We start from the raw sequence: 142,394 nt of genomic DNA on the forward strand, positions 1-142,394 counted from the left end.
CAGCAGGGCAGGCACTGTCCTTCCCGTTTTGCAGAGGAAGCATCAAGTGCAGAGGTGAGCCGGGCTGCAGGGCCAGGTGTCAGGTGGGGTCAGGCCTGAACCCCAAGGCGCCCGTCCAGTCTCTGTCCCACGAGGAGTGGGAGTGCCTGTGGACGGGGAGGGAGCAGGTGTGTGTGTGGGAAGCAGGCCTGGGATGTGCCGGGCACCGCAGTGCGGCCATGAGTCCCATGTCACAGACGCCGGGCCGGGGCCGGGCTCGGGCAGCGGGTAGAGGTCCCCTGGCTGAGACCGCAGAGCCTGGGTATTGCGGGGCTGGGACTCCCACCCTCCAGGCCCTCGTCCCCGCGTGGCTGGGGGCATCCCGCAGCCCCCCTCACTCCAGCGCAAGCCTGGCACAAGCCCTTTCACGGCCTGGTCTCCCTAAACCCTGCAAGACCCTCCGGATTGGGCCGCAGCACTCTCCTGCCTCACCTGCGGGGAGACTGCCCTGTCACCCATCCTGTCAGAACAGCCAGGAGGCGGGAGCCAGAACCTGGACCCTGGCCTGTCTGACGTCAAAGGCTCATCTCTGTCCTGAGTTACTGCCTAAGGCTTTCTGAAAGTGTATCAAATCCATTTAATTATCTTCCGGAGAAATGCTTGCTTTAAAAAAGGAAACATTGACAATGGGTATTTTACAAGAGTTCGAAACATAACATTTCGAAATAAAATATTCTGCACCATCCTCACCGTGCCTTAGGGTCCCCTTATGGGCTGATGATTGCCCATAGGAACAAAAGCCCGTGCCGCTGTCAGCGGGGTTTGAAGGACTGGTGCTGAGGTTGGAACGGCCCTGAGTGCCGGCGGTCCTCAGAGCAGCGTACCCCGTGGGAAGCGCCCGAGCACTTGGAATGAGCCTGCCTTGGGCCCCAGTACCGAGGCCATGGCCGGAAGTGTGTGATGCAGGGAAAGTGCAGAACAGACTGGGGTTGGAGGGGGAGATGTACAAATCTAGGGTTGGTGTCTTCCCCGGGAGGGATTGTCATCTGGAAGCCCAGTAAAGGGGGTTGCTCCATTACATGCACGGCACACTGCATTTTCACGTGATTATGCCTGGAACAGGAAACATGTAGGAAGCTGTTTTCATAGTTTTCTTTATTAACATTTACATGAGTTACGGAGCACGCAAACAGATCTGGCAAAAACATGTCAGTAGTAAAACAACAAAGCTGGTTTTAAAGAGGGAAGTGACTGGCTTGTGAGTAATCATATCTTACCTCATCTGGAAAAGGAGACAGGTTTTCCAAGCTCAGACATGCAGCCAGTGTGAATGGTGGCACAGATGAGATAGAGCTCAAAGGCAGGTACCCTTGCATCCACTCATCCATCCATCCACCCACCCATCCACCTACCCATCCATCCATCCATCCGTCCATCCAGTACTTACTGAACACCTACTGTGTACCAGGCACTCTTCTAGGAAATTAGAAATCATCAGTGAACAAAACAGACGAAAATTCTGACCACCAGGATGCTACATTCTAGAGGGGAAAGACAAAGAAACGAGATTGGTGAGTAAATCACAGACGTTATTACAAGATGGTGAAGACTGGCAATAAAGCAGGGGTGGAAATGAGCAGTGCCCACAGTAGGGGACGAGGGTAATGGTTTTGATGGTGGTCCTGGTAGGCTGCATGGAGAAGGTGACATTGGATCAGAGACTTGAAGAAAGCAGTCTCCCTGCTTGCATGGCTGGAACCTGAGTACAGTAAAGGAGGAGAAGGCCGGGTACTCGTTAAACCTGCACAAGGGTGTGTACCTGATCCCGACAACAACCCAAGAGGAGCTTAGGGGCTCTATTTTAGTGTGAGTCAGAAGCTGAGACTTAGAGAGGCTAAGTAACAAGTCTAAGGTCACAGAGCCACTGAGTGCCAGGATTAGGGAGTAAAGACAGGGATGATGGACACACTGTATCTGAATCTTTCAGTCAAGTATGGGAGAAATAGTGAGGAAAGCTTTTCTCAGGTGGAAGAGAGTAACAAAAACCCATAGGCAACATTTTCCTGTCTGCTCAGAAATTGAGGGGCATCTAGGCAGTGGTGGGACTTTGCTGTTTTGTTCTTCTAAGCAGAGCCAGGGAAAACCCAACTGGAATGATCTGGAAGCTTCTGGAATATATGGGTTTATAGACCCCCACCTTTACCCATCCCAGAAGAATTTGAGGGTAGGGTGAGGAATAGGGCTGAGCCCTTTACATTTTTTCACAAGATTCTTGGGCAATCCTGGGATCATGTTTTAAGATATACCCCTGGGACCCCCAGCTTCTTAGCAGAGGTGGAAAGATGACTACGGAACCTGCATTTTAGATAAGATGATTCTTATGGCCATAAGGTGATTAGAAGTGGCCATTTTATCATCCCATGAAGGGTCTGACTTTTGGGGACATTGAAGGAACTGTAGGAAATAACCACCCAAATTTACCCATGTTCCATTTAAAAACACAATTATTCAGAGTCGAAATCAATTAGTTCATTGACTTTTGAATGTCCACTACACAATACTGGAGAGGACAAATTAAAAAACAAAAACAAATGTAAGCAATCATTTTGTGTAAGCAATCATTTAGTGATCAAGTTCTGCTTGTCGGTCTTCTATTTAATATTATTTCTGTCTACAAGTGTCTTTAGTCCTACTCATTGCTCTGGCTCCATCTCAGCTATTCTCCTCTGTAGGCAAAGTTCTAGAAATTCAACGTTTACAGGACTTTGCTGTTTGGTGAGAGCCGTGGTGCTTCGGCCGCTTGTGGAATCTTGGCCTGACTCCGCTCCGCCGTCCACGCCCCCGTCCCTCCGAGGAGGGCCAGCCAGGGCCCCGTGTTTGCCCCAGCTGTTTTGGATCCCCTCCCCCCGGGGATTTCTCAGGGCAAGTGACTCAGCGTGACTCAGCAACCTGGCTTTTTAGGGGAGCCAAAATATCCTGCCACACGGCCAGCATATGGTGAACATTCACACTGCTTAGCAAAATCATTGTAAATGAAACAAACCAGGGAAAAGGAAAAAGGCCCAGATTTCCTCACACCCAAACTGGAGAGATCGGATCAAGGATGCAGAGGGCAAGCTGAGAAAGCATCTTCCCCCTGGGGCCCAAGTGCAGAGCTGTTGCCCTGAAGGTGGGTGGGGGAGGAAGAAGCAATAACACCTGAGTTTCCATGTGGCGAGGGGTCCGATGGTAGTGTCTCCTCCTGGCTTGAAAAAGAAAACAGCCGGCCACGAAGGAAGCAGCACAAATGGTTTGATGTAACTGCCACCATGGCGGCATCAGCTTTATTCACTGGGGGGAAGGTACCCTTTAGTGCAAATTTGTAAGCTTAGTGAATCTCTAGCTTCTTTTCGTTCCTTTTTCTTTCTTAGTGGTATGAAAGCACAGATCTTTAAAAAGGCCATCGTAGCCACTGACACTTGGCATTCTCTACAAATGGGATTTTGATGCTGTGAATCCTGCCAAGAGGGACCTTCTGGCATCCCTCCTTGGAAAGCCAGTGCGAGCTCTCGGACTGTTTCCCCTCGGCATTTCTAGGGTCATTGTGTTAAGCCTTCCGCTAAAGAACAGCCTCTTTGAAGCAGCTGGTTTGGGCCGGCCTCCTCGTCCCGGGATGGTTTCTCGGTATTTGGTGCTCACGTGACAGACAACATACACTGGATTCCTCGCCTTTTAGAGTCCGTTGTTTTCTTCATCTGAAGTAGCTTGTTATGCTTTAGAAAGATTTTGCTTTTTAGGTCATAAAGTGGAGCTTGAAGACTGGAAGAGGGTTTTTTGTGTGTGTGCGTGTGTTTTGTTTTAATGTCTTGACTCTGTGTTGAATGTTTGAAGTTCCTGAGAGCAAGAGATGAGAGCCCGAGGTTGGCTTGGAGAGGTTTTGCAGGATGTCCAGCTCGTCCTAAGGGGGTGGCATTGAAGGGTCAGCCTTGGGCTCAGGGTTAAGCCCTGGTCAGATGGGTCAGGTGGCTTTCAGGCAGGTGTCCCCTCTCCCGTCGACCTGCTCTTGTTCCTTGAACGGCTCCTAATGCCCTTGTAATGTTCTCAGAGCATGAGCTCCCCGGGAGAAGGGCCTGGTTCATCCTTTGCACCCCTGTACCCCAATACCTACAACAGTGTGTGGCACAGGCCATGAGAAGGGATGGATGAAGATGCATTTGAAATGTTGGCTGCAATGAAAAATTCTCTAAGGGGAAAGTGGGGAGGGATAAATTAGGAGTTTGAGATGAACAGGTATACACTACTATAAATAAAATAGGTAACCAACAAGGACCTACTGTATAGCACAGGGAGCTATACTCAACATTTTGTAATAACCTACAAGGGAAAAGAATCTGAAAAAGAATATACACTACACATACATACATATGTATATATCTACATACATATATATACACACATGCATACATATAGTATAACTGAATCACTTTGTTGCACACCTGAAATTAACACAACATTGTAAATCAAGTATACTTCAATTAAAAAAAAAACAGACAAATTCTCTGCATCAAAGTCCATTCACTGATTCTTATTTTAAAACAAGAGATCAGTGTCTTCAGTTGCCCCCAAATCAGTGGGAAAGGGGCAATGAGAAGGCCCGCGTGTACGTACTGAAAAATGTTTGCTGAGCAAGGAGCCCAGGGAGGAGAAGAGCTGAAGAACACGGGGCCGACACGGAAGTACAGGACATCCACAGCGAGGCACAGACTGTGTAACCATTTACGAATGGATTTTGACCGTCAGGGAATGCTACCAAATGTTTTTTTGATCCTGTCGGGATCAAGAGAAAACCAGTAATTGATTGCTTTTTAAAAAAACATGACACTCACATGGTCTGAGTTTCGTTTTGTTGTTTAATTTTTAACTGACAGTACCTCCTTTCAGTTTGCTTGTGGAAAGAAAATTGTAGTTAGAGGTGACCTGCTGTTTACCAGAGTATAGGGAAGATAGCACGGGGCTTCTCAGAGATGGCCCAATGTTTCTTCAACAGTACTGGCTTTTCCCCACGTGAAGCCCTTTGGAAACTGAAGTAAATGCCCTCCGCCCCGCCCCACTATAGACCGGATGTTTGTGTCCCCCCCCAGATTCATATGTTGAAGCCCTAACCCCAGTGTGATGGTGTTTGGAGGTGGGCCTTTGGGAGGTGGTCGGGATTAGATGAGGGAGGGGCCGCCATGGTGGGATGAGTGTCCGTAGAAGAGGAGACGCCAGGGAGCCTGCTGCCCCTACCGCATGTGTGGAGCTGGCTGCAGCCCTGCAGAGGGCAGAGGGCTCTCCCCAGACACTGACTCTGCCAAGGTTACGATCTTGGATTTCCGGCCTCCAGAACTGTGAGAAATAAGTGTTTGTCATTTAAGCCACCCAGTCTGTGGTATGTTGTGATAGCAGCCTGAGCTACCCACCCCTTCAACTCTCCCCACTCAATCCTGGGTCCCCGGACCCCTGGCCCCGGCCCCTCGAAGGGCTGTTCCCACCAACCCCTCCCAGCAGCCCCTGCTTTCTGGGTTATGTCCAGACTCTGGCTGTCCCGAAGGCCCCGCGGGTCGCGCCCTGGCCCACTGTCCAGCCTGAGCTCCTGCCCGACCTGCTTGCTGCTCTCCGGGACACCGAGTTCTCTCCTGTGCCAGGTGCGGGTGCCTGCGTCAGTCTCCCTCTCTGGGGCTCCCTTCATCCCCTCCCTTTCGTGGCCCGGCCCTCCTTTGTCCCTCAGTCTCAAGTGTCACTTTCCCCAAATCTTCCCTGGTCCACCTGGGCCCCCTCCCCCAGAGCCTCCCCCTCAGAGCCACCTGCGCTGGGCTGGGCTGCTTCCCGGCTGAGTCCTATAAGCTCTTCAGCAGAGGGACTGCGGTGGCCCGTGGCCCTGGCAGGGAGCTTTCATCACAGACCCGGCAGGTGGAGCCATGTTCAGGGGCCAGAACTGTCCCCGTCTCACTGGGGCACTAGGGCAGCGGCTCTCAAAGTGTGGCCCTTGACATGGGCCCTTTGGGAGCATCAGGGATGCAAATTCTCCGACCTCACCCCAGACCCATGAGTCAGAAGCCCTGGGGAGAGGGCAGAGGTCTGTGCCGACAAGCCCCCCCAGGGGGATTCTGATGCTTGCCAAGTATGAGAGGCCCTGGGCCAGGGAGGGAATGATGAGGATACCTTGCAGCTCCTCTGGCAGCCTCCCCTGTCCCCTGTGCACTCAGGTTTCAACATAAGCGTCCAAAGCCACCAGAGGGGGACCCCTGTGTCCTGAAGGCACCCTCAGAGGATATAGTTTGTCACCCACAGCTTAAAACCAAGTGTTAACAAACCCACGGGAGACCAGGCCAGACCAGATTTTGGAAGAAAGGGAGCCGAGTGTCCATCAGTGGGTCCAGCTAAAGGCTCATTAGCTACTGCCTTGGGCCCCTGGGCTGCTAGCCAAGCACACCTGGCTGGGTTGGGAGGGGGTGTTAACGGGCATCAGGTTGGGGCAGCAACGGAGCCGGAAGTGCTGGGTGAAAGTCCAAGACGGGAGCAGTGGACGCTGTCTGGAATCCTGGGGGGGGAGGATTATCAGGCCTGGACGTTTAATTTGTTGTGTCCACGTACTCATAAAATGTTACTGCCGGAAAGGAACCCGGAAGGTCACTTTGTGCTATTTTTTTTTGTTTTGTTTTTGCGGTACGCGGGCCTCTCACTGCTGTGGCCTCTCCCGTTGCGGAGCACAGGCTCCGGACGCACAGGCTCAGCGGCCATGGCTCACGGGCCCAGCCTCTCCGTGGCATGTGGGATCTTCCCGGACCGGGGCACGAACCCGTGTCCCCTGCATCGGCAGGCAGACTCTCAACCACTGCGTCACCAGGGAAGCCCTCAGCTGCATTTTCTTACCCATCTCTTGTCCTCCGCCGTGACTGTCACCAGGCAGACGATTCTCGGTTAGCTGCTGAGTCGGTTGGTTTCGTCCGCCTGCAGATCTTGAGGAAAGGAGATCCTTCTACTCAGCCTGGTGCCACCTGCAGCATCTTCCAGGGACGCGGCGCATCAGCGTTAGGGAATCTCAGAGTCGGCGGGATCCCAGGGATGGCCTGTCCACCTCGGGCGAAGTGACCGCTCAAGGGCACACGCATGGCCCTCGTGTCCGTCCCGGGGCTGGGGAATCTCACCCGCGGCACACAGCGCGTTCCTCCTCATGAACGGTGAGCGAGGGATGGAAGAACCTGCTCAGTTCTCTTCTTCAGCTGCCACTAGAGGAGATTCTCAGACTCTCACATTTGGTGGACCCCCCCAGGGGACAGAAGACCCAGCCCTTCAAGGCAGCAGCTCCATGGGCCGCCCACCGCCTCCCTCTTCAGCCTGATCCCCTGGCCTGGTCCCTGGGTCCCTGCATCCAACGTTCAGTCATTCACAACCGTCCCTGCTCCCCGAACAGGCCAGGGCAGACCACCCTGGTGCTTGTCAGCTTTCCTCAGAGCTCCGTGCTCCCTCCCCAGTATAGCCTGGAAGATCTCTCATTTGAGACTTGCCTCTGCAAAGCCTTTTTGTGGCCTAACCCTCCAGTTAGAAGAGGGCTGTGCCTCCCTCAAGGTCCCATCCTACCTGGGGTAGATGGCCCCCGAAGCTGAAACAAGCAGGGTAAGCATTTGGCACGTGGCTTTTGCTAATTCTGCCTCACCAGGGCACTGCCAGCTTCTTGGGGATCTGCTTGGTACTTCTTGTTCCATGTTCCCAGCACCTTGCACCTGCCAAGCACCTAGAAGTCCTCAATGAATGTTCATGGAGTGAATGAATTTATTTTTTTCTCAGCAGATAAGATAATGGATGAAAGACGCATAACCAGTTCACAGGTATCCACGACATCAGGAGAAAGTAAAGGACACGGATGTATATACTGAAGTCAGATCTTGACTGCCTTACTTCATTAAGTTAATTTAACCTAATTGACACACCTTCTACCTCTAGAAGGTTCTACATCGGGCTTGAGAAAGTCAGCACTCAGCCACCAGGTTTGCTGGCTAAATGGTGCATTTGGACAATAGGAGGTCTGAGTGGGGGGCCCACACAGCCACTTGCACATGTGATGCACAAAAAGCAGGGAGAGGAAAGGGCAAACACTCGTTAGCACCTTGTTGCTTTAATTAACTGATTTTCTAAGCCTGAAGGGTAAAGATGTTAGTTTGCCATCACGCCTCTGATTTATTCATTTCCCAATAGCGAAACCACAGCCTGATGGGAAGCAGGTACAGTGTGACCTGTTAGATGATCAGCTTCTGCAGAATATCTTTTCCTGTTGCATTGCCCAAAGGTATGATGCTTTTGGAAATCTCCTTAATTTGGAATGTTATTGCTGCCATTTCAAAAGGGAGAGGGAACACAAACGTTCCCTTTTTCATTAGTTTTAATGTCACTCCTCTAAAGTAGTGGTGTCAAATAGCACACTTCTAAAATTTATTTCTAGGGAGCACTCCTTAGGAGGTCCTGAAATTTCTGACTCGTCACCTAAAGAAGATTGGCATTTTCAGAGCTAGTCCATGATGGACCAGGAAGTTGGGAATTTGCCCCAGGAGGGCTGTGCCGCTGTAATTTGCACTAAAATGAAAATCTTCATGTTTATCTCCTCCTTTCACCTATAAAACAACTCTGGGTCTTCCCTGGTGGCACCGTGGTTAAGAATCCGCTTGCCAATGCAGGGGACACGGGTTCGAGCCCTGGCCTGGGAAGATCTCACATGCTGTGGAGCAACTAAGCCCGTGCACCACAACTACTGAGCCTGAGCTCTAGAGCCTGCAAGCCACAACTACTGAGCCCATGTGCCACAACTACTGAAGCCTGTGCTCCGCGAGCCCGTGCTCCGCAACAAGAGAAGGCACCGCAAGGAGAGGCCCGCGCACCGCAGCGAAGAATAGCCCCCGAATGCCGCAACTAGAGAAAGCCCACGCGCAGCAACGAAGACCCAAAGCAGCCAAAAATAAATGATAATAAATAAAATAAATATAAAAAAGAATCTTACCTATAGAAAGCAACTCTGCTCACCAATCTCACTGGTTATGTCTTCAATCAGGACAGAGCCTGGTTCTTTCCTTGCCTTCTGAAGGCTCTGAGCATTTCTCTCCTCTTGCTGAGTAGATGATCCTTTTGAAGAAAGTTTAGGGAATTGAGGTTATTTAATTGGGGGAAGGTCAGGAACGATTGAGGACCGTCTCAAGTGGCTATCAAGGCTTAGGAAAGGTGTCCGCCCACTCGTCTCCCTTTTTGCACAAAGCCACTCAGCTTCAGTTCCAGGAAGGAGGAGTGGCAGAGGGCCCTGCTGCATTATGAGAGCGTTCAGCCAGGTCCGTATTCCTGACAGCCCCAGAGGAAACAAACGAGGTTCCAAGGCAAAGTGGCTAAGCCGAACTGTGCTGGGAACTTCAGACTCCAGTGTCCTTTCTGAAGGGGAAGCAGAAGACATTCTCTGTAGAGAAAACTCAGCCCTTCGGTTTTGTGAACCAGCTGGCGGGAATCTCCAGGGCGAAGATGTGCTGAACAGTCAGTGTTCCAGGTGAAAGGAGGCCTAAAGCTGGTGCCACGCAGATTTGCCCCTCCGCTCTGCTTCTGGTTGAAGGTGGGTGGGCAACAGCTGTGGCAGGGAGGATGCAGCTGGACAGACAGGAATACTCGTGATTCTCAGCACCTTGGAGCCTAGGGGAGCAGGGAGGGCTCTGTCATCGTCAGATGTCCTTGAGAAGAGGCTCAACAATGAAAGAACCTCTGTGCGCTCACAGTGGGATAGATGTGTCTGTCCCTTCTCTCATTCATTCATTCATTCATTCATCTTGAGCATCAGTGCTATGGCAACTACCAGAATAGAAGCATAGGAAGCCAAGATGAGAGGTGAGGCAGGTGAATGAATGTGTATGTCGTGATGCCACATGGTGAGTTCTAGGAAAGAGGCGAGACAGGGGTGCTGGGAAGCCCAGAGCAGGGGCCTTATAACCTGGGTCATGGGAGATGAGACTTGCTGGGGAGATGGGCTTAGAAGATGGTAGGTGTGGTGCGCGATGGTAATAGCAATGCTGATGACTGGGGGAAAGGCCTTAGATGGTCTGCCTTCTACGTCCCTTCCTCCACTTGAGGTGGGCACTACCTCAAATTCCTTTAGGAATTTGAACACAGGGTGGGGAATTCAAGCCAAACAAGGGGACAAGGACACCAGAAGGGGTCATTGAGGAGCTGGACCTCAGGCCAGGCCACGGGCTGGGGGACTCAGGAGTGCGGAGCGGACGCCGCAGGCAATGGTGCTCCTTGCAGGTAAATGCTTGACGTGGGTGGTCAGGGGTGACTTTGAAGCAGGTGGGTAACCAGGTATGACTCACCCTTCAGAGAGATCCCTGGAGCCTGCACGGAGGGAGTGGAAGAGGAGGAACAGGTCAGGGAACAGGATTGGAGTGACAGGGGATTCGAGGGAGGGCGTGTCACCTACTCCGTCAGCCCCAGCCCTTGTCCCAGTTAGGACACCGAGGGTCAGGGTGGACCTCAGAAATACAGCAGGTGTTTCATAGGGTTCCAGGGCAGCTCTCTTGACTACGAGGTGAGCTGGCTTTCCACCGTGCCATAGAAACCCAGTGTGACCTTTTGTCCCCCCAGTTCTGTGACTTTTGTCTAAGTCTTCCCATCCAGCCCTGCAGGCTACAACTGGGTCTCTTTCAGGGTCACGGGAGGGAGAAACCCTTTCCTCTGAGCTTTCCCCTTCCTGTTCCGCTTCAGTAGACACTTGTAGGCTCTGAATGGAGAGTCCAGGCTCCTGGCTCACGTGGGTTGGCGGGTGGTTCTGAAAGCAAAGCAGCTCACACATGTGGCCAGCCACGCTGGCTATGTGCCGGTCCCCAGAGAACTCTCAGTCCACAGCAGACGGGCTCTGGGCGGATCTTGGGCAGTGTGGCTTTCTGTAACCCCCAGGCTCTCCTGTGTTGCACTATCTGGCCTTCGGGATGAAATGGATTCACTTTTACTGAAATACACATTTCAGTGTTTAGTGGCTTCTAGCAAATTTTGTTAAAAATGAGTTGAAATTGGAACCTACAAGAGAAATTTGAAAATCTTCCTTAAACTCTGAAAATAAGGTCACTTGGCTAGGACCCAAGAGTAAGAAACTTCATCCCCAATGATAATTATCTCGAAAAGCTAAGGAGTCAGTAATGATAGAAGAGAAAGGGTCTCGAGCAAACAGGTGACTGTTGGGAGGACATAAAGGAGGAGAGAGCCTGCCCCACAATTGGATGTGGTCCATCCCCGCCTGCCCCATGGCTGTTTATCCTGTTTCTGTCTGTGCCTTTAGGGAAAGTGCTGGGCGCCACAAAGCTGGCCTGGCCTCCTCCCTTTTCCTTTGAAACCTGCAATCCTATTAATTACCAGATTCACTCCCATATCCCTTCTTTTGATAAGCCTGGGTTTATTCAGGCCAGCACTGCTCAGCTTCTGCAGAAGCCCAACCTCTTCGTAATTGCAACTTCCTGCCCGGCTCTGCAGCTTCCGGCAGGATGCGCACATATCCGCAGGCTCCCAGGCCAGCTTGAAGCCTTTGGCGTGCACGTTTGCCCTGTTCATTGGCTAACAGAGGAAAAGGGTATTGAACAGTATTCGATATGAAGGAAAGCTTCCAGCTCCCAGAAGCTTCCAGCTCCCAGACTCAAGTTTTTCCAAAAGAAGGAGGGAATATGTAGACGGAAGAATTTGCTGAAGGCCAAGACAGGAATGAATGAGCTTTTGGTTCAAACTATTTTCATGTATTTTTTCTCTCTCTCATTTTCCCTGGAAATAAAGTAAAGGGAATTATGGGTAAAGAGAAGTGCACAAATGCCCATAGCTGTGAACACTTTAAAAGTGGCAGGTTAACGGTGAAAATGAGCCAGAAACAGAAGGAAAAATCAGTAATACTGGTCTGTTTATTTAACAGTATGGTATTTTGTTAGCCATGGATTTTGCATTAATTTTGACTTCTTACATACTGCATGAAATAGGTTTTATCTTGATCACTGAGTTTTTTGACATCTCCTTCAATTTTACACTCAAAGCGTCATTTCCCTGTATCCCTTCACCCCAGTCCTGGCCCTGGGCTGACCCATTATGTCATTAGCCATTGGTTCACTGATGGAGGTAAAGAAATAGACTCACTCAGGCCTCCCTGGACCCTCTGCATGGACCTCCCTTCTCCCTTTTCTGTCTGGTGAAATCTCATCCTTCAAGGGCCTGCTCAAATGTGCCCTTCATTATTAAGTCTTTTTTGTTCCTCCCACGCTGGGAGAATCGCCCTTCCCGGTGCTCCCACGGCACCTGTGTTCACCTGTACCCGCCTGTGCTCTAGCCCTGACCTCCCTGCATGTAAGTTTCCCCCATATCCGGGTCTGCATCTGCGTTCCTCACCAGACATCAAGGTTGGGCACCATGATTTATTTATTTATGCCTTGCTTGGTTTTCTTAGTATATGGTTGGTGGGCATCCCCTGAATGATTAACATAGAATTACCCGGTGCTAAGATGGTTTCTTTGAGTGTTAATAAACTGTTAGTTTGAAAAAAGGAACTGGCCAGGTGTGAGTCCTCTGCCCTGTTCCTGCGACCACGGGGCCCTTCCGCTGGTCTAGCGATCAGCAGACTCTGGTCAGTGGCTTGTGGGGCTAAGGTGGGGAAGGTGTTTACATCTGGGAGTGTAGGAACTTGGAAGGTCAGGAATGTCCTAACAGGAAGACTTGTGGCGGGATAGGGAGGGGAGAAGAGGGGGTGAGGGGAGGCTGTGGGAGCACCCAGTGCATGAGGCTCATTCAGTAAATATTTGCTGACCAGCTATGTGGTTCGGTTGACTAAGAGATAAGTGAGCTGTGCTTTCAAACCACAGGTGGAATTGGATGCAGGGCGGGGAGGCTGGCAGGAAGGACAGGGGACCCTGCCGTCGGGGGACTCAGGGAATGCCGCGGCCTCTAAGGGCACCGAATGGCCCCGAGGTTGGATGGTATTGACAGAAAGAGGCGATTAGGTGACGTCTTTCCAAAGCGTAGATCTTCAGGGTGATCTGCACATATATTTTTTCCTGTAAACTTGGGTCAGAGAGATGAGGAAGTTAAATGCTGTGGAAAGGCTGTTGGTGACTCCAGCCAAAGTAACTTGATAATATTTTTAGTTTTACTGCTCTGGGATATTTAAGGAAGATAGATAGGTTTTGTAATGAGACTACAGTGCACAGACTGTTTGGCTATTATAAGCTGGACTCCTGGAGAAGCAGTCAGCAATGATTTAGGAAAGTCATAAAACGGAAAGCAAAAAACAAAAACAAAAGCAGTGGTACCTTAGAATCCAAGGAATGATTCAGGCCTGAATAAAAGCGGTTTAGTTATCTAGGACTGTACGAAAAAGGACCCCAATATAATGGCCTGAAATGACAGCCATTGTATTGGGTACAGTTCTGTGGGCCTGGAATTGGGAGATGGGGACGCCCTCCCTGGCTTTCCCGAGTGCGGCCTCTCTCCCTCACCTTCTGGTCACATCTCCCCTAAGTTTCTTTCCAGGCTGTCTACTGGTCCATGGACCCCCATCCTCCTTGGGGGGCAGCAAGTCACCTCTGCGGTGACAGTGGACTCATGGTGGGTGAGGTTCTTGCCTGCAGAAACACAAGCCGTGAGATTCCGGGGGCAGGGCTGGGTGCTGATGGTGGGTGTCAGACAGAGTGAGGGAAGGAGGGAGCTGGGTTCAAGGGACTGACTGATCACCGGGAAGAGGGGCTGGGGCACTAGGAGACCCCCATCACAAAGGCCCTCCAGCTGCCCCTCCGCTGAGGGACCCCCTCAGCTCTGGAAACGTCAGGTGGTCCTGCACGCTGCGGGTTCTGTGGATCCTGCAGGTCAGGGGTCTGGGGATGCAGGGGAAGGGGAGCCTGGGGGATGATGCAAAGCAGGGTTCTAGCCTGAGTGAGTCACACGGTTGGCTGAGGCCCAAGGGTCCCGTGACCCCAGGGGAGGTGTCGTCTGCCCTGCATAACGGGCCTTGTCAGACAGAGTCTGGGGCGAGTTGGAGCCTTGTGACAAGACGGCTCTCAGCTCCCAGCCCCGGAGGCACCTCCACTGGGGGGACTCAGCTCCCAGGACCCGTGGCGTTGAAGGCTCTGCGTGGGGCTCCCACGCGAGGCTCGAGCTTGCCCGGGTCACACGTGGAGGGGACAGCCCAGCAGTGCTAGGCAGCACTGGGCGCTTTGAAAGGGTTATTTGCCTGAGGGCGCGGCCACTGTGGGAGAGCGGGTCTTCATTAAGTGATAAACCTGGGGAGAGATTGTTGGGAAAATCAAGGAATGAGGATATTCTCCGAGATGCACAGCTTCCTGTTACCTGGCAAGAACCCCTGAGGCCTGGGTCAGGGCCCCCTTCCCACCCCTCTCTGCTCCCTCCCTGGCACAGGGTAGAAGGGGAGTGGGCCCACTTCTGATATTCAGGGGGCCCAGGGAGAGGGGCAGCAGTGCTTCCCTGCCTCCAGTCTCTCCTCTGCTTCCCACCTTTGGGTCTATCCAGCATCGTGAAGGCCCTTGCAAGTGGCCTGTGGCCGCCCCAGCCCTAGAACCCAAGCTCCTTTCCACACCCCACAAAAAGCTGGTCCTCGGGCCTTGGGGTGTGCATAGCAGGGGTGTGGTCCCTCCTGGGAGGATGCACCCAGACCGCCTCCTGCTTCTTCTTGTCCCCCGAGCCTGTAGCCCCTGGAGGTCAGCAGGCAGAGGGCTCTTTTTCAAGGATGAATGAAGGACAAGTGTCTGCCAGGGAAGCATTTCTAAGTCCTGCGATGGCGGGACAGCTCAATCTCGACCTAGAAGCTTTGGAAAGATTCTGAAGAGGGAATGGGGCACCGGCAGAAAGCTGGGGTCATGCTGGCCTGTCTCCCTGCTGCTCTTCAAGGAAAGCATGGCTTCCTCATGGCCTGTCCGAACGGGCTGCTCTGTGAGTTCCGGTTGGCAGCCACAGATCCATCTTGCATGCGGTCCCTGCTTGCCTCCCTGCTCCCAGGTCCCCTCTCCAGGATGCCCGCAACTGTGTGCCATGAATGTGACATTTATTCTTCTTGCCTATGTGCAGAGTCAGGTGAGGTTATTGCAAATAGAATATAGAAATATTCATTTTTCTTTCCAAAAAGGCTCTTAAATGTCACATTAAATTAAATGAAATCCTTGTATCCGGGCAGAACACATATAAGTTGCAGATGGTGAAGTCTTTCTATAAATTCCCCCAACCCCACTGCTTCCTCTTGGGTTTTATTGACCTGGGCCAGTTTAAATAAAGTTCAGACACACTTATTAGTCGAGCGAAAGTCATTTGCTAGAATCTGAGCACGATTCATTAGCTAACTTCTCCTCGCTCTCAGCACCAACCACATCCCACCGCCGGCCCGGATGCCCCAGGTTTTGTTTGGTTTCCTTGCCGGGCATTATAATTATAAGGTCCTCCAGCAGCAAGTCCATGTGACATGGTTTAGCTCTTCGGTCGACATTTAACACCTGAAGACGATCAAACAGGAATTCCAGGTACTCAGCGTCTCCGCGGCCTTGGCACTGGCGGGCACAGCCGCTTTGGAGCACAGCGGCTGCGGGACCGGCGAGAGGAGGGGACCCGGGAGGCTGGCCGCCCCAGCCGGGGAAGGGAAGCCCGGCCACGTGATGAACGTGCCCAGCTCCAGAGACCGGAGCCCTCTGCACAGATGCTGTCATGTTATGAGATAATTTGGGGGCCTCCGCGGGGTGAAAGGGTGGGCTTGTCAGAGGGGCACATACCTAGGGCGGCCTTTTCAGGAGCCGCACGGGCACTTCATTACCATGTCAATCCTGGGAGGAGGCCCTTTAGCGCAGCAGTTGGCTGAATGCATAAGGAGCGGATGGACCCCTGAATGAATAGTGAATGGAGAACCGGCTGGAATCTGCCTTCAGCTTTGTTCGGGGATGACCAGGGTAAGGGACCCCGGAGCTTGCAGCCCAGATGGTAGGAGGAGGTGACGATCTGGCGGGTTTCTCTCCTTTCCCTTTTTATCCTACCACTGGCGGGGCTTTTCTTCCATATTTGTATACATATTTCAGTTGCTTAATCGAATCTGCTTCGATTTCCTCACTCCACGAAAACAAACTTGAAGATGAAACGCAATGGTATCTGCAGCAATAAACATTCACAGTCTTTTTCCAGAAAAATGGAAGGTTAAGATACTCAATTGCATGAGGTGTAGAAGTCATCGAACATGTAATAAATCATGAAAAAGACAAAAAAACCCACTTTGGGACGGCAAGTTCAGAATTACTTCTGGGTTCTCCCGTGTGAGCTTGGCAGCATCCAAGGACAAGGACAAGTGCTGTAAATCAAAGGGCTGGCATTATCTAGTTTCCTTTCTGGCTTTAAAAGTTAGAACAGATGTCACCAGAGAGGACAAAATGGATTTTACCCACCAAGAGGGGCTTTTCTTGCCATCCTTAATAGGAAGCGCCTTGAAATGCTAATGTCCACAGTCTGTGTTGCCAGGGTTTGCATAGAGATGGTGGGAAACAGCTCTGATCTCAACAAAACCTTTTGTTATTAATCAAGAAAATCTGGTCTTCTGAAGCAGCGAAGAGCTGGAAATTAGCAAGGCCACTGGCAATGAGGCCAGGGAGCAAAAATGCAGGAGAAGATCCCAGAGCCCCAGGAAGACAAGGTATTTGGGGCCACACTGCATTTGCAGGCACCCCTGGCCTTCTCTGCTCTCCCCGAGTCTCAGGATTTAAAGGGGGAGGGATATGGCTCTTCTATCTTGTGCTTTAAAGCCGTGTGTTTTCTTTCTCGGCAATTTCAAGAAGCAGGCTGGAGGAGCCTCCGTTAAAAGCACGCTAATGAAGTAGTGCTAAGAAAAGAAAGCTAAACACCACAAAATCAAAGTGGAACATTTTGCTCGGCTAATGGGCTTGATTATGAGATTTTACAGGCCCTTTTATAAACTTGAATTTTATTTTGTGCTGGGGAACAGGAAATTTCTGTTTGGTTTTAAACATACATGATCACACCACCAAATATTCCTAATTTAAGACTGTGAGAGTAGAACAAGATTTTATGCCTAAGAGAGGAAGGGGTGGAAACAGCTCCGCCAGTGGTAGTTAATAAAAGCACAAACTTTAAGCCACTTATTTTACAAAAATGGAAACGGAGGCTGCAGCAGCCCCGGTGGCTTGTCTCCTTTTCCCCTGCGCCTCTGGGGTGCTCAGAATCTGACGTTTCCTTGCATTGTGCCCTTTGGTATCAGGTGTGTTCATCTGGCCTCACCTCCTCAACTACAGCAGATAATCCTTTGTTGTAGGGGGCTAGCCTCTGCCTTGTAGGGTGTTTAGCAGCATCCCTGGCCTCCACCCACTAGATGCCAATAGCACCCTTCTCCCAAGTGACCACCAAAAATGTCTCCAGACATCACTGAAAGCTTCCCTGGTTGAGAACCACTGAACTAGATCAATCACCTGCCTTCAGGTGATGGAAACCACACTTGGGACATTCTAACTTACCCAGTGTCTGGCCTGGCGTGGGGCACAGAGCCTCGGGGTGAACACATGCTGGGGCGGCAATGTTGCTGAGAACGTGGTAAAGGACGGGACAAGCCAAAGCCAACAGCAGACTGGTGCATGCTTTCAGTCTCCTTCCCCACGAGACCAATGGCTTTGCATTTTTCCTGGTCTTCTAGCAAGTCAACTGGAGGGGAGAATGCAGGCGAAGTAAGAAGCCCAAACAATCCACAGCCTGGACAATCAACTAGGTGTTAGGTGCGCTGCTTTGCATATGCTTGGCCCTGTGGGCAGGTGGTGTCCTTGTGGAGTAGAAATGGGTCTGCCGTCGGGTGGTCGGTTTAATCTCCAGCAAGATTTTTAAATGAGGCCTTGCTACTCTTTGAATGATGCTTCATTATCCTTGTAGGGACGCCTTGCTTTTTGGAATAACTTATTAGAAAGTTGCCTGGGGGATTCCCTGGTGGTCCAGTGGTTGGGACTCTGCGCTCTTACCGCTGAGGGTCTGGGGTTCAATCCTTGGTCAGGGAACTAAGATCCCACAAACCATGCGGTGTGGCCAAAAATAAATAAATAAGTAAGTAAGTAAAATAAATGTCAGCTACAATTCTAAAAAAAAAAAAAAATGTTCCCTGTATGTAGGATGATAGGTTTTCACCTATGAAATACATATTGTATGTATTTTTCTACTAAAAGCGAACCTAGAGAAAATCTGTTATAAAGAATTTCATGGCAGCATCATTAATTGTGTCATCACCTTCCTCCACATCCTGGGTTTGCCTGAACTACGGCACATGCAGCCTTAGACAAGCGCTGGAAGTCCCCATGGCCTCTTGGAGCTGCCACAGAAGTATTGCGATCACCTTATGCATAGTTTACTCACAAGAGCTCGACGAGGGAATTGAGGTAATATAATAAATGGAGAGATGAAGGGCATCCACAGAGAGTGGCCAACATGCATTGCACTTAATCCCTAAACTGTGGATCAGTGGAATTGCTCACACAGGGAGGTGGGTCCCGGAGAGGCGTGCTTCCCCAGCTGTGTGCAGATGTGAGGCTCAGCGACTTGGGGGTTCCCAGGACACAGGAGGTCCCGGCTTCACCAGCACGTGGATTTATAAACAGCCACTCTGCCATTGCCTCATCTGCTGAGGGAGCTCTGGCGTCCTTGGCCTAAGAGCCGTCAGGGAAAGCTGGGGCTTTGGGAATGCGTGGGGCAGGGAAAGTGAGACCCTGAAAGTCAAGGCCAGCTGAGGAGCGAAGACTGGGGGGCGACAGGCTTCAAAGTAGCTTCTTCTAAACTGTCTGTGCTTTCATCACACCTCATGATGCTGCGTTGAAGTCTATCAGGTCGACATTCACTTGGCTTCACAAATGCGTTGTTTTAAATGTGCATGCCTGTGCAGGGACCACGTGAGATGGTCTAGGGCCCCAGTATCCTCACTTGATAGAGGAGGAACTGTCCACAGAGGGGAAGGGATGAGCCTGCTGTGCAGGGCTGTGGCCGGCTGCACCGGCTGCCCTTCTCCCTGAAAGGGTGCTCACCAGGGGACCTGCCTCCTGGCCTGCACGGATCCAGCAGGGTCCTGGGCCTGGGCAGTGGGAGCAGGGATTAGCCTGCAGGGAGAGTGGAGGCTTGGGGATGGAGGGGTGGGTAGCCTTATTTGACCTCATCCCCTGAGGATAGGGTGCTGTAGAGTGAGCTTCGGGGTCAGAGTTCAGGACTGGTACCCAGGGAGAAAGGGCACAGAGCTGGAGGGGTGAGCCTTAACTGAGGGCAAACACTGCCCACTCTGTACCCTGCCATGCTCACCTTATCTGGAGGGCGGGGGGACTCCCTGTCGGGCTCCCCTTTCCCCTGGAGCTGCTCCCCACGCCCCAAGCTCCCTCCAGACTCAACACACACGTCATCATGCGTGTGAGAAGCCAGCAGCCTCAGGGATGGAATCAGATTCTGTGGGCTGGCCGGGCCCTCCGGGACAGCTAACACATTGCTTCTGAGGACAGAAGCGTTCTACCTTTGAGCTGTTTAACTTCCCAGTGATTTTTTGGAGCCCAGCTGGTGGGTTGGGGCCAGAGGGAGAAAGGGCTCCAGCAATTCCCCTTTCTCAGCCTTGTTCTCGGCGGCCTTTCCGATTGCCTGGTTAGTACCCAGGGCGTCAGAATCGCCCCAGTTTACCGGCCCTGCCACCAAGTGCTAAAAACTGCTCCCACTCGAAAGCAACCTAGTTTATTCTCCGGCAGTAAGAAAAGAGCTGTCGGTGATTGGAAAGCAGCAGACTAGCCTCCTAGACTGAGATTTCACCTGGAGGGGGGAAGCGTGGAGCAGAAAAAAACGGCTCCATTATAAACACCTTAAAAGCAGACAACAAAGGAAATGCTGACATGGCCGGGCCCCAGGGCCGCTCCAGCAGGCAGTTAGGGGAGGGAAGGGTTTTGTGTGGAGTTCAAAGCCCCAGTGAAAGCTAATGAGGACCATTGTATTTGTGGGCAAAAGACAGTGCAAGGGCTTATCAGAAAGGAGTGTTAGGTTTCCCCGCCTCTGGGCTCTGGAGTCTTAAAAGGCAGACTTTGGAGCCCCTGGAGGCTTCCAGGGACATTTTCTAGGGGACCCCTTGCTCCTGGGGTGTGCTGGCTGTGTGAGCCGAACCCACAGCAAAGGGGCCGAAGGATGGGTGGGCTGCGGGGCAGTTTGGGGAGGTTACCCCCGAGATCCCTGGAGTCCTGGAGAGTGAATACTGCCAGGGAGCCGTCATGGTCTTAGGGGCCAGAGAGGCTGCGGTTTCGGAAAAGCTCCATCAGTGAAGAAACCAAGAGCTGAGATGCCTTTTCTGATGGATCTTGAGACAATGTCCTTAGTTCAGGAATACGGGACTAAAAATCAGCTGGTCTTACTTAACACTGACCAGTGAGTGAGTAGAAGTAGGTGGTCCCTTTCCAGAACCGGCCCTAGTCCCTAGGAAAGGTCCCACCACTGTTAGGGATCTGGGCTGACGGGGACCCACACCCCACTTAGGGAGCCGCGAGACGTCCCGAGGGGAAGGCCTTCTTGTGTGTCTGGGGGCTCCCGTGGTGCCTTCTTGTCGCTGAGCAGGGCTGTCCGGGCAGGCTGGGCTGTCCCCCTCCTGGGAGACGCACCTCACCTTGCCCGCCCCCGTCAGGTGCCACCCTAGGGAAACCTTTCTCTAAATCTGCTCCAGGGTCACTCATGTCAAGAAGTCTACTTTTATTTTGTCCTTTCACTTCACCATCTATAGAACGAGAAAAACAAGAGTTTTTACATAAAAAACGAACCAGCTCCCTCACCAACAAGACAAAACAAACCCAGCCACGCCCACTTGGTGAAAATTGCACACCGCTGTTAAAGCGGACTAGGGAGAAGCGTGAAACATTATAACACGAATGATGTGGAATGAATGATAATGAAAGAAAAATGGAAAATAATTATGCAGTAGCGTTTCTGGGAAAACATGCCTGGCCCTTCAGTGCTATCTCCCACTGGCCCAACGTTGACTCTAATTAAGATGTTAGCTCCTGGGCTTCCCTGGTGGCGCAGTGGTTGAGGGTCCACCTGCCGAGGCAGGGGACACGGGTTCGTGCCCCGGTCCGGGAAGATCCCGCGTGCCGCGGAGCGGCTGGGCCCGTGAGCCATGGCGGCTGAGCCTGCGCGTCCAAAGCCTGTGCTCCACAACGGGAGAGGCCGCAGCGGTGAGAGGCCCGCGTACCACACACACACAAAAAAGATCTTAGCTGCTCTTTCCTCCCAGCCTTTCATTCTTATCAATTCTTCTAAAAGTCTCCAATTTCGTACAACTGAAACAGAAATAAGAGAGGCCGGCCACTCAGGGCTGCAAGGGTAGAGGAGAATGTTTGAGGAATGCAAGGGAGGAAAATGCAAGAAAGGCAAAAGATTTTAACAGCCTCGTCTCTTTCATACTTTATAAACAGCTTGTGGCCAGAGGAGCCCTGGGGCCAGGGAGACAGTTTGAGGCCAACTTCCGGGCCTGGACAGAACCTGGAGGATGAGGTGAGACAGCCTGCAGGGATCGCAGTGAAGACAGGCAGTCTGCAGCCTGAGCACAGAATTCTCCACCAGCTAGGAGTCTTCAAATTCTCAAAGCCTCCCGGTGCATCTTCAGAACAAAATAAGTTTCTTTTTTTTAGTTTATTTTATTGAAGTATAGTTGGTTTACAATGCTATGTTAGTTTCTGCTGTACAGCAAAGTGATTTGGTCACACACACACACACACATTTCACGTTCTTTTCCATTATGGTTTATCACAACAGATTGAATATAGTTCCCTGTGCTATACAGTAGGACCTTGTTGTTTATCCATTCTGTATATAATAGTTTGCATCTGCTAATCCCAAACTCCCATTCCTTCCCTCTCCCACCTCTCCCTCTTGGCAACCGCAAGTCTGTTTTATATGTCTGTGATTGTTTCTGTTTTGTAGATAGGTTCATTTGTGCCATATTTTAGATTCCACATCTAAGTGATACCATATGGTATTTGTCTTTCTCTTTCTAATTTACTTCACTTAGTATGATAATCTCTAGGTCCATCCATGTGGCTGCAAATGGCCTTATTGCGTTCTTTTTTATGGCTGAGTCGTATTCCATTCAAGTTGTTTCCACGTCTCGGCTGTTACGAGTAGTGCTGCTGTGAACGCTGAGGTGCGTGTATCTTTTTGAATGATAGCTTTGGCCAGATATATGCCTAGGACTGGAATTGCTGGATCATATGCCAACTCTATGTTTAGTTTAGAACAAAATTAGTTTCAGTTCACTGGAGTTAGAAATATGTTTGTTGTCAGTGGCCTGACTAGAAATTCTAGGCTGGGGTCACTGCTGGGATAGTTCTACACACCCCCTGAGATGGGGAGAGAGGTCTGGGAGGGGTGGGGGCCGGCCGGGGAAACAGTCTCTCTGTTTAACTGGATGTCAGCTCTGTGCGCCCCTCAGGGCCTTCTGTGTCATTCATCCTGCAGGAGCCCCTGATCTCCAGCTCTACACGTAGGGAGTGGAACTGAAGTGGCTGACGGGGCCTGGGAGGGAGGATTCTGATAAGACTCAGCAAACAGCTTCTTGTTGAATTTAGCAAGGCCTCAGGCTCAGAAGAGAATACCTCTGGCCTTGATCTCTGGATTCCTGTTGGAGTCTCTCCTACCCTAGGAGAAGCGTTTGCACAGTAACTATGGCAACTCACAGGTACCGAGCTCTCAGGATCTGCCAGGTGCGTGCTGTGTCACGAGAATATTCCACCCATCTTCACAACAACCCCATGAGGTTGGTGCTAGTATTTCATGGATGAGAAACGGAGGAGGTTCAGATTGCTGGAAGGACTTGTCCACGGTTGTGTAGCTAGTTAATAGTGAGTTGGGATCTAGGCTGGACAGCCGGACCCCAGACAGACCTAATCTCTCAAGGAAGCTGCAGCTGCCCTGGGCTGTAGGGAAGGGTGAGGGGACAGATGCTCGCTAAGGAATTCTGTGCTGTATCTAAACTGATGGTTCTTAATTGTTTTAAGAACTATTGATGTTTCCAAAATCGATCTTCGTTATAAAGTGGTGAAGTTTGCCAGGGATTCTTTAATTAAAAAGAAAAAAAATAATAAAAGTAGCACAGATTCCAGGTTTGGACTCTAGTATCGTTACTCTCACTCCGATATTTTTTCAGGAGAGGAAGAAGAGGAAAGGAGAAGCAGCAGTAGGTGGGCCCGAAGTTATACCTGCAAGAATGTCTTGTGGGTCCTGACAGAGAAGGGTTGAGAAATGTGTGCCAGGAAGTGGCCAGTTTCCACCTGCGTTATTTCATCACATCCTCACAACTACACTGAGGGAGAGGGTGTTATCTTGAAGATAAGAAAACTGAGGCTCAGGCAGATATATGACTAGCGTTGGGGTGGAGAACTGTGTCCTCCAGAAAGGTTCACGTCCTAACCCCTGCCACCTGTGAATGTGGCTTTATTTGGACATGAGGTTTCTGCAGATGTAATCAAATTAAGATGAGGTCCTGTGGGTGGGCTAGGCCGATGACTGGGGCCCTTATAAGAAGAGGGGCATTTAGACACATGCACAGAGAGGACACAGGGAGACGCCACGTGGAGATGGGGGGCAGAACTGGAGTGATACATCTGCAATCCAAGGACCACCAAGGGTTGCTGGCAACACCAGAAGCTAAGAGAGGCAAGAAAGTGTTCTGCCCTATAACCGTCAGAGGGAGTCCGGCCCGCCTGACACCTTGATTTTGGATTTCTAGCCTTTAGAGCTGAGAGAGAGTGACCTTCTGTTGTCTTCAGCCACCCAGTTTGTAGTAATTTGTCATGGCAGCCACAGGAAATGAATGCACCAAGTACTCACCTTGCTTTCACTGTGTACTTGAACCTAATTCTGAATTAGGTTCTCTGATGCTGCCTGCATCTGGTTCCTAAGGTGGCTCACTCTCCAGTACTAGAGAAGGAGATAGAGCTAAGAGGGCCTTGAAGGAAAGAGGAGTGGAATTTCACCGGGGTGGAGACAAGAAGAGGGGCAATGCGACCGAGGGCAGACAGCGAACCCCAGAGGGCTGGCCCTGGGGAGGGACTGGGTGGACCCAGATGCTGGAGCCAAATGCTAAAAGGTCTTGGAGACCAGAAGGAGGCATTGGGATTTAGTGCCGTCCATGATGGGGAACTTTGAAGGCGTGGTAGCAGGCAAAACGGTAAGAGCGGGATGAGAATGTTTAAGATATTTGCACGTCTTTGAGGGATGGACGGAAGTGAAAGAGGTGGCTTTTCCCCGTTACACCAGGAGTGTTCCCAGAAGGAGGAAAATGGAGAGTTCCCTAAGGACATGTGGGTGCTTGAGAGCGGAAGAGAAAGCGGGCAGGAAGGGACTGTGAAGGTGGCCTGGCTGGGGGGGACGTGCGTGGAGGGAGGGGTCCGGGCGCCCGAGGAGAACGTGCTGACTCTGGCTGAGGGCGCTCAGCGCTGGAGAGGGGAGAGCGGAGAGGGCAGCCCGAGGGAGGCTGAGGAAGTGAAGCTGGACCGGAGATGCTGACATGTACAGCGTACGTGACTCCTGACGATAAATAACCCTGGAAAGGCATTGAGTGTGGTGCTGGTGAGTGACTCAGAACCCAAGCACGCTGGTCCTCTTGTCATGTGGGCGGCCGAGCTGCGCTGGGCGAGATGAGGCTGAGTAGATCATGAATGTGCGTGGGAGGCTGACTGCACCGGATAAAGAGTTAACGATTAAACCGTTGGCGCCACTACAATGGGCCGGGCTGGCCCAGGGTCCTTGGGGCTGACCCCGTTGCTCTCCCGCCCTGTCGGCATGTGGCCCACGTGGGGACACCCCAGGAAGCTCAGCCCGTGGGGCCCCGAACAGCAAGGCGTTTTAGTTTCTGAAACTGGCAGGACCGGAAATTAGTGAGGCTGATTAAGAAGATCAATTTGGCTTGACTTGAATTTGGTAGGAGCTGGAGAAAGGGCGGGGCGGGGGAGCCAAAATCTGATGCGGACTCAGGGGATCCTGCACTCCTCCGGGGGGCCGGGGCTATAAGCCCCTCTTTTCTGGGAGAAACTGAGGCTCAGAGAGGTTCAGCAGTTGACGGAGCCTCCGTAGATGGCAAGGGTGGCCGAGCCAGGAATGAGGGGGCAGGTCTGTTGGCTCCCAAGCCCCCCAGCCCGAGCCCCCACGGCAGCACTGCCTCCCCCAGGCTCCTGAAGCTGCGGGACGGGGGAGGGGGGGAGGAGCCTGAGGCCGCAACGGGAAATCGGAGCCCAGATCCCGCCTCTGGCTCTGCCCCATTTCAGGTGCTTGTGGGGGGAGACGCAGGAGCAGGGCTGCAGACCCTACACCATCAATACCTGCCTGGTGACCCTAGATGACCTCAGGGCTTCTGCAGAGGGGTTGACGGTAACTTCCTCTACCTTCCTCTGGCGGGTGTGGCTGCCCAGGTGACATTTTAGGATGCTGTCCAGTCCTAAGATTGCAGGGTTTGTGATTTCTGGAGATCTGAAGGGACAAAAAATGTCTTTGTGTTCAAAGGAGCTGCGCTTTGGGCAAAAAGTCACTCCCTTGGGGCACTGGACATTGCTGGCCCCTGTGCCTGCCCAGAGAGCTTCCTTTGCTCTGGGCTGCCAGTCACCGCCCTCCGGCCCCATGATTCCTGCCCAGGGCATAGCGGTGGTCCAGCCCTCTGGCTTCCCTGGCTGGGCAGTTCTGCCTCTTGCCCCACAATGCCCGGCCACCCACTCTCCGGGGTCTATGGAGGGAGCCTGCCCCACTCTCGCGTAGACAATGGTGCCTGCGTCTTGGAATGCTTCCTGAGCTCCCCAGACCTCTGCACTTCACACGGCAGGCCTCACCCCTGCTTCAGAGCCCCCCAGGGGGTCCCCAGGATGGCCTTGCTGCCCGAGGACTCCCTTGGCCAGAGCTGTTCAGAGCCCCTGGGCTCCTCTCCCTTCTGGGGGGCCACAGCAACTCCCCAGACCCAGCCCTTCCAGCTCTTTCCAAAGCAGGAGAAATGCCGCCTCTTGGAGGAGACTTCCTACGGAAGACGGCACACCCCCTCTCTTCTGCCCTCTCACAGGGGGACCACCGGTCCCTGGGACGGTCCTTCCCCAGCCCTACACGCCTTTGATTACAAAGACCGTACACGGGTATGGCCCCAGAGGCTGTCTAGTGCCTCCCAGATGCTGGCCCGGAGCGGAGGTATCTGCGTACTCACAGCGTGTCCTGGGGAGGCTCCCTCCTTTGCCTGTGAGGGCAGAATAATGCACTCCACCCCCCAAGGATATGCACATCTTCAGCCCCAGAACCTGTGAATAGCAAAGGGACCTTGCAGATAGGGTTAAGTCAAGGGTATGGAGGTGGGGAGATTATCCTGGATTATCCTAATAGGCCCCAAGTAATTTCCAGGGGGCCCTTAGTGCGGAAGAGGGAGGTGGAGAAGTCAATGTCCCAGTGATGCTGTGTGGGAAACACCCAGCGGGCCAGTGCCGGCTTTGAAGGTCGAGGTGGCATAAGCCAAGGAACGCGGGCTCCAGAGGCTGGAGAAGACAAGGAAGCAGGCTGCCCCCGAGACGCCCCGGAAAGGACACAGCCAACACCTTGACCTTAGCCCAGTGAAACCCATTTTGGACTTCTGGCCTCCAGAAGTGTAAGATAATAAACTTGTGTTGTTTCAAGCTGCCGAGTTTGTGGTAATTTGTTAGGTAATTTCTATTTGTGGCAACAGAAAGCTAAGAAACCAAGTGACACTTTTTCTCATGACCTGGGAACAGAGGGGACAGCTCTCAGTGTGCACATGTCCAGGGTGGAGCTGGCGGGTCCCGGAGCCTCTTGCCTCTGCCCCAGCCTGGCAGCACCCTGTCAGCGCCACACTCAGAGAACGAAGCTTCCCCACGCCTCTCCTTCTAGCTGACCTCATAGCGTTTCCGCAGAGGCTCCCGGGGGCAGCCGCAGCAGGACACCCTTCTCTTGTCTGTTCAGCTGCACCAATGGGCCTGCGGCCCCTAGGAGGAGAGCATCAGGGCTGGAGGAGGGAGGCCCTGTCCCGGCTCCCATGGGCTTTCAGTTCAGCCAGGGACAGGTGTGTGCAGAGAAGATCCCCAAACAGGGCCACGCTTGGGCCGTGGTCACAGGGCATCGGGAGGGCATTGGGGGTCACGGGGCATTGGCCCGTGCTGAGAGTGGAGGCCGGTCTGCAGAGGGTGAGACAGGACCGGGGTGGTGTGACCCCGATTCCTCCTCTTCCTGGGCCCTTGGAGTCCTCCCAGCCCCCCGAGGGATCTGGGCCCCTTTGGCTGCTGGGCTATGAGCAGAGCTGATGTGAGTTCTCACCAACTCAGCAGACCTGGAAGCCGCGTGCTCATGAGGCCGGGTCCGCAGACGTGGAGCCTGTGGGCCCCATGCACTCGAGTGAGTGAAGCGTGACCTTGGCTCCTGAAGCCTCGGAGATTCCGGCGTTAACTCCTCATTCCAGCAGGGTCTGCCTATCTTGGAGGATTAACTGGGTTTAGAAAGAGCCCCGGGGTCTTGTGAAGGGCGTGCTGTGTGCGGTGGAAAACATGAGTACAATGAGCTGATAGGATGGGAGACGGGAGGCCCGGGAAACAATCACAGGGAGTTAGTGGGAATGGGGGGTGGCAGATGTCAAGCAGAGCAGTGGCCACGGAGGGACAAAGGCCACCTTGGAAGAAAGCCTTTGACTCTTGCTTCCAAGCTAAGGATCTAATTTTAAAAACTACTCTCGAGTCTTCTCTGTTCCAAGTGTGTGAGTGTTTTTAACTGTTTTCCTGGAGACCTAATTCCACGCCCTGTACAGCGGGGCCCGGGTGCCCACAGGTGCTAGAACAATGAATAAGTTATTTTGGAGAAAGGCAATCATACTCAGGCACGGCCAGAATAGGAACTTTTAAAAATAAACGTTTTTGGAAAATAAACTTTTGAGACTCTTTAGTTGAGAAATCAATGAAACCCACTGCGGTAGCCTATTCATTGGCATTTACTCTGTGATTTTATGGGTAAAAATCTCGTTCCCTGAATCCTTAAAGGGGAGTATATCCCTCCCTTAAGACTATTAATACATAATAAGGAGAGTCCGGTGCCCTTTAAAATAAATTTTAAATCAAGTATAAGGTATAATGTGCAGAGACACTTACTATGCTTTACTCAGTGAATGATCATATCCACTGCCTTTGTATTTCCATACAGTGATCATTAAGGTAAAATAAATAAAACCGGAATTTTATGACAAGTGGGGTTATTCTTTCCCATTAAATTTTCTATTAATTAATTCAACCCCTCAACAGTAATTTGGTGAACACCATGCCCTTTTGTTGTAACCAAAGCTAAGGTTTGTGCTCGGCTGGGGCACGTGTACTATTTCACTTAATCCTCACAAGAATTTGATCTGGTGGCTTCTATCATGACCCTCAATTCAGACATGAGGAGACTGAGGGCCAGAAGGATTGCGTAGTTGGCCGAGAGTCACACAGTGTGTTGGGAGGGACGAAATCCAGGCCCAGGCGGTCCCCTCCGCGTTGTCACCTCTCTGCAGGGCGGCCAGGAGGCCACAGGCGTGAGCGACTCCCCCCAGGCCAGGGCAGGCTCTCCTTCTGTTAGCATTTATCAGATGGCTCCTGCCCAGGCACCAGCTTTGAGGTTGGACGGAAGTGCTGTCCTGGCACCTCCCAATTTTTGCCAGAGCGAGAGCTGGACGCAGGTGGCATCGAGGCCACTGGCAGTCGGCTGGCGGCAGGGGCAGAGGCAGCAGCAGGGAGCTGGAAGTTGCCACATTTTTCATTTTAAAGTTTGCTACACTGACTTGTCAAGTAGATGTGAGAGCTGTGCTGATTTCAGGATGTTCGCGCACCTAAAAAAATCCGGAGGTGATAGGCAATGCTTCTTAACCTCGTAAGGTGCATGTTCATTAATTGGGCCCGTCTTAAAGGCACGGAGCGTATTACTGAGACAGTGCGTGGTTATGTGGCCTTTCTGTAAAATTCTTTTAAAAAATTGAATTGAGAAAAGTCCTTTCTCTCAAATTAAATGAAAACCCTCATCCCTAAGACGTTAAAAAGAAGGGCATGACCATCACACCCCAGGTGTCACCTCCCGGGGATGACAGCTCTGTGGAAGGTGAAATCATGGTGCGCAGGATGGGCGCTGGCTGCCACCCTCGCCTCCTGGGCTCCCGAGGCCGCTGTGCGCCTGAGGCCGCCGGGCCTCACGCTGCTCCTCGTGGATGGGTACCAAGGGCCTGGGTTATTGCCGTCCCCGAATTCCCACCGGGTAAGTGACCCTAACCACCCACAAGCGGGGGACAGGAGCTGAGGCTTGCGAAGCACAGGTCAGTCTTGCGGGGTTGGGGTGCGAGGCTGCTCTTGATGGAGAGAGCCCCGCAGCAAAGCACTCCAGGCTGCTTCTCCAGAGAAACAATGACCCAGATTTAAACTCCCCCGAAACTCCCTCCACCACAAGAGCCCCCGGTCTGAGAACCCGGGTCAGGGGATCTTAGGGGTGATTCCGAGGGGTTCACCCTGTTCGTGGACTTGGATAGGTCAGTGGTGACCCCCGTTCCCAATGGCTGAGCACCCACTGGGGCTGCCAGGCCCTGCGCCCCCAGGCTCTCCTGCCCCTCCCTTGGCGGCTGATGGGCCCTGGTGTCCGCGTGCCCTGTGTGTGTGGGTGAGGGAGCGGTGCGGAGAAACGCAGCTCCGCAAGCACGAATGAATGAGAACACTCAGTGAGTTCATTGTCACAGAAGGAAAACAGGAAAACTGTGGGCTGTGTCAGTGCTTCGCTGGATACAGTGTGTTATCAGAGTGAGCGGCCACTGTGGCCGGGCTGAGTAACAGCCCTGTGACTCTTGGACCTCGGGCCCTGGACTGCTGGGTGACCTCAGACGTCCTCAGAGGGAAGTCTGAGCTTCTCCGTCCTACTCGGGACACAGCAGGACACCAGTGTCCCAAACTACAGGCCCCGTTTGCCCCCTGCCCTGCCACCCCCCACCTAGCTGGTCCTCTGATTCTCTCTCGACAGGTTCATTCTCAGGTTTGACACTTGCTAGCTGTGTGACTGTGGGCGAGTGTCTTAACCTCTCTGAGTCTCAGTTCCTTCATCCATCAAATGGACACGAGGAGTCTTACTTTGGAAGACTCTGGTGAAGGTGCTAGGCATCTGACATAGGGCCTGGCATTGTAGGTGCTTAAAAAGGATGTCACTTCCTACTGTGCTCCCGCTGTCTTTAAAGCTGTCACTCTCCTCCCTCCGGCTTCCATACTTGTCCTGTCTAGGGGCAGCCCTGTGCTCTCCATGGGCCGTCCCTCTGCTGCACTTCCGTGGGCTCCCCCGCCACATTTGATGGCCCCTGGTTGCTCCTGGCCACTCGGGCAGCAGCGAGGCCAGGAGAAAGGAGCAGTAGTGTTTTCCCTGAGTGAGACCCTCCTCCCAGGCTGATAGGCGGGAGAAGGCCCCTCGGGGCCCGATCTTCTTGGAGCACCGCCAGCCACAGGATCCTAAGTCTGAGGCCTTTCCTTTTTTGGAAAAAAAGGAAAAGAAAAAAAAAAAAAGTGTTTTCTATGGCTGTTCAGTTGTAGAGACCAGTTTTCCCGGGGAGCTGAGGCATGCAGGCCTGGAGTTGGGGGTCCCGGGGTAGGGGCAGGAAGATGGAGGGACTGGGTCATCCTGTCTCGTGGGGGAAAGGTGGTCTCTGAGCACGTCGCTTGGAAGGCCGGCATCGAAAAGTGAGTGTGTATGTGTTGGGGGTAGCACCGGACCCCATCCTTGCCAAGTGTGCCCCCTTGTCCCGGCTGCTCTCACGAGGGTGGGAACCCGCTTCCCAGGAGGAGCCGTGGGGACCTGTCCTCGACCCTGGCTCGCAGCCGGGCTCTCAGCCTTGCAGAGGGTATCATGGGGCCGTCGATGGGGAGAAACAGGGCCTTGTCTGTTTGTCTACTACACCCAGGTCACCGCAAGATTGCCCTGGTTCAGATAGCACTCTATCACACCACTCCCTACTCAGAAAAACCCCTGTCATTTAGGGATTTCCTATTTACCTTGCAGTTTTATGGCCACTTGGTGAAATGGTCATGACTATGGCCTGTGTATTTAGCTGTAGAGGTAAATTATATATTAATCAAGATCTCTCTCCGCATTTCTCTCTCGGTGTCTCTCTCTGCGTCTCTCCTACACTGACACACGCACACACACACACACCCGTCGTCGACACAGCTGAGGCACAGAGGTGTTGGGGATGGGTGAGGGCTGAGCGCCCAGCAGCCACGTTCCTTTTTTCACTTCGATCAGACAAGCTTCACTTTGCCGGTTTGTCTACTGGAGCTCTCCCTGGGTTTTCATTTGAAGAAGTAATTCTGTTGCCCCCTGCCCGCCCCACGGGGCTCTGAGGCACCTGGGGAGTGTTCTCCAAGCGTCTAGGTTTCCAGGGTTGATGATGCAGGGAGGTGGAGGTCTCTTTGGCTGTGAGTCTGGGGGCGAGGGCCAGAAACCGAGGGGGCTGCACTAGTGTGGGGGGGCGGGTGATAGAAAGAGCACTTCAGGGGTGAGAGAGCATCTCTCTTTAGAATCCTTTCTGGGGCAGCATCGGACTGTTTTCTCTCCTAGAGGCAACTCCTCTGTGGCCCCCTCAACTCCTTTATCTGTCCTTCCTCACTAACCCGCCATCCATCCACTGTCTACTCACCATCCAGGAAGCCCTCCCTCTCCAAGGCCGCCTCTGGTCCCACCCGCCGCTCCTGGTGGCCGTGAGTGGTGACTGGGGAGTACTGGCAGCCTGTGGTTAGCTGCATCCGAGGAGATTTGGGGCGTGGGCCTGGACCCCTACAGCAGGACCCACTGCTGGACCCAGTGAGGCGAGTGGGGGGAGACCCTGTTACGGGCCCGATGAGAAAGTGCAGCCTGGCTGATCAGGGTGTAAGCTCAGGGTGGGAAACAGCAGAGATGGGTGTCCCGAAGAGCAATTTGCTCTGAGGGCTCTTCCTGTAGTAACAGAGTCTCCAGCTGGAGCGGGTGATACAGGGAAACCTGGGCGGGTCAGGGAGACCGGGTCTCCGCTACTAGACCGGCCAGCCTCGGACCACCAGGGCCAAGGCCTGGCTCCCATCCCCATTGCCCACAGATGCCCAGGATCCCGACCTGGGGTCAAGGGGTACACAGGCGTGTGGCTGGAGAAGGCATCTGCAAGCACGCTGGGCACGCGTCCGCCTCCGAGCTCTGTTCCAGCCATTCCCTGTGTCTGGAAGGGGTGCTCCCCAGATTGCCCCTTGACTGAGCCGAGCCTTTGCTGACCTCTTCTCCCAGAGAGGGCCACGTAGACCCACTTAATTCATGCAACAGCTGTCCCCCTCCCCCGCCTCCCAGGCCCCCTTCCTCACTCTTTTCCCCCCAAATATGTGCGACCTTTAACCTAACATAGCCCTTCTTTATGTATTAAGCTTATCATTTACTATCTACTTCTCTCCTCTAGAATGGAGATCCTTAATCAGTATCTGATCTGTGAAGAAGGAGGGGCTTGACGGCCTCCTTGTGGGCATGGCTGCGGGGGTGAAGGCCTTTTCCTCCCCACCATGTCCCACAGGGAAGGAGTAACGTGTGACTTTTGGAAATACAATAGAGCTGTCAAAAGGGCATGAAATCAGTCCATTCTGTTTGTCTGGAGCAATGAAAAACTGGCCAACTTACCAACAGAAGAGGGAAAAGCCCCACCGCCCTGCGTGTGATGTGCCTCTTCAGTATAGCCATGAGGGTGGCACCAGTGTCACCCCATTTTAGAGAAGAGGACACGGAAATCGGGCAGTTACGTAACTCTCCCAAGGACTTGTGGCTCCGAATCGGGATTGCTGCCCAGCCTCCTGGAGCTCTGTTCCCGCCTGCTCCGCTGCCCCCAGGTCAAGGTCGCCTCCCCTCCTGGAATTCTCGGGGAGCTGCCTCCCCGGGAGGTGCCATGTTTCACTGGGGTGCACGGTAGCCCCAATCCCTACTATCTAATGACGTCTGTGAGGTACAGTGAGGGGGAGGGAGGGGCGGAGAGCAGCTGAGCCCGGGAACCGTCGAGGCCTGTGTGCACGACACCCAGCGCCCAGCCCCTGGGCAGGTGTGCACATCTGGCCTCAGCCCACCAGCCGTTCAGAGCGGCAGCTTCGTGTTCAGACTGAAGGCTTAGGCCTGGGCCAGTTTTCACTGGTTTCTCCCCACTCCGGTCCTGCAGACAGGGCTGCTTGCTGTGTTCTCAGAGGCTGACCGATTGCAGGGCGGCCTGCTGAGCATAGCCCTGCTGGAGCAGCCCTCCGTGGCCAGGACACGGGGCTGGGGGGTCGCGTTGGCCAGCATAGACCTGGGTCCGCGGGTCACACCTGGCTCTTCATGGGCAGTCAGTTTGCAGCATTGCATTTAGGACTGTGGGTCTGAGGCCCGGGTGCCGTCCTGGTGCCCAGGCTGGCCGGGGGCTCTGATGTTCAGCCATGTGGTCTGTCAGGCCCCTGCCCCTCAGGTCCCGGGAAGGTGGAGGGCACTCCCCAGCGACCTGTGGCGGACAGAGCAGCCAGCTCTGGGAGCACATCCTTACCGTGTCATCTGGGTGCCCATTGCAGCCAGGATTCTGGGCTTCCACTCAGTGGAGCTGAGGTCACCAGTTTGAGCTCCTCTCCCTGGGACCTGGGGACTCACGTGAACTGACCACGTATGGTCGGCCTGAACCCTTGTCACCTGGACCAGCCGCTCCCCTTCCTGTGATCACATGAGGATCGGTGTGGGGAGGAGAGAGCACAGGGGACTAGCCAGGAAGGCAGAGAGCCCAAGACCTGGGCATCTGTGCTGTTCTCTAAGACGAGAGACACCAGCTTTGAAAATCGATTGCAAGAAGCTGGTGGAATATGTATATCTGAATCGCTTTGCTGTACACCTGAAACTAGCACAACATTGTTAATCAACTATACTTCAATACAAAATAAAAATTAAAAAATAAAAATAAAAAAAAGAACCTGGTGGAGAGAGAGAGAGAGGAGAGAGACACAGCTCATCCATGTGACAGGGACCTGGGGAAGCTGGAAGGGTGTCGGTCAAGAGCCCAGCTAGAGATTGGCCTTGGGGGGAAGGAGGGACAAGACAGGGCAGAGGTGGGCCTGGCTGCAAGTGGGGAGGGTTCCTTTCTGCTGGTTGCCTCTGAAACGCTGACAGGGAGGGAGGCGGCAGCGCCTAGCTTTGAGGAGGGGGAGAAGTTTTGGGCAGTTATCACGGGGCTGGCAGCAGCTCTGGGGGTCAGGGCAGGGACTCCAGGCTGTAGGAGGGAACCGGCACCTTTGGGACTGGGGTTTCCCCTCCTGGGGGCCACGCAGGTAAAGGCAGGGGCAGGGTCAGTTTCTGGTCCCAGCGGTGCCTCTGACCTTGTGTGACCTTGGGCAGAATGCTGTCTCCCTGGGCCTCGGGTTTTATCCGTGTAATGAGGAGGCCAGACTAGAAAAGCAGTAAGGCCCCCTAGAGACCTGGGATTAAATTTAAGGCCACAGGTTGAAGACGGAGGGCTTCTTTCACTCCTTATTAGCATAGGAGAAGAGGAAGTGCGGAGTTAATATCCAGGCATGCCTGAAATGTGAAACTAAGAAGCAGGGATTTTATTACTACGTTGGGACTTGGCACTGGGTTCTTTTGCACAGAATTTAGGTTTGTAGGTTAATTATGAAAACGTTACCAGAAAAAGAAAAAACCCTCCTGATTTTTCACGGTTGATTGATCTCGTTGTTGCGTTCCCTTCTGTCCCTTTGATGTCTGCATCTAGATGATTCTGCCGCTCTTTGGCATCAACAGCTGGCAGTGGGAAAGTGAAGGAAGGAGGTGGAGGCATTTAACATTGTTATGTGTTGGTAGCTCTGATGAAATCATCAATTTCTTCACTCATTTGTCCTTTCCTGCATAAGAAGAGGAGTGAATGAATAAATGTTGGGATCAAGAAAGGGTGTGGAGAGACCATTTAATAACTTCATTTATCTCTGCTCTCTTGGCCTCTACCTGCTATAATGAAAAATTAGGGAAATTGAAAATAAGCCATTTATTAGATCCAGGAGGGAAGAAATGCAAAGATAAAGCAAGCGAGCTAGGATTTAGCCCTGTACTGAAACTATTGATAAATTTGGAATTAACACCCGTCTCAAGGAATTTGAGAAATTTGAATAGGGTCATTGTTTTTGCTCATAAAACAAGCATCACGAAGTCACGTGACAATATGCAATGCGTCCACACGAAAGGAAGCATGTTGAGCAAGAAAATAATATTTCTATTTCTTTAGACTCCATTCGGGGGCTCGGCTTATTTCTGCCTAAGCCCATGAGGCTTGATCAAAGTCGTCAAATCATTCATCTGTCCCCCCTCCCATTTCCCTCTGTGAGAGAAGAGAGGTCTTTGGGAACCTCTGTACTTTTGAGGAGTCTGTGGACGTATGGCTCCATCTCCACCTCTCCTGCCCTTGTGATACTTTCCTCTTCTCCTTGAGATCCTGGATGTTTTGGAGCAGGTCAATGTCATCCTCCTGAAATGACCTACTCTGGCATCTCTTGAGCTGCTCCAAGCTGTACTGGCAGCCCTTTGGGCGTCTGTACTGACTGTCCTACAGGTAACTCCGTCATCTTGGGGCATCCCTTTGTCTTTCTGCCTTTTAAAAAATTCACTCACTTGAAGCATAATATGCATACAAAAAAGTGCACAAAGCATAAGTGCCTGTCTTGATGAATTATCATAATGTACGCATGCAGTTGTCAAGAAATAGAACCTCGCTAGTATCCCAAAACTGTCTCGTATTTGCCTCCCGGTTACCACTCTTATCCTTCTCCCCAGAGGTAACCATTATCCTGATGTCTAACAACAGATTAGTTTTGCTATTTTTCATCTTTATGTAAATCGAGTTATGCTCTTTGAGAAGCAAGTGTATTGTGTAAATGTATTGTGTAAATGTCAAGTAGACCACATTGACTATTCAGGTCATCTCTATCTTTACTGATTTTCTGCATGTTGTATCTACCAATTACTGATACAGGGGTGTTGGAGCTTTCAACTATAATAGCTAATGTGTGTACTTTTTGAAGTTCTATCAGTTTTTGCCTCTTGTATTTTGATGCTCTCTTATTAGGTACGTATATGTTAGGGACTTTTATGTCTTCTTGGAGAATTGACCCCTTTGTCATTATGTAAGTCCCCTCTTTATCCCTGATAATCTTTCATATTTTGAAGTCTGTTTCGTCTGAAATTATGTAACTACTCCAGCTTTCTTTTGATTAGTGTTAGCATGATATATCTTTTTCCATCCCTTTACTTTTAATCCATCTGTGTCTGTACACTTAAAGTGGGTTTCTTGTATCCAGCATATAGTTAGTTGGGTCTAGTTTTTTATCCCCTCTGATAAACTCTGTCTTTTAATTGGTGTATTTCAATCATTCATGTTTTAAGTGATTATTGATATAGTTGGATTAATATTGACCATATTTCTGCTTACTATTGTTACATTCATTTTTTCTTTGCTTCTTTTTTCCCCATCTTTTCTGTTTTCTCTGATTTTAATTGAAAATTTTATATGATTTCATTGTATCTCCTCCGAGTATCGGTTATACTTTAAAAAATTTTTCAATAGTAGTTGCCTTAAAGTTTAAAATACACATTTTAAACTATTCTATGTCCACCTTCAAATCACACTGTATCACTTTAAAATTCACTCAGGTAACTTTTAACGGACAGTTTCTAATCCCTCCCACTTATCCCTTAAATATTGTTGGCATTCATTTTCTTTATTTACGTGCTATAATCACGCAACACATTGTTACTATTATTGTTTTAATCAGTTATCTTTTAGATCTATTAAGAGTGAGGAAAACAAAAGATTGTACTTTACCTTTATTTATTCCTTACCCAACACTCTTTCTCTTTTAAGTAGATCTGAATTTCTTACCTATATCATTTTCTTTCTCTCTGAAGAATTTCTTTGAACCATTTTTTGCAGTAGAGGTCTGCTGGTGATGAGTTCCCTGTTTTTGTCTGGTTGAGAATGTTTTTATTTCTCCTTATTTATTTATTTATTGAAAACAGCTTCATTGAGATATAACTGACATACAAAATATTATACACATTTTAAGTATACAATATGGTGAGTTTGAACATATGGATACCTCTGTGAAAACATCACCACAATCAGGTAATGACATATTCATTACCTTCAAAAGTTTCCTTGTGTTCTCCGTTTTGTTGACATACAGAAAACTGTACATAATGACTGTAGAAAATTTGAAGAGTTTTCTCCTTCACTTTTGAAGGATAATATCTCTGGATATACAATTCCAAGTTGGTATTTTATTTTTCTTTAAATATTTTGCTCCACTCTCTTCTTGCTTGCATGACTTCAGGTGAGGAGTATGCTGTAATTTTTGTATCCTTGTTCCCTCTGACTGCAATTCAAGATTTTCTTTTCCGCTTTCATTTTCTGTAGTTTGAATATGATATGCCTAGGTATAGACTTATTGGTGTTAATCCTGATTGGTATTCTCCGAACTTCCTGGATTTGTGATTTGGTATCTGTCATTAACTTTGGAAAGTTCTTGGCCATTCTTGCTTCAAATATTTCTTTTGCTCTATTCTCTTCTCCTTCTGGCATTCCAATTATGCATACGTTATACCTTTTGAACACGTTCCACTGTTCTTGGATATCTGTTCTATTTTTTCATTCTTTTTTCTCTTTGCCTTTCAGTTTGAAAATTTTATTTTGACTTATCTTCAAGCTCACTGATTCTTTTCTTGGCTATGTCCAGGCTACTAATGAGTCCATCAGAGGCATTCTTCATTTCAGGGTTTTTGACATGATAATGTTTTTAATTTACTTTGATTCTTTCTTAGGGTTTCCATCTCTCCACTTACATTACCCATATGTTCTTACATTTTGTCTACTTTTTCCAATAGAATCCTTAACATATTAATCATAGTTATTTAAAATTCCCTGTCTGATAATTCCAACATCTGTGTTATATCTGAGTCTGGTTCTGACGATTGCTTGTCTCTTCAGGCTGTGGTTTTGTTTGCCTTTTGGCATGCCTTATACTTTCTTGTTGAAAGCCAGACATGTTGTGCTGGGTAAAAGGAATTGATGGAAATAGGCTTTCGTGTGAGGATTTATGTAAATCTGACTAGAAGCTGGGCTGTGTTTCATATTTGCTGTAGCTGTGTGTGCCAGAGGCTTCAAATCCCCTGAATGTCGTTGTTTCTCTCCCCTCTTGACTGTGGGCTTCCCTAAGCTCTCCTTCTCAGAGAAAGGCTGAGTCTTGCAGCTCTTCCAGTGGTAATCCAGTTATTATACTGAGCCCTACTGGTGCCATGGTAAGGCACTGGGCAGGGGAAAGTGTTCTATTATCTTCTGTTTAAATCTCAGTCTTTAATGGACCTGCCTTTTGAGGCTGTGACCATCAGAAGTAATGTAGTTTTTGTCTCCCTGTCTTCTACTCACTTCCCTGGATGCAGTGTTCCAAATCTATTTCCTTGAAACTATGATCCCTGTTAACTATGTTCCCCTGCCTTTCCCCTGATACATGATCCAAGAAGACTTGGGGGTTGCTGTATTGGGAGGAATGCCCTTCCCTCAGCTGGGATAGGCCTTGGCAAACTCTTCTCCCTTGAGGAGTTGGCATTTGTTATGGAGAATGCTCTGGGCATATTTCACATGATTACCTTTCCCTCCCCCTGCCAGAGCCATGAGGGGATCTTTCTTGGATCTTCACTGTGAAAACTTGGTGGGGTTCCCAGAGGTAAAGCCCAAAATAGTGTGAGAGCACCCCCAGTCCCATAGCTCTAGAAGTTTTCTTTTTTAGGCTAGTCCACACTAAAAGACTCCAGCAATTCATCAAAATTGCCTTTTAAGTGTCCCTACTAGTTTATGACTTCAGCAGATTTTGCTCCAGGTAAGATCTTGGCTATGACTCTGGATGTACCTGCCTCTCCAGATTTATGGGTGGCAGTTTGCCCTGCAACATTAGTTACCTAATGAGTCCAAGAAAAGTCATTGTTTTTCAGTTTGTCCAGCTTTTCTTGTTGCTGTTGTTGTAAGGATGGTGGATGATGACTTCAGAGCTCTTTACATGTTGGAGTTGAAACCAGAAGTCTGACGTTTACCATTTGATCTTCTCTTGAGTTGCATCCAATGCATGTTTTCACAGTTTTCTCTCTTGTTTTGGATGAGAAAATCTTCTAGTAGCTTCCAGAGGTATGTGGTAAATATCTTGACACCTTGAATATCTGACACAGACAGCTTGTAGAACCTTCTGTTTGTCCTCAATGTTCTTAAATTTCATGATTAACTTGGGGTGTGTCTATTTTCATCTATTTTACTGGGCATTCAATGGGTCCTTTAGGGTAGAAAATCATGTCTTTTAGTTCTCAGAAATTTTCTTAAACTATATCTTGATCATTTCCTTTCCTCTGTTTTCCTTGGTTTCTCTCTCTGAATTCTATTTTTGTATGTTGAACTTGTTGAACTAAACCTTCAATTTTGCTCTATTTCTTCTATTTCTCTATTTTATCTTCTAATCTTTTAAATGAGATTTCTGTTCTTGATATTACATTTGAAATTTTCAGTGGATTTTTTCCCTCTAAATATTCCTCTAAAATATAAATATTATAAAAAAAGTTTCATTTTTTATGGATGCCATATCTTCTTCTCTCTCTGTTTTTGATGTTTTCTTCTCTGTGCATTATCTCTGTTTCCTCCAAGTAGCACCTCTTCTCTGTGCTTTGGTTTCTATCTCTCATATTAGAGGCTTTCTTCAGATGTCTGACACCCTTGGTTCCTTGCTCATACGTACGAGTGGGACGTAAGAAGCTGATTGGCAGCACTGAATGTGTGATTGAGATTGTCGACATGGCTGGGCTGTTTTGCTGGGGAACTACCAACATTAGGACCTTTATATTTTTCTTCTTGTGCTGGTTTATGTTCACAAGGAAGGATGGTTTAACCTTCTTCCTGGAGGTGACAGGCTAGACATTCTGGAAGTCGAGTGAGAAAAGAGAGCTGGGAGTGGGGTACAGGGTCTCAATATTCAGTATACAAACCTTCATTTGCCCCCTGTTTCTGTATGGTACCCCAGGCTTCAACTGTGCCTGGAACCTCCTGTCTAGACCCCTTCCGTTCTATTCTCTCCAGAGCATAAACCCTCAGTCCTCTGCTGAGGTGGGAAAGGGGAATTGAAGACAAACCTGCTTCATAAACAGACTTTCAAGTCATTCCATTTATAACTTCACTTTTACCTTCAGTTCCAGGAGTATTTGGGACCACCAACTCCTGAGCCCTCCATGGATTCTGCTGGGAAAATCTGGCTGCTTCTTGGCAAGGCTGCCCTTAGACCTGGGATGAGAGCTTTGGAGAGTCCCGAGTTCCCTCTTCCAGCTGTGCCTTTTCACAGGGACCAAGAGGACATGCCTACCCAGAGCCTGAACCTCATTCTGTCCTTCTAGAACATACTTTAAGGGAGATGGAATCTGAAATTCCCTGTCTAAATGACTCCATCCTTGCTTCTAGGGCCTTCGTGGACCTCTTTCCAGGGCTCGTCCTCCTGGAGTGGACAGTGCTGCCAGCATGTGTACACCTAGGCCGAGGGGTGGCCAAGAGGCAGTGGTTGGTGGGGGGTGTGGACGGAGAAATGACAAGGCCCCTCCGGTATGGGAGGAGTCGGGGGTGGAAAAGAAGAGAAGGGGCCAGGCTCTTTTTGTGATGCCGTGTTCTGGTGTAGAACTCAGAGACATCTGAGGACTCCAATGTGAACCTGGATGTTAGGGGTTGAATCAAGTCCTCCCAAACGGACATGTTGGGGTCCTATAACCCCCAGTACCTCAGATTGTGAGCTTCTTGGAAATGGGGTCTTGTAGATGTCATTAGTTGATGAGGTCATATTGGAGTCGAGAGAGTCCCTAATCCAATATAGTTGGCATCCTCATAAGAAGAAGGCCATGGAAAGACAGAGACACAGGGAAAAGGCCATGTGAGCATGGAGCTAGTGATCGACAAGCCAGGGAAGCAAAGATCGTGGACCTTCACCAGATCGAGGAGAGAAGCGTGGACGGTTTCTCCCTCAGAGCCCTCATGAGAAACCAGCCCTGCCCACACCTTGATTTCAGGCCTCCAGCCTCCAGAACTGTGCCACAAGAGATTTCTGTCATTTTAAGCCCCCCAGTGTGTAGTACTTTGCTATGCATTGTCCTTTTATGTCACCAAGTAGGTATAGTAGTCAAGGTAGAAGAGAGATGGCATTTTTCAAATCCTTTCAATGAAGTTCATTATCTTGGTTTAGCCATTTTTCAGAGTTAGGGCACGTGGCTTCCTTTGACACTCCTGCTCCATCCCCACAAAGGAAGAGGGTGGTCTGGCTTCTTGCATCCCCCAGTTCTGGTTTAGGATCCAGCTTTATCCCACTCACCCAGCCAGTCACCACCCACCCTGCACTTCCCAGCATTTTCCCACTGTGCTCTCCCCATGGCTTTTGCTCCTAGCAGGTCTACACCAGCACCATCCGATAGACTTTTCTGCTGTGATGGAGATGTTCTTTATCTGCTCTGTTCAGTATGATAGCTACTGGCCATAGGTAGCTATTGAGCACTTGAGATGTGGCTAGTGTGACCTGGAAACTGAAGTTTAGAACTTATTTAAGAAAAATGTAAATTTACCACATGTGACCAGTGGCTATCATATTGGATAGTACAGCTCTATACTGTACGATCTATACTGTACAAAAAAAAACCCAAAAGTTTTTGTTTTCAAGGTCATGAGGGAGGTAATAAAAGTAAAGGAATGTGTTCCACCTGCCATCTTTATGCTAGTATCTCTTCCAAGTCTTGAATTTTATTTCAAAGAGATCTTAGAACTAAGCCAGCCATAGTGAGGTAAAAGAAAAAAAAAGAAGTTCTGGTCCTGTGTAGTAGATGAGCCCTGTTATACGGTTCTGTGCAAGGAGGTGGCTTTGCAGAGGTCCCTGCTTTCACAGGTGAGGGGCTGGCCAGGTAGGAAGTGGAAGTACTGCCTGGGGTCATAGGATGAGCTTGGGACCCCTGCCCCCAGGCCCGCTTTCTCCCTGCAGCCCACCTTTCCTTGTCACTCAGGGGTCGTTGGCCAACTCCCTGGATCCTCGGTGGTTCAACCTCCCGTCAGGTCAGGGATGCTCGAAGCTTCCAGAGGCTGCACCTTTGTGACTCCCAAACATCCAAGTTGGCTTCCCAGGTCCTGCCGCCACTTGGCTGCTGGAAAACAGATTGGGTTGGTAAAAATATGAGTGCGTGTTCTCACAGAACCTGAGAAAATCACACCTGGTCTTTGACAAAAAAATCTGTTTGTGTCGCTCCAATAATCACTTCCTACCTGGTGGGATGACAGGCCATATGCCTGCGAAGTGGCCAGGGGAGAAGACGGCCTACCCTCACTGCACCTTGCAAAATGTATTTTCCTTGCTGCTCAGCTCTAAATTATAAAGAATCGAAGCCACAGGCTTCTGCTTGCAAACAATAAACCCAGTGCAAACTGCTCCTGGAGGTGGAGGGAGTGGGGACCTGGACTCTGGCCCCGAATCTTCGTGACCTGTGTGCTTAGGGGTAAAAGCAGCCAATGGGATTTTTAAGTTTAGAAGTTCAGCGTCTGGGGTTGAGGGGAGACGCCAGCACGCCGTGTGTAAACCAGGCCTCGACTGAGTGAGGAAGGTTCGTCTGTAGAAAGTGGGACTTGCTTTGGGGTTTGGTTTACTGGGGAGCCCTGCCAGCCCCTCCTGGACACTGGGGCAGGTCCACACAGGGAGGCTCTGTGTGCTAAGCCCCAGCGCTCATCTCACACCATCCTGATGGTTCGGATGCTGAAAGGTGGAAGGTGAGCTGTCTGTGATGCAGGCTTTCCTACCTCCCCTCCCGCCCATTCCTGGCCCTCGGGACTATTTGAGTGTGTGGCTCAAGAATTCAACCCTTAAAGTGGTCACTGTCCCATGGAAGCTAGTGCACACCACACAGAAATGAGAGCCCCAGGGATTTTTTGTTCTCTCTGTACCCTTTCCCCAGAGTTGACCAGAACTATTCTAGAATGACCGGCGTCGTTCTCACAACACTGGTTCCGGAACAAGCCTCTCTTGACAAGTGACCCTGTGACCTTAGGTTGATCTTAAACGTTACACATTTTGGTTCTCTTACCTGTGACTGCAAAGGGTAGTGTGAAAAGAAATCAGGTTAAGAGATGCAAAAATACTTTTAAAAATAAGTTACTGACTTTAGTTAGTGCCCATTTCATTATTTAAAATTTATTTGTTATAGAAATAGTTCATTATGTGTTGGACTTGAGATGATTCATTCCCCTCCCTTAAGAAATTATTCACATCCTTTGTGGTCCAAATTCATTTATTATTTGGAAGATCTGAGAAGTGAAGTTTATCTCTTGGATTTTTCATTACCAACAGGAGTGAATTTACAAAGGCGTGCTACATGCTATGTGCTGAATGTTTGTGTTTCCCCCAAATTCACATGTTGAAGTCGTAATCCCCAAGGTGATGGTATTTGGAGGTGGGGCCTTTGGGAGGTGATGAGACTGTGAGGGTGACGCCTCCATGAATGGGCTTAGTGCCTTTATAAAGAGACATGAGAGAGATGATCTCTCCCTCCACCATGTGAGGACACAGCAAGAAGGTGGCCATTTGCAAGCCAGGAAGAGAGGTCTCACCAGAACCCCACCAGGCAGGTGCCCCAATCTCCTCCAGCCCCTAGAGCTTGGAGAAATAAATGTTTGCTGTTTAAGCTGCCTAGTCCTTGGGATTCTGTTACAGCAGCCAGGACTGGCCTGTAATTGACAAAGGAGCATGGCTTGTAATTGTCAAAGCAGGTACTGTGGTACTCGCAGGTACTCTGAACCACACACATGTAAATACCAGCCATTCCTGGGGTCCTGCTTGAACACCTCTGTTCCCGCAACCCCAGGAGATAGATGCCCATGGAGATCCAGGAGTTAGCTCTTTTGACCATATTAGGTTCATTTTGCTGTTGATCATCCAAGGAACAAAGGGTATTAAAACTGCACTGTGACAGCAGTGGGCGCCAGTTAAACCAGAAGGAAGCCCACGCCAGATGAAGGAGAGAAACCATTTATTCCAGAACCTGGAAGTGACGCTGGTAAGCACAGACTAGGCCTGGACCCCAAGGACCCTGCTTCAGGTGTTTCTTCCCTGATCTCTTCCAGCTGGAAGTCATCTCCCTGTGGAACACCCTCAGCTCAACATCTGCTCCTTGCCTTGGACACTTATTACTGTCTGCCTCTGGTGAGTTATTTCTGAACCCGCCTTATCTCACTTCCTGGACCTCTGGTGCCTCAAGGGTTGGGACTGTCGTAACCACCTGTTATCTTCCTCCAAGGCCCTTGGCTTTCCTCCGAGGCTAAGGGCCTCGCACAAGAGTTATCATTTAGCTGAACCCAGTCCTGTGTGGAGTCAGAGCCATCCCTGGATGACAGGGCTGAGCAGTTTCTCTGCACCAGCAGGCTGGCACTCCGGGCAGGCGGGGGGGCAGCATCCCAGCTCGGCTGCCATCCTGGGATTTCAAAGGCCCCTGGAGGAAGTTGCCCTGGGGAGGTTGTTGGCTCCCATCGCCATCTCCTGCCATGTTCCTTCCTCCTCTGGGTTCAATGTCTTTCCATCAAGTATCACCTCTCTCTGCTGTATCTTCTCTCACTTGCCTCCTGCCGGCTACTTCCCCAGTGGATGGTCCTTCTTCCATTCTCCCTGTTTAGCGCTCACCTCTCTGGACCCTGCATCTCCCTCAGCCTCCCTCACCCCTTCCGGCCAAGCTTCTCCAGCGAGATGTCTTCTCTGTCTCATTCCTTGGCCACAGGGATTTGGTGCCCTTCCCCTTGCTCCCCTGGGCTGGCTCTGGGTTGGATGTGAGGTTTCAGTGGCCTGCTGTTTGCTGGATCTGTGTGCTCTTTTGGTGTTAATCCGACTCACCCTGTCTGTAGCATCTCACCCTGTCGATGCCTCTCTTCGCGAAGCCTCTGCTCCCTCGGCATCCTCGTCAAACTCTGCTTTTGCTCTTCTTGAATGGCAGCATCCTGCTGGCCCTTCACTGACTCCTTTTCTTGTTTAACTATTAGTGTTCTTTGCCCTCTGCATCCCCCGCTCCCCAATGCCAGCCACTTCCTTTCCTTCTCCAAGACTTCAGCGACCACTTGGATCTGATACTCCCAAATCCACCGCTGCAGCCCTAGCCCTTCTCTGATGCATTTCTAGCCGCCTCTGTTTCCTTTGTCACAAGAACCTCGAACCCACATGTCTAGGATAAAAGTGAAGGCTTACTGGCCAGTATCTCTGGCTATTGTTAATGACACCACCTTCGTCTGCTTGCCCAAGTGAGTCGTCCGAGGCTCACCTCTCTCCCCAGCCTGGTCCAATGACAAGTGCTCTGATTCCCCCATGTGGTCGCGTGGGCTATGCTCTGGTGACAACTATCCCCAAATTTCAGCAGCCTAACACAGTAAACGTTTGTGTCTTGCGCACACAAGTGTGATGTGGGTTGGACATGTCTCCTGGCAGCTCTCCTACAGGCAGCCACTCAGGGATCGCACCCTGCTCTATCTGCACCAGAAACACCTGGAGCCCGGGAACACGCTAGGTGCCGCCGAAGGGGAAGAGCAGACCAGAGGATCCCGCAAGGAGCCTGGAAATGGTTTACGACACTTCTGCTTCATCCCGCTGACCAGAACTCAGTCCTGTGGTCCCTAAGCTAACTGCCAGGGAGGCCGGGGAACGTAGCACTCCGTTTGCCCAGGGAGAGGAAGCGGTTGGATGCCCTGCCCCCTTGCCCTGCCCTGCCTCTCCGCCCTCACAGCTCTGCTCTGGTCTGCACCCTTGTCATTTCCCCCTGGGCGAGTGAGCGCTGCCCTGGCCAGTCTCCCTGCTCGCAGGCCCTTTCTTTCTGACCCAGCCCTTCCTCGTCCATGGAGCACACCACCTCCTGCTTAAAATCTTGTGGCGCTCGACTCCCGTGCTCTTAGGATGCAGCCCAGTCTCTGTTTTAGCAACAACCAGGAGGTCGTTCATGGCTGGCCCCTATCAACCCCTCCATCCCTAGTTCCCACCACCCTCCCCAGCACAGCTTTCTCTCCAGGGGCAACAAGCTCCCTGCAGTTCCCCAGACATGTAGTATTTACGATATCTACGAACGCCCCTGGCCTTACCTGCAGGTGTTTCCTCTTCCAGAACATAGCCTGGGATCGGGGCCCAGGCCGGCTCACGAGGCACCTCTTCGGACCCATCTTTTCGCAGCCTACCATGACAGAGTCAGAGGTTCTCTCCTCTGGGCTTCCAAAGCCCTTTATTAGGACTCAGTACATTTTCTTCTGATTGTTTTTCCAAGAGTCTGACTTCATCTGCAAGCCCGGAGGTGACCAGGGCCTCTGTGTGCCCGTCCCTGTGCTGACAGCTTTGCATGTTTTAACTCATTGGATCCTGTGAGAGAGACGTTACTCTGATTTCTATTTAAAACATACTGGGGAAACCAAGGCACAGAGAGGTTAAGGAACCTGCCAAGCTCACACAGCCAGCAAGGGTTGGAAGCAGCTTGGCTCCAAGTCCACACGTGTGACACGCCTCCATGCTTCACAGTCTGTCACCAATGGTGCTGGACAGTGTCCATCTTCATGCCCGTCTCTCACCCACGGAATGCTTGTCACTACTGGTCGGTGAGATGCACAGGTGAGTTGGATCCATCTTCCAGTTTTTTGTGTTTTTTTGCGGTACGCGGGCCTCTCACTGTTGTGGCCTCTCCCGTTGCGGAGCACAGGCTCCGGACATGCAGGCTCAGCGGCCATGGCTCACGGTCCCAGCCGCTCCGTGGCATGTGGGACCTTCCCGGACCGGGGCACGAACCCGCGTCCCCTGCATCGGCAGGCGGACTCTCAACCACTGCGCCACCAGGGAAGCCCCTCCAGTTTTCTTTAACTCCCTCCTCCACCTACTTCCATCCATGTTTCCCTTAGAAATCGCCCTACTTTTGCCTTCTTGGTCCGTTTCCATAAATTAAGAAGTGCGAACAAACATTCGTGAGACTCTTGCTATACTTTGTTTAAACAAATGATCTTGTCCATAAAAGTGGGCACTGCTCCCCTTGACCAGTCACTCCAGGGATGTCATCGCTGCCTGAGACATTTCGAATGGCTTCCTTGGGAAGTGATTGCAGAGATAGCTGGAAAGCCATTCCCATGACTTTATATCATTGTCTGCACGACACAAGCAGTATCCCAGGGATTCTCCCTAATAGGTGTTGCTAAATAAAAGCGCTTTGCTCAGCATATCATCAATGTCAGTAACTGTGCAAAAATGACGTACTTTAAAATTCCCATTCCCTAAATGCTGCGTGTTTGGGGGAAGCAGAGAGGGGTATATGTTAGTGAGCTAGGGCTGCTATAGCCAAGCCCCACAGACTGGGTGGTTTAACAACAGAAATTTATTCCTCACAGGTCTGGAGGCCAGAAGCCTGCGATCAAGCAGGGTTGGTTTCTCCTGAGGCCTCTCTCCTTGGCGTGTAGCTGGCCCTGTTCTCAGTGTGGTCCATGTGGGCACCCATCTGTGCATGTCTGTGTCCCAGCCTCCTCCTCTTATAAGGATACCAGTCACATTGGGTTAGGACCACCCGTATGAACTCATTATAACATAATTACCTCTTTAAAGACCCTCCCTCCAAATACAGTCACATTCTGATATCCTGGAGGTTAGGGCTTCAACATATACATTTTAGGGGGTCGGAGTTCAGCCATAGCAGGCACTGACTAAGGCTCTGGCCACTCTCAGCTCTGCATCCAGGGCCCCCTTGACCTTGGATGAGTCCCCACCTCGCTGGGTTTCACTTCCTTCTCAGCAACATAGGGAGTCGGAGCAGATCACCCTGGGTCTTTACAGCTTCCACGTTCTGCTCTGTGATGACCTGTAAAAACATCACGTTAGAGTGAAATACTGCTTCTGTGACACAGGCCTCACAAGGGCGTTCAGCATTCAAGGCCACGGATTCCCGTGCGGTCTGAAGTTTCTCAATATTTGACAACAAACTTTATTACCCCTTTCTGTTGGCAGGCTAAACATTCCTCCTGGGCTCTGAAAGGAACCGCAGCATCATCTTAGCTGGAAACATCCTCTACGAGACAGTGTTTGCTGTTTTCCAGTCTGTTGAGCCCCGAGCTGGAAGCTCTGGCTCCCGCACGGGAGGAAGGAGGGTGCCTGGTCCCTTCCAAGCAGAACAAGGGCACTTTCTTTCCAGGGAGACGCTATAGACATGCACTGTGAAAGCTCAAAGCCAAAGCCAGCCAACTGCGGAATGGGAAAGAGTCAGCAAGGACAGCAGTACCCTCCTCCCTGTGGGCGCCCTGGAGGACCTGCTTGGTCACAGCTCCGAGTGGCTTCCTGGGAGTCTTTGGTCACTTTCAGGTTCCCTAGAGTCGGCCGGGAGGCAGTGCTTGGAGCAGCTGCTTGAAGCCCGTTCTTTACAGAGCAGTGATGTGGCAGGCTCTCGGAGTGGACCCCAGCGCCCTGTCTGCCCAGGGCAGGGGTGGTGTGGGCCCAGCTGGTCCCCTTCAGAGGGGGCAGGGGGAAGAGAAGCAGGGGCTGGGGGTCTCCGGGCAGCACCAGGCTCTCCTTCTGCCTTGAGTGGGTCGCTTGCTGCTTCTTTTCACTTCTTTTCTTCCCCCATACCCCTAATTTGCCCTTCCCCCTTCCATCTCCCCGCTAGTAACCACTAGTTTGTTTTCTTTATCTGTGAGTCCGTTTCTGTCTTGCGTGTGCATTCATTCGTGTCTCTTCACTTCTTAGAGCCGGTCTTCAAACTCAGCCCCTGGTATTTATGCAAATACCCGAACTTTCCAGATTCTTAGCTTCCTTCTCCATAACGTTGCCCCACTGATACCCAGGAGAGTCGCTGTGAGGGATAAATGAGGTCTTGTGTGCACAGAGCCGGTACCCAACAGTGGCAGCTACCGGATTTTGTATTTTGTGCGAGTCTCTGTTGATTTGGGGGAGATGGGATGAGTCTGGACATGGGGGTGAACTTCCTTGTCAGGATGCTTGCTTAGCCACTCATCTTCATAATCGACACGGATACAGCTTGTTGGAGGCATAACACATCGTACGCCCTCTCTCCTCGGGTCCTCAGATCCCCTCCATCACACTGTGAGATCAGTGCTACAGCTTCCCTTTTACGTGAGGGATGCCCTGGAGAACTGAGGCTCACGTGAGCTACTTGTCCAAGGGCAGACAGCTCATACGAAGATGAGGGAGACCCTGGCCTCGGTCCCCCGCTGCTGCTCTATGCTTCTGTGGCCCACGGGCCAGGCTCCTTTCCCACTCTTAGTGCCCATGACGGTCCTGTGGAAACCCTGCCGACGGAAGGCCCTGTCTGAGCTCACGTCGAACTGGGGCCTCTGCACTCCCACCTCGCAAGCCGCCTGGTTTTGGTTTATCTGAGCACGCCAGCCGCTAATCCACACGGAGGCACTGCGGAGGGCTTTCAAACCAGATGAACAACTGGGCTTTATTGAGTTGTACTCTCTTCACCACATTAGCGAGGCCATTTTTGCATAAACTGCTTAAAAGAAATATGCATTAAAACCTGAGGCTGATTGTTGCCCAGTCGGGCCAAATTATCTGATGCTCTGTTTGGCATAGCTTCTAAATTCGCAAAGGACCAGTCTCCTTCTCCTACCCTGGGAAAGAATAAACTGACCACAGGGTGTAAAATCGGGTTTATGTGGAGTTGACCCAGACACAGGCCATAAAGATCAACTCTTGGTCTGCCTGGACTTCTCCTCATCCTAGTGAGAGCATGTAGGTCTTTATGGCCTCGGGATGGACCTTAACGGGGAGGTACCTCCTTTATCTGCAAACTTCTCTCTCTGGTTTGCATACCAAAGTTGTCATATCAGTAGGGAATTCCGTGTGTGGTTTTGTCACATAAAACCTGATTGCCCCGGAGAGGCCATCAGAGGGGTTTGTACCTTGATCGTCCCCACAGAGGTGGATCCCTTCCCAGGACAAAAAGCAGGTAAACAGAAGCTCCAGAAGGCACGTGAGCTTGCAGTCTAGTTTAGGGCTCCGGCTGTAACAGTGATGATTGGGGGTGGGGGCAGCAGGGTTAGTGGGATGTCAACCTCATCAAAACGTGAGAAGGGGGCCCTCAGGTCCTGAAATGTTGGCACCAGCTAAAGAGCTGCTGGTTCCCAGCTCGAGGAGAGGGGCTGACAAGGTCCCCCGAATTGTTTTGGGGGTCTATAACTGGAAGGGATAAGGGGGGAAGAAGTCGGCTGGAGGTAGGTAGAGTCTGGTGGCGAGAACACTCGCTCTGGATTTGGACTCGTCTAAGCTTGGACTCTTGCTCTGAAACTGAGCGCCTTGAGGTAAGTTATTCAACCTCTCGACATTTCTTGATGTAAAAGAAGATACTAACACTGACTTCGAAGGGATGTTGAGGGGATTTGATGGAATGTTATCTGTCTCAAGACTGGCTCATGGTGGTTGCATCATAGTGGCCACTTCTATTTGCCCAAGAGCTGGACACCAAGTTGCTAGGGCCTGGCACAGAGGGAATTGACAGTGAGTGGTCGTTGAATGAATGCATGATGGATGCATAAGACGACATTAACCCAGGGCAGCCGGTGCGGTCAGTGCGTCACAGACAGTTGTGAGAGGGAGGTATCTGGGATGGCTGGCCCAAATTTAAACCCGGCTCAGCTACGTTAAATATTAGCTCCCACGAAGGGAAATCAAGAACACATCTAAAATAAAAAGAAGGCCCTCACGTCTTTCCTAGGTGTTTTCTTCATTGGGGGTAATTGAGTAGGTTTATCTCAGACATAGCCTGGGAGAGGAAGAGACAGGAGAGGGGGAGGGAGGAGGGGGAGGGGAGGGGAGGGAGAGGAGAGAGGGGGAGGGGGTGGGGAAGAGGGCAACCTTGGAAGCCCAAAGGCCCAAGAGGGCCTCACTTGCCCTCTGTGGGTAGGGACGGTGGCTTGCCCACTTGGCCCTGCAGGGCACCTGGCACTGCCACTTGCTAGCTGGTGACCTCATGCAGGTTAATTGACCTGCCTCAGCCTCAGTTTCTTTGTCTGGAAGATGGGGATAGTAACAGGAACCCCACAGGGGTTTTGTGGGGTGTATGTGGAAAAAAGACCACCGCCAAGCATAAAATGCCGCACTTGTCTGAAGGCCATTTCCCAGAGCTTTGAGGGTGGGAAGCGGGATGAGGCTTTGGGGGCCCCTTGGGAAGATTAGGGAAGAGATAAGAGGTGACCACGGAAGTGGGTGGCCTCGTGTTTACATCACTGTTCCTGCGGCATCATTGCCGCCTCCTCTGTGCGGGGCTGTGCTCGATGTTTGAGAGCCAGTGATGCAGAAGTCCCCAGTCTAGGGGACGTCGCGTGGGCTCGCTGTTCCCTCTGTCTGGCCAGCTCTGCGCTTGGATAGCTCGTCCACCTTATCCAGGTGAGGATGCTCTGACCCCTGACCTGACTCCTTCACGTGTCCCATACCTCTGCCCCAGCTGCCTCTGCCCCCTGGCTGTGGTCCAGACCCCGTGGTCACTCATCTTGGGCTCCTGCCGCATTGGCTTGCCCTGCCCTGGGTCCTGATGCCTCTGCTGCCACCAAGGGTCAGCCCAGCCTGCCTCTTGGCCCTGACCTCTGTGTTTCCTGAAGCTTCCTGCCCAAACGGCATCTGCTGATGGCCTCCACTGCTACTCGCTGTCAGACCGGGGTGCTGGGACCAGTGTTACCCAGAGATGCTTTTGGAGGGATGTGATTAATCTCAGTCAATCACAATGCTGACTTTAGGTTTCTTTTGAAAGAGGACCAGGAATGGCAGAGCTGCGCCCCCCTCCATCCCGAGCTGCCGTTCCTCCCTAACGCCTCTGTCCACTCCCAAGTCCCCCGGCCCCCAGGCCCTCAGCCCTGAGGCCTCGTCCTGTGACCACACCCACATGGAGTAGGGCCTTCTCTGCTGTCTGCTGCGCCTATTTTCCTCCAGATTTATAGGACATCATAGCAGGACCCTTGTGGAGTGAGTGGTCCTCGACTGGCCGTTGGATGAGGTTAAGAATGATGGCATTTTTTTCTTTACAAGAAATAAAGGAAAGGACTGTCTTGCTAAATCGACAAAGCTGCTTCTATGGCAGTTCCTTTGCCCAGGCACCTCCTCACTGCCTTGGCACGGGCTTCGGCTCTGCCAAACCCATTTCTCACTGTAATCGAAACTGTTGATCACTGAGCGTTCGGCGTGTCTGGGGCCTGGTGCAGGAGCTCGCAAACAGCGGGCAGGGCTGGGGTAAGACATTAGAACTGGCCTTGGGGGTCTCGGATTCCAGTCCTTCCCTTTTACAGATGAGGGCCCTGAGGCACGCCCCCCCCCCGCGCCCCCCGAGGTGAAGGGACTTACCCAAGGTCCCTGTTGATGGTGGCCGAGGCAGGGCTAGAACTCGGGGCGATGGACTTGTCCCAGTACTGTTTCTGACAGTATCTGCCTCTCTTCACCGACATCCCTTGTGAATGATTCTTATGCAAGACGCGGGTGGAGCAGGTCCTCCTGAGGAACCATGTGCAAGGGCCAGATGGGGAGAAGATCCCAGTCTAAGAGTCTGCAAAGATGGAGGAGAAGATGTGGAGAAAGCACTTGCCACTGGCCTTGGTCGCTGCCAGGCCTGCAAACCTGGATGACTGCACTGGTGAATTTCTCTCTCAAACAAAAACAAACAAAAATCAAGAGCGATTTGTTTTGAGCCTTATGGGGTGTCTCTTAAAGCATTTCACACTACAGCGCTGGTGAGGAAGTGGTATCAGTATTCTGTTTGTGGGCAACAGAGAATGGAAGCGTCTGGCTCCAAGTTACACGGGCTCGGAGATGGAGACCTAGGTTAGCATTTGACATCTCTTCATCTCTTCTCCCTGGTGTCATCTGCTCTCAGTGTCACTGAGATCTGGCTGACATGTTCAAACATCTGAAGGACCTTCATGTGAGCTAGGAGTAGATTCCTTCTACAAGCCGCTTCAGAGCAAAAAGCTTAGACCTCTGTGGGAAATCTCAGCAAGGTAAACTTCAGCCCAGCCCAAGAGAATCAAATCAGCCGGGAGAGCTGCCTTGTGGGACGGAGTTCCTGTCCCACTGGGTCTGCAGGACGGTCTGCCGGGCCTGCTTCTGGGATAGGGCTCCTGACGGGCGGAAAAGCTGGACTTGGTGACCTGTAAGCCACCTCCTTCTCGGAAAGCTTCTGGGCTGCTGGGTCTCTGGCTTTCCTGAGGTTACCTCTGCGGTTGCGTTCCTAAAGCAGAGGCTTCATTCTTGAAGGCAGTTTTGGGTTAAATCGAAGGGAAAGTTAGGAGCCTGAACTTTAGAGAAAAGTATGTCTTGTTCACCTGTGGGTCTGTTACCTCTGGTCCGAGGCAGCCTTCTGACTTAGCACTGTTGCCTGGACCGGACGCCCGGGCCAGGTGAGGCTTCTAAGCGCAGGTTTCACAAACTGACCCAAAAGTGAAGATGAAGCTTCGGTGTCAAAATGTTGTTTATCTCCTGACAGCCCAGCTTAGCCTCCTGAGAAAAGCTGGCCTGTACTTTTTCCACCTTTTTTTTGGACAATAGGAAGTGATCTTTGGTTCACAGTGGGAGACAGCGAACAGCGTGTGGACGAAAAGCCCTGGCTGGGGAGGGCTGTAAGCAGCAGGACTTACTGGGACTTGTAGCTGCTGTATTTCACTCCCAAGAACTACTCAAGTCAAGAGTACAGGTTCATAATAAAAATTTCAGGTTTGAGGATTCCTATGTGACCGGATATTCCAATCTCTGATTGGTTTAGAGAGTATTTAAACCTCAGGCTTACAGATTTGATCACATTTTCCTTAAGCTAGTACGATTTTTTTCTCCCAGATCACCAACGGATCTGAAATCTTCATGTGAACATTGCCTTGTGTTATTAACTCAAGGAGAAAACATTCTGTTCATTATCTGCTGAGGTCATCTTGAATATTTTTCCTGTGGCTGTCACTGGGAAATTCAAAAATTCTGTGCTATAGAGTCCTTGTATCCGCTATTTGGTTTTAAAATGACCTGTAAATAATGATTCATCATACTTTATTCTTTAAAAATTCAGATACACAGCTGACCCTTGAACAACATGGGTTTGAACTGCGAGGGTCCACTTGTGCGTGAATTGTTTTCAACAAATATATACCACAATACTACACGATCTGACGTTGGTTGAATCCAAGGATGCTGAACCTTGGATACAGAAGGCCGACTGTAAAGTTATATTTTCGACTGCACGGAGTGTCTGCATCCCTAACCCCGGCATTGTTCACGGGTCAACTGTAATTCACACACCGTAAAGTTCACTCCTTTAAAGTGTCCGATACAGCAGTGTTTAGTATATTCACAGAGTGTGCAACAATCATTACTATCCAATTCCAGAACATTTACATCCTCAAAAAAATCCTATACCTATAAGCAGTCACTTCCCTCCTTCCCTGGGCCTGGAGACCCCTTACTTTACTTTCTGTCTCTATGGATTTACTTTATTTCCTCTAAGTTAAATCATACAATATGTGGCGTTTTGTGTCAGGCTTCTTTCACTGAGTATAATGTTTTCATGGTTTGTCTATGTTGTAGTGTTCATTGTATCAGTTATTCATTCCTCTTAGTGGCAAATAATATTCTATTGTATGGACAGACCACATTTCGCTCATCTGTTCACTGGCTGGTGGACATTTGGGTTGCTTCCACTTTTGAACATCATGAATCTGCTGCTATGAACGTTTCTGTATGAGTTTTTGTGTGGACATATGTTTTCAGTTCTCTTGGGTACAGATCTAGCAGTGGAATATCTGGGTCATGTGCTAACTATGTTTACCTTTTTGACGGACTGCCAGACTATTTTCCACAGGGACTTCACCATGTTACATTCCCACCAGGATTGTATGAGGGCCCCAGTTTCTCCACACCCTCATCAATGCATTTTAGTGTCCATTTTTAAAATTCTAGCCACCCTAGCTGCGTGTAAACATGTTATCTGATGGTGATTTTGATTTGCATTTCCCTAAAGACTAATGATGTTGAGCACTGTTTTGTGTACTTATTGACCATCTGTACATCTTCTTTGGAGAAATGTCTATTTAGATTCTTTGCGCATTTTTGAATTGAGTTACTTTTCTTTTTATTGTTGAATTGTGAACATTCTTTATATGTCCTGGATACTATATCCTTATCAGATATGGGACTTGCAAATATTTTCTACCATTCTGTGGGTTCTCTTTTCATTTTCTCGTTGGTGTCCTCTGTCACACAAGTTTTTAATTTGATGAGGTCCAATTTATGTATTTTTTTCTTTGCTTGTGTGTGCTTTTGGTGTTACATGAGAGAAATCATTGCCTAATCCAAGGTCATGAAGATTTACAGCTATGTTTTCTTCTAAGAGTTTTATAGATTTAACTCCTAACTCTTAGACATTTTTCTGCTTAAACTATCCGTCTCAGCTCTGGGAATACTTTTTTCATTTTCAGATAATTTTATTGTAGAAAAGAAAAAAATTAAGAAATTAAAATTAAAGAAAAATATACACTTTTACTAAAGAGTAATCAGACCTTAAGATCAGTTTCATAGTTTGCTTTATTCATTTAATATATCTGAAACATTTCTCTATGTTATACTCTTTTATATCACAATTCGATTGACAACACAATATTTCATTGTTTGGATGTATATTATTTGTGTAATCCCTTATTATTGGTCATTTATGTTATTCCCATTAAAAATAATAGAAGTAGTATAGCAGTGAATGTGGGATTATTTCCTTAGAATAAACTCTCAGAAATGATTTTTAAAGAGTGAGCCCCTATTTCCAGCATCCTAATAAAACAGATATACAATGGTTCCCTGAGAATATTCTAGAACAGAGTGAAGGGCAGTTAGATTGACAGATTAAACAAAAAAGGAAGTCAACAGCTGCTTTCATTTTGGGGAAGTGCCTTCTTGACCTTGCCCAATATTCACACATTTTTTGTAGGTTATCATGTAGCAATACTAATAGCTTTTTCTTTGTTGCTACAATTATCATTTTAACCACCATGCAATATTACACTGATTTGATGGGACATAATTTACTGATTGTGCCCAGATGTTGAATACTTCAGTTGCATTCAACATTTAACTTATAAATAACACCACAGTGAACATATTTATCCACATAGTATTTTTGTTCTTTCAAATTGTCTCTTAGTGCAAGTTTCCAGCAGGCGGGTTTCTGTGTCAAATGGTTTAAACGTTTTGAGAACGCACGGATTGTTCCTTTGTTTCTGAAAGGGTCGTATCCGTTGTTCGGCGATGTATAAGGGTCCAGGATCCAGGCAAGCTCACCTCCATCCTCACACATGTTTTCAGATGTTTCCGTAACAATTGCAGGGGAATGGCTCTTGGGTTAGGGGAAGGTAAAATTACCTTCTATCTTATTACTATTTTTAACTTTTTAATTTACATTGAAAGAGGATTCTGTGTTCTTCACGTGGACTGCATAACTCACATCCATCCCATTTTTTTCTTAGTGTGAAGTTCAAAACTTATCTTTAAGAAAACAGAATATAGGAGGCTATACTATATCAGGAGGATTGATGTTCATGGTCTCTGAATTGGGAAATGTTTACTGTGTGTGGAGATATATGACATCATTTCCAGGTTAGGAGAGAACGAAAAGAGGGCGTTCCATTTTTTCATGCAATGTTCATCTGTAGCAGGGGTCTCTCCATTTAGTGTTTTGTGACCATGAAGTTGCAACCACCCCACAGCTGCCTTCCCCTCCACGTCCCTTGATGGCTGTAGGTGACTAAACCTGGGTCTGTGGGAATTTCTGAGGGTCACGCTCTGTATCCATTTCCTGGGTTATTGTGGTAGCGACATCCAGCCGCCTGGGTACCTGTTGACTGAGGGAAGCGGATTCACCAGTGCATGGTGTGTCAGGGTCTGCCTCAGAGGAGGTGCCCTCGGCTCTGGGGCGTCTCAATGTCCAAGGCCTCTGACGAGGATTCACTGCTGTCACGAGAGCTCTTGGTGGCCTGGATTGTTCTGTGAGTCATTTCCAGTTAAGCTGGACTTAGGAAGGTGTTTGCGCCCTGCACTTCGGAAGCAGGAAGGCTGTTCTCCCGCCATCCCTGTGGGACCCTTGAGCCCTTGGCCACCAGAGGGGCCGTGTTTGGTGGGTTTGGAGGAAAACTGGGGGGTGAAGGACGAATGCATGCGAGGGGGAACTTTGGAGAAAGGAAGGGGCTTTTTTGGCAAGTTAATAATAGCACAAAGCAGCCTCTCTTCTGTTTGCTGCGGAGCCCGGAGAATAACCAGCATTTGTTTGGCTACTGACGTTGCTTTGTTTGGCCATTGAAAGAGCCCAGGTCCCAGGCCTCTGTTTTGAGCCTGGTGGAGACGGTGGTCCGGCCCGAGGGTTTTTGACTCTGAAGTTCGGCTCAGCTGGGCTCCTGCAGACCTGACTGAGGAAGACTGTCTCAACCTGCCTCCCACCTGTAGACCCGAGTCTGTCTGAGTCCAGGTCTCCCCGATGCCCATGTGGACTTGAACTCAGCCTCCACCGACGGGGCTGCCCTGGGGAGCCCTTCCGGCCCAGTTCTGGACTCTCTGAACCCAGCCCTCCCCAACTTGGCCCGAGGGGGCAGGGACTGTGTCCTTCTGGTTCTTCTCCAGAGGGGAAAGAGCAGGGCTCCTTCTTACCATAGGGCTCACCTGTATGCAGGTGATACCTCCTTGAATCCTCCTTGCTTCCAAGTGCTGGGAGCATCAACTAGAAGACAGAGGGGCTCCCGGGCAGGCTGCCGGGAAGAGGGAGACGCAGTGGTCCCAGGCGGGTTGAGATGTTCTTAGAGGTCACACTCCCTGAATCTTGGGGTAGCACCATGACCCCGGCATTCTCCCAAATTAGAGGCCAGAGGGCGGTCTCTGGGGCCTCTTCACCAAAGCCCATCACCCTGCCAGCGAGCCTGTCCTGGTTATGTCTGCCTGCCCTTGCCGCCCTTGCCCAGCCCTCTCATTTCCACTCCCCCGTACGTTTCCACAGTGCGCTGTACAGCCACGTCTCTGTCTGTCCACCGTATACTGTACACCCGTTGTATTCTCTGTATCCACCGTATGTTGTATATCCTCCATATACCAACTCAACTGACGCAACAGGACTCCTAGGTGGTCTCCCAGGTCAGGTATCCCCAGCTCCCGAGTGACTTTTCTCCAGTTCCAGACACCTGCCCTGCTTCATGGATCAGGCCCCAGACTAACCTGGGGTGGGGTCCCCCCTCTAACCTCCTTGCCTGTTTGTCGCTCCTCCCAGTTTCCTTACGTCCCTTGACGATATCAGGCTGCCTCACTCTCCAGGCTTTGCCAGCGCTGCTCTCTCTGTCAGATCAGCTGACAGGTACTTTTTGGAAACAAAGACAAGCAGTTCCACAGCATGATGGGTCTCAGAGCGCCTTGGTGGACTGGATTTGTTCTTGACAGCGGTTTGAGGGAGGTGTTGTTAGCATCCCAGGTTGCCTGGTGAGTAAACTGAGGCTGAGAGAGGTTGGGTGACTGGGCTAGGGTCACACAGCTCAGGCGAGGCGGGTCTGACCGCCTCTTCTGCCTCCGGGGCCAGGATATTTCCATCCGGTGCACTGCTCTGGGAGTCCCTGACGGTTCTGCGTTGACGGCCTTGATTATGGAATCGGATTTGCCCCCTTGCCCTACACTGATCTGCTAACTGTGCTTGGCCTGGATTGGCCTGTTGTCACTGGGGACTTGCCCCTGACCACATTCTCCACATAGCCTTGACCTCCATGGATTTCAGCTCTAGCTCTGCCCCTGTAAGGCTGGGGGTTCCTGACGGTCCTTTCTATCCTTGATAGCTTGCCAACATGCTGGGGCACAGGGCTCAAGATGGGAACTTTCTCTCGCCCCCGTCCTGCTGTGCTCCCACCAGACACCTGGGGATCCACACCTCACCCCACCATCTGCAGGCTCCCTCCAGTGCATCACACACATGCACACACACACACACAGTCCCCATGTTCACAAGTACTCGCACGCCCTCTGGTCACAAATTGGCCCAGGAAGCAGGAGGGCCCAGAGCTTGTTCCAAGGACAGCCTCCGTGATCCAGATTCCAGAAAGGCCCTGACGCTCTCTTCTCCATGGCCCACAATTATCAAGTGCCTGCCAAGTCTCAAGATAAGCAGGTAGTTTTCCCAGTAGGATGAGTGCATGCCCAGGACATCCGTGTTTGTGGGTGATGAAGAGAAAGAGAGACAAAGGGGAAGACCTGAAACGGGAAGGGGAGGCAGGGCTGTCCTGGGACACATAGGTAGCGGTGCTCTGGGTGACTCTGCTGGGCGAGACAGATGTGGCCAACACTTACGGGCTGCTACTCGGGCAAAGGCTCCTCGCCCCGTCTTTCTTCCTCTGGTTCAGCCAGAGCATGTGATTTCCTTTTTCCCTATTGGATATTGCAACTTCTGGCCACATGGCAACATGTAGTTTAATGACAGAGGCAGGGTGTGTGTGTCTACTGTGTAGCGTGTGTGTGTGTGCCTGCCTGTGCGCAAGTGTGTGTGTGTGTGTGTGTGTACGTGTGTGTGTGTGTGTGTGTTTAGCTATGTGCCAGCATTACTCTGAAAAAGAGAGAAAGAAAGAAAGAAGGAAGGAAGGAAGGAAGGAAAGGAAGAAAGAAGGGAAGATTGAAATGATTCGCCTAATGAAAAGTTTACTGGTGGGCACTCTGGGGTAGAGCAGAGTCTGGCCATTGTGGTGTGAATGGTTTGTCTCTTTTCTCCTGGCTTGCCCCTCACAGCTCTGACTTGGACTGTAATGCTCTGGAATTGACCGTGGATTGCAGAACATGGATAGGGGGCCTGCTGTCCTCCCCGCTCCCCTTGGAGGAGTCTGGGAGCCGTACTGGGAGTTCCCCGTCAGGGCTGGGGGTGAGGCAGGCTGAAGACTTGGCTGAGAAGGGAGACCAAAGGGCCAGTCACCATGGATGGGGTGGCAGGGGTTTGGAAGCAGGACGGAGCCAGGCGTCTGGGCTGCAGTCCCTGAGCAGGGACCCCTGCTGGGCTCTGGGCCAGCCTGGGGGCGGGGAGGGGAGGATGGGGCTCCTGCAGCATCCTCCTGCTGTCTACACCGCTTCCCCCTGGGCAAATTCAGTCTCCAGAAGCTGCAGCAGGTGAGGGCCGGGCCCCCTGAACTGGGAGTAACTTCCCAATGCTCAGAAAGTTTTCCTGGAGGAAACAACTTGTCCGGGAAAGGATGAGAATTAGCCTCTGGTCCTCTTGGGTTGGTCTGCTGGCTGGGTGCCTCCTCTGAAGTCAATACAGGTACAGAGGGAAAGGACACAGGCGAGGGGCAATTCTCACGTGGACAGGTGGCTTTCCTTCAGATAGGCACCACTCTTAGCAACTTGTCATCGCTGAGTGGGCAGACATATGGAAGGCAAAGTGCTGCGCAAGTCGTAAGGGACTCTGGTGACCCATTTCTGAGGCTGGTGGCAGTGTTTCCTCCCTCGAAAGGAGCGGGCACAGCAAGGACCCTCTCGGGCCTTGGGACGGGGACCCTGACCTCAGGCCCTGGGCTGTCACATGACAGCCAATGATTCCACGACTCACAGCCTTTGTGATTTCCGCCCATTTTCATGTTATTACCCTTGTGTCCTTTCAAAGAAGGCACATTTTTCAGAAAGAGAAAAACAAACTACTGGCTATTTACTTGATTTAACATTTTTATACATGAAAACTGAATTTACGTACGAACGAGAATGGTTTGGATAAAGAGAAACACCAATTTTTCTTAGGGGCTGGGCCTGAGGGCAATTTTAGCCTTGGATTCTTATTTTATTCTCATGTTGTTTTTTCAATAAAATAACATTATGAAAAATGAAAATTTGTTTTTAAGGTGTTTTATTTCCACAGTTTCCCTGGATGGAGAAACAGTTTTCACCGGGTAGGGCCATCAGAAAGAAGAAGCCTACATTCTCGCTTGGACTAAATGGTATCTTTTGAAAGTTTACCAGGGAGAAGAGCCATTTCAAAATGACTTATTGTTTTTGGTGGGTAGGTCCACGTTTCGGCTCATCTGTGACCCTCATTTCCAGGGCAGTGGCTTCCTTCAGAAAAGAGCAGCCTTTAGCAGTGAACAAAATGGATTACAGATCCCCTGACACTTCTGAGTTCCTGGCAGCTGGGGTGAACTCTTGCGAGGAAGATGAAGTTGATGAAGTTTCGGGAATGTCTGCGGGGCTCTGCCTGGCTCAGGGAAAGTGGCTCGCACAGTCTGGAGTCCTGTGTGCACTTGGAGCCTCGATGAAACGGAAGCATCCAGCGCTCCCGCAGATGTTCTGGTAACGGCATGGACCTGATCTTAAAATCATAGCCACATCTTTATTTATTAGAAAGGCAGGGGAGATTTATTATCTCCTCCAAATAACACGGCCACGGCTATTTTCGGTCAAGTGGACCACGACCTGGGCAAAGGCAAATCAGGATTTACCCAGGCTGTAATCAGTGTTTGAACTGGTTGAGGTGACCATGTTTTCTCAGATGTGGACAGTGTGTGCGTGTGTGCGTGTGTGTGTGTGTGTGTGTGTGTGTTTGCATATGTTTGCAGGGGACACAGCCTATGGATTCCTCTTATAAGGACCTTTTATTTACTCTTAGAAATGAGGATAAACGCATATGGCTTAAAAACATTTAAAAGTATCGGGGTGATAAATAATGATTGTATTAGTTTGCTAGGACTGCCGTTAACAAAATGTCACAGACTGGGCGGCTTAAGCAAGAGAAATGTATTTTCTCACAGTTCTGGAGGCTGGAGGCCCAAGATCAAGGTGTGGGCAGATTGTTTTCTCCTGAGACCTCTCTGCTTGTGCTGTAGACAGGTGTCTTCTACCTGTGTCCTCACATGGTCTGTGTGTGTCTGTGCTCTAATCTCTTCATCTTATAAGGATACCAGTCCTATTGGATTAGGGCCCACCCTAGTGACCTCGTTTTACCTAAGTTACCATTTTATAGATCCTATCTCCAAATATAGTCTCATTCTGAGGTACTAGGAGCTAGGATTTCAACGTACGGATTTGGGGGGCCACAGTTTGGCCCATAATAATGGTTTTAAGTTTATACAGCAGAACAATGGACTCGAGCATCCAGCACGGGCCTGGCCCAGATTAGATGCCACTCTGTGTTGTTTCCATTGTTTTTCACAGCTGTCCCTCCCTCTACAGCTGGGGATAAACTCTCAACATGGGACCAGCCTGGATGGATGGCAGGCCCTGCAGAGTTTTGGGGTTTCTCCCCTCCTGCCTCTGGGTTCCTCCTAGAGATGACTCCACAGATGTTTGGAAAGACTCTCATGGAATTATTGCCTTTTCCCCGTTCAGCAGAGTCTGTGTCATGGGTCGCCTTCTGAGGATGGATTTTTATGGGCCTTTAGAGCCCTCTGCCTATTTTTGACACTTCCACAAGGTGAGAAGGGACCAGGTGTCATGTCGATCAGATGGAGAAGACTCTGGAAGGGGAGCCCCGTGGCTGCCCGAGGCTGAGTCAGTCTTAGGCAGAGCCCGGAACACAGCCCAGGTCTCCTGATTCCTTCCCCGTCCCTTCCCAGAGCCCCGAAACCCACCCTTCTGAGAATACATTGGTCCCGCCTTTGTGGTGCCTGGTAAGTAGGGCGGCCTTTGGGGCGTGTGGGTGAGGAATGTTGCTCCGAATTCAGCCAAGAGCCCTGTTCTCCAGGCTCCATCCTGTTCCTTTCTGCTCCCCACCTGCCCCCTCCCACTGATTCTTGGCATCTAATGACAGCCTTCCTCTGTGTCTGTCTGTCTGCTAACTGGTTATCTGTCTGACTCAGGGCCTCAGCGCAGCTGGGAAATCTGTGCATTGCAAAACTGGCCCCCCTGCCCCTGACGGCCCTGGATGTGGATGTATCGTCTGTCGGACTAGAAGCTCCCTGAACGCAGGGATGATTTCCAATCCAGCTTTTGGTGAGCAACTCCTAACATGTTGCTAAGCACATAGGAAACTTTATCTATGTGTGTTGAATAAATGAATGAATGAATTTTAACATGGAATTTTGGAAGTGGAAGAAACTAATGCTCCTTTCTCCTGACAAAGGCAGAAATCTCTAAAAAGTCCTTGACTGTATCTCCTTCATGCTCCCAGGGATAAGATGCTCGCTCACCAAGTAGCAATTTCCCCGCTGGGGAACTCTGATGCTCAAAACAGTTTTTCATAGCAGCTGAACTCTGGCACTCTCTCATGGTTACCCTGCGGTCTAGTCCTGGGCAGGACCTTGGAGATCTCTGGTCCACGGATCCTCTGAGGGGAGGAAGAGGGTGACTCCTGGGTGGTGGCAAGTAGGCTGGAGAAGTCCAAGATCATTTGAAAAAGCCGATACATCTTTACATATTTTGAAACTTGGGAAATGAAGAAGAGCCCCTATTATTTTAATGATAAAAACTATTAACAATAAAGGGATGAAAAATTATGAAGGGAGGCAGGGGAAGGAGGAGATGAAGATTTCTCAAAGTTTACCTGGTTATATTGTCTTGAGTTTTGAACCACCTGAATGTATCACCTATGCAGAGCGAAAATTAAATAAGATGTTAAAATGAGAAGCCGGGTGTGTGTGGGGGAAGAAAAGGAGGCAAACTTGTCTCAGCTGGGATGAGATGACATGATGATTCCAATGGCCCATCAGCCCATCTCCCGCCACATTTCTTTTGCACGTGAGAGAGGGTGTGTTTTAATAAAGTTAACAGACACTTGGGCACAGGAAGCTCAGAGAAGTAAAGTGTTACATCCGGTCACCAAGCAAGTCAACTCAATTTCTTCTCCTTTCAGAAGCTCGGTTTGCAGAGAAATTTGGTAGAAACCATTTTGGCCTGAGCATTATGTTGGGGATATTTGTTAGCTGGTCCATTTGAATTCGTATGAATTATTATCTTGGAGCTGACACCAGGCAGAGGTGACTGCCCCACAGTGACTCAGAGAAACATCTGAACATCTCCCTTTACATCTTTTCTGAGCCTTAGTCTCACATTACAAAATGAAAAACCAATAACTTGGGAATACGTGAACGATGCTTCACTTCACCAATTCATAACTGCCAGTCAAATGCGATGCCATCTTTTCACCAGTTATATTGGCAAAGAGGAGCCATTTGGTCATTTGCAGTGTTGAGTGTGAAGACATAGGCCTCCTGCACATGGTTGGTGATAGGGTTAATTGGTCCCAATTTTACATCATTTGGTGGCAATTTCGCATTACGTATCAACACCGCAAGTGCCTCCAGTTTTAATTCTAGGGATTTATTCGTCAGGTATCCTCTGGTGATGCAAGAGAAGGTGTGGGAACAAGGTGGCTCATTACAGCAAGATTTGTAATGGTGATAAGCGAGGAGCTTGGTCAGTAAATTACGATGTCCATATAATGGAATATTATACTGCCATTGAAATGAATGAGGTAAATTTTGTATGGAAAGCATGGCAAGATATTACATTTAAACAAAAAGGTAAATACTCATGACAATAGTACACATCCACTGTTTGCAGAAAGATATTTGTATGTGTTTGTGTAGATGGAAATTTCTGGACAGATGCATAGGAAGCTGTGGATGATGTTACCTCTGGAGAGTAGGGGGAGGGCCTCTGAAATGGGCAGGAAACTAACTTGAGACAGTATAACTTTTTGGAGTGATCAAATTTGTTCTCTACGGAGGTGTGAGATTTTCATTGGAAAAAGGAACTCCCTCCTCCAACAACAATCTAATCCCTCACAGGCCATTGTGAAAATCAAGTCAGATGCCTCAGTTCAGCTCGATAAACTTGCTTCCAACACTGAATCTGTTCCAGCCACCCGCTAAGGTATGTAAAAACTGCTTCCCGAACTGTTAACCACCACGAAAACTGAGAGCAAACAATTTCAGATAGTACAGCTAATGAAGCAAATCTCGTGAGAACCAGCTTCCATTCATAAGCTGGAACCCTCCAGAACGTCCGGATTCATTGCAGATAAGGAGCCATTGTTCTTTTATTAAGTGTTAGATTTTAGCAATACGGGATTACAAACTTCCAACCTTGAAAAGCACATGCTCCCTCCAAATCCTTCCGGAAAGCCAGAAAGCCCTATGAAGATATTAAGGACTTGGGACAGACTGTTATATATCACAAGACCTGTGACAGGAGAGAGAGAGGGAGGGAGAGAAAAGTGCTATTGCTGGGTCATTTTTTTGTTTTTTTAAACATTGTAGCAACTGTAATTTTTTTTTAAGTAGTTATGTATTCAGTATTTTATTTATTTATTTTTGGCTGTGTTGTGTCTTCTTTTCTGTGCGAGGACTTCCTCTAGTTGCGGCGAGCGGAGGCCACTCTTCATCGCGGTGCGCCTCTCACTGTCGTGGCCTCCCTTGTTGCGGAGCGCAGGCTCCAGACGCGCAGGCTCAGTAGTTGTGGCTCACGGGCCCAGTTGCTCCGCGGCATGTGGGATCTTCCCAGACCAGGGCTCGAACCCGTGTCCCCTGCATTAGCAGGCAGATTCTCAACCACTGCGCCCCCAGGGAAGCCCTGCTGGGTCATTTTTAAACAGCACAGGCAGGCATCCTTCCTCCAGGGTTCCATTGCACCACTTTAATTCTGCAACTCATCCTTACTGTGACTTCTTGGCTTGGAGATGTTTAAAGAGCTCGTAAATATTCAGATATTTCATTAACCAGCTCTGCTCTGAGCACCCACTGCCTTCTGACTGCCGTCCTCTGGTAACTGTTTCCCCCCCACCCCCCACCCTGCACTCCCAGTGCACTGATTTTATTAGGTGAACCTCTTTTAGTTAAGATTTCTACTGTCCCCAACTGGCCTGACAGCCTTCTTCGAGCTTCTTCTTGGGTTCTAGGGAATGGATTACAATGTGTGTCCCAGTGACCCTGTAAGGCCATGGCCAGTGTGTTTTCCAGCGTCATCTCCCAGAGCAGCTTGAATCAGTGGATCAGTGAGCCTCCGTCCTGGCCCGCTGGTGACTATTCCTAGAAGGTAGAAAAGAATGTGCTCTTAGAGCTGCCCAAGGCATCACCCTGCCCTTGGGGCTTTTCCCCCGTTGTCCTGTGCACTTGCAGCCAGGGCCCTGCCATGTAGTGCTGGCAGCTTTGGTGCCCTTTGTCACTGCAGACCAGGTGGGAGGCTGTTGGAGGACACCTGGAGGGAGATAATGAGTTGGGGACCTAGGGGACAGGATGGAGGGTGGTACAGGGTGCTGTGCTGTTGAAGTGTCCGCTGGTCACATTCTACCTGGCATCTTTCTAACATGCAGAGTTTTTTAAAAAAATTATTTTATTGAAGTATAGTTGATTTACAATGTTGTATAAATTTCTGCTGTACCACAAAGCCATAAGGTTATATATACATATATATATATATGTGTGTGTGTGTGTATATGTATATATATATTCTTTTTCATATTCTTTTCCATTATTGTTTGTCACAGCATATTGAATAAAGTTCCCTGTGCTATACAGTAGTACCTTGCTGTTTATCCATCCTGTATATACTAGCTTGCATCTGCTAATCCCAAACTCCCAATCCATCCCTTCTCCACCCCCCAACCCCTTGGCAACCACAAGTCTGTTCTCTGACTGTGAGTCTGTTTCTGCTTTGTAGATAGGTTCATTTGTGTCATATTTTATTTGTTTTCTCTTTTTTTTGTGCGGTACACGGGCCTCTCACTGTTGTGGCCTCTCCCGTTGCGGAGCACAGGCTCCGGACGCGCAGGCTCAGCGGCCATGGCTCACGGGCCCAGCCGCTCCGCGGCATGTGGGATCTTCCCAGACCAGGGCACGAACCTGCGTCCCCTGCATCGGCAGGCAGGCTCTCAACCACTGCGTCACCAGGGAAGCCCTGTGTCATGTTTTAGATTCCACATATAAGTGATACCATATAATATTTGTCTGTCTCTTTGATTTACTTCACTTAGATAACCTCTAGGTCCATCCACATTGCTGCAAATGACATTATTTCATTATTTTTTTAATCACTGAGTAATATTCCATTGTATATATGTACCACATCTTCTTTATCCATTCACCTGTTGATGGACATTTAGGTTGTTTCCATGTCTTGGCTACTGTGAATAATGCTGCTATGAACATTGGGGTGCATGCATCTTTTCGAATTACAGTTTTCTCTGGATATATGCCCAGGAGAGGGATTGCTGGATCATATGGTAACTCCATTTTTAGTGTTTTACGAAACCTCCATACTGTTCTCCATAGTGGCTGCATCAATTTACATTCCCACCAACAGTGCAAGAGGGTTCCCTTTTCTCCACACCCTCTCCAGCATTTGTTGTTTGTAGACTTCTTGATGATGGCCATTCTGGCTGGTGTGAGGTGATACCTCATTGTGGTTTTGATCTGCATTTCTCTAGTAATTAATGGCGTTGAGCATCTTTGCATAACATGCAGAGTTTTATAGAGGAAAGTGAGGTTCCCAGCCCCTACATGGGTGAAAGGTCCACTCCTCAAGGCAGTCCTGCTGTGCGGGGTGGAGGAAGCAGAAGTGGGAGAGCTCACTTCCTCCCCTCTGCGCTCTCAGCTCACTGCGGTCCCCTGGGCCCGGGACTCCCGAGTTCACCGCAGAGGAAAGCCAGCAGCCTCGGAGGGTCAGATGTGCCATCCACCCGGACTTGGCCGGGTGTCTATGGAGGTGACAGTGCTCTGGGTGACGTGGGATAGCCAGGCAGGCAGAGAAGCCTTCCAACTCAACTCAGTTCTCCTTTAGAATCACATTCTAAGCTCAAGATTTGCTTTCAAACCTCATTTTTCTCACTGTAAAACAAGTATGTGTAGTCTTCGGGTTTAGCTGCCAACGCATCCCGAATCTGGGGCTGGTTTAAGCTTTGTAGGCAGGCTGTCCTGAGCTGGTCTCTGCCTTGTCTTGGTTTGAAACGAGCTGTTCTGGCTCCTGAGAGGTGCCCTGACCCAGGGCCACCCTTGTTGCCCTGTGGGGTCGGCCCCTGGCTGGGCCCTGCGTCCCGCACGCCACTTCCATCTGGACGTGACTGGGCGTGCTCACACCCTCCCTCCCCCGCGCTGAGCTCTGCTTTGGTCCCACTGGCCTCCCAGTTGCCTCAGCCCCTCTCCACCTTGAGTCCCTGCAACACTCGCTTCCTACAGTTGTTCTGAGAAGCAAATGAAGTAACCAATAGCTCTTCCGGCTTCGCCACCACTGCTCTGTCTTCTGGCTGCCAGGTGAGTCCTGACTCTTGCAGCTGGCGGGGTGACCGCTGTGGCTTGTCCATGTCCTTAGGGCTCAGGTGGAAGCTCAACTTTAGGCAGGCAAAGCAGAGCTGGCCATCCACATGGGAGAGGGGCCCCTCTTGCCCCGCCCCCTCCCCGCAGCCTCGGAGAGCTGTCAGCCCCTTTCTTGGAAACCAGCACCGTCTGTGCTGCCAAGCAGCCCAGGGCCAGGCCTCTGCTTCTGAGCTCAGAGCTGTGGCTGCAGGTATGGGAGGAGAAGCCTCTAGAGGGGTCCGGTGTCGTGTGTGTGTTCCTTTGTGTGCTATTACGGGGACTGAGCTCCACACTCAGTAGCCAGGAACCTCATCACTTACAGGGCGCCCTCCCCACGGCAACCTTTCCTCCTGTATCCAAGCAGAATGACTTCTCAAACTCAAGATCTTTAATTCTCACCTAGCAACACCCGGGTCAGGTGACTTACAGCCAACTTAGAAGTGGAAAGTTCAGGTGTTTCTGAGTGGTTTGAATAATTATAAAAACGATTCTAAAACAAGATGAAAAAGGCCTCAGAAAACCCAAACTTCACAGATCCCCAAACCCAGTTGTGCTTCTCCTTCCTTGGGAAGGTGACAGGGTTTCAAGATCTTATTACTGAGATGTGGCAGAGGGCACACTTGAGGTGCTCCGGCCATGATGGGAGCTCATGGCAATAGTGAGCGGGTCATTCTGGTCATAAAATGACCAGGAAAGTTGCAGCCTATGTTAGTCCGGGTTCTCCGGAGAAACTAATAGTCAACAGTCAATAGAAGGTATTTGTAACTATATCTATAATTGTATCTATGTATTTCCATCTATCTATCTATCTACCTATCATCTATCTATCTATCTATCATCTATCTATCTACCTACCTATCACCTATCTATCTATCTATCTCTTGAGAGAGATGATTATTTTGAAAAATTGGCTCATGAGATTCTGGAGGCTGGCAAGTCCAAAATCTACAGGGTAGGCCGGCAGGCCAGAGATGCAGAAATAATTGATGTTGTAGCTCAAGTCCAAAAGCCATTTGCAGGCAGAAGTCTCTCTTCTTCAAGAAAGATCAGACTTTTTCTATCAAGACCTTCAACTGATTGGACGAGGCCCACCCATATTACAGAGGGTCTGCTTTCCTCCAACTCTGCTGATTTAAATATTAGTCTCATCTAAAAAATACTTTCATTGAAACATCTAGAATAATGTTTGACCAAATATCTGAGTACTGTGGCCTAGCCAAGCAGCCATCACATGGCCCCCGAGGACCTTGGACACTCACCTGTCTACCTGCAGGCCTATTTGTCCTCCACCTGCATGGTGTAATTCCTGCTGTCCACCCCGCTGCCACCATGAGCCACAGTGCTCCCAGCTCGGGAGCCCTTCAGCTTGCTGCTTGCTCAGACTCAATCAGATGTCTTCTCCACATGGTTCCCCAGACTATAGTGATAGGTTTTGATGTCAGACACACCTGGGGTTTGAATCCTGGCTTTGCAACTTCCATGCCAACATGGTTAAAGTTCTCTGACTGTCAATCTTTTTTACCCATACAATGAGTAAAAATACTTCTTAATCTTGTAGGGTTCTTATAAAGATTAAATGAAATGATGGATGAAGTATATTTATATGCTAGCCAACACTGGACACGGTGCTGGATAGGGTTTTAAACTTTTCCAAGCACTGTATGGACTCATTTAATCCCCTCCAATAATCCTGTTAGCTGTGTATTATTATCATCTCCATTTATTTAAAAACAGTTCTATTGAGATATAATTCACATATCGTACATTGCACCCATTAAAAACCTATGATTCATTGCTTCTTGGTATATTGCATTATTAACTTTGTGAAATTGTGATAAAGTATACATAACATAAAAATTTCCATTTTAACCATTTTAAGCAACATTCAGTGACATTAATTACATTTACAGTGTTGTGCAGCTATTACCACTATCTATTTCCCAAACTTCTTCATCAGCCCCCAAACAGACTCTGAAACTGTTCAGCATATTATCCCCATTCTATTGATGAGAAAACCAAGGCACAGAGAGGTGAGGCAACTTGTCCAAGGTTACACAGCAAACTCGTGGTGGAGCCAGGGTTTGAACAGGTAATTTGGGTGCAGAACTCGGGCTTTTATTCCCCAGTGAACTCAGTGTCCAATAACAGCTCATGTTTATTGAGAACCCACAGTGTGTCACACTTTCCTTACATCTTTATGACAAGTCTGCAAGCAAGTCATATATCTGCAAGCTATTATTGTCTCTATTTTACAGTTGAGGAAACTGAAGCTCAGGAAAGTTGGGTAACTTTCCCAGATCACCACGACAGCACGTGTTAGGACCAGAGTTTGAAGCTGGGTCTCCCTGACGCCAAGGTTCACACTCTTCCCACTTTGCTGTGTGCCCCTGCACAGCACCAGCCGTGTCTCATGGCTTTCCTGCTGTCTCATCTAACACCCAGCACACGGTAGGTGCACAAAGGTGCAGGACTGGTGAGCAGAATTGCCCTTCAAGATTGCAGTTGGGAGGGAAGACTGGAGGTTCTGAGGAGCACCCAGTGGGCTCCTATAGATGGAGGCGAACTCGCGTCAGGGTGGAAGGAGCCTTTCCCGAAGGCAGGGGTGAGGGGTGGGGGTGAGTGGGGTTGTGCGTTCCCATCCTGGTTCCTGAGATCTGCACGGGAAGGTGTGGTGTGAAACCCGAACCATGCAGAGTGTAAGGGAAGCAAGTCTCCTCTCATCTGACTCCATAAGTGGTGCCCAAGGACCCCCAGTGCCCGCAGTGGGCAGACCACAGGGGTCTGTCTGGAGCTCCTAGAGTCTGATCTACTAGATTAGATGTCTGCACAAATCACGAGGGTGGGATGGGGTCGGGGAGGGGGTGGGGGGAGGTTAAAAGAGAGAACGTTTATATCAAGGCTCAGGAATAATGAAAGGATTCATCAGAAAAAGCAATGAAACGGACTTAGCAAAAAGGTGATTCTGACAGGTCGGGTGATGCCAGGAGGTAGGAACAGGAAGGTGGGAGCTGCAGGCAGGAGTGGCAAGCTGTCCTGCAAGAGGCTGGGAAGGTAAGCAAGGAGGAGGAGCCCTGCGGCTGGAGGCGTGGCCGGTGGGCGAGACCGTGGTCGATGGGCGGGGCTTACTGGAGCCCCTCCCTCAACGCTTGGCTCCTCCCGGAGGGCCGGAGGGCCGGAGGGCCGCAGCGCCTCTCTGGAGTGGCAGGTGCTCTGTCCCAAGGGGAACCTGCGACATGCCAGAGAGCAGACGACCTGTTTCTCCCACTGAGCAGAAAGAGCTGGCGCAGGTGGTGTCCAATGTGTGTTCCTCTTTGCCTCTGACGTCTGGAAGGGGAATTCAGCAGAAAGGACTCCAGTCTGGACCTCTAACCCCAACTTCCTCAATCCAAGCTCTAGAGAGGCACCTGTGTAGCCGAGCCCCGGGGTCCTGTGGGACCCGCACCCTCTCTTTCTTTCCCTCCTCTGCACCACCGCCCCACAGTCCCACTGTGCCCTCTGTGCCTGCCCCAGCGCTGCATCCCTGCACCGACCTGGGCTGACCATCACCTTTCATCACCCTACATCAGGCGTGTAATCACGCCTCTCCCCTCGGCCAGGAGCTCCTGGGGGCAGAGACCGCTTCTGTTTTATGACCCTGCAGAGTGAGGCATTAGGTGTTAGGGAATGAACGCGAGTGTGTGTGAAGCCCCTTTCCTCCCCTGAGCCCCGCTTTGGGTGGAGACCCCTCCCTCCAGCAGCCTGATCCCTGCATGACTGTGACCAGGCTGGCTGCACAGCGCTCAGTGTGCCCATCCGGGCAGGACCACATCCCACTTCCTACCTGGGGGCCCGGGCTGCTTCTGGCCTCTTAGGCCCTGGATGGTGGGGTGCCCGCACCTGAGGTGTGCTTCCCGGGTCCTGGTGTCCTCGGCGTTCCCATCCCCATGATGAGTGAGGCCTTAGGTGGAGGGAGAAGCCAAACTTGGCTAATGAAATACTCTTTCCTACAGATGCCATCGGCACTGGCTTCTGAGCCCTGGGGTGGCCCTGGCCACAGTATCTCTAGGTTCCTGCCTGGGGCACCTGCTCCCTCCCCTGGGAACAAGGCCTGTAGTCACTGGCGGAATCTGTGCTGGGGCAGTGCTTCGTCCCAGTATCTCAGGGTTGTGGACAGCAGCCTCGTGGACTCCTGGAAGAGGAAAGGAGCTTGGAACATTCCCGCTTCCCCTTCGCACGGATGCCACTCCCTCATGTCCCTCTGGTGGTGGAGAGTCAGTCCCGGGGCCGGGAAGCCTGCCTGGCTGGCTCAGCCCCCTCGGGGTCAGGCAGTGCTGCCTTCCAGCTGCTCTCAGGTCTATCTTGAGTGCCCTTGTCCTGCCCCCAACCCCCAGAGGTGGCCCCGAGGCAGGTCAGAGGCTGGTGTGGGTCTGAGGCCTTTGTTAAGCTGCAGATGAGTTCCCAGGCTGCTCTGCCCCGGGGCCGGGTTCCCTGCGGGACTCTGACCACAGGTCCCCCCCTTGCTTCCTGTCTCTGGCCACTGTGCCTTCTCTCTGTGTGGCCTTTCTGGCCAAGCCCTGCTGAGCAGGGAAGGACTTAGAGGTTAAGCGAAGGGAGAAAGCTGGTGGCTCTGACGCCTCTGGGCTCTGGGACCTCTTGTGCCCGAGGAGGGTGAGTATCGGTGGATCCATTTGGTGTCAGAAACAGCGGGCGGCTCTGGGTCCCCTTTTCTGGAGGTGGTAGGCCCTCCCCTGGGTCCCTCCCTCCCATGGTGCCCCGGCCTTGGTGTTACCCATGCTTCCCGCCAGGGTGTCCTCATCCCAGAGGGCGATGTGATAAGGGGGTTCCTAGGCCCTGGGGTTGGGAGGGGTCTCAGGACCGCGTGGGCTTCAATGAGCCCTTAGTGTCCGCAGAGGAGCAGCTCTGACACCTGAGCTCTATCCGCATTCGCCAGCGAGGCTCTGGGTCCTGGTTTCTGCATCCGGCTGCATGCAGGATGCACTGACATTGTCTGTTCACCGGTCTGCATGTCCTCAAGAGGAGGGTCTGCATGTCTGCAAGAGGAGGGTCTGCATGTCCTCAAGAGGAGGGTCTGCATCTTGGAACACTGTGCCCAGCACATAGTGCAGTGTCAAATGTACGGGACCCTTGGGAAGCGTGCGTCCCTCCCTCTGGCTGCAGTCCACCAGCCGCCACTGGCAGGTGGCTGGGCCTGTGTTGCTCTCTGCCTGCTCGAAGGGCCCGCGAGTTGCCTGACTGCCTCCCCACAGCCTACTCCCAGACCCTCTCCTGCCCGCCGTGGCTTTCAGATCCTGAAGGGCTGTCCCAGCTCCTCGCTGGTACACAAAGGCACTGCAGTTTCCAGACGAATCCTTGGACCTGGAGACTCCAACCACCGCAGTCTGCCTCACTTACCCCTCTGGGAGTTTCTCTGCCTCGGACCCTTCTCTCCACTTGCACAGCTCTGGCGAACCCCTCCTCTTCTCTGCTCGAGGGGCAAGGCCTCACCCCCACCTCAGTGGCCCCAGGGCAGCTTTGCAGGGTCAGCACATTCTCCTCTGCGGGTTGGGCCCCTGGCTCCAGGCCTCGTGATCTGGAGACACCAGCTTCACAGCTACCAAATACCTGCAACCTTGTCCTTGAGAGGAGGCCTTAAGGCTTTTCACTTTTGCCCCAGAGTAACCTCAAGGGTGTAGGGTGGTGGGAACCACTCCTCAGGATCAGAGTGTGGTCTGATGTGGTCACTGAAGGCTTCTCCCAGGGAGCTTCTGGAAGAATTTCTGATACTCACATTGTCACAGGACAAAGTAAACCATAATTGTTTCATACCATATAGTTGTAACTTCCGGCACTGTTATATTCCATCTTATGAAAAATATTTGACGGTGCCTCCAGGGGAAGACTTGGGCCATGCTTGGGGGTGGGGTGATGAGTGCCTCATCAGGACATTCGTACCCTGACCTTCCCAGTTCCCTGGACCCTGAGACTTAATTAAAGTCACAGCTATTTTTTTTTTAAGTCTTCTTTGTTGAGAAGTTGCTGAGCTTTGCTGAGCGTGGACGATTGATTCAGGAGTTCAATCATTTATTCATTAAATAAGTAAAACTTCTTGAGTGCCTACTATGTGCCAGGCGCCACGCTAGATCAACGGTGGAGACACAGCCCTCGTTCACGAAATTGTTGGTTTGTCGGTTTGAATTCAGTTCTGCCATTTACTGTGTCGATGAATCTTTCTGAGCTTCAGCTTTTATCTCTCAGGTGAAGATGGGGATTTCTGTCTCACTGAGTTTGCCTGGCATCTAGGAGCTACATGCAATAAATAGATTGTTTCTTTTTCTTAATTTAATTTTTAAATTTTATATTCGAGTACAGTTGATTTACAACGTTGTGTTAGTTTCAGGTGTACAGCAAAGCGATTCAGTTATACATATACTACATCCATTCTCTTTCAGATTCTTTTCCCGTTTAGGTTATTACAGAATATTGAGTAGACTTCCCTGTGCTCTACAGTAGGTCCTTGTTGATTAACTATTTTATATATAGTAGTGTGCGTATGTCAGTCTCAAACTCCTAATTTATCCCTCCCCCGCACCTTTCCCCTTTGGTAACCGTACGTTTGTTTTCAAAGTCTGTGAATGGATTTCATTCTTGATGCTATTTTCCAGGCTACAGACTGTCCTCTTTCTTCTTGCATGGGCATTGCCTGAGGAGCCACTGAGCTGCTGGCTCTTGGGTCGCTGACTGTCCTGAGTTTTTGAGTGCCTCGGAAAGGCCCTGGGGAGCCGGCTGATTGGCTACCGGTGCACACCAAGCTATGGGCTGCGCTAAGCGACCCGGATGGGGAGCCGTCTCTACGTCCTGTTCTGTTTCTCTGTGTGGTTTGTAATTGAGCCACCCTTTCCGTCAGCTAGAGTTGCTGATGACCTTGAGAAATGATCCCAGCCCTGAATAGACAGCCCTGCTCTTTTGAAGTCACCCACTTTCTTTGTGGGTCTAAGCGTGTTTGAGTTTTCCCCTCTTGGGCACACCCTCTCTTCCACTTTGATGCTGCCTCTGTAACAACAGGGCTCAGAATTATTAATTCCTACTGAACAGCGAGGTGCAGTCTTATTACACAGAGAAGGGGGGGAAATATAATTGCTACCTTGAGTGATCATTTTCCGAAGGCTGCGAGCATAACCTTTAATTAATATTTCATTTGCAGCCAGGATGGGTAACTTGAATAGGGCCTAAAAATATTGCTGTCCCTGTGCATGGAGAGATTATTAACTGGGAGACACGGAGCCAGCGTGCTATTCGATTGTTTGCAATCATTTCTAAAATTAAAAATGTTTGAGCCACTAACCCATAATAAAATGAGGGAACAGGCTTAGAGGGATGCGGCTCTTTATTGAGGGGGATAAAGGTGCAAATTCCAGGCCTAATCCAGCTCCCTCCACCTGACCGTGGAATGAATTTGGGGCACAGGGGTGTCTGGGGGGCCAGCGACTCACTGATCAAAGCTGGGCTCCCAGCTCGTGTCCGACAGGCACCGTGTGGCTGGCCACACACAGGTCACTGGGTCTAAGGATCAACGGGAAGCACCATCGTCTTTGATGTTCGCTGGAGAGGGGCACTTGAGATGTTCAAAGTGCCTCCTGGGAGAGAGCCAGAGGCTGTTTCCTGGGTGGCTGGGAACCCTGGGAACACTTGAGGGGCGGGGGAGGGCAGGAGGGCTGTGGGCAGAGGGGGAGGGGAGCAGGTCCACGACGCAGGAATGTCGGGGCAGATGCCTTGGCGGCTGAGCGATTCTGGACCGCTTCCTTCCCGGCCTTGGGGATACTAGCAGGTGGGGGACCCAGCGCTGGCTCATGGGAGGCGGCTGAAGGCCTTCAGACACACAAGCCCGTCATAGTCTGCAAGTGATTTCACAGCCCATGAGCCCCTCCGTCTGAGAGCCGTGGGCATGCTGGTCGGCAGCCGCTATGGGGATTGGGCCAGCTCTTAGCTCCTGGCTTTATCTCATCAGGCCTCCCGACAGCCCCCGAGGAAGGCGATGCTTCCTTACAGGTGAGGGACCTGGGCCTTTTGGCTCAGGTCACTGACTCCCAAGGGCACACGGCTGTGGTGTTGATTTTGACAGCCTGGTTGGGTGCCGTGGATCCTTGGAGGCTGAGGCGGGTCCTCGTTTGGCGACGACGACAGCACAGACGTGTGAGGCCAGCTGCACTGGGCACCGTCTCCCGTCAGCGTCTCCCTTTGAACTGGAGTTTGCAGGAGACCTGACCCCCTAATCCAGGGAGTATCAATGTGAAGGGGCGGATCGTTTAACTTCATACACACCATTGGGATTATTTAAAACCTTCCTGCTCAGCCCCAGGGCTGCTGTGTTTCTGGGTTCTTGGGCTTACTGAGTTTTCCTGAAAAAAAGAGTTTTAAAAACATCGGCCAGTAGGTTTATTGACATATTATTGATGACAGAGGGGGCTGTCTCAATCCTTAATCATCTTGGGGTTTCTAGATGTGCTCAAGTCGGCTTCTCATTTGTGCCAAAAGCCTGGTTGTTGTCAAGAGTTCCCTCTCTGGCAGAAATAATGCCAGGCGTGTGTACTGCCACCTGCCCCCTTGCTGGGTCCAGCCGTCTGGGAGGCAGGGGAGGAGGGAGGATTTGAGGGACAGCCATCAGTTTGGTGTTTCTTTTTCTCTGAACCTCCTATAGGAAGGAAGTCGCAGGACAGGACGCTGATGGTGGCCCCTCTGCTCTCTCGATTTATCTCATTAGACCTCAAGGCAGCCCGGCCACCGCGTAGCCCTGTGCTTCCCATTTCACACACGGGAGACTGAAGTCCTACACCTGCTTAGTGCTGGGCGTCAGGGTTTGAACCTGGTCCCCTCCTCTCTACCCTGGGGAGAGCCGGCCTCTTGGAGCAGGGCAGTGGTCCCTGCCTCTGTCCCCTGGACACGCTCCCTTCCTCCCCTCACTCCACTTTCCCGAGGCTCTGCTCCTGCCAGATCTGTACCCTACAGAGGTTCAAGAGTGACTGCATTTTGTTTATTTTCTCCTTCACTCATTCATTTTTTAAAAATTAAAAAGTGACACTTGCTTACAAAACTTTGAGTTTCCTTTCGTAATCTTATCCCTCAGAAGTCAGCACAGTGAACTTGGTGGGTGGCATTCCAGACTTTGTTCCTAGATACATACGAACCTTCAAAGATAAATGTAGATATCTATACACAGAGAACTTATTTATTTGAAATGAGTACATATAAGCAATGTTTGTAAAAGTCCAAGGTTGGAAATACCTGAAGTGAGATAACCTCGGTAGGGGTTCAGTTAGACCTTTTGTGATACGGCCATTCAGTAGAAATATTGCTTGGCTGTTAGAAAGACAGCTCTCCATGTACAGTGGCAAGAGCTGTTTACAACGAGCCTTTAAGTGAAGAAATGAAGGAAGGATTGTCTGCATCATGTAGACTCACTTAATTTGCACAGTAGCTTCTCATGGATGGGCAGGCAGCAAGGGCAGCCCGTCCAGACACAGCCCAGGATCCCTGTGCAGATTTGACAGCGGTGTCGGTGGTGGGATGGCTCCGGCCCAAGCTACCTCTGACATAGTGATTCCTCCAGAGAGCTATGGCCACCCCAGAGGAAGTTACTTGCTGCCACACTCGGGGGAAGTCCTGTGCTAAGTGCTTGGGCAGGGGGGGAGGTGGAGGGGCTGAAGGGCAGGGGCGACTGAGGACCCCAAACGTGAACTGAAGACTTCCTGGAGGGCAGCGCCTCAGAACTGTTCACCCCATTTCTCTACAGGCAGAAACTCAGGCCCAGAGAGGGGAAGCGACCTGTCTGAGGTCACACAGCAATGTAGAGACAGGGCTCTGCCGGCGCCTCAGGCCTGCTCTGCTGTGACTCTGGAGTCTGTGCTTGGCGGGTGTGCGTGAGGGCTACAGCCGGCTCTTCCAGCCTTCCCAGGAGCTGCGTTCTCGGCAGGGTCATCTCAACTTTCCTCTTCCCCCCCTTCCTTATCCTGCCTGCAGCCCCCTCAGTTTGGCCTCTATGCCCGCTGGCCAGAGCTGAGGCAACTTGGGGCAACTTGTTGGGAAACCTGGGTGAGCATGCTGATGCATTCCATTCTCCTCAAACCCTTGGATGTTCCTGGTGTGTGCTGTGCACGTGTGTGTGCCTGTGTGTCATGTGCACTTGCAGGTGCATGCGTGTGTATGTGTGCACACGTGTGTCATGCACGTGCATGTGTGTGGTGTGTGTGTAGCGCGTGCAGGTGCGTGTTCAAGGGGAGACCGACGGTGACTCAGCCACGGCAGTGTCGGAGCTGACCCAGGAGCAGGGGCGGCCGGCAGGACCCGTGTCTTGCCGAGCCAGTCGGTCCCAGCAGAGCTCGGAACCACGGGTTAAGAGAGGCACACCTTTGGAAAGAGTAAGCCACTGTTTTCTTGCCGGCTGTTTGCCCTTATTAATTCAGGTAGCAATTACCCATTCTGAATATTTGGCGACTAATTAGCTTTCCCTGTGGAGATGGCAGGACAAGGAACGCTTTGCTCTGACCTGATTCACTTGCTCGGTTTCCTGAGGAGGGGGCGAGGGAGGCTGACGCGGGGCAGGGGCGACAGAGGGCGAGAGAAATCTGCCCGGTGCCCGGGATGCCCCTGTAGCTGCCCGCGTCTTTGCTACAAGTCTACAGGGTGATCAAGATAACCCTCCCAGTTTGGGTTTTATTCTTGCTTTCACGTCGTCTGGCCCATTTCCCCTGTGAAAGCAGCTCCTGGGCGTTTGCCTGATGATGTAGGTGGTGGTGTCACAGCGAAAGTTCGAGGCTGCTGGCTCAGCTGGTGTCACCTCATCCGGGAGCTGTGCCCTCTGAATCCACAAGGTGACCAGGGACCCTGAGCGCAGGGACAGCATGCTGGGTGAGAGGACAGGCACTCACGTAGGGACTGGGACGCCGAAGGGCGCGTGGCTCAGGGTAACGGCGGGAGAAGGCGGCCAGGCGGCCCTCATGCCCCAGCTCTGCCCCGCGTGGGTTTGGCTTCTTACCTGCTGAGGAGCCCCTCACTCAGCACCTGGCCTTGCTTTGCCTCTTTGCTCTTGAACGTTTGGTTCCTGGGGAATAGCCGTCAGTGTCGTGATTGTTCACAGAAGCACCTCTCGGGAAGGGCTCTGGTGGACAGAAGGGCTAGTAGTTCAAGTCTGGGCGGCCTCCTGAATTGGAGCAACCGACATGCAGGAATGTATTCTGGGGAAGTGGTAAGTGGACAAGTCAAACAAATATTGCTGTACCTGTTCTGGGAACTGGGGGGCAGTGGGGCTCAGATCTGGGCGCTGCAGCCTAGCCCACCAGAACTGGGGGCGGGCGCTACCCCCTAACCCCTCCCGGGCTTGCTCCCCTGCAGGGATGCACACAGGATGCATGCGGTGTAGACCCAGCACAGCCGTGGTTAGGGTCTCTGAAGGGTGCTCTCCACCCGCCTCTCATTTCAGATGAACATTTCTGCTGGGGCTGGAAGGCCTCCCGGCCGCCTTCTCCCTGCAGCTGTGTTCTGGGGCCCGGTCTTGGCTGTGGGCGAGGCCTGCTGCCCCTACTTCCGTGTCTTCTGCAGCCGCGTCAGGTGGGCATCAGCGCTTACAGGTGGGTGCCAGCTGGCTGGCTGCATCGTCCCTCACACCGCGCGGCTGTACAGGTCTCCTCGGCTTCCCCGCGCCCCTGACCACTTGGCACGTGCCTGTCCGTCTGACGCAGCTGGGCCAGCCCTGCTGATGCGGGAATTAGACTCTGGTCATTTGCATCTGCTGTCCCACAATCTACGGCGGGTCACAGCCAGGGACTCTGTCTTCTGGTGTCTGGGGTTTCCCCAGAGCACTGAGGCTCGTGCTGGTTTCCCTAAACCGTGGTGGCCACGGTTCCTGTTCAGATCGGCCCTGGGAAAGTGCAGGCGCCTCGGGCTCAGGCCTGGCCCCGCGTCCGGGTTCTTCCAGTGACCTGTGACCTTGAGTGGGCTATGTAAGCAGTTTGAGCACCTCTTCTGTCATGCTGCCTGTGTCTTTGGGGTACGCTGCCGCACATGTGGCATCAGAGGGAACCAGATGCTCGGGGTTTCTAGCAATGTGATCTGGGGGCACAAGGGCGCGTTTGCCAGCAACCTGGACAAGTGGCCTTGGGATCTCCCTTGAAGCCCCCAGGAGCCCCCGGGGGGCAGAGCATTGCTCCGTCCTCTCTGGACCAGAGAGCCTCCCAGCCGGCCCACAGGCTGTGGCTCTGAGGGCCCCTGGCAAGGGGTCTGGCTTAGACCAGGTGTCTTCCAGGTCACCTGAGGGCTGGACTTTAAATAAGCTCCAGCATGGAATTTCCAGGCTGGGATGTGAAGTGGCTTGGGGTCTAAGCTGTCTTGGGAAATGCAAAAACACCAGGTGCAGGGCTGGCGGTTCGAGTTTCCATTTACCTTACCTGGGACTTTTCTGTCCAGCTTCCCCTCCCCCACCCCTCGCAGCTGGGACTTCACATGCCCAGGTCAAGCCCACCTGAGGGATGGACATACCAGGCAGGGGGGCACCGCTGCAGGCGGGGCACACCCTCCACGGGGACTTCCGACCCCCAAAGGCAAAGCAACATGACGGAGGCCGGGACCCTTGGGAAAGTCATCTGAGCACGGGGATAATAAGACCTCCTTGGAGGCGGGGGTGAGGACTAAATAAACCAAGAGACAGAAAGGGTTCAGTACCCTGCTGGGTGGTGGCAGTGATAGTAGTGACAGGAGCCTTTGCGTGCCGCCTCCCTCCGTCTGGCTCCGAGAGGGCTTGAAGTATCAGCTCATGTAGACGGCACAGCAACCTTCTAATGTGGAGACCATGGCTTCTGTCCTCCCCATTTTACTGAAGGGGAAACTGAGGCACTGAGAAGCAAAGTAACGTGTCCGAGGTCACAGAGCTGCTACGAGGCAGAAGCGGGCGTTGCCCCCCAGGCATTTGGGCTCCAGGCCTGTACCGTCCCTGTTCCTCACTCTGCTCGGGACATCGCTGGCCTTGGAGGCTGCCAGCCAGTTCTCCCTGAGCGGCTCCTGTCTCCTGATGTCCCCGTGGGTCTCAGGCAGTTGGCCTGACCCGCCCCTGGGCTCCATGCTGCGATTAGCTCCAGTGAGCCTGGGTGGAGGGGGCAGCTCCAGCCCCGCTGCCGCATCTGCAGCCAGCTGGCGCCAGGGAGGGTGTGTGCTCTCAGCTCTGACTGTTACAGCCGGGGCCCTTGGTTCTGTCACCAGTAAGCATAAGTAGCAAAGGGTGGCTACTCTTATTATGGGTGTTCTTTTTTAAAAACATTTTTAAGACCATGTTTTTAAGAGCAGTTTTAAGTTCACAGCAAAATTGAGAGGAAGACAGAGATTTCCTCTATGCCGCCCTGCCTCCACTCATGCGTAGTCTCTCCCACTATCAACACTCCCACCAGGGTGGGACATTTCGTACAACTGGTGAACCTACACTGATGCATCATGGTCACCCAAAGTCCATAGTTTACATTAGGGGTCACTCTTGGAGTTGTACATTCTATGGGCTTGGACAAATGTACGATGGTATGTCCATCATTATAACGTCATACAGAGTACTTTCACTGCCTTAAAAGTCCTCTGCGTTCCGCCTACTCATGCCTCTCCTCTCTCTTTCTTAACCTCTGACAATCACTGATCTTTTTACTCTATTCATAGTTTCACCTTTTCAGAATGTGATGTGGAGTCAAGCAATATATGGCCTTTTCAGATTGGCTTCTTTCACTTAGACACTGTATTTAAGGTCTTCCCATATATTTTCATGGCTTGATAGCGCATTTCTTTTTAGTGCTGAATAATATTCCATTCTTTGGCTATACCACAGTGGATTACCCGTCCGCCTGCTGAAGGACATCTTGGTTGCTTCCAAGCAAGATGGATTTGGCAGTTATGAGTAAAGCTGCTGTAAGTATCCACGTGTAGGGTTTTGTGTGGGCATCAATCTTCATCTCCTTCGGGTCAGTACCAAGGAGCACGATTGCTGGATCAGATTGGGAAGAGTATGTCAGTCTGTCTTCCAAAGTGGCTGCATCCCCACCAGCATTTGGTGTTGTCAGTGTTCTGGATTCTGGCCATTTTTTTTTTTTTTTTTTTTTGCGGTACGCGGGCCTCTCACTGCCGCGGCCTCTTCCGTTGTGGAGCGCAGGCTCAGCGGCCATGGCTCACGGGCCCAGCCGCTCTGCGGCACGTGGGATCCTCCCGGACTGGGGCACGAACCCGTGTCCCCTGCGTCGGCAGGCGGACTTTCAACCACTGCGCCACCAGGGAAGCCCGTGGCCATTTTAATAGTTGGGTAATGGCGTCTCATTGTGGTTTTAATGGGTGTTAGTTTTCACTTTTAGCCTTACCTACATTCCCCTGCCATGGGCCTGGTTTCTGTCAATAAAACTTTCTGGAAGAACTTTTAAGTCTCCTAGCTAATGAGAAGACTCAGCCTTCACTCACTGTTAGAGGGCGTGTGCGGGTGTGGGTTGTGTGTGTGTGCATTTGATACATAATTATAAAGATGTAGAAGTGAAACAAGAGGACTGGAAAAGGGCTCTGACAGAGGCACTGGGAGGGGCTGAGACTTCGAATCACTGTGACGTTTACTTGCCCCACCCCGGGTCGAGGCAGGGATCACTTGGTTGCCTGTGAAGCGCCTGAGCCAGGGTGGACACTCAGGAAATGTTTGTTGAATGAATAAGAGAGAAATCAAAGAAGGCTTCCCAGAGGAGGTGGCAGTTAAGCTGAGGCTGAAACTTAAGTCATGTTTGATCAGGGAGAAGGGAGGGGGAGCTGGTGGGGGGACCAGGCTCAGAGACCTGGAAAGGCACACAGCTTCCAAACTGTTATGGAGTGAGGGGTCTGGCTGGGTCTTGTTTTGTCACGAGCTGTGTGTTTGAGGCCAGTGACTTCCAGGAGGGAAGTAATAAATAGCCACATGTTTGCTGAATAAACATTCCCCTGACGTGCGCCCCGTCTGAGGCTCAGTGAAGGCCAATGTGAAGCTGTGGACGGTGCTGGCAGGCTTGGGGGAGACCCGCCTGGGAGCCACACAGGCCCCCGTGGCATCCCTGGTGCCAGGATGGGGGTCATACAGGGAGGGGAGTGTGGGGAGTCGGGGCAGCTTCGGTCCAGGGGCAGCAAGGAGGGCACCGCCTGGCTGTGGCTTCGTGGGGGAGTGGGTGTCAGAGAGGGAAGGCAGGCCCGGCAAGGATGCTCTGGGAGCTTGGACTTGGGTGCCAGGGAGGCGCTGCTGGACCCTGGGAGGGCCCTGGGAACACCTCGTGGAGCTGGTCGGGGGCTTGACGTTTCCAGGGCAGAGGTGCTCATGTCCTGAGCTAGGACTTACCTGGTCAAAGTACGGGTCCCTGGGCCCATCCATCCAGAGACTGTGACTCGGTGGGCCCCAGAAACGCGAGTTTTAGTTTTGTGCGTGTGTTTTCGGCAGCCCAGGAAATTCCTACGCTGCTGGTCCTTCGACGGCAGAAACACCTCTCTGGGGGGCTGGGAGCCATGGAAGCTGGAAACCCCTTAAAATCCCTAACATGGCTGCTTCTGCGGGAGCCCATCCTCTCCTGGCCCCAGGGGGACACGTGCAGGGCTGTCACACTGGGGCTCTGATTCCCCTCCTCGGTCAGGCGACAAGCTGACAGCTGATCATTCCTCTCATCCCATCCCATTTCATCCCATTTCACTTCAGGTATTTTACTGTATCCTTCCCTGTTCAAGAAAGGATTTCAGGTGGCTTATAAGGGAATAAAAATGTATGAACATAGCATAAATGAAAAGTGGGGTAAAAAAAGGTAGAAAAACAAAGGAGGAGACAAAGTAGAGTGAAGAGGAATAACGTTCAGTGATCTTGGCTGTCACCTCACTTAAACCTATTCTCATTTCTTTCAGGGTTTATGGCTACTTTGGGGTCCGCATGACGGATTAGGGCTTAAGCTGCCAGCGCTCCTTCCGCTGCAAAAAGCCTCGCATCTCTATAGAAGCTGGAGCCACCAAATCTGTACTTGTTTGTTTAATGAAATGCTGTGCTTCTTAGTAGGCGTGCGACGTCGACCGAGCATTGTCTGCTGGTGAGAAAGTCTGGCTGCCCGGCCATATTGCTGAGCACTTCTGCCAATGACTTTTTGTGCCCGTGAACGCGGGGTCCTGCGGCCGTGCTCTAAGCCAGCCCTGAACGCAGACAGCTGGCGCTGGGCCTTGGTCCCTGGAACTGACCCGAGGTTCCTCAGCCCTGGAGGCCCCCGGGCCTCGACTCAGCTCTGTGGCAGCCACCTCAGACTCGGGAGTCTTCCTGGAGCCAAGGGGATAACAGGCCCCCATCGTTTGGCGTGTTGGGTGGAAGAGAGGCAACAGTGATTACATTCGCGTTGTGGTCCTTCATGGAAAGAGCATCCCGTGGTGCAGAAGCAAAAAAAACACCTCCCCACCGTCCATCTGTCCCCTGCACACTCTTTGCTGTCGTGTCCCCTCTGGAATGAGTAAACTCATGAGTGGATGCACCTCCCGGCTGAGCCTCTATTTCAGGAAAGGAAAGCAAACGTAACTAGATCAGGACGATAGAGCGCTCCCCTCACTTCCTCTAAAAGAGGGCAGATCCACCTGTGTGTCTGCCGGGAGTCAATCTCGGAAGGTACTCTGAGGACGTTATGTCTGAGATATGAGCTAATTTAAGCCAATTTGGGGGAATAAAAAAGCGATTCTTTTCTCCAGTGACCTTCCTTTTCTTGACGACTTGATTCCTCAGGAACACCATTCAGGAGTAGCATCTGCTGTGTGTGTGTGTGTGTGTGTGTGTGTGTGTGTGTGTGTGAGTGTGAGTGTGTGAGAGTGTGTGTATGTGTGTGCGTGTGTGTGTGTGCGTGTGTTTGGGGGTGGGGGGCTGTGACTTTCTCTAAACAGTAACTATTGAACAAAACCAAAGGGGAGTCTTGCGCAAGGATGCTGTTTACAAACGTTTGCCCCTTTCACAATCACTGACTGAGGCTGCAAAGCCTCGGGTTCTTAGCTCCTTCGCTGACTCCTTCGGTGGCTGCTTTGAGGGCTGGGGTGAGTCTCCCGGGTGACATGGCCTCGTCCGCAGGCCGCTTCTCTCCTGCTGAGCCCTCCCTGCACCCCCTGCCCCTATAGCTCATCTTGTCCAGGGCTCTTCACCTTGATTCCTGTTGCAGGTTCCGGGAGCCTGGCTGCTGAAGTCGCCTGCTTGCTTCAGGTATGCGGCCCAGGTCTCACCAACCTGGAGGCACCTTGACAGGGTGGCCTGTGAGGCCCCTGGGGGCCAGTGAGGTGGGCTGAGGTCGGGCTGCCAGCGCCCGCAGGAGGGGCCCGGGTCGCCGCGTGCAGCCTCAGGAAGGGAGCAGAGGCCATGGGCAGAGCTGTGCCCTCCGCCTCTTGCAGGCCCCTCTGTCCACGCCTCTGTCCTGCTCAGGACAAAGCAGGTGCAGCAGCTGAAGAGGGAGGTTGGTTGCAGGTTGCGTGGGCTTGGAGAGGTCGGGCCGGGCTGGGCTCACCTGGGTGGCGGTAGCCACGGGTCATGGGTGGGCTGGCGGCAGCATCGGGGGAAGGTGGTGGGAGCTCGCTCCTTCATGGAGCGGAAGCCGGCTTTCCAGTGGCGGCTTTGGGTAGGAGGCCGTTGGCAAATGCAGGGGCCAGATGGAGGGAGTGGTGAGCTGGAAATTGGGCCGGGGACGGCGTTCGCCCTCCCTCCCTCCTACCTTCTTTCCTTTATTCAGTCAGTGTTTCTCGGGCATCTAGCACCTTCCAGGTACTAGGCCAGGCACTGGGAAATCAGAAACGAGAAGCCATCCTGCTACAAACAGGGAGCTTAGCTCCCAGGAGGGCTTCCAGGGGTTTAGAGGTCAGCCTTGTGAGCCAGGCCCCCTCCCCTTCTCGAAGGCTTCCTTAGCAACTTAGGGTCTTAACAGGCAGCGTGCAATAGTCCTGGGGGAAACACTGCATCTTTTTACAATACATCTTTTCTTTTAAACAGAAGGGCCCTGTCCCCTTTCCCTAAAGGTGGGATGAATGATCAGCCACCTCACCCGGAAGCTGGTTGGAAATGCAGATCTCAGGCCCCACTACCCGCTCAACCAATCAGCACCTGCATCTCGACAAGATGCTGGGGGTGATTCCTGAGCATGAAAGTCTCACGCTTTCTTCTGTAGTCCTCATTCCCCTCAGATACACAGAAAATTCCCTGTAAGATCCAGAAGGATTGAGAGCCTAGATGACAAAGATTTTTAGCGAATGCAAGAGGTTGGAATTCATCCCTAAGCCGAGCATGGGAGGCGCCCAGGTATCTGCCTCTCGGGCTCAGAGGGAGACAGCCTGGGCCCCTTACTTGGTGTAAATACGGCTGGAGAGACGTGTGTTCCCTGAGGCTCCCCCAGGGGAGGTGAGTCTGTCTCTCGGCACCTCCTGAAGGGATCTTGAACAAGAGGCTTCAGTTTTCCAAGACAGTTGCTCCTCTATGAAATGGGGTTTTGGGAAAATGCATGTGGATGGCGTGTTGAGAGCCAGCCGGGGCCCTCGCCTGCACGACAGCAGCCGGTGCGTGGGGAGGGCTGGAGCTCCCGGGCTGGTGCTGGAACCAGCCGGCCTGTCGTCTCTGAGTGGAGGTAACGCCTGCTGCAGAGGCTGTCCTGAGCATCAAGAGAGCCTATGCATGCAACGTGGCAGAACAGCAGCTATTATTTTTATAACCATTGGCTTGTGTAACTGCCCTGAGTGCAAAGCCAATGGGCTGTGGCTTCGGGGAGGCCACTGTACCTGACTCATCCAAGGACAGGTGGGGACAGGTCAAGGAAGAGGCCACTTTGCCTGTGGCAGCCCCTACTGGATTGTTCACCCTTTGCCCCGCGGTACTCAGGCCTGGATTCCTGAGAGAATCCATAAGAATCACAGAAGTTAACCTGACATGTTGCCAAGCAGATTTCTTTTAAAACGTGTTCTCTCTCTGAGGTAATGACAGATGTGAGTGTTGCTATGGTGACAGGTCATCTGTTTAGGAGCACACGGCACCATGGTTCAGATGCCTTGCCTATAACCTATGGTCATGGGAGGTTAGCAAGGCCCCTCCCAGGAAGTTTTAGCGGGGGTGGGGGCTTCTCCTTCTGGGTTCTGATTTCCAAAGCTGATTCTACTTTGTGCCTGGGGCGGCTGGGCAAGATGGGGAGAGCACTGCAGGTATTCAGGGCAGAGGCTACGCAGGGCCCATGGTGAAAGGTTGAGGCCTTTTCAAGAATTGAAGGAGATTTATAAAAAAAGATTCCACGGGGAGCTTAGAGCTTCGAAGAGTTGGATGTGGGGTCCTCTGAGAATATTTTCACCAACCTGTGGATTTCATTGTACCAAACAGTACTGCCATTTTGCTAGCTTAGGAGCAGAATCTGTAGCTGGCCGTGAAGTTATGTCAATATTACAAGCCTTCACTGACTGCCTACTGTGTACAAAGAGGGTCTTGTCCTGGAAGGAGATGGTGGTGGGGTAGCGAGATTCGAACATGAACAGGAGGTAGTCTCTGCCCTGCAGAAGTCAGTCGGGGGGACCAGGTGGATCTAGGACTGAGGCAGAGGCTGCAAGTGCTGTGGAAACAGGGGCTCAAGAGTGAGTGTGCTTGGGGAGGGCCGGGTCTAATTCCAGTGGCAGGGGTCTGGTCTGAGGGGTCTGTGTGGCAGTGGAGGGGAATTTTAGCAGGATCGCCAAGGACGAGCAGGGTTCCAGTGGGAACTGATGCAGGAGAAGGGCCTCCAGGAGGTCAAGGTGCTGGCCAAGGTGGAGGATGCAGAGATGCTGGGGCAGAGCCAGTGGCCGGGGTGCCTGGAACCCCAGGGCCGTGTGGGGTGCAGTGGATGAATCTGGAAACTGGAAAACTTGGCTGAGGCACCTTCAGTGCTGGGAGGGGGAGTCTGAGCTGGGCACAGCTGAAGACGCCTCACCAGGAAGGTGACGTAGCTGCTTAGGCCCGTTGCTGTCAGCGGGAGAGGGTGCCATGAAACGGAGAGACCGAGGCAGGGGTGGGGGAGGACCGCTCGGCAGTCGGGACAAATGGTGATGGCGTCGGCCCACACCCCTGCCCGGCGAGGCCACGGGCTCCCTGGCTGACCGCTCAGGCTCAGCTGGCTCCCAAACCCCAAGGGTTTGCTGCCTCCTCTGAGGCCTGGTCAGAGTAAAGGACTTCTGCCCCAGGCCTCAGAGGCTTTGCTCTCCGCCAGCGGGGAAGGCCCTCCACGCTGCTTGCTTCTGGGCCAGAGATTCCCATGGTTCTGACGGGGCACCGTTCTTCTCCCCGCGGGGTTCAGGTCAGCCCCGCCAAGCAGGAGCAAATCTCCTAGATGCTGAGCATCTAACACAGGCTGGTCTGACCCGGCCTGGAACCCACCCCCAGAGACTCAGAGCTTCCGGGAGCTGACCCCACGGATGTCACACCTCCTGGACGGGGAGGTCGGGAGTGTGCCGGAACAGGCTGGGAGGAGAGCTCGGTGTCTGTGGGAGCCCAGGCCATTTATGGCGAGAAAAGTGCCCACTGGAGGCTCCGCTGTGGCCCAGAGCTCGGGCAGCAACCTCCGTCGTGACAGGAAGTAACTGGACACAAAAACACAAAGCACAAAGATGACGACACTGGAGCTGAGTAGAGCTGAAGCAGCGCCTTGGTCTGGGGTCTTCAGTCCAGCTGGGGGCTGGCACAGACTTGGGGGACCTGGGGCGCTTGTCCTTCTTAGATTCTGCGCTTCCTTGATTTCCCCAGTGAAGAAAGAGCCCCGGAGATCCAGCCTAGGGTCCCTCTGTTCTAGGCAGGAACCAGTCAGCCTGAACCCCACTTCCCCAGCCATGAAGTAGAGACCAGAATACCTGCTCCGGCGACCTCAGCGAATCCCGGGATCGTTTAATGCCAAAGAGCTTGTAAACCACAGATATGGTTCAATTCCGTGGGATTTGAAAAATGAAACAAAAACATTTATTTTGTTCCAGAACATAAAATTGATACATGTTCACAATTTGGAAAATACAAAATAAAAAAGAGAAAATAAAACTACCCATTACGCCGCCACTCAGATGGGCATGCTGCTGTATTTTGTGATATTAACTGCCAAATTCTTTTCTACGCCTGTATGTAAATTCCTGCCTTTTATATCCTTCGGCCGAAACTGGATCGTATTCTATGTCCGTCTTTGCAAACGTTTCTTTTTCATTTGGCAACCTCTTCTAAACATATTTCCTTGTCAATAAACCTCCCCATACAACATCAGCTATATGGCCGCCTGAAATTTCATCCTGTGGGTAAGCATCCCATTTTATTCAGCGGATTTCCTCTCCTACGTTCATCTAAGTTGCTTCCAAATTTTCTCTTTTATGAGCAGTGCCACACTGATTGTCTGATTGTGCTGTGTACCTCTGCCTTTTGAACTGGACAGTTTTTAATAGGAGGTACATTAGTGTAGGCAGTGTTTTTCTTCTAGAGAAACGTACCCCCACCTGCTCAGGCCTGGCCCACCTATGCTTCACCTCGGGCAGATGTGAGTCCTTGTCCCGGCATTTTCTGGGCTCTGTGTCTGTTCTTTGATTTTTCTGTATCTGGTGTCTTCTGAATGAGAAAAAGAAATGCCCCTGCTTATGAGAATGGAAAGGACTAAGTAGCGGGAAGAAGTGCCAGTCCTTTCTTGGCACACCAGTGAGTGGCCATCTCATTGCTGTCCAGCGAGCTGTCACTGTCATTGTCCCACGAGCTTTAGACGCCAGCTCTGGGCTCATCTCCTAGGGTCATTCTCCAGCCGTTTCTGTTCTGTTTCCCTGGCACCATCCAGCAAGGCAGTCACTGTCTCCAGAGCCCAGAGCAGGCACTGCCCTTATTCTCCCAGCCTCTGGCTTCCCTGATCACAGATGCAAAGATCCACTGATGGAAGATGGAGACACTTTCTGAAGACAGCCGTGCCCAGTGATGGGATGGCCCAGTATTCCGGACTCCTACTGCCGTAATTACAAGAAACACATGACGCCTGCAGGGGCTGCCTTGTGTCTTCCCTGTGACGGTTTCCATCAGGGAAGGGAAAGGAAAGGAGACCACCATCCACTGGGTCCCTATCAGGATGTGGGCCCTGACCTGAGTACCCACACACCAGCTAATGATTGGCTTTGACCTCGGATCAGGGCTGCCTGTCACTGTGGCACCTGGGCTGGGGTGACTTAAAAGCTGGGCTCAGCTGGGACTGTGATGGGATCACCTACACTTGACCTCTGTGTGGCTTGGGCTTCCTCACAGTATGGAGGCCTCAGGGTGGTTTGACTTCTTGGCGGAATCTCAAGGCACTGAGAGGCAGCAGAACAAGCAAGAAGCTGCATGACCTTTTAGGGCTTCACCTTGGAAGGCACGTTTCACTTAATTGGTTGGAAGTCACCTGTCCAACCAGATTCAAGGAGAGGGGACATAGATCCCACCTCTAAATGGAAGACATTTCAAAGGATCTGTGGCCATGTTTTAAAACTGCTTTACCCTCCTTTACTGTATGTTGAGTTTCCATTTCCAGTGGGTCTCTTTCTGGACTCTAATATATTCCACTAGTCTATTTGTCTATCACTGCACAAATATTCCTGGTGCTTTAATTATTACAGATTATTATATGTTTTGATAGCTAGAAGGGCAAGTCCTCCCTAATAGTTTGTCTTTTTTTCCCCAAATCTTTTAGACAAAATTTGTGTAATTTTTTTCTGTAAGATGTTTAGAATCATCTTGTTAATTCCACAACAACTTTCTGTTTTGCATTTATAGTCTATATTGGAGGAGAACTGATGTCTTTAAAAAAGGAGGCTTCGCATCCAGGAGTAGGATTTTTAATAAGAAATGTTTGATAATTTTCTTTATATAGGTCTTATATTTCTCTGGTTAGGTTTATTCCTGTATATTATTTTTATAAGCTATAAATGGTAATGGGAGCTTAAAAGTTTTCTAATTATTATTGCTCTATAGAGAGCTACTGACTTTTTTATGTTGTTCTCCTCCTGCCATCTTACAGAACTCTTGGTTCTGATAATATCGTTAGATGACTTCTTTACACATTTTTGGTTAGGAAGTCATATTATCTGAAAACAATGATGGTCTTTGCACGTTCATTGGGAGTTCATGGAATTTGTAGGGTGAACACACATGGTGGTATCAGTGGCTGACGTCTCATAATTACACCTGCACTCCTCAGAAGAGAGTTTCAGAAACTACTGAATTCATCCACCCCACCGCTCATCACTTTACAGGGCCAAGAAATCCAGCTTTTCAGCAGTTTGGGCGTGGGCCCCGGCGTGCTGGAGACAGGTCTGGCCCTGGAGCCCTGCTCTCCTGACCCCAGCACGATGCCCCGCCCGCCGTCATATCCAACTGGACCCTTTTGTCACAGCCTCATTTGCTGTGTCTTGCTTACTCATGGAGGTCACTTATGGTTGCCTGTGTGTAAAATGCTGACAACAAGCTATCGAGCAAATGCGGATGTGCTTGACTTTCTCCAACATCTTCCCACTCCCAAGTCCCTCAATCTTAGCAGAGGAGGGGAGAAGGCTCTGGAGTCTGGGGTACGCCTGGCATTTCGTGATTTGTGGCAGATCCCTTAGTTAAGGGGATGATATTTTGACCTTCACTTTCTTGTGATTACACGTGGTGATGAGCATTGTAAGCTCTCCACGGTGGGCATTCTCCCCCTCCCCCCGTCCTCTTCCAGCTTCCCGCTTCTCACCGCTCCACCACCTTCTCCTCATCTTTTTCCTTCTTATTTTGAGCATTTAGCCACGTAACTGTGTCCTTTGATTTTACTTCTTTTTTTTTTGCGGTACGCCGGCCTCTCACTGTTGTGGCCTCTCCCATTGCGGAGCACAGGCTCCGGACGCGTAGGCTCAGCGGCCATGGCTCACGGGCCCAGCCGCTCCGCGGCATGTGGGATCTTCCCAGACCGGGGCACGAACCCGTGTCCCCTGCATCGGCAGGCAGACTCCCAATCACTGCGCCACCAGGGAAGCCCTTAATTTACTTTTTATCCAGCTACATTCATTTCCTTAGTTCCTGACTTTGGCAAGAGTGGTGGTGATGTTGACAAAGATCTCTCATGAAAGGAACTCAGAGTGGGTCCAGAGTCATTGCAAACTGAGGGTCAGGAGACTTCCTCAAGATGAAACTGTGGGTGGAACACTCCCAGGAAGCTCCCACCTGACGGGCTCGTGGATGGAGGGCCAGCGGCTGCGGCAGCCCCATGTCTGTGCCCGTCTGCTCGGATCCCCCTTTCGCCTGTCGCGTGTGTTTTCGCTCAGGGGGTTGTTACCTGTTTTGCAGGCACTTCCCGTTTGAGCCACCTGTGCTGACTCCATGCCTCTCTGAGAATCTGAGGTTGAACCGTCAGCAGCCCATCCTCCGCCCTGCTGCCCCTCTCCGGTGACACCATTTCTGGGGCTGTGCCTCGTGGGGCAGGGGTCCCATCCCCCAGGTTCTCCCCCCAGGGCTGGCACGTGGCCCATGTCTGGGTGTGGAGACCGTGTGGACTGTGATGGGGGCTTTCACACAGCTTTCCCCAAATGCAGGTGTCTCCCCTGCTTGGATGGCTGGGCGGGACCTGTGGGTGCTACCCGGGTCACCCTTCCTGTCACCCGTGCCCACATTGGAAGGTGATGACTGTGGACCACCTGGGACAGCTATAGGGGAAACACGGGGTCCTGGGTAACCCCCAGAACCCCCATCTCCTCCCAGACCCATCAGATTTCCAGACCGAAGGGCTCCTGTCTGTCCATACTCATCACCCCTCACTGATAGGAGAGGGAGAGAGCCAGGAGGAGCTACCTTCTGTTTAACTTTTCCAGATTCCTGGCCACGCCGTCACCCAAGGTGGGGACCATGGGCTGCCTGGGTGCTGGGAGAGCCGGCCGGTCCCTGAGGCTCTCCCAAAGGATGAGCATGTCTGCAAATGGTGAGCCCACAGTAACAAGAATTGCGCCCAGTGAGAGCCTCAGTGTAAGTAGGCCACTTGGTTCTCACAGTGGTACTGCCAAGTAGAAGCTATTATTATTATTATTTTTTGTATTATGGGACTGTGCAGTTTGTAGCCTTTTTACATTTAATTAAGTTTATTTTGTTTTTGGCCGCGTTGGGTCTTCGTTGCTGCACGCGGGCTTTCCCTAGTTGCAGTGAGCACGGTTACTCTTCGTTGCGGTGCGCAGGCGTCTCATTGCCCTGGCAATGCTATTATTATTGACCCATTCTACAGCTGAGGAAACTGAGGCACAGAGGAACTAATTAACTTGGGAGTAAGTAAGACAGCCAGGATTCCAACTCTGGCAACCTGGCTCGAATGGATGGCCTTACCCACCTCTTTTTGCCACGCCTCAGACAAAGCAAAACTATTCAAAGTACTTGACAGCTAGTGGATTTTAATTAACAGTGATTAAAAAATGAGTTGATATGGCTTCAGATTCCAATGGCAACTAACCTTTAAGAAGCTACCGCTTATAAAGCAGAAACTAACACACCATTGTAAAGCAATTTTACTCCAATAAAGATGTTAAAAAAAAAAAAGAAAGAAACTACCGCTTGTTATGTCTCGGTGTAGTATCAAAGAGTATCCACCATCATCTGAAAATCCTATTACAAAGTTGTCCTCTCTTTCCAGCTACGTATTTGTCGGAGGCTAAATTTTCTTCGCACATCTCAGCCAAAGCAGCATAATGTCCCAGACTGAGTGCAGAAGCAAGATGTGAGGGTCTGGCTGTCTTCTGTGAATTCGGACGCTTAGGAGCTTGGGAAAACTATAAACTGTTGCCATCCTTCTTACCGTTGTTTTTGTTTGTTTTGGAAAATATAGTGATTTCTCTTAAAAGTTATGCCAATATGTAATGAATTTATGATTGTTAGTTTGGATACAAATTGATAAACCTCCAAAAATTTTTCTCAGTTTTAATTTCTAATACAGTAAATGTCTTCACATACAACCCACATGAAAGAAAGCTCTTTCATTTTTAAGGGTATGAAGTGGTCCTCAGACCCAAAAGTCTGAGATAAGGTGCTTTTCAGAAAAGCCAGCCTCGGTTGAGAGCAGTTACAGGACTCCCTTCAAGGCCCCTGCTTGGTGGTGGCAGTGCCAGGAGAAACGCGGGGCTGCACATGCCCTCACCTGTCAACTTTCACCGCAGCTAACTTCCTCCTTCTGCGCAAAAGACCTGCCCTCCCTGCCTTCCCGTCTCAGAGAGCACCGGGCATGTCTCCTCTCTGGCAGCTGTGTAAAAGCAGAATGTAACGTGGGCACCAGTGTTTATTTCTGAACAACGTGCGAAAAGAGAACAGCAGAATGTAAAGCTGAACAGTAAATGTGCAGTGTGTAATGTGGGTGTCGTCCCATGGGGCCCAGGGAGCGGGAGGCATTACCAGGAAGACTTGGGGTTCACCCTTGTGTTAGGAGGTAGGGTGCGATGCTCACCCCGGATCTGCTTCATGTCGGCCTCTTCCTCATCTGTGCTGCTACCTCCCCATCTCACCTGGAGGTGCTGGGAAATGGGGCCTCAGGCACACGTCTTCCTGGGCTCTGTGGCCGCTGCTTCTGCAGCAGTTGCTGTGGCTGATTGACCTCTAGCGCTTCGCATCCTTTCTTCTGCATCAGCGTAATACTGAGTTTATATTCTTCGATTTCAAGCAGGAACATAGCTTTGTGTTTCTGAGCACCGAAGAAAGAGAATGAGGCATCTCCGGTGTATTATTTAGAGGGGAGTCCTCTTAAGGGGCAGTTGCCACCATCTTCCTCATTCCTGACAATATTTACCCCAGTCTCAGCTCGGTTCCGGACTCAGAGATGGACTGGACACAGCCCGGCCATGAAAGTACTCAGACTCGGTCGGGGTTAGGGTTAGATGCGCATGGCTCGGAGGAAGCAGGTGTTCAGATGAGAGGGCGTTGGGAACCGTTGCCCAGCTGAGCTGGAAGACTGAGTCTGGGGTGACCAGAGGGTCACAGGTCATGCGGAGGAGGGCGGGACCGCGGGTTTAGGGAGCGGAGCTCAGACGGCTTTTCTAGCGTAGGTTGCTTGCTGCGGTGACCCTGTTGAGCACACCCTGCCTCCTCCGAGTTCTTCCTTGGAGAGTCGAGTCGGAGTAGCCTTGGAGAGGTTCATTGAGAAGGTGGGGCATGAACTTGACCTTGAAGGGAGACCAGGGTTTGGGTAATTCAAGAAGAACAAGAAAAGTATTCGAAGGTTGGGGAATGGAGTGAGTGGAGGCCCGGAAGCAGGAAGGTTCCAGGTGCGTGGACCAGCGTAGGGGGAGCGAGGAGGGCTGTGTGGGGAGCAGGTGTGGGCTATAGGATAGGGTGGGATAAGGTCTCGAGTGCCGGACTCAAGTTAGGGCCTTGCCCTTTGGCCACGGGGGACCATGGCTGGTCTCCGAGAGGCGGCCTGTCCTGTGTGCACAGGGATTCTCAGGTGACATTGACAGTGATGCCTGGAGATGATTGAAGGGGGAAACTCTGACACTGGGACCATGGGGGCATTTCTTCATTGCGGGAGCTGGGGAGGAAGGGAGAAGATGAAAAACTAAGCACTAGAGAGGCGCTGGGCTGGCTGAAGTCAGATGGCGAGCGAGTGGGTAGAGGGAACGGCAGTGCCAAGTTCTCAGCCTGACGCCAACGAGTACAAATACACTTGTGTTTCTTTACATAGCTGTGTGTGCAGAGGAGCATGAAGAAATGCTCGTCTTATTCGGCACTTACTTCCTGGGAAAAGCAGGAGGACGAGTTCTCTCAGGCTGGGAGTCAAGTTTAACTCACTCTGAGGCTGTTCTTATTACTTAAGGAGACACAATTAGGATTCCTGGGCTGGGGAGTAAAACAAGAAGATAATGAGCTTACGCCCCATGTTGTTTGGGGGCGCCCGTCTCCTCCACGAGCTCCTGGGGCCCCTCCCACTTCTGGGGTCCGTGCCCTTGTGTAATACGCTTCCCTTGGGTGTGGGCTGAGCTTGGCGACTCGCTTGTCATGAATCGACGCGGGCAAAAGTGACGGGCCGTCACTTGCATGCTGAGGCTGCACAGCGACTGTGGCTCCTGTCCTCTTCTGTCTCACTCGGAGGGAAGCTGGCTGCTGTGTCGGGAGCTGCCCTGCGCAGAGAGGCCCACGAGGCGAGGCGTCCAGGGCTCCAGCCAACAGCCAGCCGAGACGGGAGTCCTGCGATAGCCATGAGAGTGAGCTTGGAGCCAAACCCTCCCCTTGCTGAGCCTGAGGTGACCACTGGCTGTCACCTGGATAGAGAGGCCGGGAGCCAGAGGAGCAAGCTAAGCCACTCCCAGATTCTGGACCCGTCGGAACTGAGGCAGCAAACATACGTTGGGTTAGGCTGCTAGACCTGGGGGTCTGCGTTACACAGGTATAGAGAGCGAATATCCCCAGACCCTCCTGATGGTGTCTGAGAGCGTTGTTCCCAAAGCCAGAGTGCACGGGTTCAAATCCTGGCTCTGCCGTTTGCAAGCTGTACGAACTTAAGCAAATTATTTATATCTGTGTGCCTCAGTTCCTTTGTTTGTAACATGGCGGAAGTTTAACACCTATGTTGTAGGGTGATTGCAAAGATTAAGGGAGATAGCCCATAAAAATCGATTAGGACACTGTTAGGCTCAACCAGCACTAGCTACAGCTATTATTATTATTAGCCTACCTTTAAGGGACAGCCTGATGCTAATCCCTCCTACAGTTTCTACTGTGCTGCTCCAACTCGTGCTGGACTCTCCTCTCGGAGTTTTTATGGTATCTTGACTGCACTTTAGACCCTCGTTTTCCAACTAAAACCCTCTGACTTGAGACGGTCTCAGATCTATAAACTCTTCCCAGCTCTGAAGGGTCCCCAGGAGGCCTCCTCAGGGTGCTTGACACATAATAAGGGGTGGGGTTAAATAAAGTGGGCAGATGACAAGGCGAACAGGATCAGCTGTGAGCTCGTGAGGTCGGGGAAGTGCGGAATTACTGGGTGCTGAGGGACCAGGGCCTTAGCACCATCTCAGCGCACAGCAGGTTTGAAACCATCTTGTTAAACCAGATGGAGCGAGTAGACACAGGACAGGAGACAGGCCACACATACACGCACGAGGCCAAGGAAGTGGGGACATGGTGGGCCATGAGGTCCACGTTAGGTGGGCCCATGACACAAAGTGAGTGCTTGACAAATGTTCTTGGACAAATGGATTATGAGGCCCAGTGTTAATTCTGGCTGATTTGGTGAAAGTTCTGGGAATCTGAGTGAAGTGGTTGGAAATTGGATGATAGCGGAAAGAAGCTCATCACTGAGAGGAAGGGAAAAGCTCAAAGACCCTCGAAGTAGAAGTCAGAGCACCGTGGCTGTCACATCCTGGCCTCTACTTTCCAGTTCGTTTCTTCCTGGCAGCCAGCTCTCTGGGCAGCCCTGAATAGAAGGTTGTGGAATCTAAGAAAATGGTACAAATGAACTTATTTACGAAACAGAAGTAGAGCCACAGATGTAGAAAACAAACTTATGATTACCTGAGGGGGAAAGGGCAGGCGAGGGATAAATTGGGAGATTGGGAGTGACATATACACGCTACTCTGTATAAAATAGATAACTGATAAGGACCTACCGTATAGCACAGGGAACTCTACTCAATGCTCTGTAATGACCTATATGGGAAAAGAATCTAAAAAAGACTGGATATATGTATATGTGTAACTGATACACTTTGCTGTACAGCAGAAACTAATGCAACAGTGTAAATCAACTATACTCCAACAAAAAAAAAAAAAAAGAAGGAAATGCTTAGGATCTAGACAGAATGAACCAGTCGCATCTTTTTTTTTTTTTTTATTTTGCGGTACGTGGGCCTCTCACTGTTGTGGCCTCTCCCGTTGCGGAGCACAGGCTCCGGACGCGCAGGCTCAGTGGCCATGGCTCACGGGCCCAGCTGCTCCGCGTCATGTGGGATCTTCCCGGACGGGGGCACAAACCCGTGTCCCCTGTATCGGCAGGCGGACTCTCAACCACTGCGCCACCAGGGAAGCCCCAGTCACATCTTTAGTTTAAAAAAAAAGAAAAGAAGGTTGGCAGCAGGTAGGGAGACCGTGGAGACCCCTACGAGCAGAGAAAGGACCAAGGGTCCTCCTTGGCACGTGGTCAAGGGAGGATCCTCTCCTTGACATTGAGCAGCCACAGAAGGTGAGAGGACGCAGCGGCTGACTCAGCCCTGCCCAACTGCACTCTGGGCAGTAGCACGGGGTGACCATCCCCAGGGTGCTGAGGGTCACTCTCTAGTCCCCCATGGGCAAGACGGCTTCCTGGACCCCAACCAGAAATTCCTTGTGAGCTCCTGCCAAGGTGATCAGAGCAGCTTGTTCAAAAACCTACAAGCAGGAGCTGCCACACATGCGTCCAGGTGTGTTTTCTGAGCCACCGATGGGTCCTGGGCCCTCCTAGGCAGCCGGGGCTGGACACACCTAGACAGGATTCCTGTCCCTGCTGCTCCTGTCATCTAGGGCAGGTGGCTGGGGTCCAGCCACCCAGGGTGTGTGGAAAGGCAGAGGGCTTCTGATGCTGTCACAGTGGCTGGGAGGGCGGCAGACACTTAGTAGGTGGGGCTCGGCCCTCCTGCCGTTTGCAGACAATCGCCGGGTAAAGCATTACCCCGCTCAAAATGCCACTGGTCAACTCCTCCTTTGGGAATAATTAGACCAGTGGGAGAGCTAGATGTTAATCAATTAACCACACAAGTAAGCGAATATCACAAAGCATAGTAACTGCTGTGAAGACAACGGTACAGGAAGCTGGGATGGGGAATAACAGGGTCCTCTCCTGGGTGGGGATAAGGAAGGCTTCCTGAGGAAGCAGCGATGGGGCTGAAATCCAAAGGGGTGAGTGTGGGGTGCGGAGGGGAGATAAGAGGAAGATTGAGAGAGACACACACACACACATATGCACAGACACAGACACGTAGGCTGAAGCTAGTCGCCCAGGTCCTGAGAAGCCAAGCTGAGATTCTGGTCTGAGTTTCCTGCATATGAGGGTGACCTGACTGCCTCTGGGATTTGGGAAGATCACCCTGGAAGAACATGGAGGATGGACTGGACAGCAAGGCTAGAGGGGAGACCGGTTAGATGGTGCTGCGTGGCCTGGCCCCCAGAGGTGGCGCTCGCTTGCACCGGGGGATGAGGGTGAAGACAGAAGACCAAGAGAATGGGTTTGCTGGATGCCAGGAGGGACGCGGGTCTGGGCGTAGATTAGATCTGGGGCAAGAGAAAGGATGGCGGCCAAGACGACCAGGTGGCAGTGGCCATTCGGGAAGTGACCGCCTCTGGAAGCAGAGCGGGTCTGAGAGAGGGTGGTAAGCTCAGTTTTGGACAAGCTGAACTTGAGGTGCTTCTGAAACAGCCGAGGCAGTGTGTGGAATGGACTTTGGCTGTGTTGCCCGGGGGGCGGAGTAGCAGTCTGGGCGGGGCACATTTGGGAGAGGTCGCTATGGGTCTAGAGGGACAGAGGCCACTGGGCTGGGCAAGCTCCCTGGATGGGGTTTAGCAGGGGAGACATGTCCCCACCTAAGGCTCCAGGCAGCCTGACTGTCATGCTGGCTAGAGGGAGATGCCCCAGGAAAGAGATACAGAAAGAGAAGCCGAGGGAGGGGCATCGGGAGAGCTGGGTGGTCAGCAGGGCCTCCCGGTGCTGCTGGAAAGTTGAGTGAGAGGATGACTGGGGAGTGTCTCTCGGATTTAGAAAAGGGGGTCACTGGTGACGTCGGCAGGAACTGACCAGGTGGCTGATGGGGGCCGAGGCTGTGGCCATAGGTAGACCAGTGGGCGGGAGGAGACGAAGTGGAGCCGGCCTGACAGCATTTGGAAGGAGTGTGTGAGGACAGCAACCATAAAGCAGTAGCTGGAGGGGGATGTGGCGTTGAGGGGAGACAGTGCTCGTTGACTTCGGGGTGGGCGAGGTTCTAACTGCGCCTTACAGACACGTGCCGGTGGGAGAGTCACATGTGTGACCTCCGTTATGCACCTAACACACCAGCTATGACATAGGGATTATTCCTACCTAACGGTTACCCTTAAAAGGAGGGTGACTCTTGTGGGCCTCACTTCACACCTGAGGCCCAGAGTAGATATGTAACTTGCCCAAGGCCACACAGCTAGTAAGAAGAGGCAGGACTTAGCCAAGTTAAACAGGTTAACAGCTAACCACAGAGTCTAACTGAAGACCCTCATTACACGGGTCTGCTTCTCAGCGGTCATGGGCTGGGCGCTGGAGCTCGTGAAGGTGGATCCTGCAGTATCTGCCCAAGTCCACATTCGGTGATCACACCGGCCGGGGGGGGGGGGATATTTGCCCCATGAAAACTGGCACGAATCAGAGCTATTTTTGAATCCCCTGCAGAGCCGATTGTTAAACATTTACTAGCACAGCTCACTGCTTCTCCCAAAGGACCCAGAGGTGAACTGGGTAGAAGCTGTCCATCCCAGACAAAGCTTCTGTCTTGAACAAGTGACCTGAGGGCCTCCTGGCTCCCTTGGAGGGTCCCCCCCTGCCCTGCAGCTGGGAGGTCTCCTACCTCTCAGAGACCACGAGACTGGGGCTCTGTTTGCTGAGCTCTGAGAAGTTAGGAGGGAGGCGGGGTCGCCTGCCTGGGGAGCCCTCGCGGCGGCCCTAGGCTGCTGGCTTGAGCAGGCTGCCCTCCTGCTGCCCGTTCTGGGGCAGCTGGCTTCCTCCGCCCATCACAGCCTGTGGTGTCTTTCCTGTCATCACTTTGCCCTCCCAGCGCACAGGGCATCGGCCCCGAGGGTGTAACATGAGACCCAGACTTTCAGAGCTGTCACTTCCAGTTGCCAAACCATAGCCTGGTTTAAATAAGGACGCGAAAGGAGATTTCAGAAAAGGGGAGCAAAGGCCCAGGGTTGCCTCCTGCCTCAGGGAAAGACCCCCGAGCCGTGAGCTCGCTTTCAGACCACCTCCCCAGGCAGGGCTGCCGCAGACCCTCCACCCTCCCTAGAGAACGTTGCTGAGTTCGCTCCATTTTAGAGATAAGGGAACTGAGGCACAGAAAGAGGAAGCGACCTGCCCCGGGGCGTGCAAACAACGAGTGGCAGATCTGAGATTCCTTCCAGGGTGCCTCGGAGGTCCATGGCCTTGCTGCTGCGTCCCCAATGCGTGTCTCTCAGGCCCAGGTCCTCTCTGTGACCGTGGGTCACTGGGGCTCAGGACTGTCATGGTGTCGCAGACTCTACTGCCACCACCTCCTACAGGCTGGGCAGACAAGGCCTCCCTTTCCTGCCTTCCAAGCCCTGGCCACTGCAGCTGGTGCCCGGCCCCTGTGTCCCAACCTGCAGCCTGCAGCGCCCACCCCCAGCGGGACCGGCGGGCTCGTACATTTCCCCATTCAGCTGATGGTGAGTGCTGTGCTATTTTAAGCCCACATGGAAGTATTTTTTTTTTCTAAGGACCATCTGCTATGGGCCCCAGCCCAGATGATACAGTTAGAACCTACCCACAGCATCCTCTCCCGCCTTCAGACAGTTCCAGGAACAAGGGTGAGTCAGTCGCCCAGCTGAACTCCCGTCTTGCTACCCCAAGAGATGGCCCCGGTTCCGTGCCAGCCGAGGGGGCTGCTCCTACTTCAGGGGCATATGCACTGCGCTGCTTCTCAGAGACGGGAAAGGGACCCCCGCCCCTTGCAGCGTGCTCCCTGCAGAGAGAGCCAGAGGAAGGCCTGGCAATGCCCAAGTTAGCCCTTCTCAGCTGAGTCTCTTTGCCCTTGGAGGCTGAGACCTGGTTCAGGAGTTCAAGTGCAGACGCTGGAGCTTGTCAAAAAGGGGTCACCAAGAAGTGGGCGGCCAGCAGGGCACCCTGCTCTGGCTGCCCCTGGAAGAACCCCTGGGTCAGCTTTGGGGTGCAAAGAGGTTGCGTGCCCTCTCACTGGGCTGCGTGGGCCGGTGACCACCCCGGGCCATGGGAGGATGTTACTAAACGCTGACCACAGGCCCTTACTCTCGGGTCCGCTCACCTCCCCCCGTCTCTCCCTCCCTTCCCTCACCGAAGGGCTTCCTGTGAATAGAGGATCATGAACTCAGTGTACAGCACAGAGACTGCAGTCAGACCTCGCATCTGGGCTCTGTCCCTCATAAGCTCATGACCCAGGGCGAGGTGGACTAATCCCCTGAGCCTCAGTCTGCTCATCTGTAAAATGGGGATGATCCTCCTAGGAGGTCTGTAAGCATTAAATGTGCGCGAAGAGTCTGGGGTGCTGCCCAGCTATTGTCTTCTCTATCACTAGGAACTTCAGAGGGTCTGTCCCAAGAACTGGCTGAGAAGCTGCAGGAGTATTTGAAAGCGTTGGGCCTGTGTTCTGTAAAGAAGTGCTTCCTTGCTTTACGTGCTCAGTGGGGCTGGGCCCCTCTGCTCTTGGGAGCTGGTCATTTTGCTGCAGGGATCCTGATTAAGAAATGCACGGGCAGCGACTGACTTGACCCTGACAGGGTAGTCCCCGGGCCAGCTGTTATTTCATCACAGGACGGACGGCTAGAACCGTTGCCTCTGCCGCTGCTTACGGCAGAACCTGGAACTCCCATCAGGGGTTTTCTCGGTGCTTCCTCCTCCCGCCTGGCCCCTTCTTTCCCTCCGGGGCTGAGGGCTATGCCAGTCTGGCCGCGCCTCCCTTGGTTGTGACCGCACAGCTGTGTCCCGGAGCATTATCGGGTGCGTGCAGCCCCCGGTGGCCCCGGGAGTGCCCTGTGAGCAGGCGTGGGGCTGAGGCCTGACAGCTCGACTTCCTGTCCCAGGGTCTATCTGCTGCTGCTCTGCGGAGGCCTACAGTTTATCTGGGGTCAGTGCTCTCACCCATTTCCTGCCAGCTGCTACTGGTTTTCAGTCAGCTCTGATAGCTCCGGTAGCTGGGAAAGGACCGGGCTGCGTGATTCACCGGCTCTGGCCAGCAGGGATGCTGCGCCGGTGCGAAGGGGCATCTCCCCCTGCGTGGGGAGGGGCGGCACCTCCCCGGTTCCCCGGGCCTTCCCCGTGGGCCGCAGCGAGTGAGACACAGAAAACACCCGCACGTTTGTCGCCAACCAGAAGTTGATGGTGTGGGCGCGTGTGTACGTGTGTGTGGCCTGTGAGTGTGTATGCGTGTGTGTGGTCTAAGGGAGTTTTTCCTGAGTGCGCCCCTGCTGAAGTAAAGGGGGTCACGTTTTGAGGAGTCATAACGTAACTGCCTAGGCTGAGTGCTGCCCCGTGTCGCGGGGAGCCCCGGTTCTCTCTGAGGAGGCACAGATGAGGAGAGGGGAGTCTCACCTACCGTTTTACTTCCTGGCATTTCAGAAAGCGCAGAGGAAAATTCCCCACTATAACAAATGACTGCTTCAAATAGAAAACTGAGAATATGTTCATTCGTCTTGTAATGCCATGGACCAGAGGGTTTTTAAAAAATTTTTTATTGGCGTATAGCTGCTTTACAATGTTGTGTTAGTTTCAGGTGTACAGCAAAGTGATTCAGTTATACATATACATATATCCACTCTTTTTTAGCTTCTTTTCCCATATAGGTCATTACAGAGCATTGAGTAGAGTTCCCTGTGTTATACAGTAGGTCCTTATCAGTTATCTATTTTATACAGAGTGGTGTGTATATGCCAACCCCTATCTCCCAATTCATCCTGCCTTTTCCCCCTTGGTAACTGTAAGTTTGAACCAGAGTTTTGAAGTTGTCCAGAATGTTGGTAAGCCCCGTGTGAAGTGTCTTTAGTTGGCTAGATGGTCACTTCTCAAGCCTGGGCTCAAGTTGAGAGAGCTTGTGTCTCCGTAGGCCGAGGCCAGGCCTGGCAGCACCTGGGAGCCTGTGTGAGATGCAAAACCTTCAGCCCAGCCCGGCCCACTGAGCCCACACTGGCCCGCTGAGCCCACCCTCTGAGTGGCAGCCCACAGGCAGGGAGTCTGTGCTTTACCTGGCTCTCCAGGTGGTCCAGCCTCATCATCCAGCATGGGAAGACGCAGACTGCATTGGTAGGTTTTATTAGTCTCCTTGATAGACGTGGGTTGTGAAGAATGAAAACGATGCTCCAGGGCAGAATTAAATGTTTCACTCCGCACATAGTTACTGACCCCGTCGTGGGTACCAGGCTCTGTGATGGACACGGCAAGGGACCACCCGGCACTGAGCCCAAATCCCTGTCCCCAAGGGGTCCCAGTCTGGAGGAGGCAGATAAAGCCAACGACAAGGTTGCTGCCTCGTCTGGAGAAGCTCCCTGGTCAGACACGGGCAGGGTGCCTGGGGAGGGGTTCCTGGGAGCAGTAGGTGAGACCTAAGCTCTTCCACAAGGATAGGAATTAGACGGAGGGGAGCGAGAAAGTTGGACGGCCTTGCTAAGTTTGGGCTTCACCCCAGCTCTGACACTGTATAGTGCAGTGGGCTCAGACAAGTCCCTGAACTTCTCTAAGCCTCGGCTTTCTCTTTCGTATAATGGGCTGCATGATATTTCCTTTTACGCTTGTTTTGAGACTCAAAGGAAGGAATACATGCCAAGTGCTTAGCACAGCTTTCACTGATCCCTGTAAGGACGATAACAGGGATGGCATCCGAGGGCAGTGGGGAGCCACTGAGGGTTCATAGCGGGTGAGAGACACGAGCAGAGCACTGTAATCACTCCTAGAAATGCCTCGCACGTTGGGGCAGAGCTGCTCGTTGTTGAGCTTCAGGCGCACGTACCCTTAGTATTTCAAGCTACAGTCAGGTTTAAAATGTGTCTGAGAAAATACGTTAAATCCTCAAAAGCACCGCCCTTCCTCCCTCGTCATATTTTTGGATCCTAAGATCAGCGAAATGCAGAATCTGACCATTATCCTAAGTAACGTGCCTTTGGATTGAGAACGGACTCGCAGGACGGCACTTTACTTTTTCCCTCTCAAAAAGTCCCAAGGCCCAGAATACAAGAAAATTTTGGCTTCTGAAGCCTGTGCTTCTCAGGGCAGCTGACAAACTCCACTGCCTTTGGGTGGGACCAGCTCTGGAAGTGCCCACGCCGGTGGCCTGCTTTCTACACACGCTGCCCGGAGTGGCTCTGGGCAACGCTGAGTGGACAGCTGACTAGGATTTGTTCTTTTCAAAGACAGAAAACCCGTGGACAGAGGAGAGTAGTGGTTCACAGGGAGGTGAGCCCCAGGTAACAACTAGTACCACCCCCAGGACGTTCTGGGGAAGCTCCATCTTAATCCCCTCTCGTTTCGAGGCAGCCTCTGCACAGACGTGCTTCATCCATCCTACACGTGACCGCTGGGCACTTTTCACATATCTGTGCTCAGAGCGCTTCTGCAGTGGGAGAGATGGGATTTGACAAATCATTGCACGAAGGTGAGGATGAGGCCTGGCTGGAGAAAACCAAGGTCCTCACCTGGGCTCTGCAGAGCCAGACAGAACCAGCCTTAGCTCCCCAACAAGTTTCCTTTCTGGCCTTAGGTTTTTCTTCCTGGACAACTCCATCTGCGGCGTCGGAAGGAGGGGGATGGCGTTTCAGGTGGGGCACCTCCAAGCACCCCGATGCCCACATTTGGAGGCAGTGCAGACAACCAGGTGCATTTGCAGGAAAGCGCGTGCAGCTGCCGTGCCCACATCAAAGGCGTGTGGCCCAGTGTGGGAGTCCAGGGGGAGCGGGTGCTATTCCTGGCACAGGTACTGACTTACCGTGATACGAAGCCTCCCACTATCTCGGTTGCCCCATCTCTAAAATGGGGCCAGATCTAACTTATCTGGTTCCACAGAACTCACGGGCAAACCACATCACTTGTCAGGAACCTGGATGTCAGCTGGGCCCTGGGACCAGGCCTTTCTGTTCCCTCCCTGAGGCTTTCTGCGCATCCATCTTGCACTGTCTCCACACAGTTTCTTAGAGGAGGCTATCCCATTAAAAGAAGTGCCCCTGGTTTCAAGGGGAAGCATCCCCGCAGCTCTCACAGCTCCAGTCTGGCCTCTGCGCTGCCTCCCAAGGGCCCTTCCCAGCCCATAGTCTGATTGTGCCTCTGTCCTGCTCAACTCCCACTAATAACCGCTGGGCAGAAACACCCAGGGCTCCTTCCGTCCCCTGCCCATCCCCTCTGGCCTTCTGAAGTACACCTGCAGGTCCTCTTCAAGTCCCAGGGCCTCGGCAAGTGCTGTCCCTGTACATGCCCTTCCCCTCTGACCAGCTCAGCAAACTTCTCTTCATGCTTCAGAATTCAGCTCCATGATCATCCCCGCTGGGAAGCCTTCCCTGACCCTTGTATTCCCCTGTCCCCACACTCAGCATCAGGGGGCATGGGGTGCCCCAAGGCTTGCTTCTCTTCACCTCCTAGGACAGGCTGGCTGGACTGCTTCTCGATCTGGGGGAGCAGGGGTGAATCTGTCTCGTCTCAGACGTCCGCCCTTCACCGGGAAGTCTGGAATTCCTGTTTCACGAAACCCTGGGTCTGGAAGGCTGGGAGCAGAGGGAAGGACAGCTGTCAGGGGACAGGTGCAGATGCCTTTCCGGGTTTCAATCAGACTGGAGCCAATGAGAGGAGTGGTTCAGCACAGACCCATCTGAATGGGTTACGGGGCTCCTGGCCCTGTGGGTGTGATCACCTCCTGCGGGTGCATTCAGTAGCCCAGGGATTGTTCTTCGGAAGGTAGGAGAAGGTGCTGGGAGGGGCTGGCACTCCAGCAGAGCCCTCACTAACCTTAAAGCACAAGTGCGCCCAGCGGGTTGTCGGTTGCCAGAGCAGCGAGTTTAGGGAAGGGCCTGAAGGTGACCTGACTCCAAGAATCCTTCTGCCTGGGCTGAGCTGCCGCCTTCAGGAAGGCAAGGAGGCTGTGAGAAAGGAGAGGCCCAATTGAACAGGAGATAAAGACAGGGAGGGGAGGTGCTGGCAGCCCATCCTATTCCTGCCTGGGGCTGACGGCTTGTGACATTCAGATAGCTCCCTGGGTCTGGTTTTTCCTGTTCCTGAAGTTTCTGCAGTACCACATGTGCTGGGCTAGGTCAGAAGTAGCCTTTGGGGTGTAGCTCGTGAGCACGTGTGTGTGTGTGTGTGTGTGTGTGTGTGTGTGTGTGTGTGTGTGTGATATCTCAGTTTAAAGAAACAGGGAATTCAGGATTTGTATCAGCACCACATCCCAGGCCGCCTTGTTTCCTAGAAAGGAAGGGCAGATAACGTGGAGGCTGGGCCCACAGTGAGGCTGGGGCCTGGCCAGCAGGAAGGGCTTCTGGATCTGTCCTGGCTTTGGCCCAGGGCAGCGTCTGGCCCCGGGGTGTCTGCATTCTCTTCTGCTAGAAGAGGCCCAAACTACTTGCTGGCAGCCTGGATGAAGCCAGGTCGGAGAGCAGGCGTGGCTCGGGAAAGTTCTGGACTCTGGATCTTGCTGGGTCTGTACGTTCTGGTGGCCTCTGTCCTGGGCAATCAGTGAGAGTGACAGGAAGGGGGACTCTGAGGGGGGCGCTTACGGAGGAGGGGGTTGGTGCTGGGACAGCCTGGAGGGTCCTGGGCCTCTCAGCTGGAGTCTCAGGTTCCAGAGTTTAGGGTGGTGGGAGCTGGAGGCGGGGCGGGTGGGAGAGGGCCCCTTCCTTCACAGCCTAGGAAGCAGGCCCTGGCGTCGGGTGGCTGGTCCAGTGTCCATGGCACTCACCTGCCGGCCGGCCACCTGCCATTAGGTGATCCCAGACGTCCCTGCTCCGAGCGCCGGCTGGGCACCCGAGGGGGCTCGCCCCCTGCCGGCTTGCCTGGGCCGCCCCTCAGCGCAGCGCCCCGTCGTAAGCACACGCAGGCTTTGCAGTTCCGGCTCCAATGAGGGGTGCAGACCCCGCGGCCCCGCAGCGTGACGTGGTCTGGCGCCGGGTCTCCGACCTGGGGCTCTTTGGATATATCTGTCTCTACCGGCTACTCTTATTCTGCTCGAAAGACCGTGATCTGGGTGTCCAGCTAGGAGGCTCCGTGCCATGGGGAAGAGGAGGGCCTTGGAGCAGCCTCCTGGGAGCTGAGTCCTGGCCGCTGAGTCCAGGCCTCTCCCTGGTGTGGGCTCCCTAGAGCTTCGCCCCAGAACGCAGCCCTCAGGTCTCCCCGCAGGCCCTCCCTCTCTCCAGGATCCCTCCGATCTCTGACCCTTGACCTCGGTGCCCCTCTGTGCCGGGGCAGAGCTTGGAGGCTAGAACAGCTCACGCTGCAAAGTCTCTGTGCACTGATTTCCCCCCAGCTTGTTCCACTTTTAAAAATAGCTAATGAGGAAATTAATTTTGTCACCCAGATGTATTCAGTAAAAACATGTCAGGGGAAGACAATTAACCTCTGCACCAATAAATCCTTTCCAAATTAATGAAGTTAATATCTGTAGATGCTGAGACCTTCAGCTGGGGAGAGGGGCCACAAAAGCAGAGCTCCTTCCAGGCAGAGAAGGAGAGACACCAAAAAGAGAAGCGGGGAGAGAGAGAGACAGAGAGACTGACACAGAGAAAAGTATATATTAAGAGAAAGAATGGGGGTGGGGATAAGCAGACAGGAAGGAATGGCAGAGCAAGACAGACAGACAGAATGAAGGAGAGAGGCGGGAGCATGTGTTTAGAGGGAACAGGGCTGTAATATTTTCCGAGAATTTCCAATTATTCCAGGTATTCGGTTGCAGTAGGTTTGGGGGCAGGAGAAGACTTGACAAGCGAAAGCACAGAATGAAAGGAGTTGGGGTTGTTCACATGTGGATTTTCCAGCCCACTTGGAGGCAGTCTTCTCTCCGCTTGAAGATTCTGGATTCTTTTTCTCATCAGAGGCATCCAGGGAGCCCCGGGACGTGGGAAGTGGCTGGCCAGCTGGAGGGGGCTAGGCGGTTGCTGCCCGTCTTCCTCCTGTGTTTCCCTGGGGGGGTCACCTGGCTGGAGACACGGTCAGGTATAACCTCCCCGCCAGTGCGAGCCCTCCTTTATCTCCTCCCCTTTCCCCTGGAGGCACCAGGCCAAAGATGACAGCCCCTTGGAAGAGGTCAGCCTCTGCCCTAGTTAGATCTTTTCATCCCAGGCTGGGACTGGAGAGCAAGGACAGGAGACGTTATGCCAAGGAGAGGGACAGGTCGGGGGGCAGGCAGGGTGGCACTCATGTGGGCAGGGGTCAGCACAGCCGGACCCTTGAGCTCTTACCCTCTGTGGTCTCGGCTCCCATTTGGGGGGCACCAGCTCAGGAAGCAAATCCCGACTTGGCACTCCTGGAACTCGGATTGAGATGGAATCTTCTTTGGGGACTTTGGGCTGTCGGGGAGAACGGGGAGAAGGGCTGAGGGGCCATGTGAGCTCTCGGGGTCCTGCCGTCTCTAAGGCTTAAGTCCGGGCCCTGCGCCCGAGGTGCTGACAGGCAGGGGACACCGTGCAACTCAGCCTGCACAGTTTTCCCAGAGGGCGGGACTGGGCCATCGGACACCAGCCAAAGACGCTGCTTTGCTCTCGTCCATTAAAAGACCCTTTCTTCATTAATTTCTTCCACCTGTGTGACCTGCAAACAGGCCATGAAGCATTCATCACTCAAATCCTGTCAAATCACTGCTCCTGGGGAGCAGAAGCCCGGACGGGGGTGGGGAGGCTTGTACTGTGGGTGGAGCCTTTCCAACAGGAGGCAAAGGGAAAGGGAGAGATGCGTGGGACTGCGCTCCTTTCCAGAAAACCCAGGGGTGGTGACAGTGACCAGCCAAAGGCAGGGCCCCAAAGGCCCAGCTGGGCTGCCATTTCGGAAAGCTGAGGGGGCCGGAGGGAGCCTTCGGGGTGTGGAGACAGCCGGCCGGGAGGGGAGCCGGGGACAGGGAGGGGAGCCGGGGAGAGGGAGGCCTGCCCCCTCCTTTCTACACTTGGGAAAGAGCCGGCCAAGTCGTTCTCACCGCGGGCACAGACAGCAGAGAGCTAGACCGTAGGTATCTGGAGTTGGATTTCTCACTAATCTAACCTTCCCGGGCCACTGTGAGAAGCTTGCAGATTGCAGGGGAGTGACAGATGTCACCTATCTTGAGCTCCCGCTAGGCTGTTGCTCTCCTCTGTGTGACGTTCCTCCCTCCGCCCCAGAAAACGGGGGTCTTTGTCCAGGTCTCTGAGTCCTAAGCTGCATGGACCAGGGCCTCTGAGGGCCAGCCACGCACAGGGCTCAGAGGGACCTCTCAGGGCTCTGGCCCCCCCGATGGTGTCAGCCAGGACAGGAACCTCGTCGGGTTTCGCTGAGGACCCCAGTGTCGGTGGGCTGGGCTCGGGTTGGGGCGGGGCAAAGGCTCTGTCTGAGTCCACGCTGGCCGCGGGAAATAGCAGGCGTGGTGAGAGACAGAGGTGAGCAGGCTGAGGGCCCCGCCCACCTTCCCGTGCCTGGTGCTGAGCTGGGCTGCAGGTCATCTTATTCTGTCACCCAAAGATGAGGGTCTGGTACCATGTGGAGAAAGGAACCCAAGGATGCCCCTGACTTTTATACTGGGCTCTGTGCTGACCCCATGCCTCCCACACTCAAATCCCTGTCCCCAGAGAGCAGTAAAGACAGAATTAGGGCGGGAGGGGAGTTTGGGGGGGTGATGAGACTTTGTGTAGGTGTTACATCTACAGGCACATGCGGGCTTTTACAGGGTGAGGGCTTCTCTCTCCTCTGCTCTGGACAGAATACAGGGGACAGGCTTGGGCTGCCGCTTGCAGGGCTGGGGTAGAGGTAAGGAAAAGGACTTGGCCGGCAGGGGTTAGCTCTGCAGAGGCTCTGAGAGTCGGCAGGTGCTGCTTTGTAGCCATGATCCATCCTGAAGGGAGGGGTCCATGACACTGAGGGCATCACCCGGGACTCCCACAGGTTTGAATTCCAGCCCCGTCACTGGGCCAGTCTAAATCCCAGTTTCCCCATCTGTGCATTAACACAGCCGTGTCAGCCTCATGGAATCAGAGGGAATAACGCGCGTAAAACATGTTTTTAGTGCAGAGACGCCAAGTGAACGCTCCTGGCCAGCGCACATGCGTGTACCTGAGTAAAGGCTCTGGTCCAGGTGAACTGTCGCGTGTTCTGGGTGCTCACGCACTCCCCCGCTGCACGTTCCTGACGATGAGCAAGCCCATCTGGCTTGGGCTGAATTGCTGGAGCCCAGGGCACAGAGGACAGCCTGCTGAGATCCCTCCCGGTCACCTTCCCCTGTCTCCAGATCTGTCTCACCCTCGTGAATAGGATGAGAGGATTTTTCATAGAGTGGGGGGAGAAAGGGGAGCAGCTGCATTGACAGTAACCAGCAAAGCGGCATCCATGGTCTGAGATCCCTTCCTCCGAGGGTAGCTCGGACAGCATCCCCAGGTGCCCCAGGGAGAGAGGTTTCACTGACCCCTTAGTTCATCAGACTCTGCTCAGAGGGCGCTGGGGGCTCAGGGAGTTTCTGGCGCAGCGGCTGCAGGCCTGGGCTCCTGCTAACCCCCAAATTCCTCATCAGGAGCCATCTTGCCTCTCCCTCCCCCTCCCTCCGGGCTGGCCTGGCTCTGTAGGGGGTGGAATACATGCAGGGCAGTTACAAAAGGGAAAACAGTGGGGAAGTGGCAGAAGGTGAAGAAATCTCACGGCTCTGGCAGCTGGGGCTCTAGTTCCCGATTCTCCTGCTGAGATAGTGCTGAGGGCCCCGACCTCTGGCTCCCCTTCCACCCAGTTGAGCCCATGATACCCGTGACTCAGCTCCTCCCATGGGGGTGACCACGGTCAGGGCTCAGTTGCATTGCCAGGCCGGTCTGGACTGGATGTCTCCTAGTCTGGGAGGTCAAGAGACAAGTGACAGGCCAAAGTTCACAGGGTCAGCGGTGCCACCGACATCCAGTCCAGATGCAGCCTGGTGCCCAGCTCTGCTCTCCACACGGGCCCAGAACTAGGCCCCTCTGTGGCCACGTGACCTTGGCAAAGTCTTTCATCTCCAGACCTACAGTTTCCTCAGCTGTAAACTAGGTGTCATCATAGCTCTCAGGTTGCCATAACAAAATACCCCAGACCTGGGGGTTTGAACGACACAGATGTACCCTCTCACAGCTCTGGAGGCTGGATCTGAGATCGGGGTATCGGCAGGGCTGGTTCCTGCTGAGGCTGGTGAGGGAGAATCTGTTGCTGGTCTCTCCCCCAGCTGCTGGATATTCGCTGAGCACTTGTGCCAGGCTCTGTTACACAGCCTTTACACGTAACCCCAGCCGCCCCTCACAGCCTGGCACCCTGGACCTGCCTCCGCGTGTTGGCTATTGGTCCTTCCTGGATGCTGACTGGCCTCCTGCACCAAAGCCAGATGCTCGCTCTGAGCCTCCAGCCCAGGGCCCTGGTGCCTAGCCCTGTGCCAGCCCCAGTGGGACCCTGCCCGCCCATCCCCAGACTATTGATTGTTTGATCCTGCGCCACCCCCTGAGTGGAGGTGTGCTTTGGGCAGGGCTGGGGGTCTGAGGTCGCTGGGGCTAGGTGTGGGGTGGGCTGATGCAGCTCTGGGGCGCTCCGTTCAGGGAGCCCAGGGGCGGCCAGAGTGCCCTTGGCCAGGGGGGGCCAGCAAGGTACGGCTGGTGTACGGGTGGCCCGGCGTGAGGATGGGAGGCAAGTCCACCGTCGGGGATCACCTCACGGGGACCTCACCGCACGGACTGTGTTTCTCACCACCAGGTGTTTACGGAATCAGGACTGAGGCCGACACCATGGCTGAAGGCCCTATGTCCCCCCCAAGAGCCTCCGTGGGAGGGCCGCATGCTCCCCAGCTTTGCCCCTGTGGGTGGGACCCATGAGGCTTTGCTTCGGGGTTATTCCCTGATTCAAGTCTGCTTCTCGGGGAGTTGACTCCCCACAGGAAAATGTCACACTAAGAGAAGTGTTAGTCCAACAGGATTTGGTACCAGAACTTTGTTGAATGTCATAAATACTTTCATAAGTGCCCCTCTGCGTATTGAATAGACGCTTACCAGACCTTAATGTGCTCCAGTTAAAATACAGAATCTGACTCAGTAGGCCTGATGTGGAGCCTGGGATCCTGCATTTCTAAAAAGCTTTTGGAGATGCGCATCCTGCTTTGGGTAGTAAGTCACTAGACCAGTATGTCCTGAGAGTTTTGCTCTCCGGACAGCTTTATACTCTTAAAAATGACTGAGGACCCCAAAGAGCTTTTGTTTATGTAGGTTATATCTGTTGCTATTTACTGCATTAGAAATTATAATTGACAAATGAAAAAATTATTAATTCATTAAAAAGTAACATTAATAAAACCATTACATATTACCTTAAATAACGATTTTATAAAATAAACTATATATTCTTTTGAAAACAAAAAATAGTGGAAAGAATGGCAATAATTTATGTTTTTGCTCTTTAATGTCTGACGTAACAGAAGATGCTGGATTCTCTGTCTCTGTGTTTAATCTGCTGCAACATATTTTGTTGGTTGAAAAAAATCCAGTCTCAGACAATGTGTAGTTAGTATTTTAATGTCTTTTTTTCAGATAATTTTGTTTTTTTTTTGATAGTGCACTAAAGCTCTGCAAGTGATAGCTTCTTAAAAAGTTAATTGCGATGCGTGTTCACTGTTACTTTAAAGTCTGTTAGTCTACCTGTTTCTTGGCGTGGGTCTTTTGCTCATGCGTGATTTTGCATTGTCATTTGGAAAAATACTGGCTTACTGAATTATGAAGACCTTGCAGATGTTGGCACATTTTATTAGGCAACATCCAGAAACCACCATTCACTAATTTACCATCAGCCTCAACAGAAAAGTCTTGGAAATCTCTCCCTTGACTCTTCTTACGTCAGGTATGGGACCAAGTGTGAAGCAGCGGGGACACAGAGCTAAGGGGTCTAGCCGTTGTCCTGCAGGACACTGGGAGACATGGCGGCACTTCTAAGTGGGAAAGTGTGCGGTCAGGTGTGTGTTTTGGGAAGCTCACTCTGAGAGCAGTTTGGAGGATGAATCTGGGAGTAGCAGAGAGAGGGGAGGACAGAGATCCAGTTGAGAGGCTGTAACCTAAAGCCAGGAGAGAGTGGACGATGGCTGGCGGTGGCAGTGGCCCCAGGGGAGGGGAAGTCCTGTGTACCAAGATGAAGGAGGCAGACTCTCCAGGACCAGGCAACAGACTGGACAGGGGGTTGAGAGCAGAGTGGTGGGGAGAGTCCAGCATGTGCTCTGGTTTCTGGCTGGGAAGCTTGCATGTGTGCAGAGACCCTTCCCCAGGATGGAAGGCACAGGGTTGGGGGAGGAGAGGTGACCTTGGGGGCAAAGGGCTTTGAACCCAGCTCTTTGAAGATCAAAGTTCTTAATTATCTCCATTTGAATATCCTGAAGCTAATGGTATGGAAGTGAGCACCCTGTCCCTGGAGGTAATCAAGCCTAGTCTGGTGGCATCTCATTGGGGTGTGTTTAGAGGGCTTCCTGTCCTGAGAAGGAAGGTAGAGGGTGTTTTAGTTAGCTCAGGCTGCCATAACAAATTAGTAAAGGTGGGGTGGCTTAAACAACAGAAATTCTCACAGCTCTGGAGGCTGGAAGTCCCACATCTGGAGCAGGTCTGGCACGGGCAAGTTCTGGTGAGAACACAGAGAGAGAGCTCTGGTCTCTCCTCTTCTTATAAGACCACCGATCCTATTGGATAAGGACCCCACCCTTATGATCTCAATGAACCTTTTTTTCAACTTTTTAAAGAAATTGAGGTGTAGCTGATTTCCAATATCATATTTAAGTTTCAGGTGTACAACATAGTGATTCACAATTTTTAAAGATTATACTCCATTGATAGTTATTAAAAAATATTGGCTATATCCCCTTTGCTGTACAATTGATCCTTGTGGCTTACTAGCCCTAACTTCTGTTACGGTCACACTGGGGGTTAGGGCTTCAACATCACACAGGACAAGCCTACATGGTTCCCACTGCCCTGTGGCCATGCTCAGGCTGACCTCCTGGCTGACTCTGAGGAAGGGGAAAGAACTAGCAGCACACCCTGGGCTATACCTGGCCCTGAACTTGATCACAGCCCTGCAGGGCCCAGGACTGGCGTGCAGAATGGAAGGCCCACCTGTGTGCCGGCTGCCTCTGTCTGTGCCACGTGGCATTTGGTCGCCCCGTGGAAGTCACTTTGGAGCCACGCAGCTGATGCATCTAATTAGTCCTGCTCTCCAGCTGACAAGTGTCAGCTCCTCTGATGAAAGGACAGGTTCCTCCCAAGTGCTTCCTTCTGGCAAAGCTAAATATTAATTATCTCCCTTTATTTGATGATTATTCACGGGCACTGATGTCACCACATCATGGGGTGAGAAGTCAGTGCCAGGAGAGATGAAAAAGTGGGTAAATCGTAGTGAGCTGCCTGGCGACCCTGAAACATGGGAGAGATTGTCGTTGCCCGGGGAGCGGGGGCCCCTTTGTTCCGGGCTGTGCCTCTGAGCTGTGCCCGGTGCTCGAGCTGCCATCCCAGGTGGAGTTTCAGGCTGGAAGGGAAGGGGAGCTCTGCCCAGCCAGGCAGCTCAGGAGAGAGATGCTCCCTTAGAACCAGAGTCAGAGATGTTTCATACATGACATACCCAAGAAGATGCTGGTGCACTCCAGGTGGTCCTGGTTGAGCAAACATCCACAGGGAACCCAGGGTGCTCCAGGCAATAGGTCAGCCCTGGAGGTGGAGGAAAGGGTCAGAAGATGTGGCCTGATGTGTGTGTGGGTCTAGTTTTAAAACTGGACACTGGAAGTTCACGTCAGCAAACTATCTCTATGGGTGTGTGTGTGCGTGTGTGTGTGTGTGCATTTTGCACATTGGTGGCAGCCCCAAAACTGACAGAGAGTAAGAAGAATAGTGCAAGGCGATGATGAAAATCCATTTTTTTTTAACATCTTTATTGGGGTATAATTGCTTTACAATGGTATGTTAGTTTCTGCTTTATAACAAAGTGAATCAGTTATACATATACATATGTTCCCATATCTCTTCCCTCTTGTGTCTCCCTCCCTCCCACCCTCCCTATCCCACCTCTCCAGGCGGTCACAAAACACCAAGCTGATCTCCCTGTGCTATGCGGCTGCTTCCCACTAGCTATCTACCTTACGTTTGGTAGTGTATATATGTCCATGCCTCTCTCTCGCTTTGTCACAGCTCACCCTTCCCCCTCCCCATATCCTCAAGTCCATTCTCTAGTAGGGCTGTGTCTTTATTCCTGTCTTACCCCTAGGTTCTTCATGAAAATCCATGTTTTAAATGACCCCCCTTCTTGGCACATGGGGTTTGCTAAACGTCGACTCGTTGATGGAGGTGCCTGCTGGACGCCTTCGACTCTGGTTTCCTTCAGAGGCCACTGAAGGGAAGGGGCCAGTGTGAAGCCTGGATCTTCCAGCGTGGCAGGTGGAGAGTGAGCTCCAGCATGCTACGTGTTTCTAAGTACTGGAGGAGCGCGTCTGTAATTGTCATATGGGGTCATCTTAATTAGAATGACATAAAATAATGTCTAGCTAGGCATCATCCTATCTTTTAGGGACTTGTCACAGATTCAAATGGGAAACCTTTCAGCTTCTCGGTGGTGAACTTTGAAATTCTCAGTTGGTGTTCTTTTTCTCTCTGTCCCCTTGGCAAGTGGCAGGGCAGACCAGCTGCTGGCCTGCAGTGGGTGCTCAAGCCTGTGTGCTGGCCCTCCTTGGAACCATCTGCACACAGAGGAGAGGCAGGGCTGGAGGTGGTCCAGGGGGGAGCCAGGAGGGCTTTGGAGGCAGGGCCAGGCTCCCCCACTTTGCTCTCAGGGACCCTCCTTTTCCCGGGAGAGAGTGTCACAGAGGATGAAAGAGCCACAGTAGGGACCAGGACAGCTGGGCTTAACCGCAGACAGCCTTCAAGGACCTGTGAATGCCGCTGTTTCTCTGACCCTCTGTTTCTCCATCTGTGAAATGGAGCCGGTCTGGGAGCGGAGGTTGAAGAGCGAGGTCGGAACAGAATGATGGTTTGTAAAGTTTCAAGAAATCTCCTCATTCCTTAAGGTAGCCCAAAGGGTTTTGCTGCTGAAACCAAATAATAAAGTTTCCCCTGGTTTGTAGATGCAGTGACATCAATACTAATGGCAAAGGACCCCAGTTCCCCACTTGCTTTGGGGTCATTTGTCCTGAGTGTCACACTGGCACCGTCTGAGCCCCCAGACAGGGGGCTTGAAGGAGACGCAGCCTTTCCCAGGCCTTGCCATCCCATTCTACTGAGCCCCGGGCACCTCCAGCCAGGCTGCCACATTGGCTTTCCCACCAGTGGCCCCTGGCCAGCTGGTCACAGCGTCTGCTGGCCCGCTCCTTTGATCCTGCCCCTCTCCAAGAGTGACAGAGCCCTCCCTGTGTCCCCCAAGCTGCCACGTTCAACTGGCTTCTTGGAGGCTGATGACAGGGCCAGGGGAGGGTCAGCGCTGTAGCTGCTAATTCTCCCGTCCCGTGCTGGCCAGTCTACTTCTACCCGGCATCCTCGTGTCAAGCCGAGGGTCCTACGCTTACTTCCCTCCTCACCCCGTCCCTGCCTTTGAGACCTGAACGGAGCCCTTCACGCCTCACTCTGAAGAATCTGCATTAGGGGTATTTCACGTTTGAGGGCTTCCCCCCAATAATGGGGAATTTCTCACCTCACATTTGCATGAATAAAAGGCTCATGTAAGGGAAGTTCTTTCCAGAGGACAGAGTTCTCTCAGAAGGCAAAAACCGGGTGTTACCAAAACCAGACAGACTAACTGAAAACAAAACTCACCTACTTTGTGTTAAGTTTTTGTACAGAATAGGACGTTCTCAGTTTTAAGTTTCTCTTCCATCACGTTTAAATTGTGGCAAAATACACGTAACATGAAATGTGCCATCTTCACCATTTTTAAGTGTGCCGTTGGGTGGTACTAAGTTTCTTTTCCATAACTTTTAATACTTCGTAACTCGTTACCACCTGACAGCACTGCCTTCTTCTATGAGGGGGAACAGAACGATAAGCTCCACGAATCTGTGCTTCTCCAGAAAGCACTGGTCCCTAGGGGTCGCCATCCCCAGCAGCTCTGGATTTGGGCCAGGTTGGATGTCCACCCTGGCGTCCTCCACTTATTAGCTCTGTGATTTTGGACAAGTTCTTTGGTTTTCCTGTCCATAAAATATTAAGTAGTGAGACTTCCCCCGGGGAGAGAGAGTAGATTAAGATAATACTGCTCAGGAAGCAACCAGCGCCCACGGGCCGGGAAAGCCACTGCCCTCGGGTGGCCACCAGCAGCTGCTAAGCCAAGCAGGAGGCCCTGAACAGGCCGAATCCTGTTAGAGCAGGTTAAAAAAGGAAGGCAACTACAGCAAGGGAGAAACTGGAGGAAAACGACCCAGGCCTGAAGCCGATCACTGACCTCCTGCTTTGTAAAGTTGATATGGATTATCCATTTCCTCTTTGTGGCTTCACTTAATAGGAAAGTCCCTGCAGGTGTGAGCTGGGACTTACAAAGGACGCTGGGAGATAGTAGCCCTGGAAAAATAATTCCACCTATAAACACCTGTGTTAACAAGTGCTGTATTTGTCCAGCTAGTTTCTTTTTCAAATACTGTTTACACACACCTATTCTCTTACCCCGCTCAGGTGTGTGTTGCGTGGCGTCTGGGGACCCGCTGGCTCGGGGCCAGCCTGCACGTCGGAAATGCTTCCCCTCTTCGCCCGGCCAGCCCGGGTCTTCCCGGGGCCTGCTGTCGCGTTAGTGCCCCTGGGGTGACCTCTGGGAGCTTAGCCAAGTCAGGTCTGAGACCTCAGTGTGGAAGGAAGGGCCGACTGGGGGCCCCTGGGGGGACAGTGACCCCAGCTGGACGAAAGAGGATACCTGCTCTTTTCCTAGCTGGCCCAGGTCACTTTGCATTTTCACACCGAGAGGAAATTTGAACCCTCAACCACCTGATTACAACAGGACTCACTCGGAGTGATGGGGGGCAGGGGTGGGAGCTGCCAGAGGTCCAACAATGAGACCTTTAGAGGCCTTGTGGGCCAGGGAGGAAATGCGTTTTTTGTTCTATGAGAACTCCAGAATTTGTTCAGAATTCCATCTGCTTCCATGGAAGCCCTTCGGACTTAATTCACGTCTTACCCTGGCGAGTGGTTTCACCCCCCATCTGCATGGGACACTCACCAGGACCTCGTGAATGTCCGAGGTTCAGGCCTCAGGCCCAGGGACTCTGGTTTACTTGACCCGAAATGGTCCAGCATGTTAGAATCCCCAAATCTGTCTCATGCATGGTGAGTTCAGCACAACTTCTCTGGTAGGGTCACCAGACAACTCTGCATGTTTGTTTACTATAAACCTTTCACTTAGAATAACTGTGCATTTACAGAGAAATTGCAAGGATGCACAGAGAATTCCCGCACCCACTCACCTGTCCCCCTCTTGCTAGCAGCTGGCAGAGATGTAGTCATTTGTCTCAACTAAGGCACTGGTGTCTGCCCATCACGATTAACTAGACTCCATGAGTTACTGGGGTTTTACCAGTTTTTCCCAAGTCCTTTTTCTGTCCCAGGGTCCCCTCCAGGATCCCTCCTTACATTTAACTGTTACATCTCTGCAGCCTCCTCTGGCCTGGGCCGGTTTCTCAGACTCTCCTTGTGTATGACCTCGATGGTTTTGAGGGCAGGTATTTTGTAGACCCCACACTCTGGGCTTGGCAGCTGTTCTTCTCATGCTGAGACTGGGGGGTATGGGTTTTGGAAGGAAGACCACAGAGGCGAAGTGCTGTATTCACCTTGTCATATGACTCATCGCTGCCGATGCCGGCCTTGATCACCTGGTTGACTGAGGCAGTGTCCGCCAAGGTTCTCCATGGTAAAGTCACCCCCATTCCAATACTGTCGTCTTCAGAGGCAAGTCGCAGAGCAGAGCTCACACCAGTGAGGGAGGGTGGTCCCCCTCCACCTGTTGGAGGGGGTGGTATCTACATAAAGTCTGTGGAATTCTTCTGTCAGGGCGAATGGCCTCTTCTCCCCGTTATTTATTTTTTCAGTTATTTGTTTATCTTGGTGTGGACTCTGTGCTATTTAAACTTTCGGTTATAACGCAATACTACGTTACTTATTTTGTTACTCACATCCATCCAACTTTGGGCAGTGGGAGCTCTTTCAGGGTGGCTTCTGCCTTCCTCTGAAATGCCCCATCCTTTTGGTTTTCAGATACTTCCTTACTTAAGAAGAAAAGCACGGCTTTACGGACACCTGCTGGCTTGTTTTAGGCTCTTTATTTGCACTTTCATTGTTTAAACATAACCACTCATTTCTTTCCTTAACACACTCTCTCTTCCTCTCCGACCCACAGTTTTCACTCTTGTCCCAGGAGCGGCATCACAGGGTGGTAGAAGGAGCCAGGATGGAGAGTCGGGTGGCCGAGTTCCTGCCCAGGTTCTGCTTCTCACCGGATGTGTGACCTAGAACAAGCGCTTCCACCTCCATCAGCCCCGAGTCTCGGGTCTGTGAGAGGGAGACAGCACTGAGTATCTCGAAGGAGGGCTGTGAGCCTTACAGACCAGTGTAGACGGTGCCTGCTACACGGGAGGTGCTCATACAAGCAGCTTTGCTCTTCCTGCCCCTGGCTCTGTTGCTAAGTGACTGTCACCTTTTTGACCTCTTTGGTCCTCAGTTTCCTTGTCTGTAAAATCAAAGGACTGGACCAGATGGTTTTGGAAGAGCCCCCGCTGCCACCTCGATGTTCCGCGTGGGCCCAGATGCAGCCGGCTGGTGGGGGGAGAGGGCTGGAGAGGGGTCAGCAAGCATGGCACTGGGAGCCCAGCAACCAGACCCAAGACCGGCCCCAGCCTCATACTGGAATCAGCTTTGCAAATCTGCCAATCAAAGAAGGTGGCTTTTTGCCCTAGAAGACAAACTTTTATACTGAGAATGTAACCTGCATGTCTGGGCTGCACCCCTGTTGCCCCCTGCCACCCTCTAATGCGTTTCAGCTCTTGGCATGTCCCGGCTGGCTGGGCACAGGCTGGAGATCATAAACCAATCTGATCTGATAGAATGCGAAACACGTTTGCGTTCACTGGTACGCATTTTGCACCTTCTTGGGTATCTGGTCTCCCATCGCTGTGCGTCCCTTTCTATCCAGCAGTGGTATTTGTCAGCTTCTTTCGACAAGTGGGATTTGGGTTGGGGTGTGAGGTTGGGTTTCTGGTGTGAATTTCTGAGGCTGGTTACAGGTGCTGAAACCAGGGCCAGAGCCTGACTGGAGGTGGGGTGTGGCTGTTCACTGTGTTTCCTGTGGGAGCTGGGCCTCAGGCACCCATGTGGGCCAGTTTACCAGAGCAGGAAAGGGGCAGATGGGGAGGACGGGCTCTGGAAATGGCTTGGGGGGCACAGGGCTAGGAGAGCAGACCCAGGTGCCCGCAGCTCGTCTGTTCTAGCACGGGCTGGGGACGGATGGGGGCTGGGCTGGAGGGAGGCCTGCTTAGGGCAAGCCTGGGTTTCAGTCCCAGAGGAAGAAAGCTAAAGGTATTTACCCAAACTGGGTCACAAGTTAGTGGGAGGCCAGGGCTCTGGCCAAGGCCGTGGATGTCCCACAGGATTCAGGCCTGGGCAGGGGGGTGAATGAAGAAAAAGTGGAATCTGAGTGTGAACCCTTGGTGATGGGCTGGGAGGGCAAGGGGGGCTCAGAAAGTCCAGTCAAGGGAGTCAGTGGCAGCATGGACAGGATCCACTGCACAAATTACCATAGATGTGTGCCACATGCACATCGAGATACACCTACTAAGATGTTTGTGGAAGCATTGTTTGTAATAGGATAAAAATGAAACAACAAAAATGTCCATTAGCAGGGCATCAGGGTTTATCTGTACTATATATTTATACAGTGGGATATTCTGGGGATATTGAAAAGAATACGGTGGGCCTGTAGGAATCAATGAACTAACGCCAGCGGGGACAATACAGGTTTATTTTTCTCGTGTAACCCCGCGTCTGGGGGGGAGCAGCTGCGCTTACCACGGTTGTCAGGGACCCAGGTTCTTTCTTTCCCACGCCACCTTCATGAAAGGTGTTGCCTTTTAGATCCTTACGTTTATTTCCTCATGGTCCCCAAACGGCTGCTGCAGCTCCAAAGATCACATCTAAGTAAAAGGAATGAGGAAGGAGGACTGGTCAGTGCCAGACACAGTTGTCTTTTTTTTAAATATGGAAATTGAGAGCTTCCCAGACGTCACCTGGCTCCTCCTTTCCCAGCATGGGCCATCTTGCCCCCATATCTCATTGTCCAGCACAGAGTCTCACCTGTGCACTCCCAGCTGCAGGGAAGGCTGGGAAAGTATCTGGCTTTCCAGCCACAATAGCAAGGAAAGAGAGTCTGAAAAAGCTGTCCAGTTAGCCAGCAAATAGCATTTGCCCAGTGCATGTAAAGGACTCCATGGGAAGGGTCTCCAGGGGGCTTTTGATAGTAATTGCCTCTCGGGAACAGGATGTGGGATCTTACAGGGGAGAGCAGCTTGCTTTTTTTTAAAATTGCGTAACCTTTCCTGCTCTGACCTTTTTTCTTTTTTTCTTTGCAGTATGCGGGCCTCTCACTGTTGTGGCCTCTCCCGTTGCGGAGCACAGGCTCTGGACGCGCAGGCTCAGCGGCCATGGCCCATGGGCCTAGCCGCTCCACGGCCTGTGAGATCTTCCTGGACTGGGGCACGAACCTGTGCCCCCTGCATCGACAGGCGGACTCTCAACCACTGCGCCACCAAGGAAGCCCCTGCTCTGACCTTTTTGTTACCATGTGTATATGTGACTTTTTTCCATTAAAAAAATTTAGTTAATTAAAATCAAATTAAAGCATAGTGAAATGCAGGGGATGCAATATGCCAGATGAGAGAGTTGATTCAGGAGACAGAATCTGGGTAGAGCCCTGGGGCTTCTGATGGTGGGGGAGCATGGCCATTTATGGGGTACCTGTGGCTGAGTCTAAGGGTGAGAGCTGACGATGGGTGTGTGGGAAGACCCTAGCGCTTGGCATTTGGGGGGTTGAGGTTGGGGGCGGGGCTCCCCCAGGTCAGCACCAGCAGTTGGGAGAGAAGGGAGGCAGGGGCAGGGAGCTGGGAGAGCTGGCTCCCCCCATCTTTTGAACATTTACTTGGTGAGTGTTCATGACTTTCTTGCTGCCTCTTCTTCCAGAGGGCAGCGTTGAAGCTGACGTCTCAGGAGAAACCCTCCCTGCCCTGCTATAGAAACGGATGTATGTTTCTAATTCTGCTCACCAACTGGACATGGGTCTTTGACATCACAACATGAAACAGAAATGGGACGAGGATTGGAATCAGTCCTTGAATCAGATGACTAGGATGAGATTGGAAGAACACAAGGGAACATGTGATTTTGCTTTTCCTGAGGGTGACCTCGCTTACGGTGGGCAGGAAGGCATTTGTCCTACTGTACATGGTGAAGAAGGGGGTGTCCAGAGAGGAGCAGAGGCCAGTTGGCCCAGTCGATGCCACCCAAGTCTTTCCCTACCTGGCGAGTGGTCTGAAATGACCCCCCGGAGAGACACATCATGGCCAGACTCAGGAAAGGATCAGAGAATGGGAGACTCTTAAAAATTGGAAGACTCTTTAAAATAGACCTGAAGGACTTTGCAGAAGAAAATGGTCCCCTGGCTCTCCATCAATCAATCTACACGAGGTTCTTCTCTATTAGTCTAAGGTGGGATATACTTTAAGTTTGCTCTACTAAAATTCTCTTTAGTAGAGCGTCGGCCTGTATTCGTGTGTATCTGATTCGCTAGCATGTGCACGAGAAAGCCCAGCAACACGTGAATCCTGATGTGCGTGAATACAAAAGCCAACAGAGGGCAGTTCTCCAGTGCCTCCCTGACACCTTACGGGAACTGATGGTGGAGTCCAGAAAGGACTTATAGAAACGTATAGATTTTTCAGGTAGCTATTCCTGAAACTCACAACGTATACAAATCGCCTGTTTCCGAGAACTTAAGGGTAGATGTATCCGTCAGAGCTCATTGCAGGAAGCAGAAACTGCTCTAGGTATGTTAAGCAGAAAGGGTCTTAATACAGGGAATTTGGTCTTTACAAAACAGATGGAAGGGCTGAAGGAGCAGATTCTAGGCTGGAACACTGGAACGATTCCTGTAAGAATGCAGAGCTGGCCACCGGGAGAGCTGCTGCCTCTGAGGCTTCCCCCCAAGTGGGGCTGGAGCAGGGATGCTGCAGCAGCATTTACTTCCACTAAAGAAAAGCCGCCCGAAGCCGCAATCCAGGGGTTAGGAAGCCAGGTCAAGACACCAGGAGCTGGAGAATAGAATGGAATAGAATTTTGCTGTTGGAAACCCCCACGTCACCGAGGCTCAATGCACAGCAACAGCAGTCGAGTTCTGCAGGCAGAGGGCATCTGCCTCACTTCTACCTTCTAAAGGTGTCATTTGGTGCAAGCTAATTTGCATCCAGAACCCTAGCTGCAAGGGGGCCTGGGAAATGCTTCCAACTCTTGCATCGGATGAAAGAAGAGGTCAAATGGGCCATTCCAGAGAGTCTGGCTCATGGGCAATGCCAACGGGTGCTGGATGGCTAACGTGGATTCGTGCAATATCGCTCCTTCGGGAAAAGTCTGAGTCAGAAACATGTTCCGCTTTGGGTGGGTAAGTTATAGAAATCAACCATTTCTCCCAATTTCCACGTGTGATCCTAGAGGCTTCTGGTCTCAGCTCTATGATATTTTGAAGTGTGGCCTTGAACAAGCCTCAGTTGCCCCAGTTGTGAAATGAGGGTGTGTGACAAGCTCGAAGGTGGCATCTAGCTTTGGGGTGGTTTCTCGCAGTATTATTTAGCTCAGGCTTTGGGTCTTGAGTCGCGCAAGTCTTATGAGCCCTTCTGCGAACAGCGACCCTTTGTTCCTGGGTTTTCCAGACTTCAAGTGCACTTCAGTGGGGGAGGTTTCTGAGAGCTCTTGAAGATCAAAGCAAATTAGGAGGAAGAAAACTTGTGGAAATCTTGGTAAAACCCAAGCAACAGTGGATTGTTGCCTGAGCAGCGATGTCGGGGAAGGTCCTGTCTCATTTGCTGTACCCAGCGGTGGCCTCCTTTTGCAGATGGGAAACTATGGCTTGCTCAACTCTATGACATTAGGTATGATGCTTTATCCACCACATGACAGGGGTGGGACTGAGGGGAGAGCACGTGTCCCAGTGCTTTGGTCCTGTGATGTGTGCCCTCGACCAGTGATAGTCAAGGGCATCGTCCCCTTGGAAGTCCACACCAGTGCCCTGCTGGGCTCCCTGGTATCAAATGGAGAATAGAGTGGGGAATCGAGGGTTTAGTGTGGGGTCCTCTCTGTCTGTCTACCCACGGGCTCCAGTGGCATGCTGGTAAATGTTTAACAACTGACCGAAAGAAAGACAAAATAAAATAGCCCACGTCTGCCCATTTCTGTGGTGTAAATGCTCTCACCATGCCGATTCCAAGCTACCAACGAGACATCACCGAGTACACATTTGGGAAGAGATGCTCATGGTGGCCACAGCGATGCGGTGAGGGCTGGCTCTGCACACACTGGCTTGGGTGGTCCACCGCCGTACCGATGGGTGACGTCCCCCATCATTCACGAGACAGGTGGGGAGGGGTGACTGACCAGCCTGAGGGTCGTGGAGACCAAGGGGAACAGGGGCTGTGGGATTCAGGGGTCCTACCCTGAGGAGGCATTGACGTCACCCTGAGGTGGAGATGCTCTTAAGCCACATGTGCTGACTGCTCTCCAGAAGGGACGGTTTTAGGGCGTCACCCTAACCACTTCCTAACCAGCACCAGCGACCTCGGGGACTCATCCAAGGTCAAACAGCTAGTGACTGCCCATCCGAGGCTCTTGTCTCAGATCTGTGAATAAGCTCTCACTTCTCACAGCCTCAGAGGGCGTGATGTTCCGCAGCTCTCCTCCCCCAGTGGGCCAGAGGGACAAGAAGGGGTGCTGGCCTGAGGCCTGGAGAGGAACCCAGACTCCCAGGCTGCGTGGAGTCATCCCTCCCCACCACTGGAAGCTCACTCTCCCTCACGGGTGGCCTGGTCTCCCCCTCCCTTCCCTTCTGCTTGATCTAGGATGGAGCTGGTGTCCAGGGCGTGCAGGGGACATTCAGGGGTGGCCCTTGGAGTTCTGGAGAAGCACCACAGACACCCCTCCCACCAGCGTGGCTGAGACAGGCTGGCCCTGGGCAACAGAGGAAGCCTGAGGAGGAAGCAGGGTGGCCCCCGGCCTCAGGCTTCCGGCACCAGTCCTGAAGGACTCCAACAGGAAGTGACTCTTCACCACAGTGGGACCCCTGGATGCCCTTTGGAGCTAATCCCCAGCTCGCCCTTTAAAAAATTAAAACACAGTCCTAGAAAGGAAAACAGCACACTGATAAAAGTACAGATGCCAGAGCCCCGTTGGCTGGATTTGACCCCAGGCCACACCGATTCCCAGCTGTGTGACGTTAATCACGTTTCTTCTCTCCAGCTCAGTTCCTTCATCTACAAAGTGCTAATAGTGGTGGTCACTAGAACCTACCTTGAGAGGTTGTTGTGAGGACTGAGAGATTCTAGATAACTTTAATGTTGTCCTGGCATATGTACCGTCCCTGGAACATGATAGGATATCAGTCAATATTTAGTATTATTTATATTAAAGTTGGTGGTCTCTGAATACTGAGGTCCCTTTAAGTCTTTGGGGAGTTTGGCTGGTTGGGAGGGAGAATTTGTGCTTGTAATTCTGCTCCTGGCCAGTATCCTCCAGGTTAGCCCTGTGCAGGCAGCGAGGGGTGGAGATGCCTGCTTAGTGGCAGTCGTGGTGCGTCCTTCTGCCCCAGGCTCCCTGATCTCAATTTCTAAGCCCCTTGCCCCATCGCACCCTTGGGAATATTGCCTCTATGACCACCTAGGTGCACGGACTGTCTGGAGGAAGATGCCGAGGGGCAGAAGGACTCAGGTGGGCCTCAGTTCCACTGGATGTGGAATTCCAGATCTGCCACTTCCAAGCTCTGTAACCTCGACCAGGTTGCTTCACCTCTCTGAGCCTTGACTTCCGATCTGCTGCAATTGAACTATAGTTACTGATACTGATGGTGAGAAAGTAGGAGGCACAGTTGTCAATATTGAAGGAGATCATGGGAATGTACCAGGTCCAGGGTGGAAACACAGCCTTTCACACCTTAGTGCCAAGCACTGTGTTACATGGTTGAGGGCACTCTGTCACTTCATCCTCATAATGCCCGAGGGGGAGTCACAGGTCTCAGTGCCCCAGTGTACAGATGATCGACTGAAGCCGAGGACCGGCCAACCTGCCCAGAGGCCGCAGAGCCAGGCGTCAGCCAAGTGGGTCAGCTGCGCTTCCCTCTGAGGCTGCAGGGAGGCTCTGCCGCCTCCTACTGTGTGTTTCCTTTCTTTCTGCCACTTTTGAGGGACTCGGCCCAAGAACCACCAGCCACAGAGCTGAATGGGCCCTTTCTTCCCTGAGGACACCTGGATGGAGGGTGGGGCATTGGAGGTGGCAGAGTGACAGCAGGTGTGGAATGGTTTCTGTTTGCCTCTTGGTGCTCAAATGTTTCCTCTGATAACATTCACCGGAGAGCAGCGCTGCTGGATGGGGCTGCCCACCCTGAGGCTGGAAGTGTCTGGCTGGGGACGGGGTGGGGGGTGGGAGAGGCGAGGGGAGAGGGGGGAGATGGAGGATGGAGGTGAGGAGGCGGGATGGTGGGGAGGACAGCAGAGACTGCCCAGGGCCTGAGCACACTGTTCCTGAAGGCGTTCTGAAAGTCTAGCTTCCTCCAGGCTGAGGAGTTCCGGAGGCATTTGCAATGTAAAGGGCGGCCATCCTCCATGACGCAGGGGATGAGATACCATCAGAACAAGAATATATTTAGAAGACAGGAAATGAGCCCTCCAGCCTGCCCTTGACTTTACACCAGGCGTTTTCGCTTTGTGAGCCCCCAACTCCCAGCCGACCGAGAGGCTGCAGGGTGATGCGAGAGGAAATCGCTCCGGTCTTCCCGCCGCGGCGTCCTTTTCTTCTCCCTCTCTCTCTCTGTCTCTGTCTCTGTCTCTGTCTCTCCTCGCAGGCTTTGCTGGGGTTGTCCCAAAGTGATGGGGAGAAGTGACATTTCGCTAGGAACTGAGTCATTTTGCTGGATTTTTTTGAGCCATGTCCCTGATTAGTAAACCTGTCTCAAAAATGGGAAAATGCACAGGGCTATTTTTAAGTGTTCTTAGCATCAATGTTCCTAATTCCTAGAACAGACATCAGTGTCTTTCTCTTCTCAAGTGTAGATAAACACTGAGCAGCTGCGTGACCTTTGGCAAATGAGACTTGCCGAGTGTCAGTTTGCTCATCTGTGAAGTGGGGCTAACGCACAGGGGGAAGGACAGGCCGACTGACTGGGTGCATTCCACCGCACCCACCCCCAGTGTGCGGTGCCCGTGGGCATTCAATGTGTTCAAAGTTCCTCTTGTTATTTTTATAAGATTGACTTGTCCACGACCAGCATGGGGACTGGGTGATTTCACCCATGTGCTAAACACAGGTGTGTCTATCGGGTTAGACTCCACCTTTGGTTGGCTAACGGGGGAAACAAACTGAAACTCGCACTTAAATTATCAGGCAGGGGAAGACCTGGCAACTTCTGTCCAGTAGATAAACATTTACCAGGGTCCTCTTGCTATCCTGCGAGGGCTTCCAGAGAGACAGCGAGAAATGTGACACTGGCCGGGGTCGGGACGGACACAGGTGATTACAAGGGGGCACCTCACTCAGCTCGGGGACTGTGGGGACGGCTTCTGTGCAGAACCCATTGTCCATGACTGTCCCAGGACACTGGGATGCGGTGGTGTTACAAAGCCTCGGACAGCTGATGGGGGAGATTTTATAGGTATGCTTTGTGCAGACGTGTCCCCTCAGAATAAGCTGTGTGCAATAGGTTACATTCCAAGAGAAACACATCTATGCGTCTAATAGAAACACCAGCTCCTCTTAGTGATGTGTCCCCTGTGCGCCGGACACGCTGCTCGGGGCTTTGCATGGCTCCCTTTCATCCTCACAACAGCTCTGTGGGGTCACCGCCGTGACGGTCTCCAGCTTACGCATGGGGCCAGACCCTCGCCCCAGGTCTTACAGCCGAGAGAGGGTGGAGCTGGGATTTGAACAGAGATCTCAGTGCCCCTTCAAGTTATCAAGGCCCACACGTGCGTGAAACCTTCCTGACCCCGACCTGATCTGACGCCATGGAGAGACATGATTTTGCTGTGGCCACTTATGGCTCCAAGAACATTGCCCCTTTGCTGACAATAGTCTCTCCTGAGTGGGATTCTCCGGGGACCCCTGGAGAACAGAGCTCTCCTCTCCCTTTGCTATCTGCCGTCAACATTTCTGAGTGGAGGTCAGCAGACAGTAGGGTCTGCTGATTCTGTAGCAGCTACTTCTGTCGCCTCAGAGCCCATGAGGTCTCCTGTCTCCCGTGTGGTCACCAGGGGCTCAGGCCAAGGCCAGAAGACAGCAGAAGATGTACCAGCCTTGGCGTGAGGGGTGGAGAACTCCAACAGCCAACATGAGGCCCACGTGGGGAGCCCGTGCAGAGACAGAGCGGGATTAACGTTGTCGTGGAATGTTCTGTGTGCTTAAAGAAAATAGTTTGAAGAAACTTTAGCAGGTTTTTTCCTCCTCTTGCAATATAACTCAATGTGTCATATTACATGAATTTATATTATATGTGAAATATAATACACGATTAGTTATTTATTGCATGATCGGTGTCTTGGTTAATTTCCAGGCATACAGCTTTCTTACCAGGGGTCAGAGTTGAACTCAGATTAGTCAGTGGAGCTACTGGTTAGCATTTCTCGTAAGTCTGGGGCTGGGGAACATGGAAGTTACTGTTGGAAAGAATCATAGGTGAGCCTCGACCTTGAGGAATTAGCAATTTGGACTACAGTCGGCCTCCGTATTCTTGGGTTCTGCATCCATGGATTCAACCAATCTCGAACTGAAAAAATAAATTCCAGAAAGTTTCAACAAGCAAAACTTGAATTTGCCATGGCTTGAATTTGCCAAAGCGTTTGCATTGTATTAGGGTTATAAGTGATCTAGGGATGATTTAAATAAGAATCACTTTGCTGTACAGCAGAAATTAATAGGACATTGTAAATCAACTATACTTCAATAAAATACATTTTTAAAAAGTATATGGGAGGATGTGCATAGGTTATATGCAAGTACTACACCATTGTACAGGGGACTCGAGCACACAAGAATTCCGGAACCAATCCGCCAAAGATACTGAGGGGATGCCTGTATTTTTGAATGGCTCGGAAAGTCCAGATGCAATGGTCTGAAGGCTGTTGACGCACAGCATCTGGGCTGGGAGGCTGGTGTGCTGGTAAGAAGGGCCGGGACAGCTGACTTGGGCCTCTCGGTGCAGCTTGGTGCCCCATGTGGGAAGTGAGGAAAATCACATTTCTCTGTTAAGAAAAAAAAATCCAGCACAGAAAGTCATCTGCTAGGGCGCTGATAAGGGACACAGAGCGGTGACGGTTGTCCTCCAGGTGAGAGTCACCGTGCAGGCTTCAGAGCGGGATGGTTGCAAGGCGATAGCAGGGTGAGAGATCTGGGGACTCTGTGGAATTTCCCATGTGCCCCGAGGCCCATTACGTCATCGGAGGATCCCCAGTGGCTGCCTGGGTCTCAGGAGATGGGGCAGAGGGTCAATGCAGAAGGCTGCCCTCGCTGGCTAGGCTCTGGGTTTGCTTTCCTTCCATGCTCTGTAGCTGAGTGAGGGTCCTGAAACCCAGGATCCCTTAGAGCACTCCGAGGGGACTGACGGAGACCCCGAGGCCCATTCTGATGTTTTGGGGGTTTTCTGGAACCTGGCTGGACACGCCACATCTGGTGGTGGGTAACATGGGGAGTGCCCAGACGCGCTGGAGTTAGACCTGAATTCTCGTTCTAGCTGTGTGGCCTCAGACAAGTCATTTCACTTCTGAGAGCTTCGATTTTATTGTCTTTCCAATGGGGATGATAATATTTATTATCATAGTGCAGGGAGGTGTAAACGAAACGAGATGTTTACGTAAAGCACTCAGCACTGTACCTGGCATACAGAAGGTATTTGATAAACAGAAACTATTATTAATGAAACACAGTGGTCTGGGATTTGGCTTCTTTAAGAAAGCTGTCTTGGAGAGATTTTTACATCCTACTATACTGTGCTAAAGAGACAACTAAATTCCTGTTTACATATAAACCTAAACCCTCTTATTCTAACTGTGGCACCACCTTAAAAGACATATATTTATGCTTTCGGTTTTAGCTGTTCATATGTTTAAAGGTGGCACACACTTCCGGATTATGCTAATATACATAGGAGTTTAACAATCGCACTGGCTGCTCTAACCATGTATTTGAACTATATTGTGCAAATAAGATGTTATCTTAAATAAACTCCTAATATAACTCAGTAACCACTATAATGCTTTCTGGTGAAATTGTGGTGTTATTACTGAATTTAGCCATGAATCTCAAATACTGAACTTTTGAGCAAACACCAGCAGTGTCCAGTCGCTGAGTTCCTGGCCTGGAAGAGCTGGACGTGGCTGTCCGTGCAGGCTGGGGAAGGGCAGGGGCGGCTGGCGTTGTGCAAGGCCCGGGCACTGACACGCACAGCTGTCGGTGCGCCAGGGTGTAGGATCGCAGCTGCCTGAGGGAGAGTGGCCCTTATCAGAAGGCTCATCGAAAAGTGGAGAAGGAATAAATACTGCAGGGGCTGCGCATTCCAGCCACAGCAGAGAGATGAGGCAGGCTGGGCCTGACTCAGGAATTGGGATGCAGACCGGGAAGGGTTTCAGCCCGTTGCTGGTCCTCTCTGCCAGGGACCCCACCTGCACAGCCTCCTGACACTTACGAGGAGACTGAGAAAGGGGCTGTGGGAACTTTGGGGGCAGGTGGATTTCTCTGACTGGCTCAAGGGAGAGAGTCAGTTTATCCTCACATCGCATTAAAGAAATAGGAAAACAGAACATCAAGGTGCAAATGGAGGATTTAAAAATGCTAATAACTGTCTCTTCTTCCCTTCCTCCTTCCCTCTCTCCCTCCCTCCCTTCTTTTTATTTTAATGGTTGGAAGCACTTAGCTTAAAAGAAGGAAGTGGGAGCTGAGCTGTGAGGGTGCTAGGCATCAAATGAAACAGATTTTAAGGAGAACTTTGGAAGGGCTAATTCGCCAAGTAGTCTGAAAGCAAACATGGACTGCAAAGTTCAACGCCCTGGCCCGAACAGTTCAGTGCAGTTCTCATGCCGTGCAGGTCACTGGACTTCCTACAGAGGAAGAAGAAAAGTTTTATTTGTTTGCCATGGAAAGAGTCTTGGATCTGGAATCAGCAGACCAAGGTGAAAGGTATTAGATGTGACAGTGTACTCTCTAAGGACATATGTTGATCACCTATTAATTGATGGCACAAGGAAGCACTTTTCTTTTTTGTGGTACGTGGGCCTCTCACTGTTGTGGCCTCTCCCGTTGCGGAGCACAGGCTCTGGACACGCAGGCTCAGCGGCCATGGCTCACGGGCCCAGCCGCTCCGTGGCATGTGGGATCTTCCCGGACCGGGGCACGAACCCGCGTCCCCTGCATTGGCAGGCGGACTCTCAACCAATGAGCCACCAGGGAAGCCCAGGAAGCACTTTTTAAACTGCAAAGTGCTTTGCATGTTTAAGGTGGTATTAGAGTATCTTCAAAGGCTAGAGTGAGAAGGCCTTGATATATATATATATATATATATATATATATATATATATATATATTAGTACTACATGCTTGGAGAAGCTATGGCACTTACCCCCGCTCTCTTGGTTAAGATTCAGAGGAGCTAAGAAGTCAGGTCCCCCCTCCACAAGGTCAAGTCCTTTCTCTGTCTTTCACCCATGGCCTCAGAGAGCCACAAACATTTTCCTTCTCCTCTCTGATTTTATAGATGAGCAGCTAGGAGTCTAGAGATGGAGTTTCCCCATCATGAACCAACATGGCACAGGGGTCTGGAGCTTCTGGGCTTTTCCTTCTTCTAGAACACTGGCTGCCTCACGCACTCTTGTTTTCTGCAGAAAACAGAGAATTCCAGCGGAACCTCTCTGGGGGATTGTCTATCTGCCACAGGGATGCTTCTGCAGCCTTCAACACTTTAGAAGACACCCAGTCTATTTTCTTACACAAACTCACGGAAATCCAGAGAAGCCGACTGCCTTTGGTCTGGAGGCGGTCTTAGGCAGAGGAATTACTTCAGTGTGTCACAATGACCTGTGACTTAATTTACGTTTATTATGGAAAGTGAAACCTCCGAAGCATGCATATAGTTTGTCCTCAGGTGGCTTCCATGTTCTCTGGGAGCTTGTTTAAACTTTCCTTTGACTGGGCCCGCCAGCCCTCCTTCTTATGGCCCGAGGTGCTTAGCAAGGCAGAATTCACGCCCTAGAGATTTAGAATTAAACTCTCCCTTTTACAGACGAGGATACTCAGGCTTGGCAAGTATTAAATGACTTGCCAGAGGCCAGAGCTGTTAGCTGAATGTGATCCATGAGACTTTCATCTTCCAATCCAGAGCTCTTCCATAAAGGAGCCAGTGGGAATTTTATTTGGGCTGGCCTGTGGTTACAGGGCTGTGGAGAGCTGAGCGCTCAGTCTAAAGGATGGTGGGAGGGGGCAGAGGCTGCAGGTTCAGGGAACGAGCATTGGACTCTGGCCTCCGGCCTCCAGCACCAATTTGCTCTGAGATCGAGGTAAAGCCTCAGCTCTCTCATCTGTAAAGTAACAGTTTGGATGATATTATGGTCTGAGTTGTGTCCCCCAAATTCATAGGTTGAAGTCCTAACCCCCAGGACCTCAGAATGACACTCTATTTGGAGATAGAATTTTTAAAGAAATGATTGAGGTAAGATGAGGTCACATGGGCAGACCTAACCCACTATGACTGGTGAGGAGATCAGGGCACAGACACACACAGAGGGGTGATGACGTGAGGACACAAGGAGAAGGCAGCCATCTACGAGCCGAAAAGAGAGCCCTCAAGAGACGCCAACCCTGCCGACACTTTGATCTCGGACTTCCAGCCTCTAGAACTGGGAGAAAATAAATTTCTGTTGTTTAAGTCCCCCAGTCTGTGGTGGCCCTGGCACACCAATATAGACGTAAGCCTCCGGTGTAAAGAAATGTCACTTCTTGTTGCTGGTTACTGAGGTTTGGGTTGGCTGGGAGTTGGGCAAATGAAGTTGGGTCTTGAGAGGTGTCTGGAGCCTGAGGTCTCAGAATTGGCACTTATTGGTTCAGGGAAACACTCTTGCTGTCTTTCTTCACAACCCCGCTCCCCTGTGAGCTGCCCCTGGGGCAGAGCACGTGCTGGTGTGTTCCTTTGCCCCAGGCACTCCGCGTTCTTGGCAGATTTTGTCCAACGAGCAGGTAAATGCCACAGGAAGGAAAGCATGGCGACTTATTAAATGGTTGAAAGAGCGAAGAGAAAAATTGGAGACCATCTCACCATGGTGATGGGGGTGGGATGAGGTTACTGTTGGTGGGGCTAGTAGGAAACCGAGCCGTGATCTGGTCCAGACTGTGCATTTCACAGATGGGAACTGGGCCCCCAGAGGAAAGTGACTTACCCAAGACAGGGCTGACTCTAGACCACCCATCTCCTGAGCACCACTCGTGATGCTTTCGCTGGATTGTCCTCACTTGGAGGAGGGGAAAGGAAAAAAGAGCTTCTCTTCAGATCCAGAAATGCCTAACGCAGAGAACACGGCACACTTAAACCCTAAAAGTCCCCGAAGGAAATGGCTTAAGTTGGCTCTCCACTGTGTGGAGGAACTGTTAGAAACTGCTAAATGTTATCATCCTCCTATTGTGTGAGAATGACTGTGAAGGTCAGGAAGAGAGGCAACGTGCTTATCTCGGCTTATCTGAGAATGACCCTCATCACCGGCATTGTTTATGTTCTGTGGGAGCTGAGGCTCCAGTCACACTAGTACTTTCTCCAGGTGAACTAGGGCGAGGGCCACAGAGAAGGGGGGCAGGGTTGGATGCCCACCATGGAAGGTGCTGGAACGCTCTGTTTTTGCTGAGTCCCTCCCAGACCAGGGTGCCTCAGCCTGGGTCTTTGCTCCTGCAGTCCTGTCCGTGGTCCTTCTCTGGAGGGAAACACAGCCACTCACAGGCCACTTAAGAGGCTCACAACACCCCTCAAACACCCCGGAATTACCCTTAAGAGGTGGTCTGAAAAATGGGCTTAGTGACCCTTGTCAGATGGAATGAGGGCAGCTGCTGGGGTTCAGCTAAGTCACAAACCATCACCTTCCTGAGCCCACTGTGGGGGGGCACGTCTCTGGGTCGGCACTGCTGTGCAGGGCTGCTCATCTCGTGGGAGGGGAAACGCAGGGACAGAGGGGCTTGGGGACCCCCACGCCCAGGTTCACCCACATGCTCAGGGATGGACTGAGCTGGGATGCACACTCAGGCCTGCCCCGTTGCCAGGTTGAGCCCTCTTCATTCGACCACATTGCCTCCGTTGGGGTATTCCTTGAATGCCTGTGACCTGGGAGGCCCTGGGCCATGCAACCGGGACGTGGGGAGGAAGCAGAGCCGCTCCCTGACCGGGTCGCCGGCACCGTGACGGGTGTGAGGCTGGTGGGAGTTAACGTAGGGGGCACGTGTCTTTTAAACAATAAGTGTATGTCTAAAGAAAGCAATACTTACTCATCACTCCAAATTTAAAAACACAAAAAGAGTGAAAAGAAGAGAAGAAACCAAATTGCCTGTATTTTCACGCTCAGAAATTCACCGCTATTACTCTTTGGTGTATTTTGTTTTCGTCTGTTTTTTCCCTACACAATAATTTTCTTATCTAGTTCTAATGACCCCTTGATGGTAGCCTTCAGTATTCAGGATCTATGTTTTTCTCATTTTCCACTTTATCCCCTAACAGTTATGCAACTGGAGCTCAATACATGGTTTTAAATACATTTGTAGAATAATCACATATATTCAGTTGTGTAGTCTCACGTTCTCATGTAAAATTATAATGTGTTTTTCCCACATTTTCACCGTTTTTTTCTAACTAGTGTCTTTTTAATAAATGCATAGAAAACCATAGTTGTGTGTACTTCACCATGTCCCTATTGTTGGACGTTTAGGGGTTTCCCAGAATATAGTTTATTCTTAATAAATAATAAAGCAGTGAACATCTTTGTACATAAAGCTTTTTTTTCTCCATATTCTGGGACATTTAACCTGGATGGATTCCCAGAAGGGATTTAACATGTCAAAGTATATGAACATATTTATTTCAAATCCTTTGGATACAGATGGCTAGAAACAATTTTCAAAGCTTTGTACCACTGTACACGCCCACCAGTAGGACGAGTGGCTCGGAGACAGAACGTGAGGTCTGGGATCCGCCATCTGGGCTGGAGTTTTGGCATTGTCCCCTACTTGCAGGTGACCTCATTTTCCTAGATTGTATAGTGGAAGTGGTAGTGACAGGTGAGAATCGGATGAGAAGAGTTTGCAGAAGTTCTCCACAGCCTGTAGGACTCTGAAATGTGAGTTCTCCGGCAAAGAGACTTACTGTCAGGAGGGCATCGAGCCTACAGCATCCTGCGACAGAAGGTCACAGCTTCCCAGGACGCAGAATACAGCACCCTGGGGCTCAGGTGTGCAGTACCTGGGGCTCAGGAGTTCAGTCTTGAGGATGCCATGTGGTCTGTTCCCGCCCACCTCCTCAGACAGCTGAAATCCGAGCTGTGCCAGTTCTAGTGACTCAGTTCAGAGTTTGCCACCGGCCTGTTCAGTTACGCCTACCTCCCAATGCACTGCTTGCCAAAGGGTCACGTAAAGAAGCACCTGGAAGTAAGCATTGTAATTTCTTTTTCTGCTTATATATATTAAGGTCAAAAATACCCCAACAAATCGATCCCCAGAGTTGCAGAGGCAAAGGAACAGCTGTGTTAGACTGAAGGGCATGGTTGGCGAGGCCTGGATCGTAGGGGAGATGAAGCCAGCGAGGGTCACAGGAAGGAGGGAATGTACTGAATACTTCTTCCAGGAAACTCTTCACGTTTCCCTCCTTCCTTCCCTCCTTATCTCTCCTCCTTTTGTTCTTTTGCTCGCTTACCCAATATCCACTCATCGCTGAGAATTCGAGGGTCAGAAGACACAGCCCCTGTTGTGAGGGGCTCCTTAGTCCGAGGAGGCGTTGGGGAGCGACAGAGCGGTGATAACGCAGCGAGTGTCTGGGCGTGCAGAGACGGTCCGTCTCGACCCAAATCACCTGGGTCATATTGGCTCTGCGTTGAAGGGACCTGCTGTGCAGAGGACGATCATATGGGGTGTGGGAGCTCCATTTGTGGAAAGAGCTTTTCCACAGAGGCCTGGCAGGCAAGTGGGCTCCATGATGGGCAGGTATCTCAGGGAAGCGAGATGCCGCTGGTTCAAGGGCAGGTCCCACGGCACCAAATTCTACTCCTGGAGGCTGAAGGCAGCAGGAGAAACCTTCTCTCACAGGTCCCAAGGGGACTGCAGAGATCTTCTGTGGCCGTGCTGGGCCGGCGGGACTGTCAGTTTCCAGGAGGAAGCTGCGCAGCCTCTTGCCATCTCGTCTGACTCCTGCGCTTAGCATCACGCCTTCCCAAGTCAGCGGCTGGCCTGACCCGGAACTCCTCCGTCAGGAAAGAGAAAATGGGCCGCCCCGTTTGCGTCTGTGCTATCGAGTGTGGGAACCAGCCGGCTTTTCTTTCCCCTGTACTTTTGGACTCACGCTTGGCATTCTATAAAAATGCACAGGTGCTGTCGATTGCACAAGTTTTAGGGGAAAAGCGTTATCAGTAGCACAACATAGTGAGCGCTTACTATGCGCCGGGCCCCGGGCTTCGACGCTGACATTTAGTTCTGAGAAGAAGCCCTGAGTTAGGGGCCATCACTTACCATTTTACAGAGGAGGATCCAAAGCTTAGTGGTAAGTGAGTTGCTTGAGGTCACACAGCTGATAGAAGGAGACCCGATTCTAGGACACACGCTCTCACCCACTGCTCTGTACCCGTCAGAGGAGGAGAAGGCATGATAGTATATACTGTATATATGGCTTTCGGGAAGTTCTGCTTTGAGGAACTGGGGTTAGAGGAGTAAGCTTGGAAGTCTCCTCATTATTCATCCAAGTTCCCAGGGGTCAGGATTTATGTAGTCTGGACACTAGGCTCTGGAAACAAAGTTGGGTCCGAGGGACAGGCTGACTACTTTAACATATCTGAAGGAAGATCAAAATAAAAAGAGATTAGAAGTTATTGATGGGTTAAGACCTAGACCAGAGGTCAGAGGGTGGAAAATTCACCATTATGAAATTTAGCACAACAAAAATGAGGACTTTATTAATAAGAAGATTGTTAATCAATATGGAGTAAAGAAAAGAGCGAAGTGCTTGGGCCAGCTCTAATTCTGACTGTGTCACGTAGTAGCTTGAGACTTGGGTTGCCTTAATTCTTCCAAGCCTCCCTGACCTTATCTTTATTGGAGATGGCACCAGGATGTATAATTCACAAGGCAGTCATAAGGATTAGAGAGTAAATCCACTGGTTGGCACCTAGACTTACTGGCATATACTGAGAGCTCAATACATACTAATTCCTCCCAGCAATGGGAAACGTCTAAGAATGGAATGACCTGCCTCCACGGGTGGGAATACTCTATCGCTGAAGAAATTTAAGAACAAGTTAGATGGCCTCTTGATGAGAAAGTGGAAAGAGGATACTGTGACATGAGGAATTTCCAAATCTGATGGAGCCTGGGGTCTAGTGGATCGGTCAGGCCTTTCACAGAGAGTGGGAAGGTTTTCAAACTGAGAAGAAGCAGCCCTCTGGTCCGTCTGCCTCCTGCCTGATAAAGGTGTTTGCTGTGTTGAGGACTCGGCTAGAAATACATCCAGACTAAACTGAGGGCTTGTGGGCACAGTGGTGGAGCAGGGTCGTTTCCTGTGGAAGGTTGTCCTTGGTGAGGATCCTGGTTAGGTGAGGAGATGGGCAGTGGGGAGCCCTGACCTTCCATCACAGCTGATACCAAAGTCTGAGAACCAGGTCCTGCCCTGATGCCAGCACCCTTGCATCCCAGCTGGAGAGGAAGATCTATTTACATAGAAAGGTCAGTAATAATAGGGACCAATTTATGATTGAGCCACAGTAAGAAGTTTGAAGTGGGCTGCATGATCCTACATTAGGGTTGGTGGATAGGATCGGGACACTTAGAAATGTGGGCCAGAAATCCAGGCAGGGAGGGACCAGAGTGACTTTTTTTCTTTTTTTTAAATTTTTCTTATTCTTTTTTTTAAAATTTTTATTTTATACTGGAGTATCATTGAGTAACAATGATGTGTTAGTTATAGGTGTAGAGCAAAGTGATTCAGTTATACCCATACAAGTATCCATTTTTTTCAAATTCTTTTCCCATTTATGTTATTACAGAATATTGAGCAGAGTTCCCTGTGCTCCACAGCAGGTCCTTGTTGCTTGTCTATTTTACATATAGTACTGTGTATAAGTCAATCCCAAACTCCCAGTCTATCCTTCCCTCCCTCCCCCAACCCCTTCCCTCTGGTAACTATAAGTTCATTCTCTAAATCTGTGTTTCTGTTTTGTAAATAAGTTCATTTGTATCATTTTTTTCAGATTCCCCAGATAAGTGATATCATATGATACTCGTCTTTCTCTGTCTGACTTACTTCACTTAATATGATAATCTCCAGGTCCATCCATGTTGCTGCAAATGGAATTATTTCACTTTTTTAATGGCTGAGTAATATTCCATTGTGCATATGTACATCTTCTTTATTCATTCATCTGTCAGTGGACATTTAGGTTGCTTTCATGTCTTGGCTATTGTGAATAGTGCTGCTATGAACATAGGGGTGCACGTATCCTTTCGAACCATGGTTTTCTCCGGATATATGCCCAGGAGTGAGATCTTAGGATTGTATGGTAGCTCTATCCTTAGATTTTTAAGGAACCTCCATACTGTTCTCCATAGTGGTTGTACCAATTTACATTCTCACCAACAGTGTAGGAGGAACCAGAGTGGCCCTTTGCTGTAGAGAGGAGGGCATTTGAGAAGAGGCAGGAGAGAGATGTCAGATCCATGTTGTGAGGGCTTTCCTGCCCAACCCTCCTCCCCCGGACACTGCTTCCTCGATGGCGGGGCTGCTGTCTCATCCTTCCCTCCTTCTGATGGTATCTGGACAGGGAGGGGCTCAGTACAAGTTGTGGGTGTGAATTTTCCAGCCCGCTGGAGGAGGGATTCGAGCCGAGGAAGGAGCTGGGCAGTGGAAGGTTACTATGGCGGGGAAAGGGAGGGATGGAAGGATGGAAGGATGCTGCAAAGGAAGACTACTTGGCAGTGAAGAGGGAGTCGGAGACAATGCTGACTCTTTTCTGGCTGGAGGTGGGTGGGTTCCAGGAGAGAGGGTGAGAGTCACAGGAATGGCGCTGCTGACATCTACCGTGCCTATTTCCTGCTTCTGCTGACACATCAGGAGCCCCCATGGCACGCTGGGCTGGTTGGGGATGCGGACGGCTGTGGGGGCAGGTGGAGACCACGGGAAGTGTTGAGACCATCCTCACAGATACGGTTTGCTGCGCACCAGCCAAGCAGCAAGTAGTGTGCAGGGCTTCACGTGCTCCATCTGTTCTAAAACCAGCCCCCAGGGAGGCAGGTTAGGACCCACCACCCTGAGAAACTGATAAAAGGATAACGTGGATTAGTGGGTGCCCACAAGGAGCTCTGGGCCGGATCCCGAGCCCTCCCGATACCCCACCCCATGCCCAGCTGATGCGTGACGGCACCTTCCTCATGTTTGGAGCGTGGTCCGGGGAGCAAACTCCTGGTCGTGTGAGAGCCGTTTCCTCCACCGTTTCCCCGCTCCTGGTGGGGGACTCAGAGGCTAGTGGTCAGAAGCTGGTCCCTGGGGAGGTGATGCAAGCAGCTCTTGGTGCCCAGTGGGTACCTTGTAGAGGGTGGGGGTGGATGCTGAGTGACGGACCACAGCAGAACTCTTCCAGGCATCTTGGTAGATTCACAGGGGCTGATGCTTGTCATTTGAGCTTAGGGTTGTCTTTCTACACTCAGTTATGATGGGTCTCCTAGACTCAGTGCCCCTGGGTCAGTTGCCATTTTAGCCAAAGTTACCAAACAGTAAACAAAGTGAGACTGTCCCAGATTCTTCCGGTCCTCTTTGCTTCCTGCCTCTCCCCAATCTAGCCCATCCTCCTTCATCTAAGGGACGGGTCAGTGTCAGCATATATGTTAGGTGTGTGTGTGTGTGTGTGTGTGTCAGATCCCTCAACCTTATTAAACAGTTATGCTGTGTCTACTCCTTGATAGGCACCATGAGGCTAACTTAAACCTCTGAAGAGCCCACAGACACCTGAGAGAAATAAAATTATTTATTAATCTGACATAAAGTAGAATGTAGTAACCTCTGAGGTCAGGTGCTGGTGAGACCCCTCTTCCAGGCTGCAGGTGACTGTTTGCTCGTGTATCCTCACAGGGTGGAGAGAGACCTAGCTAGCTCTCTGGCCTGTTCTTGTAAGGGCACTAATCCCACTCATGGGGCCCCACCTTCATGACCTAATTACCTCCCAAAGGCTCCACCTCCAAATACATCACATCTGGATTAGGGTTTCAACATATGGATTTGGAGGGGACACAAACATTCAGCCCATAGTACTAAGGATTGCTGGGAACCACCAGAAGCTGGAAGAGGCAAGGAAGGGTTCTCTCCTGAAGGTTTCAGAGGGAATGTGACCCTGTTGTCATCTTCATCTTGGACTTCTGGCTTCCAGAACCGTGAGTGAATCAATCTGTGTCATTTTAAGCCGTCCAGCTGACGGTACTTTGTACTGCAGCCCTAGCAAAGGATACAGTGGGTACATTGATGCCACTAATAGCCCCTCCCCTGGCTTGCTGCCTTGGCCCAGGGTCCTGCACTGTGGGTATGGGTCACTTCTCAGCTCACTGCCCACCTCCAAGGTTGCTCTGGCAGGGGTTACTGACCGTCTCCTCTTCACCCCAGCTGAGCCATTCAGTTTCGATAGCATTGGAGGTGAGCTTGTCAAAAGCTTGAATTGTTTTGTTGGCATC

At 51.6% G+C, this 142,394-nt stretch overlaps 1 long non-coding RNA gene across 1 annotated transcript; it reads left to right on the forward strand.

Annotated features, from left to right (window-relative positions):
- Positions 1–250: 250 nt before the first annotated feature.
- LOC111164463 (uncharacterized) lies at positions 251–94,256 on the forward strand. The gene is made up of 10 exons (XR_016395541.1): positions 251–1,550; positions 44,219–44,297; positions 45,564–62,529; positions 62,672–62,725; positions 62,915–63,047; positions 64,844–64,928; positions 70,600–70,792; positions 84,236–85,390; positions 85,513–93,320; positions 93,976–94,256. It is a non-coding gene; the product is annotated as an uncharacterized LOC111164463 (long non-coding RNA).
- Positions 94,257–142,394: the final 48,138 nt, after the last annotated feature.

This window comes from Delphinapterus leucas, chromosome 13 (genome assembly GCF_059928025.1).
Source record: "Delphinapterus leucas isolate spDelLeu-1000000601 "Yukka" chromosome 13, BTC_Dleu_Yukka2, whole genome shotgun sequence".
In the NCBI taxonomy this organism is placed as follows: domain Eukaryota; kingdom Metazoa; phylum Chordata; class Mammalia; order Artiodactyla; family Monodontidae; genus Delphinapterus; species Delphinapterus leucas.